This window comes from Neovison vison, chromosome 12 (genome assembly GCF_020171115.1).
Source record: "Neovison vison isolate M4711 chromosome 12, ASM_NN_V1, whole genome shotgun sequence".
Taxonomy (NCBI): Eukaryota; Metazoa; Chordata; class Mammalia; order Carnivora; family Mustelidae; genus Neogale; species Neogale vison.
The window spans coordinates 60456861-60601039 of NC_058102.1; positions in this window are offsets into that span (position 1 = coordinate 60456861).

Genomic DNA, 144179 nt, shown 5'->3' on the forward strand with positions numbered 1-144179 from the left:
TCAGAGTAAATAATGATGCAAAAAATGATACTGGCCATCTGGAAGTAACCACTATGTTCAATTCTCTATGGTAAAGGGACACGGTATCACTAGTGCCTTAGATTTGAACTTCTTGGTGTATTATAAACTGGAAATAATAGTCATCTGAATGCTTATGACCACTAGAAACTAGAGAATGTGAAAACCTGCAAGTGGAAACTTTAAATATTGCATATTTCATTGGATGGTTCTTTCCCCATGTTGCAAATATCAATTATTAAATACTAGCAACATTATTTAAGTAGTCACTTTTAATCATAATATTTTACATGTATACTTACACCACCATAATGAAAGCTCCCAATGTGTTTTACAGACTATACACAGCTTTATTAATGAAATGTAGCTATCTCCCGTAAAAGCACATTTTTATCCAAGATAATTGTAAAATGCAATAGTCATTTATTATGTTAATAGACAAGAGAAAGAACATGAATAAATAAAAGCCATAGATAATCCCCCAAACCTAATTTTAAAGACTATTTTAAAATTTCTTTTTCTACCAAACCTTTATAAGGACTGCTAAGTAATAAAATTGACTGATTGCCATGTTGTTCTCCCTTCTGTTAACTCACCTACTGGTGGAAATGTTAATGAGCATGTGAATGACCAATGGGGAGGTAGAAGAGGAAAAGGGAAGAGAAGGTGGAACAGAGGTAATCCACCACCTAGATAATCAGCTCATCAGTAACAGAGTTGACTGAAAGATAACACTTCAGTAAGTACGATAATAAACTCAGTGATCAGTATTCTCAGTGGCCTGGTGGCAGGAAAGAGAACTACTGTCATTACGACTATAGGGAAATCCATGATTTTTACAGAATTTATACTGCAAAAAGGGTATCAGTCTTCAATGCAAAAAAAAAAAAAAAAAAAATCTGCATTGTTTGAACTGAAGTGTTGAGAACATCTCTACAATGCCTTTTCTTATGTTACATAAAGGCTCCAAGTTTACCAGACAGCTTAAGGGGCACACATGTATCATCATGATGCTATAGGTACTTATAAAATCCACCAATCACAGAATTCAAGAGGCACAGTATGTGACAATGTGGATTGTTTTGATCTTCTCCAAATTATGTTTTCCTTAACTGCCTGAAGTTACAGATTATTTCCTTGGAGACAGGGGGAAGCTTGTGAGAAGATGGATAGTTGGGTATAATGATGGCACTGTGGCCTGATAAAGCTGCGCATCTATCTGTAATAATTTTGCTTGGGTCCACAGTTTATCACAGTTATTTTTAACATCACTCCTAATCGAGGATCGTGTCTTTAGTTTACCTTAGTTTTGTTTTGTTTTCCTTGTTCCATTACAAAGTTTTAGAAGGAGTTTTGGAAGTAATCCAAGTAAGGAAGCAGGAAGGAAGGAGGGAATAAGGAAGAGTTGGTTGTTCATCCAAGTAAGGAAGTGTTGGTTGTTCAATGGCAGGAAATAGAAGCAAAGGCTATCTTCCTCCTAGGTCTCTTTCATTCTATTTATCTCCTATAATCATTTTATACATATGCGCCAGAAAATCCTCCAATAACAATCAAATGAAATTCCTCCTTGTTTAGAAATTTTACCTTCCTAGGTCACTAAAGATTTATTATATTTCTTCAATGTTCTCAATGAGATTAAGTCTCCATTTTTTTCTTTGTAAGAGTCGATTATTCTCTCACCAATTTTAAGCAGTTCTACTCTCCAAGGGTTATCTTTGCAAAACAGTATTTTGACTTTTTAGATATAGACTATTACCAGTGCCAGAGCATTAATTCTCCTCTTTCAGGATGTTAAACATTGGCAAATAAGTTAGTGACCTCACCTCGAGGTATATACTTAATATCACATATTTGTATTGGGTATATTAAAACTCGTGCATTTGTCACTGCTAATTGGGTCCTAAGCAGAAAAAAAGTAGTTCACAGCATGCCCTCTGTGAGCTGTCATAAACAGAAATATGAGGCAGTGCCAAATTCTCTAAGGCTTGACAGCTGATGATTAGGATGTTTTAATTTAGTGGACATATTCTTCTGACATCTAAATGGGTGAGTGCCATAAGTAATCTATTTTTTGCACACATTCAAATTTAGACTGAACAAAAAGTAGCTTAAAGTAGCAGTTTAAAGGAACAGAGTCATCAGAGGAGTTGACTTTAGGATAGCATTGAATTTAGAAGTATATTGACAGGATAAAATAGTTAAATCACAACTGAAATAATTAAAATAGATTTTATGCATTTTCTTTGTCAAACATTCATAATATTAAGGGAATAAATGAAGAAGACAGTTCTATTTTAGAAAGATTTCTGTATTTGTTTCTTCCCCCCCCCCTCTTCTTCTGTGATCTGCCTTTTATGCAGTTACTTGTATCTCTATAGAATAAATCCAGCATGCTAGGAAACATGAGTAAGGAAGATTTCATGTAGCCTCTTTTGACTTGGAGGGAGAGAGTATGTAATGGATAGTGGGAAAACCTGCTGAAACATGCTTCAGGTTAGACTGCTGGATAGTTATGATACTTTAATTAGTATATTTTATTATTTGTAAAACAATAGACTTTAAAAATCATCTTGCTACCTAACACTTTTTTTTTCTGGGATAACCCTGGATATAACACACCAGAATATATAGCCTTATTCCTCTGCCATGATTCATAAGAAGAATATATTGACTGTTAGCTAATGAGGAAATAATTCTCATCAGCACTTGAATTTGAATTTATAAATTACCTTTTTCTTGGTAAAATTTATCTTAGGAGGAAACAATTTAAAAGAATGAGAAGTCTTCTACCTCTGTGACTGTTAGAAGACTGCATGTTTGGATAATTGGGACAAAATTTAAAAAAATCTATTTATTTTAATGTGTGTCAGTTTGCTTTATGGGAGCCAACAATAATTCATATGTATAATCTTTCTACTTTAAGCTGAATTGGCTGGAATAGTTAGCAATAACAGTTGTTTTAATTATTTTGGGGAGGAGGGGACAGTAATAAAAGTTTTTATCAGTATATTTGAAATAACATGAGTAGAATGAAGTGGAACAGTTGACCTAAGCATAGAAATTTGTATATGGAATCCTATGTATCACATAATGACCCTAGCCCTGAATCTTTAATAATTATTACTCTTTTCCAATGTTTCTCCTACTTTTCTGGTCTTTTTTTCTCCAACCACACAGGTTTGTTTTGTTGTTGTTGTTCTGTGTTTATTTTGTTTTGTTTTTGTTAAAAGTAGAGAGGAATAAAATTGACTAAAAGAATATAGAATATTAGAGAAAATATAAGGAATACATGAAGAGGTAATTTCTGTTGGACTTTAGATAGTACAGAATTGTACATACATAGCATTGAAGGGTATAAGAAGTATAAGCCACTGACTAGACCAAACCCAATATACCCCACTTATTTCTAGTCAAGATGATTTAAGGGATACCAGGAAAATAGGAGTGTATTCACAGAGAGGTTCCCAAATTTCTTTAACGAAGTATTTTCTTGTCATATATTGAAATAGTTATTTCTTGGCCTGCCTTTTGATTTCTTTCAGAGTGAGTTCTGCCAAATTATATGGATAAATGTTATTATGAAATGTTTTACATTCACGAATGCTAAGATAATCATTATGGAAATACAATAAAAATAGTATATATATAAAACTTTACCATCAACAATGCACCAATGAGACTAGCTAGATTATGCTACAGTAGCAATGTCTAAAATTGCAAGTCTTATTTCTTGCTCGTTATACATATTTACTGTGGACAAGCTAGAGATTTTGCTCTGTATTATAGCATTCAGGAATTTAGGTTGACTGAAGCTTCATCTCAATGTTATTCTACAATCTCCACAGCAATAATAATAATTTTTTTTTGAAAATAGTGTATTCTGCATTGACATTGAAAGTTTCCATCCAGAAATGACCATCATTTAATACTTCACATTTAATTGGCTAAAGCAAGTCATGTGGTCACATCTAACCTCAGAGGAAGTGGGGAAATAAAACTCTACCAATTGCCTAGAAAGAGGCATGCTCAGAAATATACCTTGAATGCACTGAAGCCTACTATACCCAAGGAAGTAATTATTTTTCTTCATACTTCACAGATTTATGTATTTATTTATTCATGCATGTATTCTACATACAGTATTGGGTACATTTACTTGCAAGTCTCCTTTCTCTTGAAAGAGATCAAGAGACAGGCCAAGGGACACAGATGTGTATATAATAAGAGACTTTTTTAAAATCAGTTAAATGGGAGCTAACAGGCTAGAAATTGTAATCAGTGCCTTAGTGTTCATTTACCTTTCCTTACTTTATCTATTGAAGTGTCCCCAGTTTACTGTGATGGAACAGTATTTAACTGCCATAATGATCATTTTTCTAATATTTACCATTGTCAATGAATGCCACTGCTGGGCTGATGGTAGGCTGTGAAGTTAAAAGTTTCTTAGGAAGTCAGATTAATCATAATCAAATGAAGATTTTTGGAATAAGGGTCTCTTTATTTATTCAGTTGTAGTAAGTAAATAATAACTTACCTAATTTAGCTAGCTATCCTACCAATTATAGATACACTCCCTCACCTTGATGAGTGTGTTAAGTAAATGGTAGCATATTAGCTGGAGCCGAATTTTTTTGTTTCTCATATGTGCATTTATATTTCAGTTTTCCTCTCTAAAGCTCTCAATACATGGTAGGTGTGCTTTAAAAAATATCATGTACACATGGACATATCTATCAGTTTCTTCATTTGAGAAATGCTTTCACTCTTCTCAATTCTTGTTTTTGCAAGAATTTTACCTTTTTCTCATGTGCTCTTAAAATTTGGTTTTAGCAAGTCATTCTCAAATTTGATCCACTAGCATACCTGCGCATTTGAGCTCCAGGTAATTTATGGGTTCTCACTTTGCTTAATTTTTAACAACTTTTTAAAAATATGATTAACCAGAAACTCATATCAACCAAAATCAGTGGAGGATGTTTCCCTGGTATAGCTGTATATTGTGAAATTCATACTGAATTAGTTTCATATGTTCCTGACTTCCTCCTTTCAAATTTCCTGTGTAATATTGAGTTTAATTCCTAATGTCCTCACAATGTATCATTGATGATGTGATTGTGAGTAATCTCTGTATTGCACACAAAATCTATGAGTATTCATTACCAGACATGCCTTTGTTAACAACAACAAAAATCAATAAAACAAAGTGTTTTATTCAGCGTTCTTAGTTATAAGCAACAGGAGAAAAAACAATGTTTTTAAACAATAAGAGAATTTGGATTCAGAAAATCAGCCGAAAGCTGACAAACCAAGGTTGGAAATTGGCAGAAGTCAAAGGAGCTCTGGACAGTGAACAGCAGGAATCCCCAAAAGGGCATACACCAGATACCATATGGTTTGCATACCGTCCAGGCTGCTGCTGGAAATCTGACCTCCAAGCAGTCCCTCTGCCGCTAGCACAAGATCCCACTTTTAGGGGCTTTTGATTGGCTGAGATCAAGTCACATGTCCAACTCCGGGCTGTCTCTGAGTGGAAAAGGGAAGTGGGTGGAAATGGGAAGGAAAATCAGTGGAAAGGGGAAGAGTCCGCCTTGTTTGCTCCAACAAAACTAACAGCTTATCGGAGTTTGCTGTGGGAAGGTGAACCTCAGCAATTTCCATTCAAATAAGAATACACAGGGACGCCTGGGTGGCTCAGTTGGTTAAGCAGCTGCCTTCGGCTCAGGTCATGATCCCAGCGTCCTGGGATCAAGCCCCACATCGGGCTCCTTGCTCGGCAGGGAGCCTGCTTCTCCCTCTGCCTCTGCATCTGCCTGCCATTCCGTCTGCCTGTGCTCGCTCTCTCCCTCTCTCTCTCTCTGATAAATAAATAAATCTTAAAAAAAAAAAAAAAAGAATACACAAATTATGAAATTCCTACAAAGGAAGTATTGGTATAGCAGTAACAACAGGAAGGAGTGGGGTGGGATGTAGAACTAGGGATGTAAAAAAAAACTAAAAAGCAAAGTGTACACTTCTCAGACATACTCATGAACATATAATTTGTAAAAGTGTTAATCTGCTAACATTTTTTCTAATTCTTAAAGAACTACTGAGGAAAATAGAACTTTTATTTTTCAGATTAGTCTGATTTTGTTTTAAAATGTATTTTGTATGAAGCTATACATTTATTGTTATTATTTTTTATTCTTTAAGTACCCATGACAGGTCTCAGTTGCCAGAGTAGATTGTCCAGGAGACTAATAGAATGATCTAATTTGTACCACAATGACTTACAAGAAATTTACCAAAATGAAATAAAAGAATACTTATGCCTATATATCATGACCCTGAAGGATTCACAAAAGACTAGTAAACAATGTTCCTTTCAAACTGATGCTTTTCCTGGTATCTTGTGGTTTTATACATTATTTCTGCATCAGTATTACCTGGAGGATGGCATGTTTGTATAAATGCAGAGTTGGAGCACCTTTTAGAATCACTGAGTCTGAGTTTGGGATGATGAAACTAGAAATACACATATTCAATAAACATCTCAAATATATTCAAACATTTAAGAACATGTGTATCAGAAATTGTTCTCAATAGCACAAACATGGTTAATTTAAGTTGGATCAAGTTTCATAAATAAGAAAAAAGAACAGGAGGCTCAAGATGAATCTGGAAAGGAAAAGATCAGGGAATTACCTATATTTTTTAAATCTTAATCTCTAATATGTGATCACTGTTATGTTCCAGAAGCCAAGATATTTGGGCTGCTGCATCAAAAGTTTTTAGGCGCTTACAAATGTTTTTACAATAAAAGTGGGATTTTCTCTGTGGGCCAAAGTCATCTCCTATTTTTTCCAAGTAAATAATACCAAATTTACTAGAGATTTATGAGACTCGTGACCCAAGTCTTTAAAATAAGATTTCCTTGTGTGTGATTTTTTTTTTTTAAGTATTGCTAAAGGAAAAGTTATTTTGAATAAAAGAGATACTGTGAAGGAAAGGGAAGTTACCGACCCTCCTTTAGACAGCTTCTGGCTTTAGAGTGTTCTAGCAAACTGTATTGAAATGAATGGAAGCAATTATAAAAGGAAGCTGCTGACCTTTCTGAAAAGGCTGCCAATCCATAATACCTCCTGCAATGCTCATCCCCTTTATTCGTGCTTAACAAACCTTGTCACCCTTGTCGCAGTGCCTCAGAACCCTTTGTTAACTTTTCCCCTTCTGTTGTCTTTAGGGTATCTGCAGCACGTCTGTCTGCCGAAATACTTCTCAATTGCCAATTAAAGGAAGTTTAAGAATGAGTACCTAGGGATGAATTAACCTAGCACGTTAACCTGGGGGAAGAGTGGGTTAGGGATATAAAGGCTCATCATCACAGTCCTACATATTTACCTACTCATCTGACATACTTGAGAAAAGGTATTTCTTATATATTTGCTCAAAAATCTGGAAGCATTGTGATTCAGTTTTGCAGGGTGTAAACAATTTGAAAAACAAACACCAGAATCTTCAAAAGGCTTCTTTCCCCCTATTGTGTTCGTTTTTTCCCTCAAGTGAAAAAATGCTAATATTTAAGCACTGCTTTGCAGAAACACTTAACAGGTACCTGTAGGTAGTACAAAACAATTCCTCAAGGAGGGTCTTATCCAGAATATCTTCTTGCTTTATAATGCCGACTTAACACATAAGCCCCTGGATCATCCCTGTTTGGATTAACAATCATTTGAATGATTATTAAGCAGAATTCTCTTGAATTGAATAGTTCTGTCTCTCAGATAAGAAAAAAAAATCCACATTTAAATTATCCGATATTTGAACATCTAATCAAGTTTTTATTTATTCATTTTTTTAAAAAATTCCGTTGGTTTGTGTTTCTGATTTTCTGAACTCATACCAGTTAATTTTCTTGAAGGAATCCTTTAGACAATGAACTCTTAGTACCTATCACTGAATGACTACTTAGCCTGCTTGCAGTCGGAGAGTAGAGAAATGAGATGGGAGAATTAAAAGTATGCAGTGCATTTGATCCTGAGGTACTCTTATTTTCCATAAATATCATGAATTACTGCTAATATTGTTGGCAACATATATAACCTTATTTATATTTATAAAGGTTGGGGAAAGGGAGAGAAATAGCATAAAATGGGCCTTAACTATTATGTGCTAAGCCATTTCTATGTATGTAATTTAACATCTCAGTAGCTCTGTGATGTTATTCTTAATTCTAATTTTTAGATGAGGAGCCTGAAATAGATACAGATGAAGTTATTTGTCTAAATCCATTTGGCTAGTGAGAGGCAGCAGAGAAATTCAAATTCAGATAGAATTTCCTAGTTCAAATAAAATGCTCTCTGGATCCAGAGTCGAAGTTGCATTTCTCTCCCCATATTTTACCATGCTCCTTATAAATAAATCTGTTACCAGATCAATCAATAATATCAATCATTATCAAATATCAAATAAAAACAAACCAAAATGCAAAATCAGAGATCACTGGTTATGTTACTTCTAACTAAATGATTCAAATGGACATTGGAGTCTATAAAAATTTAATTAGTAAAAACATGTCTTTCTACAAGTTTTATCAATATCATCTGAAAAGAGTTTGTTTCTTGAGGTTCACCCAATTTTACACTGGACTGGAAAGATAATATCATCCAGGTGAAGAAAAGTGCAGATGTAACAAATGAATATTAAGTAACTATAGATATCACTTAATCCAAATTCCAGTTCTAAAGATGATGTCACTGAGACATAATGCAACTTGTCCACGTTATACAGGAATTACAGCAAACATACCACATTGCATGACTTTACTTTTTTTTTTTTTTAGGTGAATAGATATGTTAGCCTAAATTATTTTTGTTTCTTCATATTGACCTTCATTAATACATTAATATAAGAATCAGTATTTCCACTTTCTCTGAGTTTTTTCTGAAAATTTAAAAACAGAGCCATATTGGGCGCCTGGGTGGCTCAGTGGGTTAAAGCCTCTGCCTTAGGCTTGGGTCATGATCCCAGAGTCCTGGAATGAAGCCCCGCATCGGGCTCTCTGCTCAGTAGGGAACCTGCTTCTTTCTCTCTCTCTCTGCCTGCCTCTCTGCCTACTTGTGATCTCTGTCTGTCAAATAAATAAATAAAATCTTTAAAAAAAAAAAAAAGAATCATATTAGTACTTACAATAAACTTGCACCATTGTCATAACGCTTCCCTTCTCCCGTATTTCCAAAGCTTGTTATCTTCATATGAGACTTATCTAATGATGACTGAGTTCCCAGGGAAGCCTCAATATAGTACAGCACCCCTTCCTCAGAGGGAAGCACTTTTCACCAAGAAGGACTCCAAAGGGGGACTTGCAGATACATCAGAGGCTAGAGGGTGCTAGTACCTTGTTTTAAAGAAAAAAAAAAAAAAAAATGGAAGCTTTTTTTTTCTCCACCCCACTTCTTACCCTCTGTAGAGTGTCAGCAGCCTCCTGCACCAGCATTTCATGAGGACTCCTCTCAAAATGCTATCAGCATGCTGGGGATTTGTATTGCAAATGCTTTCATTAGTACATCTTCACATTCGAATATTTCACAGTGTTTCTTCCCTCTTTAAGTTAGATCCACTGTCAAGGTTACTCACAAAAGAAAAAGTGCTACCTGATTTAAAATACAATGTATTAAAATATGGTTTTATTTAACTTAAAGTTTAAGTTCTTATTATTGTTAGTAAAAATGCAGTCATTTGGAAAAGTGCCTAATGTTGGGTCACATGGAATACAAACCATATATATATATATATATATATATATATACACACACACACACACACACACACACACTGCATATGCATATATATGCATACATACATATACATACATTTTTTTCCAGTTTCTTTGTGAACCTTAAGCTGTTGCAAACATGCAAAGAATCAAAGAATAGCCCTCTTTAACTTTACACTCATGAACAATATTTCTTTTACCCTTTCGTGGTTCGCAGCCCCATTCCCATTGTTGGACAATATCTTAGAACAGAGTAATACTTCCTCGTTTTGCCTTGCGTTGCTTCTGATGAGATCCCTGAGGGTCATAGAGGGAAACATCGGAGCTGAGATTCATGATAAAGTCAACCAGGTTAAAAAGAATAAGAGGCACCCACAATGCCAAACACTAGAGAAGTGAGATGGAATCTTCTTCCTAATTCTTTCCTCTCCCCCATGCTCAGTGGATCCTAGTAGTCAGAGGAGAACTGACCTCATATTACATCATTTTCCTTTCCAATTTTGTAAGAGCCTTTTAGAAGAAAAGATATGTTTGAGTAAATGGTGCCCCCAACCTAATTCTGATTGCTTAGCCTACTTTCAACAATCTGATTTTATATAGTGAAAAAAGTCTGGTGCAAATTTTATTCCTGAGGTTCTTTGTAGAATTTTAATATATTTCATATTTATGGACTAGGTCATAATTTCTTTTCCCACATCTTGTACTTTGATCTCATCCTCAGCTAAACAAGTGCCTTATGAAAAAGAAAAAAAGTTGGTTTACGTACTATAGTAATTAAGAACTAAAAGGACGCTTTCCCAGCTGTTGCTTTTGAAGTCACGTTTAGTTAGTGGCAAAGTGCCAATTTTCAATTAGAAATAAGATTTGTATTTAAAAAGCATAATGTGTTTTCTTATGTCAACAATTCATTTTTAGCATTTTGTAAAAATCTTTTCTACCAACAGGGTCCCAAACCATCAATTATTAAAGGTTGAGTCTTTTGACTATGGTGTATCATTCTGCATTTGTTCAGCTTCTGTTTGTTCAGCATTTGTTAGGCTGAAACAAAAGTTTTTCTCTTATTTCTCCTGAATGCTTCAAGGAAATTCTAGCTAAGAAATATGTCCTATTTTTGTTATTCTCTAAAAAGATTATTATAAATACACATGCACTATGCTTAAGTTTTGAAATTGTAGCTGAAGGAGATAGGTACTAGTGTTAATTCAAGTCAACTTGATAGTAATTTAACCTTTTTCTTCTCTTATATCTTCTTATAATAATAAAGATGTGGTCACCTAACCTGGACACATAAGCCCTTGCTCTTACTTACCAGAAGATGGTATTGGAGAAAGTCTAGGAGTGACTTAGCCTGATGGGAATTGGCCTTGACTTTGGCTCAAAACAGAGCAAAAGTACTTGAAAGATGTGCCTGTACCTGCATTCTGTGCCCAAGAAGTACTGAATACAATGGATGCTTTCTCTATCTTTCCATAAAAATATTTTTGTTTTTGTCTTAGGATGATGGGCCAAATGCAGTAGAATTAATATTTACATGATTTTCCATTAAAGGAAAAAAAAAAGAGAGAGAGAGAGAGAGAAAGAAAACGTTTTCGTTTCTTTCCTTCTGTCATCTCCCCTCCTCTGGTTTTTGGCTTCTTTCTGGGACAGTAATGGTCAATGCTAACAAAGTTGGTCCAACTTCAGGTTCTCATTATAAGGTAATTAACTTGGCATCACAGCAGCTCTTGGCAGCTATGGCTTTTGACTTAGAGATAGCTAAAAAACTGGGCAGAGCTTTAATTCACTGCCAACTTAATTGTGTGTGTGTAAAACCAAAATTTAACAGTACATTTTTGTTCTCCTCAGAAATGTTTGACTAGTGATAATTACAATGATAGACATTTGAATTGTGGGTCCAGGTGGGGAATTAGGAGGAGGCTTAGTATCTAAGCGTGAGTCTTAAGAGAAGGCTATTTAACATTTCTTATTATTATAACTTAGATATATTAAGATCTCTTCAAAGAAAAAGAGTTTTCTTCCCTGTTACTGCTTTAAATAGATTGGGTAATCTGAACTCATATATTAGGAAATTGGTCTCCTTCTTCCAAGCCAAATTATTTGAAAGACATTAAACTTTTAATTATTTAGGGAATTTTAGGAATGAAGGAGGAAAAAGAAGAAAGTAGATGAGGGGAGCAGATCACCAAAAATATTATTCTTATTTTGTCTACTGAGGTAGCAGAACTTTAGCCCTATTTAAATGCAACTCCTGGCTTATCCCTTATCTGCCGCCATCCAGCTGATCACAGCTAGAGAAAAAGAACAACCATGTTGGCTTATTTCACTTAGCATTCATTACCGTTAAATTTTGGCAGGGCCTTAGTGTTAACTGGCATTTCTATTACATTTTATTTGTCCAATTAATAGTCAGAAGTGACTTCTGCAAATTTCCTTTTCTTTTCTCAAACCATTAATGCCTCCTTTTCCTTATTCACTGGCGATGATAACCTTACTTTCTATGACACTCAGAAAACAGATGCAATCAGCAATCAGTTGATTTCCACGAGTCCAAACATCACCCACTTGTGTCATTGCCTTCATATTTGACTTATCTCCTCTCAGTTTGGATGGACAATACATCCTTCAGTCTAGGGACAACCCCTTCTCTTGTGTTCTGGATCCATCTCCTTCACCTGTTCAAGAACATTACTCCAGGAAATCTATCTTCTTTTTTTTTTTAAAAAAAAGTTTTATCCAGTTAATCATCCCCACCAGCATACAAATCAGCTGTACTTTCTCCCATTACAAGAAATTTTTAAAAGAGATAAAAGTCCCATCTCTTTCTATTCTTCATTTTCATATCTTTGTATTAACAGGAAAGCTTCTTGAGAAAGTGGTCTAAATTCTAGTTCCTCTCTTCCAATGGACCAATTAGTGTACTCCAATAAAGCTGTCCTCCCAGCACAAACTGCTCTTGTCAAGGGCAGTTAATTTTGACCTCTCAGCAGCAGGTGACAGAACTGATATTCACTTCTTTGCAATGTTGTCTTCCCTGGTGTTTAAGAAACCACCCTTCTGAATTTATTCCTACCCTACTTACCATTCTGTTCCCTTACCAGTCTCCTTTGCTTGTGACTACTTATCTCCAGGACTTTTCCACACTGGTGTGCTGTCAGTTTGAATCTTTGGACCTGTTCAGTCTCTACACTCACACACTCCATGACCTCATTCATCCTCTTACACTGAATCCCAATTATATGCTGAAACTCCTAAATTTAGATCTTTGGCCTGTATCATCTTTCTGAGTTCTAGGAAGTCATCAGCCCACATGATAATCAGTGGACTATCAATAGATATCAAAATTCAGACCCCCCCCCAACATCGTCTCCCACCACATGCACATTTATCTGCTTTCTAGCAAACTTTCTCATTTCAGTAACTAGGAATTCAATATTTCTAGTTGCCCAAACCAAAAAATCTTGACACAAGTCTTGACTCCTTTCTGTTTCTCAATACCCGCATTCAATCCATCAACAAATCCTCCAGTTCTATCTGCAAAATATTTCCAGAATCCCATCATTTTTTCTTCCTTTACTCTATCACCCTAGTCCAAAGTACCATCATGTATTTTCGTGAATCATTTCATTAGCTTTTTTAGCTGGTATCTTTGCTTATGCTCTCTTCCTTTCCTAAAGTTAGAAGTCATGAGAATTCTTTAAAACAAAACAAAACAAAACAAAAACATATAAGTTAGATCATGATGTTTCTTTTACCACAATAATCCAACCATTCCCTATGCCTCTCACAGTAAAAGCCCTAGTTCTGTCTGGGGTTTCAAAGGCTAGATCCAAAATGGCACTTTTCTGACTTCATCACCTAACCTCCTCCCTCCACAGCTCACTTTAAAACAGCTCTTCTTACCTCCTTACTGTTTTTCTAATAGTCCAGCCTTGCTTTCCTCTCAGGGTTTTCTCACCGGCTTTTTCCTCACTTTTTAATGTCCCTCCCTCCTACAGAGGAGTCAAGCTCCTGACAAAACACCTATATGTGATTTTTGAGGCCTGGCCACAGCAATTGCAAAGCCTTTCTGCTGGCAAGCCTCATGGGGAGATCTGCCCTCCCTGCACCAGCCTTGGTGCATGGCCAGTGTTATAGACTGTAGAGGGATGTGCAGTCAAGTCAAGGACTCAGGCCCCTCTGGCCAGCTGTGCTCTTACACAGATTTGCTGCCCTAGCCCAGCCACCTTCATTCCCTGGTGTCCTTCTCTTGGGTCTTCAGGTCAAGGTCTTCAGTTCAGTCCTTACTGGGGGAAAGTGAACCTTGCAGACACTTTTTCAACTTTAAATCAGTGCTCAATGTTTTTTTTTACTCCTAGCCTCCATCTCCCTTGCCCCAGCTTTCAGATCCATAAAACTTCAGGGGCCTGCATTTTTATGAGCCTGGAAGCTGGGACAAGGGAGACAGAGGCCAGGAGTGAAAACTTTGGGGGGACTCCCTCAACAGTAAGAGGACTCTCACATCTGTATCAACCTACCTGGCATTCAGCCAATGTGTCTTCCCATGGGGAAAATGAAACAGGGAAGCTGGAGTTTTCTCTGATTTTTACCCCTTGATTATACTAGTGTAGTAAGTGACTAAAGACTCAATTGTTCCTTTCATTATTGGCTTCTTGATATAATCCACTATTCTAAACCTGGCAGTTCGGATCTCTCCAGCTCAGCTAAGTTTCTGACACCTATTAACTGAATGGCTGAATTCCATGTTCAAATCTCTCTCTTCTTAATATAGCTTTCACTGACCAAGGCATTTAAAATAATTATTCCCTCCCAAAATTTCCTGCATTTCTCCCTTGCTTTGTTTTTCTCCATGATATTTATCCTCATCTAACATACTATATATTTTATGCATTTATTTTTTACTGTCAATTTCTTCCCATTTAGTGTAAGATTTCTGAAGCCAAAATTTTACTATTTGCAGCCTGTGTATCTTCAATTTCTAGAAAAGTACATATAGTAAGTGCTCACTAACAACAAAACAACAAATTGTTGAATAAACTGTCTGGAAGGGCCAAGAGAAAAGCTTTGTGCAGAATGAAACTATGCTTCATTCTCTGCTTACATATGGTTGGAAAAACCTGAAGTTGGTTACTCTTTCATCACCCCTAAGCCCACTTAGGGGCTATTAACCATGCTTGGAATATAAGATAAGTGAGTCCCTAAGGTCTTTTACCTACTATCTTGGGAGGCCCACTGGATTTTAATTTACTGAAAATATATGGAAAAATTATGAAAAATCAGTTTACTAAAAATCTCAGAGTTTGTACCAGTTAGAAGTGGCTATATGAGGTGGTGTTTGGTTTTGCAGTCTCTTAAACTGATGAGTTAAGATGAACTCTGAATATCAAGTTTGCTTTAAGGCAATTGTCCTATCATAAAATCATAATGCTACATCTTGAGAAAGGGGGTATTGGTATAATTTTTCGATAACCTAATTTGGCAACAGAAAATTTCTCAAATGATAATTACTTTTAAAAAAGGCATTTCCATTAAGTGTATAACTTTTAAATCCCTAAGTATACTTATAAACTATATTAAAAATAGCTATTGAGGGACACCTGGGTGGCTCAGTTGGTTAAGCAGCTGCCTTCGGCTCAGGTCATGATCCCAGGGTCCTGGGATCAAGTCCCACATCAGGCTCCTTGCTCGGCAGGGAGCCTGCTTCTCCCTCTGACTCTGCCTGCCTCTCTGTCTGCCTGTGCTCACTCGCTCTCTCTCCCTCTGTCTCTGACAAATAAATAAATAAAATCTTAAAAAAAAAATAGCTATTGAATGACACCAAAATTTAAGACAAATTCAATCATAGATCATCATCTCTTTAAGTGTATATGTTCACATCTCTTTGTAAAGTATGTTAATTTCATTTCATTTTTTTCCATACTATATAGTTTTCTGTTCAAGAATTTTCAACAACTTCCCAATCATACCTTTGAACAAAATGGTTAATAGTCACTCTAGTTGGAGAAAACATATCCCCCCACTTTGGATACCTATGGAGTTTGAACACTTTTGTATCTACCCAAATTATAAGGCCATTTGTGTTCTGTCTGGGATAGAAACTATACACTTCTATTTCTGTGGTAGGAACTACCTACATTATTTATACTCAAAATTAATTTAGTTAACCATTTATTGAAAAGTACTTATTGAGTATTAATTATCTTCTGGGCACCAATAATGAAAAATACAAAGCCCAAAGGGAGAGACAGATGAAATAACTAATTTAATTTCAGATGTTATAATTTTAAAACGTAATAATAGATAATAGGAACATATGGTGTTATGAAGAAACTGAAACAGTGTATGGGTTTCTAGAGTTAATATAGCATTGATAGGAAGATCAATATTTAATATCTAAATACAAATATATATATGTATATATATATATATATATATATATATACAGAGACAGAGAAACAGAGAAAGAACAAGATGTTATAGATGGATGGTCAACAAGAGCTTTGTGTATATGTGATAATTGCCACAGGCCCATGTGCAAAGCAGGAGTAAATCATATGAAAGAATGAGACATGACAAGATTTTACTTGGATGAAAGTATTCCATATAAGAAAAAATATTTTTAGAAAAAGAATAAAAAGGAAGAAACTGCAAAAGCCCCAGGTGGAGAGGGAAGAGCATAATATATTTAAGAAAAATTAATTTACCATGACTGAAGATTGGTGAAAAAAAAAGGAATAGTAGGAGTTGAAGTATGTCTTACCTGGACAGAGATAAAGTGGGAGAAAAGGTTAAAGAGATAGCAAGGACAAATCATATAGAAGCTTACCATTTTGGAGAAGAATTTGAAATGTATTTATTCATTCTTTCATTCCTTCATTTACCTATCTATTTATTCATTATTTATTCTAAATGTAATAGAAAACCATTGAAAAATTTTAAGAAAGAGAGTGATACAATTGTATTTATTCTGGTTGCTATACGGAGATAGAATTTGACAGGATGAAAATGGAAGAAGAAAGACTAGTTAATATTCCTATATTCCAGAAAAGAAATGATGGGACTTAAAAAAAGGGTATATGTAGTAGAGGTAATGAGAAACGGTTAGAGTCAGGATATATATTACTACCACAGTTGATAGGAATTACTGATACATTTTTGGTAGGTCTAAGGATAAAATAGGAAAATAGAATCATCTCTTAAGTTTTTGCTCTACAGAAGATTCATAAGTTCTGCTTTAGTTCTGTTAAGTTTGAGATAGATATCACACATCTGTCTCCTGGTGAAGGAAGGTAAGGGGCTGAATATGCAAATGTGTATCTCAGGGAAAGAGTTGGAATTGGATAAAGAATTTTATGAGTTATCAGTCTTTCAAATGACATTTAGGAGGTTATAACTGGGTGAAATTACTGGGCACAGACTGTAGAATGAATTCCAGGACTAACCCCTGGGGTTATTCAGATAGAGGGGAGGAAAGAGGTGGAAAATCCAGGGAAGGAGGCTAAAAGAAGAACACAAAAACATAAAAGAAAATCTAGAAGCGTGATCTCCTCAAGGGCAAGTGAAGACAGTACTTCAAGAAAAGAGTAGTCATGTCTACCAAATGTAATTTAGTAATAATATAAGGCAGAGTTGAATGTTTGTTTTAAAACTAGTATGTTTATAAGCAATAATTTAATCAGTTTGAGAAAAAAACTACCTATATTTTTGTATGTATCATTTGATAGTGATTTAGAATAGAAATATGTTTTCTGGAAATGTAAAACCAGTTTTTGCCATAATGTTAACTAATTTCTATCATTCATCATCTCTCATAGATCCATATTCTGAAGGAAATTGGGATTTTGTATAAAATAAATAATAATACCCTCAAATAAAATCATCTATACTGTCATCTTTTTCTCAAATGTGTTAGAAACCCAGAACTTCCCAAGTCTAGAAAAACTTGACTTTTAGATAAACAAAGAATAGCAATAAGACAGTACACAAAAGACTGCCATCTCTGCAAAGAAATATAGACAGGAAAGCAATGCAGACAATCTAATAAATTAGTTTTGCATACAAAGGAAATTTTTGTATCTACAAGAGCTTATTGTTTCAGTCCAAGGTAAAGCTCGGACTGCCATTTAGCATGAGGTTCAGTTGTTATTATATTGAGAGTGGTGACGTTTGGTGCAAATCTTGAAATGATAATGTTAAAATACATAGTAGAAACAAATGAATGTGACTAAGTTACAACAGGAAAACAATTGGACATTTTAGAGTTAGGACTTTTTTTTTTTTTTCTTTCAGTTTACTATAATAAGGTAACAAGCTAAATCTTTGGTCTGGGTCTAGATGAGCCCTCTGGATATTTTCACATTCCTTATGTTCATAGCAGACACTTACCCTCTCAACAGAGTTCTCCTTCCACTTTTAGGAGACTGCAGTAAGAAAGTAGTCCGCTTTAGACTCCAGCTTTCTGCAGTTACAAATTATTGCAGAATGAGTCTAGAAAATGTCAGGCCAGGCATTCCGCTCTGGGCTCTGGCTCTGCACTCTTTCAGAGTTTGTACCACCAACTTTCAGAGCAACTTACTTCTTCATGCCAAGAATTTCCTAATGTTGAAATTTCCAGATGAACCACGTGTGGCTTCCCTTGCCAGAAAGTTGTATACTAGAACAACTAAGTAATATCTCAGAATTTGAGTTTGTTTTGTCTTTTGCTCCTTGAATTGGACCTTTACATTATGTGAATACATTCTTTATGCATTTCATTTTCCATTTTCAAAAAATCATCCTGTGAAATAATCAATTCAATAATTATTTTATTATGGCAGTAAAGCTGAAAAAACATGAGGGATATTTGCTAGCTGTAAGCAGGATATCCTTTGGTTTCTTTTTTCCTCTCTTTTTTTATCCTATATCTATCTTTGGAAAGAAATATTTCCAATTTAGGGTAGGGGAGTGACTTAGGTTAATTTCATGCAGACTATTTTCTCCTCTTTTCCCCATATATCAATCCCAAATTAATACACTAGGTGCTCTGCAGCCAGCATGGTTGCACATTGATCCTGGCCAGCTTGTTTACAGTGTTTTGGCAAGTTGCTGATGTACTTCTCCCTGGGGATAGAGCAGGGGTTAATTGCTGTTAAACTCTCAGTGCCAAGTAATGGTTCAGCCTCTCTGCTACATTAAAGATGACACTAATAAGGAAAGAGTGCAGTGGATTGCTCTATGTTGAAAATTGGACTTGTGGTGACAGAAACTTGGAGCAGAGCTGATGTAATAGGAAGACCATAATGTAATTATAACTGCTGAACATGTGTCATACCAAGTTAAATGATACATTAATGAATCAAAACAGGTGATGAAGTGTTGCTCTTTCAGCAGATAGAGGTGCTTTCAAGGTTAGATTGCCATTAATTTAATAATCTATAATACAGATATTCTTCAAATCACAAATGAAATCAACCTTAATGCTTTCATACAGCATTGCTTCTTGAGTTTCAAATAGATAAGATAAAAGAAACAAAGCAAAAGTGAGCAGAGTTCAATGCAACTCATTCTGTGTTTAATTTTATAAGAAAGCGTTTTACAGTGTAAGGTGAGTGGTTGCCCAAGGCCGCCTTCTTGTCCCGGTAGACCACTTGATCATTCTAATCCACAGCTAGCTATCCAGTAACTCATGAGGGAGCATAGACCTTTAGAAGCCAACAACTACTTCTTTTCAAAAGGCCATGATGTGTTATAATATTTTAATGTGGCTTACCTTAAAGTCACAACAGGTAGGCTGTAATAAGATCCCTTAAACCTTCCAATCTATTTTGGTATAATTTATTTCTTTATTTTTCTATGGATTTGTAAAGGATTCATTTGCACTTCCTTATGAATTTTTTAAATTAATTTAAAACTTTATAAGCACTAATAGATTACTTATTATCCATGATTTTAAAATTTTCTATCTTCTTTTCCAGTAATACCACCATCATTATTCCTAATTTGTTTAGAGCTGTTAGGACACTAATAACACAAAATTTTTATTTGCACTTGACATTCAGGGTCTCAAACAAGGATATATTTAGGGAAAAAAAGTAATTTCATCTTCCTTTTTAAAGATTCTGGAAATTCATTATGTTAGTCTATCAGACCCTATGTTATATAAGAAAAAATTTATCAACTATTCTAAAGGTTGGATCTACTTTATGTTGATTTCCATTTGAATGCACAGTTTAATTTCAATTTTACCATATATTATCTTCTTTAAGTGACATTTATTATTGTTTGATGGCATTTTACTAATGATTGAAATCAGCTACAGAGATTTGTGGTTGGTTCTTTTCCCCAAAGCAGTATTGTCGTGAGAAGCTAGAAAATAAGTGGATGAATTTAAAAATAATAATGTCATATCTGTCTTTTAAAATTTTTTCTTACACTAGAGTGCCAATGTTAACTTAATATTTATGTGTATTGGGCGCCTGGGTGGCTCAGTGGGTTGAGCCGCTGCCTTCGGCTCAGGTCATGATCTCAGGGTCCTGGGATCGAGTCCCGCATCGGGCTCTCTGCTCAGCAGGGAGCCTGCTTCCCTCTCTCTCTCTCTGCCTGCCTCTCCGACTACTTGTGATTTCTCTCTGTCAAATAAATAAATAAAAATCTTTAAAAAAAAAATTTGTGTGTATTCTCCAGAGAATTAAACAAATTTAGATATTAAAGAACAGAAGAATATGTCAACCCCAAATATGCCACTTTGTTATATAGATTATTTTGAGCAATAGGCATTTAAAAAACAATAAATGGAGAACATTTCTCTAAACACCCCCTCATCTATCCATAAATAGATCCTCTAAAAATAACTCAATTGTCTTAAAGTCCTCCCCCTGTTTTATCATCCAGGGAAGACTAACTCTTATCACAGGAGAAGAGAAAATTGGACACCACATTCAGACAGATTTTGTCACAAACTATCGTAACTATTCTTGTAAGGGCCTATTCATCTTTCCTAAAAATTAATTACTCTCCCAAGAGGTCTCCCATTTAAACCTGAATTCTAAGCCACCTCAGAGAGTTACTCATTTTTCCTCCCGGGTATCTGTCATATATCCATAACGTACACATATTAGTAGACTTTTATTTTTCTCTTGCTCATCTGTCTTTTACTATAGGGGTCTTGGCTAATAAGAACTCAAAGAGGTAAAGGAAAAATTTATCTTCCCATATAGTATCACCAGTTTTATTATATTTACTGATATTAACAATAAATCCTATTATTTGTAACAAAATCCATTACTAAGATAATGTGATTTTTATTTTTGTTTGTTTTTTTGATCATTTTAATCATTTAAATACAAAGCTAGTTAGCCTTAAACTGTCATAGGAACACAGAACTTTAAAAGCAAACAAAAACTTTAAAAGCAAAAAAAAACAAAAACAAAACCTAATTTTATTTTCATGTAGGCATTACATATTGTCTTCTTAACCCTCTCCTACCAGGGCAGAGAAAACATTTCCCTAAGACAGGGAAATATAAGAATAGGGAGGGATCAATTGGGATGAGAGAATAGAGATGACGTTGGGCATCCAAAATGAACTTGCTATATATCTAGCACTCAGAAGTCAAGTTTTCTAGTGTCATCAAATAGAGTTTGGAATGATCCAGGTACCTGTGAGTAGTGATCAAAGCCTGGGGGCACCACCTTCAACAGATAGGTACCTGGAAATGTCTCACTACAAGGGAAGGAGAGTTGCTTTCTAGAAATCAGAGCAAAGCCAATAATGTCAAATGATAAAGAAAGGAAGTAATATATTGGCTACAAATTACTGCTGAATTGAAAAACAAATGTATTAGTGTCTGACAAGAGGGAAATAGTGGCAAAAACTACTTTTGAGAAGTAGTAAGAACCAAGTATGAATTTCACTTGTTAGAGAATTTCACTTGTTAGAGAAAAATGTAGAGTTGAGAGGACATTATAACATTAAATAAGAAGGAACGTGACTTTGTTTAGATGTAGACCAGAAAGAACATTAAAAGTTAAAGAGGTGGGGCACCTGGGTGGCTCAGTGGGTTAAAGCCTCTGCCTTCAGCTTAGATCATGATCCCAGGGTCCTGGGATGGAGCCCTGCATCACATCATGGGGCTCTCTGCTCAGCAGGGAGCCTGCTTCCCTTCCTCTCTCTGTGTCTGCCTCTGCCTACTTGTGATCTCTGTCTGTCAAATAAAATAAATAAAATATTTTAAAAAAAAAAGTTAAAGAGGAAGGGATGGAGATATAGGGCAAGAGAAAGACATAATTAATGGAGGCAAGTGACGGTGAATGATAGTGATCATAATCCGAAGAAAATGGTACCAAGGTTGACTTTTATACCCAAGAAAGCTAATTTGTCCATGAAAATTAAAAGGAATGGTAGAAGTAGAAGGTGCAGACTGAGATTTTCTACTTTGTTGACCTTTATTCTTTACTTATTTGTTTGCTTTTCTGTGAAGTAAGGGAAGAGTGCTGCTATGTGAGATGTTGAAAAATATGGAACAAGGGACTCGGGAAACTGATAAAATAGTTGAAACAGCTGCTAGGATTTTGTGAGAAGTGCTGAAACGGAGACTTAGAGAAAGTTTACTACAGCATCCAGGGAGTGACTGTACTTTCATTTCAGAGGACAAGTAAAAGCTCTTTCAGAACCAGCATGCCACATAGCTCCAAGAAAGTCAATGCAAATTTGATTGGTTTCACCCTTTTCATTTTTTTAACTCAATTTCACATTTTTTTCCTATTCATTTATTATTTGGTCTGGAAAAAATGATTCCTTGCTACTCATGCATTTCAAGAACAATGAATGAAGGTACACATGAAGATCAGAGGAGCTAAAACAAATCAAGTGCGAGTATTTCTACACTGTTTAAGATCTAGTTGAAGCCAACATGTAGGTTTATATAAGTGGGGCCTTAACTTATAAAGATCATTCCAAATAAATTGGTAGGTACAATAATTCACTGAAAATTGTTCCTGAGTTATTGCATGCTACTGCTGACCACAAAGAAAAACAAAAAAAAAAAAACCAAAAACCTCAAGTCAGCAGCTTGTGGTTAATGTCCCCTTGCTTTATGTTCCTCTAACTATTTAATTTTTTTTTTTTCTGGATGGCACTCAGAGTGATATTAAGCTTTTATGATTTTTTTCCAGATGATTCATGTCTTCTACTTATCAAACAATTTGTTGTTATTTCATATTATTGTTTAAATAGGAATAATTTGAAAGATGCTTGAGAAAGGATGTGTGTGTTTTATTAATAAGAACAGCAGCACAAACTGAACTTGTCAGTTACTATCTCTTTTTATTTATATAGCACCTTGCCTCAAATATTTTGATTACTATCTGTACTAAGGTCCGAGCTATAAGTCTCTGTTTCTTATTTTGCATTGTATAATTCAGCTTTGTTTTTTGATGATACTTGTGATGAGAAACATATGGAATATGTTAATAGCCAACAGAATTTTAAAAACTGGTTGGAACTCTATGATAAAAATTTACAATGACTTTCTTTGACGAGCACTGACATAATGATAGAGATTCTGCTAATAAAGTATTTCATAATTAAGGAAGTTATAATTTGCTAACAGGGCTCACAACAGCTGCCTGTGGAATAAGACAATATGCTTTTCCTCTCCCTACTGGGCCTAATTCCCCAGTAACCTTATTGAAAATGTGCATGGGCTACAAAACTAAAGATTAACTGTCCAGGGACCTGCTTCCTGGAGCTTATTTGAAGATTAAATCAAATGGCAGGCAATATATATTTGGTAATACGGCTTTGTTGCAGTCTTTTCCCATGTAGTGGTAAGTGTAATAGAAGGAGATGACACTTTATAGCTGTTTAAAAAAAAAAAAAGCTATAGATTTTTCTAAATGTGAAATAGTTTTGTTCTCATGCTGAAATCAAAATGAATAATTTATTTCTTCATAACCAAAAGCATCTTCTGCTTTTTGAACACATAATAAGAATCTCTAATTACAAATTATACATAATTACAATTGTTCAGCCTTTTAAAAGGTGATTATTATCCATTATCTATTTATTTCATAACAAATGCCACTGAAGGTGTGAAAGATGCATTTAAAATGCCAACTGAGATATTGCAACATTTTAATTAATAGGAGGCAGTTCAAATATATATTTAAAAACATAGCTTTTAAACTATGCATTAGTAAATGGATTTCTACTTAACAAATCAGAGAAAGATGGCTGAAGATGTTCTGCTTTTAAAAATGCTATATTTAGCATGCCTATGCAGAGACACTGAAGTGTGATTTGTCCTCATAGCAGACATCTGAAGAACAAGTGACATTCTTACAAAAATCCATATTGGTGATGTATTTAATTACAGAGCTGATTGAAATTGACAGCTTTAGTGACCTGCGTTTGCACTTGTGGTGATTGATGTATGCTTCAACTCTGGTTACTTTTAAACCAATTCACATATTGCTCAATACTATAATATCATCCTGTCAAATTGAAAACTCCATTTTTACAAGTGTGGGGACTGGAGAAAGTGCATGTTTAATTAAAGTGAGATAGAGATGAATTGTTTAAAAACACCTATACAACTGTTAAACTGAGACCACTGTTATTTGAAAGCAGACTGAGAGAAAATTCAATATACTTACTCAGGCATTTATGTTCCTAGAGTCATCTTTGCTCTGAGAAAATATATTCCTGGCTGCCATTGATGATTAAGAAAGAGGTCTCAGAAACTTAGCCTGCTGTCTCTAAAGCTCTATTTTCTTAAATATGATGTCAGCCTTTAGAAATAGTAAGTAAAAATGAATGAATGAATGAATGAATGAATGAGTCTTAGAGCAAGGAGGGACCTTAATGATCTTATAACTCCAATCCTGTTTTTCCTGCTTGTGTTTTTGTTACTTAGGCTAGATAGCTGCTACCCAGAGAGGTAATTTGTTTGCATAGGAGTAGAGTATTGTTTTCAGTGTCTAAAACTGAGGGTAAAATGCACATTCTTTCATTCCTAGTTCAATGTACTTTTATACTACACAGATTTTCCCCCTCCAGACATCTGTTACTCCTTGATCCCTTTTTGGGTGTGGACATATTAAAAGTATAGCCTTTATCACCAAGTGATCTACTTTGGTTTAGGCACTTCCAGTGACATCTTTAATTATAATTAATAAGATATATGTATGTTAAATTAAAATAGACTTCTTGACTGTCAGAGTGATAATGAACTGATCTCTCTTCAAACTCTCAAGGGAGGTTGTGGCATGTCCATTGTTAAGAATAAACACCTACAAAATTTGGATGGTTTATACATACATGCAGAAAGATAGCTGAGTAGAATGATCTTCTGGTCTTCTTCCCAGATATAAACAATTATGTCAGAATTAAATTAATCATTTCAGTGATACATAGTAGTTTTTGACACTGTAAGGTTCGCTGCTGATTTTTAAAATATACTTCACTCAGAAAATATTTAAAAGTATATATAAATCCAAAAGGACAGAAAAAATAGGTAAACATGTCAAAAGTTGATAGATACCAGCAATTTTTTTGAAGATTAAAAATAAAAAAGAAGAAGTCAAAACAATTGAACCAAAGAATGTAATAAAATGGCTTAAATCATGATCCTAACTACTCAGGGTAATTCAGTTCCATCCCCAATATTTGCTGGTTTCCTTAAGATATGATGAATTAGAGGGATGCCTGGGTTGGTGCAGATGGTTGAACCTACAACTCTTGGTTTCAGCTCATGTCGTGATCTCATGGTGATGGGATTGAAACCCATATCAGGCTCTGTGCTCAGCAGGGAGTCTGTTTAAGATTCTCTCTCCCTCTCCCTCGGCCCCTCCAGCTTATGTACTCTTTCTCTGAAAATAAGTAAATCTTAATTCTTATCCCTATCACCTCAGAATTTCTACTTCCTATTTAATTCTTCATGTAGCAACTCATCTTCAACAGTATTCCAGTTCATTCCATTTATTGACCTGCTTTCATTTTCATCCTCTAAACTATTATGGAATTCTATGACTGTATGACATGGAAAATGGCAGGAGATGACTAACAATTAAATATTAAGCATTGTGCATATTTTAATCACCCCATACCAGATTTGACTATGTTTCTACTCAAGACTCTATTTGTCACCTTATTTTGAGGGTCCACTCCCTATTTCTGCTAAGAACTCTTTTCATTTTGTCCTCTTCGCTGTTGAGTCTCCTATTTTTTTCTATACTGGAATGCCATAAAAACAAGAATTCAAGATACAATTTATGTAAAACATTATTTTTTTCTTCCAATTTTTCTCATTGTCTGATTACTTATCAAAAAGTAATTCAAAGATAAATCATATTAAAATGATAAACTGGACAAAACTATCAATTCTCATCTTTTCCTCAAATTTCCCCCACTTCTCTCAGAAAATATTTAAGTAAAGTATATATAAATACAAAGGACAGAAAAAAATATGTAAACACGTCAGAAGTTGATAGATACCAGCAATTTTTTAAAATATTAAAAAAAAAAGAAGAAGTCAAAACAATTGAACCAAAGAATGTAAAAGTGATAGACACCAGCAGGAGCCATGCAGATTTAATTCATGGATCTCTAAAAGAGTTTAAGAAATGAAGGCATCAGATTCTATGGTAGGTAGATGGATAGGTAGATAGTCAAGCATGGTCACATTTATAGAATAAAGAATTTTAATAAGCAAAGAACTTAATAGAGGTTGTTAGTTTCTTACACAGTTATCGGAAGGGCTGGTGAAACAAATTCTAGATGTGGCCCTGCAGGAAGGATTATCAGACTAATAAAGAACAGAAACTCCAAGGGCATTGTCTGTGAGGTGTCAGTGAAGTTATGAGCTCAAGAGCATACCCATTGCTTCTTGCAATCCTGCCACAACTACTTCTTTGTATTTAGGAAGCTAGAGAATAGACAATGGGATATTGCTACACAGAATTCCCTTTTTCTATAACCATGCACGTCAAGAGAAACTACTAAAGATACCAGAAGAATGGCCACTGCCTCACTTCTACCTTCCAAACCACACTCCTCTAATTTGTGTAGCGAGATTCATATAGTGAACCTTAGCAGGAGGGTATGATGAGATTAGGTAGTCAATCGACACTGTCCCCTTCAGTAGGGTTGAGGCATAGAATTAAAGACAGATTGTAAACATGGCAGATTTTATTTTATTTTTTTTTTTTTTGACAGAGAGAGATCACAAGTAGGCAGAGAGGCAGGCAGAGAGAGAGGAGGAAGCAGGCTCCCTGCTGAGCAGAGAGCCCGATGCGGGACTCGATCCCAGGACCCTGAGACCATGACCTGAGCCGAAGGCAGCGGCTTAACCCACTGAGCCACCCAGGCGCCCCAACATGGCAGATTTTATGGGATCATTAAAATCACAAATTTTCTCTCTTCACTATAGGCGACCAGGTGATTACCCAATGTATACTCAAACAAGAGAAGATACGTTTATTTTTCTGGAGAGTTGAAGGATATTTGAGGTAAGTGGGCGCCATGAATAGCAACAGTCTGTACTGTACTGAAAAGAGAGGAATCCAGTCTAGTGAATAGTGAGATTCCCAACCTCGTCCTACAAACAAAAAAAGGAAGAATAAACCATGCGTAAGATTAAAAATGATAAGGATCTGGGTTGCAGCAGACTCTCAAATTAACCCTGCAGGTTTGGTGACAGTGGTACATTGACAGAAATCAATTTTCAAATATAAATTTCTATAAATGATCACTCAGTTGTGAAGTTAACATAAAGATATTTTGGGGGTGCCTGGTTGACTAAGTTGGTTGAGCAACAGACTCTTCCTTTTGGCTTGGGTCATGATCCTAAGCTTATGATACCAAGTCCGACATTGGGCTGCAGGGAGTTGGCTTGGGATTCTTTCCCTCTGCTTCTCCTCCCAGTCCCCCTGCCTCTCACTCTCTCTCTCTCAAATAAATAAGTAAATATTTTTATAAAGGTATTTATATACAAATATATAAAATACATATAAAAATATGTATAAAATATATTTTATAAAAGGTATTTTCAGACATGATGAATTTTAAAAGTCTACCTCTTGTAACCTTTTCTCAGCAAATAACTGGAGAATGAGTTCCAACAAAATAAAGGATAAATCCAAGGAATACAAAGTTGTGGAATTCAGAAAATAGGAGGTATATGAAAGGAACATTTGAGAAGTACTCTAAGAGCTTTCCAAGAGTTCTAGCTAGCATGAAGAGCAATGAGGTCAGATGAGATGAGAACAGAAAGATTAAACACCCCTGTTTTATCAGAAAGCAAGCAAGCAAGTAAGAAAGAGAGAAGAGAAAGGGAGAGAGAAGGAGGAGGGGAGGAAATAAAAGGAAAGTGATGGGAGGAAATAAAAGGAAAATGATAAATTACCTGATGTAATGGAGAATATTAAGGTTCATTCTTCTAGTTTATCCTACAATATTGGAATAAATTAATCAGAGGCATATAGGAAATACATGGAAAAATAAGAGTAGGTTTTTAATTTCATGGAAAATTAAATGCACTATATATGTAAACATTATGGCTGACCAGTATTAAAATTTTTGATTACATAAAGTCTAAATAGTGATTGAAAAAAATACTGACTCTTTTTTAATATTGAGAAGATTTAGGGAAGAGAGCTATGTACATACTCATGTAGATATAAAATTGTTAAATTCTGTATTCATTTGGATATGATTTTAAAACATCTGGGATTATAATTTATAAGAAAAAAGATAGCTGTAGATATATGTATGTAGATATATATGTACATATATCTACATATATGTAGATATATGAAGCAATACAAACAGTAAAGACTAAATTGAAGAGTATTCTATCCTAGGAGTAGGCTGTGATAAGGAAATGTGGTAGAAGAGTGGATTTTTGCAACTTTTTAAAATAGTCGAATTTTAAAACATAAAAGATTACTTAGGTTACATTTTAATTATACAATATAAATTCATTAAAGAATAGCTGAACAATAAAGAAATGTTTAAAGGAGATAATGAAATATAAAATCCACTCAGTGATAATCACTAAAAACAAGCTGGTAAGTATTCTAAAGCTTCTTATACACCAGTATGTGTCATCAATACATATATTTCTGTATTTTATTCATAACATGTCCACCTGTCATTTACTAAATTAGTTTCAAGAATGTACTTTGGATATTGCAAAGTATTTTATGGAATTATATAGATGTCCTTTTATACTTAGGTTATTTCTATTTCTAATCATCACAAGGGAGAAATCACAATTTCTTTATTAAACATTTTCAAAATAATACATAATTAAATTTTCTTCATAACAGTTTTTATAGCTTTTATTAATAATTTTTAAAAAACTTTTTATTAAGATAATTTTGGGAACAGTTTTAGGTTCACAGCAAAATTGAGGGGAAGGTACAGAGATTTCCCATACTCCCACTACCCATGCACATGTATAGTCTCCCGTATTATCCACACACATATCCAGAGGGATACATGTGTTACAGTTGATGAACCACCATTGACACATCATAATCACCCAAAGTACATAGTTTTCTTTAGGGACATTCTTAGTGTTATACACTCAATGGCTTTGGACATGTATAATGACATGCAGCCATCATTTTAACAATCCACACCCCCAAAAAATGGACTAAATAACAAACACCTCACCAAAGAAGATATGCAGAGGGAAAATAAGCATATGAAAAATGATACACATTATATAGCATCTGGGAAATGCAAATTAAAACAATGAGATACCATTGCTATTTGAATGGTTAAAATTCAGAACATCTGACAACACCAAATATTGATGAAGTTATGGAACAATAGGAACTTGCATTCATTCCTGATGGAAACACCAAATGAAACTGCCACTTTGGAGGACAGTTTGATGGTTTCTTATAATATTAAACATAATCTTGCTGTACAAATCAACAACCAGCATTTTTTGTAGTACAGAAGGCTTTGATCTTAATGAAGTCCACCTTACCTACCATGTCTATCATGGATCATGTCTTTGTTGTTCTAGCTAAAATGTTACTGTCATATCCAAAGTCATCTAGGTTTTCTTGCCCATATTCTAGGAATTTATAGTTCTGTCCTTTAAATTCGAGTCTGACTTGAGTTAATTTTTATGAAAAGTGGAAAGCCTGCGTCCAGATTAAATTTTTCATATGCGGATGTCCAATTGTTCTAGCACCATTTGTTAAAATGTCTGTTTTTGCTCCATTTTATTACATTTTCTCTTTGTAAAAGACCAAGTGACCCTGTTTATGTGGGTCTATTTTGGGACTCTATTTCACTCCACTGATCTGTTTATTCTTTCACCAATACCACAGTCTCCTTTATTGTAGTTTCATACTATTTCTTGAAGTATAGTAATGCCAGTACCCCAACTTTGTTCTTTTTCTTCAATATTGTGTTAGTTATTCTGAGTATTTTGCCTGTACATGCAAATTTTAGAATTAAATCTCCAGTATTTACAAAATAATTTGTTGATATTTTGATTGAGATTGCATTGAATTTATAAACCAATATGGGAAGAACTATCATCTTGACAATACTGAATCTTCTTATTCACGGACATGGGATGTCTCCATTTTTTTAGTTCTTTTTTTTTTTTTTTTATTTTGTTCATCGGAATTTTATACTTCTCCTCATACAGATTTTGTACATTTTCTGTTAGCTTTATACCTGAGTGTTTAATTTTTTGGTGGTACTATTATGAATGGCATTAAGTTTAAATTTCAAATTCCATTTGTACATTGTTACTCTATAGGAAAGCAATTGACTTTTGTATATTAACCTTGTATGATGCAACCTTACTATAATTGCTTATTAATTCTGGGAGTTGTTTTGTTTTTGTTTGTTTTTCCCGTCAGTGCTTCGGGATTTGCTAAATAGATAATCATGTCATCTGCAAACAAAGTTTTATTTCTTTCTTCCCAATTTGTGTACCTTTTTTCCTGTTCTTACATTATTGCATTTAGCTAGAATTTCCTGTATGATATAAAAAATGAGTTGTGGAAGGGACATCTTTGTCTTATATCTAATGTTAGTTGCAAAGTTTTGAGTTTCTCACCAATAGTTATTATTTTAGCTGTAGATTTTGGGTTTTTTTGTGATATTTATCAAGTTGAGAAAGTTCCTCTCTATTTCTAGTGTTGAGAGTTTTTACAATGAACAGATACTGGATTTTGTCAAATGCTTTTTCTGTCTATATGTGTCAATATGATCATGTAACTTTTCTTTTTTTTTAGTTTCTGATGTGATGGATGACATTAACTGAATTTCAAATATTAATGCAGATTTGTGAGCCTAGGATAAATTCTATTTGGTTGTGGTATACAATTCTTTTTATACATTATTGGATTTGATTTTATACTATTTTGTTGAGTATTATTATGTTTATGTTCATGCAATATATTCCTCTGTAATTTACTTTTTTTATGTTTTGGTACTAGAATAATGCTGGCCTTATATGTTCCCTCTGCTTCTATACTCTAAAAGAGATTATAGAGCATTATTATAATTTATTCCTTAAATATTTGGTAGGAAGGGGTGCCTGGGTGGCTGAGTGGGTTAAAGTCTCTGCCTTTGGCTCAGGTCATGATGCCAGGGTCCTGGGATCGAGCCCCACATTGGGCTCTTTGCTCAGCAGGGAGCCTGCTTCCTCCTCTCTCTCTGCCTGCTTCTCTGCCTACTTGTGATCTCTGTCTGTCAAATAAATAAATAAAATCTTAAAAAAAAATTTTTTTTTGGTAGGAAGAACTCACCAATGAACCCAACTGGGCCTGGTGCTTTCTGTTTGGGAAGATTATTACACTGATTTTTTTAATAAGCCTTAATTAACACAGGTCTATTCAGATTGTCTATTTTTCTTCTGTGAGATTTGAATATTCTCTCTTCTAAGAAATTGGTCTATTTCATCTAAGTTATCACATTTATAGAAATAGAGATGTTCATAATATTCCATTATCTCTTTTATGTCCATACCGTATACAGTGGCATCTTCTCTTTAATTGCTGACATTATCAGTAGTGTCCTCTCTTTTTCTTAATTTGCTAGGGACTTACCAATTTTATTGATCTTTTGAAGGAATCAATTTTTAGTTTCACTGTTTTTTTTTTCTATTTATTGTTTTCAATTGTATAGATTATTGTTCTAATTCTTATTGTTTATTTTCTTCTTCTTACTTTGGTTTCAATTCTTTTTCAAGTTTCCAAAGGCAGGAACTTAGAAGACTAATTTTAGATGTTTGGTTTTTTTCGAATATATGTATCCAATACATATATTTTCCAATATATATATATTCATTGCTATATATTTCTTCCCAAGCTCTGCTCCCACTGCTTCTGACAAATTTCAATAAGTTATAGTTTCATTTTCACTTAGTTCAAAATATTTTAAATTTCTCTTGGGATTTCTCCTTTGATCCATATGTTATCTGGAAGCATGTTGAATTTCCACATATTTTATGATTTTCCAGTTATCTTTACATTATTGATTTCTTTTTGAATTCCACTGTGATCAGGGAGCAGACATATAATTTTTATTCTTTTAGATTCATTAAGATGTTTTATGGTCCAGAATGTGATCTATCTTAGTGAATGTTCATGATTGCTTGAGAAAACTGTATTCTGCTGAAGCAGTCTATACATATCCAAGATATCTCATTGACTGATGGTGTTGTTGAGTTCAGCAGCATACATAGTGATTTTCTGCTAGCTATCTGTCCCTTTTTGATAGAAGGATGCTAAAGTCTTCAATTATAATAGTGGGCTACTCTATTTTATCTTTACAGTTATATTACTTTTTGCCTCACATAATTTAATGCTGTGTTATTAGGATTGTTATGTCTTCTCAGACAGTTGACCCCTTATCATTATATAATGCCCATCTTTATCCCTGATAATATACCTTGTTTTTAAGGATACTCTGTGTGAAATTAACATAGCTACTCATGCTTCTTTTTGATTATTGTTAGCATGGAATATCTTTCTCCATCTGTTTACTTTTGATCCATATGTGTCTTTATATTTAAAGTGGGTATCTTATAGATGCCATAGATAGTTGGGTCTTGTTTTTTTTTTTTAAGATTTTTTTTTTTTTTGGACAGACAGAGATCACAAGTAGTCAGAGAGAGAGGGAAGCAGGCTCCCCGCTGAGCAGAGAGCCCGATGCGGAGCTCAATCCCAGGACTCTGGGATCATAACCCAAGCCGAAGGAAGAGGCTTCAACCCACTGAGCCACCCAGGCGCCCCGGGTCTTGTTTTTTGATACACTCTGATCATCTCTGTCTTTTAATTGGTGCATTTAGATCATTGATGATCTTTGATACAGCTGGATTAATATCTACCATATTTATTTCTGTTTTCTACTTGTTGTTCTGTTCTTTGTTCTTATTTTTATCTTCCATACCTGTTATTCTGTTGTGATTTTAATTTAGATTTTATATGATTTCAATTGTGATTTAACTTTATGACTCCTTTTTCTCTCGTTTTTATTTTATCAATTATCTTTTTAAAAAACTTTTTTAGTGATTGCTCTAGAGTTTACAACATACATAATTAATCCAAATTCGCTTTCACATAACACTATATCACTTCATGACTAGTGTGGCTATCTCTCATATAAATATATGAGATAATAATTATCTAAAAAAATCTAAAATAATTACCTAAAATAATCCTAATGCATCCATTTCATCTCTTGTTTCATGCTGTATCTTATTTCACTTTATATAAGCATATAAATATATATAACATATGCCTATGCAAACAATCAAATACCCTGCTGTTATTACTTTGAACAAACTGTTATCTGTTAGGTCAATTAAAAATAAGAAAGTTAAAAGTTTTTATTTAACCTTCACTTATTCCTTTTTCTATGGTCATCTTTTCTTTATGTAGAGCACAGGTTCTGTCCTGTATATTTTACTTCTTTCTCAAGAACTTCTCTTAACTTTACTTGCAAGGCATGTCTCTTGGCAACAAATTTCTTCAGTTTTTGTTTGTTCAAGAAAGTCTTTGTTTCCCCTTCACTTTTGAAAAATTTTACAAGGTAGAGAAATCTAGGTTGGTGAGGTTTGTTTTTCTCTTTCAAAACTTCAGATTTTTCACTCCATTCTCTTCCTACTTGCACAGTTTCCAAGGGAAATCAGATTTAAAACGTATTTCAGAATGTTTTCTTTATTTTTTCTTTTCTGTAGTTTGAAAATAATATGTATAGGTTTAGGTGTTTTTGTTTTTGTTTTGTTTTGGCATTTATCCTGCTTCATGTTCTCTGAACTTTCTGTATTTATGAACTGACTTTAATTTGGGAAAATTCTCAGTTGTTATTGTTTCAAATATTTCTTCTGTTCTTTTCTGTCTTTCTTCTTCTCTGATATGCCCATACATGGGCATTACACCTTTTGTGGTTGTTCCAAACTCCTACGATATTCTGTTCCTTTTTTTTTTTTTCTTTTCTTCAGTCTTTGTGCTCTTTACTCTTTGGTTTTCAAGGATTCTGTTGATGTATCCTGTAGCTCAGAAATTCTTTCCTTAGCTGTGTCCAGACCATTAAAGACATTCTTCCCTTTATTTCAGTGTTTTCTCTCTAGCATTTCTTTTCTTTTCTTTTCTTTTTTTTTTTTTTTTTTTGGTTCTTTCTTGGGATTTCCACATCTCTGCTTACATAGCCCATCTTTTCTTGCATGCTACTTTATCCTTGAGTCCTTACTATATTGATAATAGTTGTTTTAAATCCCCTGTCTGATGACCCAATATCCCTGCCATGTCTGGTTCAGATGCTTTCTCTTTTTCTTCAAATTGTGCTTTTTTGCCTTTCGGTATGTCTTTTAATTTTTTTTCCCCCCTTGGTAGTTCAACACGATCAACTGAGCACAAAGAACTGCTATAAATAGGCTTTTTGTAATGTGCTATGAAGTGTTGGGGAAGGAAAAGCATTCTATAATCCTAAAATTAGGTCTCAATCTTTTGTGAGCCTATGCCTCTGGACCCAGAGGTTTACAAGGGTTTTTTCCAGTTTTTCTCCCCCATTAGGTGAGGCAGGATGGATAGAGAGGACTGGAGTTGGGCATTTTCCTCCTCTAGGACATTTAGGTGCTCATAATACCCTAGCAAGTTAGGGTCTAGTTAAGTAGTTTCCCCTGATGGCAGGTCTTGTTAAGAACAAAGTGCTTTAATTTATTTGGAAATGTTTCTTTTTCTGCTTTCTCTGCTAGAAGCATAAGAGCATCCCCCCCACCCCCAGATATTTAATGTAGGGGCCTGCTGTGATCCTGGAAATAAATCTTATAATATTTTGGGGACAAATTGAAATTTTTAATTCTTATTACATTTGTCCATCCTGAGCCTCATATAATTCAACTCAACTACAGTTTGGATTTTCCTACCTGACATTGGTTCCTGGAATAGTTTCTACTTGTGCAGCTCTACTCTGGTAAGCTGTGACTCCCTATATTCATTCGCCTATCTCTCCAATCATGGGGGTATGGTTTGTCCTGTGTCCTCTTTTCTATTCCAGATCCACAAAGAGTTGTTTTTTCATTTATTCAGGTTTTTACTTGTTAGGATAGAGTGGCAGTGTCTAAGCTACTTGTAAAACCAGAAACTGGACTTCCATGATAGTTTACCATAGCCAACATTTAACATCTAACATACCCAACCCATCTGGATTTATTTCCTCAAATGTGAGGTGCAGCACTAACTTCACTCATTTACAAATAATTAAGTAATACTCCATAAAGATTATTGAATAGTTCACATCTCCTTGCTACTTTATAATTCTTTCCTTATAAAATAAATATTTGCCTATTTTCAGGTATGATTCTACCTATAGTGAGAATTTTATTTTTGCTTTTATCTTCAGTCTGTCTTATTTATCTATCTCTGTATTTCTAATTTGTTTATTCTTTTATTTTTGCTTTATAATCTAACAACTCTAGTAAAATGTTGAAATGGTAACAGTGGCATGCATGAAGTTTTCTCAATTTCATAGTATAAATTTATAAGAGTTTACTATAAATGAGATATATGTTAGAGAATTTTATAGAAATAATATTTCAAATTAATAAATGTTCTTTTATCCCTGCCTTGCTATGAATATTTATTATGGATATATGTTAATTTCTTCATTGGCTTTTACCACCAATTAAAATGATCATGATGTTTTCTCTTTTATTGTTAACATAGCAAATTTTACTGTTTTTCAGTTGTTAAGCCAACCTTATATTCTTAGGATAACTTGGACTTGTTATATTTAAGCTTTTTAAAAATATATCACTAGATTAATAGCTAATATTGTAGTCTTTAGTTTGAAATTTTCTTTTTCATAATGTCCTTGTCAGTTAGTGTCAAGATCATGCTGGCTTCATAAAATGGTTTTCAAAATAATTTTTTTCTTTTACCTTTCTCTGAAAGAGCTTGTTACTTTGGTGTGATTTCTTCATTAAATATTTGGAAGAATGCACTTGTAATCAACTGTCTTTGGAGATTACATCAATGGAAAATTTTTAAATTACTCATTCAGTTTCTTTAATATTCTGTTATATTACCATTCAGGTATCTTCTTTTTTCAGAACTCTCACTTGTTTTTTACTAGAAATTTGCATATTGTATTTAAATGTTAAAATTCATTAAATAAATAAGTTTTATAAAATCATCTTATCCATTTAATGTCTATAAGATTTATATTGATACTCCTTTGTGATATCCATTTACGATATTATATATTTGTTCCTCATTTGCCTTTTGTCTCTTGTTTTCTTTTTGGTTGGTCTTGAGAAGAATGCACTGTGTTAGATTTATTCATTTCTTAAAAAGTCAACTATTTATTGATTTTCTCTATTATGTTTGTTGCAATTTGTTTGTATATTATCTTATGTTCATTATTTCTATCCACTTTATTTCCTTTAGCTTAGATTGCAATCCTAATTTTTTGAAAGATGTTTATTTTAATTTAAATTAATTAAAAAATTTTCCAATATAGTTATTAAAGGCTATTAGTTTCTTTAGAAGCACTGGTATAATTGCATCTCACCTTTTTATATGCCATATTGTTGTTAAATTTACTTCAAAAAGTTAATTCTATTTTGATTTCTTTTTGACCCATGAATATTCTTCATATTCTTAATTTCCAAACATCCAGGATCTTTCTATTTTTCATTTAATTATTAATTTCTAGGTTAAGTTTAATATGGGTAATATACATTATTTTATTATTTTAGTCCTTTGTTGTATATGGTATGTTTCAGCAAATTTTGTCACTGTGCTTATACATGGAAAGATAAACTTATTTTTTTTCTTTTCTTTCTTTGCTTTTTTTTGGGGGGGGTGCTGTTTACCAATACCAACTTTTTAAAGTGTTGCTCAAATCTTCAATATTTTTGTCTGCTTTTTCTTTTTTTGTCAGTTGCCAAAAAGATGGTATGTTAAAATCTCTGCTGTCTTTAATTATGGGTTTGTCTATTTTTCCTTTTGGGCTTTTTTTTTTTTTATACATTGAGGCTATATTATTAAATATTTCAAAGTTTTAGAAATTTTCATACATTTTTGTGCTTTGTTATTTTTCCTATAATAAAATTTCCTTCTTAATTTGTAGTAATGCTCCCATCCATAAAGTCTACTTTGTAAAATAGAAGTTTTGTTATTTGATTTTCTTTTACTTAGTATGTATATTGTAAACAATTTTCCTATAATTTTATTTTCTTGTTCTTTATTTTTTTATTTAAGGAATCTCTGTTATAAAAACACAATTTATTTTGATATTTTATTTAGTGTGATAAACTTTGTCTTTTTTTTTTAAAGATTTTGTTTGTTTATTTGACAGAGAGAGATCACAAGTAGGCAGAGAGGCAGGCAGAGACAGAGGGGAAGTAGGCTCCCTGCTGAGCAGAGAGTCCAATGTGGGGCTCAATCCCAGGACCCTTATATCATGACCTGAGCTGAAGGCAGGGGCTTAACCCACTGAGCCACCCAGGTGCCCCAATTGGATTGTTTTATTTATTTTATTTTTTCTTTAAATTTACTATCTTATTATTGGCTCTCTTTTTCCCAGCTTTCCTGAATTTCTTAATGTCTCCTTTTTTGTTTCTCTAGAATTAGGTACTTTAAGTTGCTATTTCTTTTCTATTGCCTTGCTAGTTATCAACTCTCTAAACATATTTTAAGCTCAGCCTAGATAATACGACATTTATCCCTGGCCTTTTGATGTTTAATACAATTATATTTTTACTAATTTTAATGAAATTCATAGATTGTAGAGCACTTTAACTTTGTTTATCCCCACCATTAAATTATTTTCTAGTGCTCTCATGCATTTTAATTCACGTGGGTATTTTATTTTTCTCTAATGTCAATATCCTTTAAAATTTATCCATGTGAGTATACTTTTTATTGTGCTTCATTCTTTATAACATCTACTGAATTATTAATAGAATCCTTTTAAGATTTTTATACTTGTCTTTGATTTTCAAAAAATATACCTTAATTTGATGAGGTATCATTTTGTTATCTTACTTGGAGACTATTGAGATTTTTGAATTGTGGCTTGGTATCTATTTTCAAACAACAATTCACAGGCACTGGAACTCAAATGACATTGGGTGGTGACTCTTAAGAGAAAGAATTATTTGAGATAAGCCCTATAACTATCCTACCTATGGTCTAGGGACATTATAAGATATGGTACACAGAAATAGACCCCAAGCAAAATCCAGTCATCTCCCTGTATGAGAAGTCAAAATTCAGAATTTAGAGTGAGTCTTTGCTGCCTCATTTTATAGGGCTGAATACCATAAGAGCAAAAGCTGCACAGAGAGTGTTACAGGGACATGAAGTTTTTCCTTGAACTTTAACCTGAGTAGTTATCAGCACATGCATGTAAAGAAACTGCTGAAGTTCACAAAGAGGAATAAATGGAACAATCTTCACATAAGGCCAGGAATTACTTGTGTTCTCATAGCCAGGGTGTAAAAACCTGCTGATCCACAGAGTATCCAGTGAAGGTCTCAGAAATAGCTGGTCTCAGTAATAGGGAGTCGTGAAGATTAGCCTTAGACTAAAAGTAATCCTCAATCTGCTTAATAAAGTTTAAAAGCATGCTTCAAAGATCAAACTGTTCAAATAAATTCACTCTGTGCCAGAATAAAGCCTAAAGTATTTAAAGAATTTTTTTTTTTTTTTAATTTGAGGTGGATTTAAAGACACCTATGACTTGAGGCACCTGGTGGCTCAGTGGGTTAAGCCTCTGCCTTCATCTGAGGTCATGATCTCAGGGTCCTGGGATCGAGCCCCACATTGGGCTCTCCGCTCAACGGGGAGCCTGCATCCCCCTCACTCTCTGCCTGCCTCTCTGCCTACCTGTGATCTCTGTCTCAAATAAATAAACAAATATTTAAAGAAACCCATGACTCAAAAAGGTAATAACACAATGACTGACATCTAATCAGAAATTACCAGACCAAAAAAAAAAAAAAAAAAAAAGGAAAGAAAGGAAGAAAACATTGCCTGTAATGTGGGGGGAAAAAATCAATCCCTAGAAACATATTCAAAACACATATATGATAAAATTAGTAGATAAGTATGTTAAAACAGCTATTTTATATCTACTGCATATTAAATATACTCTAAATGTACTGTGTAATAGTATACTAATAATATACTATATATAGTATATTAAGATATTTTATAATTATTCCATATGCTCTGAAAGAGTAAATGAGGTGCCTAGCAAGAATGAAATTTAAGATATAAGAAACACAGATTTCAACAAAAATATTTTTGAGAATTCAAAAAAATGTGATGTTATTAAAGACAGATAAGTCAATAATCTAACCACTCAATTAAATTTCTTTCTGTATAAACCAGGATCCTGATCACATCTTTCAGTTTATACTCATGTCTAACATCTGTCTTCAGTATTCTTTCCCAATTCAATCACTTATATAATGGCTACTTAGAACTGTTATGAAGCCTTCCCTTAATACATTAATAGGCATATAGCAGAGGTAGACTTTCCAGTAGAGAATTGCCATACAAAGTAATAATTGTTATGAGCTATGCATAATATACTCTTGTAGTATGAAAGGGGGCCATCTTGGGTAAGTCACAGGAAGCTTCACAGAGGGTACCATGTTTTAGTGGAACACTTAGGAATAAATTAGAGTTACCCCAAGTAAAATTATGGAAGGGGTGCTTAAAGAAATCTATGCAAAGGTTCAAAGTTGGCAGGAGAAAGTAAGAAAAGTTTTAAAGTTTATTTATTTTTTTGAGAAAGAGAGAAAAAAGAGAGAGAAAGAGAGAATGAGCCAGGGGAGTTCTCCACTGAGCATGGAACCGCACATGGTGTTGATTACAGGACCCTGAGACCATGACCTGAGCCAAAATCAAGAGTAACTCATGGAAACACTCCAGTGCCCCAGGAGTAAGAGAAGTTTTAGAAATTGTTAGTACTTCAGTGTGATTGAACTTCAAGAGATCCTAAAGATTTGTGGCAAGATATGGGGACTGACCAAAATTGGAAAAGAAAAATGATTTTCTATTACTCTAGAGAAATGAAAGATTTCTGTGTCACAATGGAAATAAAAGATTTTAGGCAAAGACATGACATAGTTAGACTTTTATTTTAAAAAACCATTCTGGAATAAATGTGAAGAACATATTATCTAGCGGTATACAGGGAGAAAGGGATAATTATATAAAAATGAAGTTACATGGGACTTAAATATTTAACTTACAATGCCTTAAATTCTCACTGGCTGAATGTCTAGAAAATTGCCTGTTGTATATCATTGAGTGGGTATTTATGAGAGTTTTCTAAGGTATCGTTTTTTATATTCTTCACTCAGGTTTTGTCCTGCATCTGTTCCTACCCGTTAATATATATTTGCTTACCATGTGTTGAGGTGGTTTTCCATGGTATGAAAGAAGGGTATAATCCCTTCTTTATAATGAATGTTTAGTCAGTGGCATTCAGTAAAAAATGAGTTTGGCTATGCTTGGTGTTTGAACTTATTAGTAAAATTTCTAGTATTTGCAAAACATCATCATTCCCCAAGATTTCCCACTGGCATGTGGGCAACTGAGTTATGATAGATGAGTCATGATAGATTCTATCATTAACAAATTTCTAGTCCTAGAACTAGACCTTCTTGAGAAGAGGTCCTCAGGTTGATTCTAGGTCCCAGTTATAATCCCAGACTTAAGACAGCAGAAAGCATAAAAAGTGCGTGTATATATATATATATATATATGTACATATATATATACACATGTGTATATATATACACATACATACATTACACACATATGTATATTCACACACATATATATAGTTCTATAAAGTTATATAAAATATAATAATAAAATATTTATTTATGTATAAATGTAAATAAATGTATAAATCAATACAAATAAATATATAAAGGAATTTAGAATATATATAAAATAAACTTGTAAACAATTATATATAAAAATAGAATATGTAAAAATACATTTAAAATATTTTATTTCTTGCTTCATCTATAAGTTTTCCTCTAAGACCATTTTCTATCTGCCTAAATAACATTCTTTTGTTTTTCTTTATTAATGGTTTGCTGATAGTAAATACTTTCAGCTATTATTTGTATGAAGAAGCCTGTATTTCCCTTTCACTCTTTAAAGATAATTTCACCCATAAATATGTTCTAGACTGGCAGTGATTTTCTTTCAGTACTTTATATATATTTCTAGGTTTTTCTGGATCCATTGTAAATATTGAAAAATCAGGTATTTGCAAATTGCTATTTTAAGAGTGACTTTTTCACTTTCTGGATACTTTTTATATATTTTTACTGCTTGGGGGGGTGTTTTCTGTAATTTCACTATGTAGATAATAGATTTTTTAAAGTTATATTATAATTTTTGAGCCTTTTAACACTGGATTGGTGTACATTATTCATTTTGGAAAATGATCCATTGTCATCTCTTTAATTATGATCTCTGTCCTTTTCTCTCTCTACTATTATTTTGAATTTTGCCTAAATATATTATGCCTTCTTCCTCTATTCTCTAGCATATATTCACACTCTTAGTAGGTTCCATTTCTTTCTCTTCACACTTAATTACAAACATTTGAATTTTGTCTTTAACCTTGCCCAACCTTTGTTAATGTTTCAATTAATTCTTAATTTAACTTTTGTATTTGTAAATTTGTATTTGTAAAATCTTTCTTTTTTTTTTTTAAATTGCCTATGTCAAATTTACACTTTGCTAGTTTATGCTCACATTCCCACACTTGACTCTTGTTTCTTTGTATATAATAAAAAGTCTGGTGCCTTTCAAGTATTCTGTTTATTTTTTCTGGTGTGGTCACTCAATAATTTGTCTCCTCAAATGTCTGCTATACAGTCACTTATTTTACACCTTCTCTGAACATATGAAAAAAAAAGCAGAACATGAATGCTTAATTCTTCTCTCCTATATCTTTGTGAACCTTATCCCCCAGGTCATCTCTATTCTGTTAAACTTCTGTCCTTCCAACCACTAAAGTAAATATCTGAGATGCCATTCTTTTTTCTTTCCTTTTTCATCCCACACATCTATTAAAGTAAAAAAAATTAATGTAACTAATGCAAAAAATATTGATAAAATAATCTTAATTCAGAATCTAATATGAAGTCATTGGCTACTTATGAACAAAAGTATGATTTAATCTGTCCTTAAGAGCTTGAATTTGATCTCAATTTAACAACTCCTTACTGAGCCTACTTTCTTTTTAATATTAACTGTTATTTCTTAATAACAGTTAATATTATATTAATATTATATTAATATTAACTGTTATAATATTAATATATTAATTAATACTAATATTATAATATTAATATATTATTAATATATTAATATTAATTAATATTAATATTAATATAATATTAACTGTTATTAAGAAATAACAGTTAATATTAAAAAGAAAGTAGGCTCAGTAAGGAGTTGTTTTAGTAACATGCATAAGGAATAATATGGATCTCAATTAGAACAGCATCTAGTACTAAGTGTAGGAATACGATGTAGATGATGGTGGTAGGATTTAGTTTGTTTGATGACTAATTAGATTATGGAGACTGAGAAATAAGGTATCTAATATTTCAGATGTGAGAGACTTAGAGAATGGCAGTATTGTTAAAACCAGCAAGAAAATTATACAATAAAGTAGATGTTTTTTGAGGGTGTGGGAGAAGAGGACTTCTGGGAAATAATTCTGAGTTTGTATTTTAAATACTAAATTTTAACTATAAGAAATCAGGAACAATAATTTGGAACTTAGAAATGGAATTGGCCTAGAGATAAAGATGTTGGTGTCCACAGAATTTAAAAAAAATAAAAAACATAATAATTCTATGGGTTTCAACAGACTGTTTGAGCATGTTTCAAAAATTTAGAAGATAAAAAAATTCCCCAGTGACATCTGAGCAAAAGAAATGAGAGAAGAATAAGAAAAATGATATTATTATCCTGTAAGTGGGAGAAATAGGGTTTCAAAAATTAGAATGTTAGTTGGCATAGGGAAGTTGATTATTGTGAAAACTGAAAATAGTCTTTGCTTGTGACAGTTGGGAATTCTTGATGTGAGAGTAGTCAAGTTGTATTTTGATAAAATTTTCATATTTCAAGTGGTTAAAATTAACATAAGGACAATTTTTTAAAAAAAATCTTAGACCAAGGAAATGCTTTTCTCCATGGTTGCCATCACAAAACACCATGGTGGGGTTCTGTTATTGAATTGTGTCCTCCAAAATTCATGCTAAAGCCTTAACCCCCATTATGTTTGCTGCAGATGTAATGCATCAAGATAAGGTCATGTTGGGTAAGATAGGCCCCTAATCTGACTGTTATTGCTTTAAAAAGGGAAATTTGGACATAGGCACACAGGGACACCACCATGAGACAATGAAGCCAGATATCAGGGTGATGCTTCTTTAAGTCAAGGGACATCAACAATTGCCTACAAACCACCAGAAGTTCAGGGAGATGCATAGAATTGATCCTTCCTCACAGCTCTTAGATGGAATCAATTTAGCCAACACTGTGATCTTGGGTTTTTAGCCTCCAAAACTATAAGGTAATGAATTTCTGTTGTTTAAATCACCTGGTTTCTCATACTTTGTTATGACAATCTTAGTAAAGAGATACAGATTCCAATGCTATAGAAATTGTGCTGAAAACTGATACCTAAAAACTGAGTAGTAACTGTCTTTCTTTCTGATCTTCAAGTTTCTTCTGATCTCCTTAATCCCCATAATTTGCTTCCCCATAATATGACACACCACCTTACTTAGAAAATACTATTACTACTTGAGAGGAAAAAGATAATACTGAAACTAACTCTCACAGTGCTCCAAACTTTCCATTTCCAAGCATGGGTGAAGACTTGAGTCTACCTCCTTCCTCCTAGATTGGAATGGAATGAAAAACAAGCCTCGGGGTGTGTGGGTGGCTCAGTCTGATAAGCATCTGACTCTTGATTTTTGCTCAGATCCTGATCTCAGGGTGGAGAGATGGAGCTCAGTGTCAGGCTCCATACTGAGCTTGGAGCCTGCTTAAAATTCTTTCTTTCCCTCTCCCTCTATCTCCCCCCATGCGCTCCGTGCATACTCTCCTCTCTCTCAAAAAAGACAAAAAAAAAAAAAAAAAAAAAAGAACAAGAACAAGATCCTCTTGTATCTAGGCCTCATTATAATCACCTCTGAGTGTTTTGGTTTTCATTTAAACTTCCCACTTCCTTGGTACTTGTAGCTACTGCATTTTTTTTCCCTTTGTTTTGAAAATTTCCAAAATTTCCTACTTTAAACTATTGCGCTTTAATTCACATATCTGTCTATAGTTACCACAATATCTAAAGTTTTCTCTGTGTTCAAAACGTTAGAGAAATTTGGGTAAGTTTCTACTTTTTTTTTTTTTTTTCTCATTTCTCATTGCATCTTCAAGTACTTCAACTACCGTAAGTGTATTTTTCAAAAATCACATGTGACTTTCTTCCTACCTCTTTTGCTGGTCTCGCTTTTTTAAACTAACTTAACTTTTATCATTTATTTATAAGTGTTGCTACTTCCCAGAGCTCTTTTTAGGCTACATCATCTACTTTTAAATCTTTACAGATAAATGGCTTCATTTGTTGAGCTCCATGTCTATAGAACATATATACATCAGTATATCTCAGGAGAAATCTTAGTATATCCCAAATTGAAACCATTATCTAACTTGAAGAAATTTTCCATCTTCCCATTTTTTTCTGTCTTGGTTAATTGTACTCTCAACTCAATTTTTCCATCTTTGATTCCTCTCATTTCCTCACTTGCCATATCTTACAGGTCACCAAATTTTAGAATATCTCTTTTAATAATGACTACCTTCCTTGCCTAGTTTCTAATACAATAGTGTCAATTATGGCATATGCTGTCTTTCACTTGAACTTTTTTCACGGCATTCTCCCCGTTTTAACAGTCTCCTATCTCTGCTCTAAACCTGTGTACATGGCTGCCTTTTTCTGTGTCCTTAAAATGTTCTACATGATCCTAACTCTTACCGAAATATGCATTTTGATCCTCATCTGCATTAATTCGAAACTTATGGGCAGTCATAGAACAGGGAGCTGTGAAACAAAGACAATTTAATCACAACTACAGTCAAAGAATTTATAGTCTATAAGGAAGAGAGATAACAGAGATTCATAAACATAAGACTATGAATTCTGGAGCATAGTACTTGTATTAAAAGGTCAGAAATGCAGGTTCCTAAGTGTGACCTCTAGCAAGTGACTTGAACCTCTTAAGGCATCATTTTCTTTTTGTATAAAGTAAAGCTAATGAAATTCCTATTCTATAAAATGCAAGTGAGGAACAATTAGGCTTGATACAGTTTCTGTCCTATAATAAATGATCCAAAAGTGTTAGCTATTGGGGCGCCTGGGTGGCTCAGTGGGTTAAAGCCTCTGCCTTCGGTTCAGATCATAATCTTAGGGTCCTGGGATTGAGCCCCGCATTGAGCTCTCTGCTCAGCGGGGAGCCTGCTTCCCTTCCTCTCTCTCTCTACCTGCCTCTCTGCCTACTTGTGATCTCTGTCAAATAAATAAAATCTTAAAAAAAAAGTGTTAGCTATTAGTATTATTAATATTAATGAAACTATTATATAGTAAATAATACTATATAATTATATAATATAGTAATATGCTAATATGTTGTTATAAATCATAAATACTTATTATTAATAAAATATTTATTAATTATTTAGTGTTATAGGTATGATGAGGGGGAAAGTATTATTACAGTGGTGTGGTAGAGACAGCTAGCTGCCCACAGAGTGTTCATCTTCTTTTTCCACTGTGTGGAGTTGTCACTAGAAGATGGGTGCCCAAATGGGAGCTGCATCTCCCAGTCTCCTTGGCACTCAGGTGTAGTTATCTGACTAGTTCTGATTAATGGAATGAAACAGAAACTGATAGTGTCACTTATGAATCAGGGTTTTCAAGAGGTGGGTGAAATTCTGCAGTCTTTTTCCTCATTGCCTGGTTGCAAAGAACTAAAAGACCAAATGGCATAATGAAGCTACACAAAAAAAGGAGCTACATAATGGAGGGAAAACTGCCAGCTGTTCAAGAACATCTGCATTTGATAAATGACATAAGAAAGAATGTTTACTGTATTATGCCACTGAAATCTTAGGGTTTATTTGCTACAGTAGCAAGTAGTACCCTAAAAATACATGTTGGGTCATTTATTTGGGAGAGGAAATTTTTCTTTACGAAGAAAGAATGTGTAAAAGCCTTCCTGTGTGATGTAATGCATTATCTTCAATGTAAGGAAATACATGGACAAAAATGTCAGGAGGATATTTCTGGCAGAAAACTATGTGCTTATAAAAAGTTAAACAATATTTGACTTAGAGAATCACAATAGTTTGGTAAGGTTACAGTGAGTGTTAACAGTAAAAAGAGGAGGTATGGTTGGACAAGAAGAAGCCAGATTATACAGGGCTTAGAATTGTGGGCTACAAAGTTGATAAGGATAGAGAGAAATATAGAAAAAAAATAGAAAAAGCATATCTTAAAAAAATAATATTTAAACCAAGAATATTTTAGAACAATAGCTAGACAGTAAATGGGCCATTTACTAAGCAATTTGGGTGCAGGCTATAGATTTTAGAAACCACAATTTATGCTTAAGTAGGCACCTGTTATATACCAAATCTTGAGCAGTAGGACTTACACTGGTCAGCCACAACATAGAAAACTGGTTGAATCAAATCTTCCATCCATACTGTACTATTTGGCCAAATACCTTCCCTAACATTGACCATTGGGACTAACATGACAAAACATTGTCTGTCATCCCTAGATTCATCAATCAGCTTATTATAATTCTAGTAGCATTTTCATAATGATCTCTACATCCTTCTAGCTCAGACTGAATGTTCCTTGAATATTCTGTTTAGTTTTTTGCCTTTTGGAGAAATCTTACCTCCCCTTCTTGATTAAAGTTTATTGTGTTTAAGGAGTCATGGGGGAGGAAAGAAATGGTAACAAAACCTAATTAACACATATTTTCTAAGTAAATAAAAAATTTTGTAATAGATGAAGATAAGTCACTGTTAGAGATATGTAAGGAGATCAGCTCAAAGAGAGATGTCCTCTCTATATACACCAAAACCATGTTGAGACAACAGTCTATTTTTAGGCTACAAACATGCCAGCAGTATCAGTTGTATTGGTTGTAGATGAGAGAGCTTTTAAGTGAATTTATCTCACCTGGTGTTTCTATATGCAGTTTTTTTGATTCTGCATTAAATGAATAATTGGATGGCTGGGGTCCTGGCAACTCATTTGTGGAGGTAACAGATATGAAAAGTATTGTTCTTATGAAATAATGGCTTTAATTGTCACCTACTATAATGTAGTTATAATGACTTAAATCTGTGCTAATCTTCCTCACTAGTTCAGAAGCAGAATGGTGTTTCGTTCATCTTTATATCTTAAATACCTTACTCTGTGTCATGGTAAGCAGTCTATAATCAGTTATTAAGTACAGGAATGATTAAATGAGTGAATACTGTGTATTTGATTAGTGGTTGTTATCAATAAATTCCATTCATGATACAGGTATTAGTGTTTAAACAGTCTTGATCCAAACCACAGGCTAAAATGATAAGATCATAGGTCTTCATGAAAAAAAGAATTGTAATGGTCAGCACTCCAAATCCCCCCACCCTACCTTTTTTTTAAAGCTAAGAATTCTGAGTTTAGCATGAACACTAACCATTCCAGAATCCCTTAGGGCCTTTTTTCTGTGTGTTTAAAATTTCCCTGACACCAGAAAAACAACAGTTGAATGATGACCAGATGGCAGGAGAGCTGTGGTAATTTGGCTGGAAGTAAGATGAGCATTGAAGCATAATGAGCAAATTAGAGATTTAAATCTTTTCTATGAGCAGATCAACCTAATGGGGTGAACAAGATCACCCAATGGCTTTTTATTAAGTTTATTTATTTCCTTTTAAAAACGGTTACTGATTCATAGGTATTATGATTTTGGGGAGATGTGACTGATGGATTAAATGGAAATATTTTTCAGGTATTATGTTCTTAGAGTTACCCAGGATGAATCCTTCCTAATCTTAGTGTATGAGGGCAGGAATGATATCACTGAGGTGCGTAGCTAAAACCTTGGAAACAATCTTGTACTCTCTATTCAGGAGAGTAAAAAAGGATGAAAATCCTCCAATTGTTCCTTACCTTGTCATCTTTTTAAGGATTATGGGATCAAGGGAGTTTTCATGTCTTGAGACATAATTCTGGTCTTAAAAAATTCTGAAAAGACTCTCTGATGTTAGAGATAATTGCCACAATCAGGTTTTATAAGAATTGATGGGAAATCTGTCAGCACCTGAGGCTTTTCCCGGGTTTGTGTCTTAGTTTGGGGCCTCACTATTAATGATATTGTGTTGTCCAACTGATTGACTTAATGGAGGGAGTGAATGGAAAGCCACCCCTATATCCATTTTGTGTTATACCATAGAAAAAACACGTTGACTAGATTCAAAAACATTTTGAAAATAATAAATACTTTTAGTTTCTCTTTCTGAATTATTGGAATAGTTTAATTTGGCTTTATTTTGTTTGCCTCTTTTGCAGTTGGCTAATGTGTGTGTGTTTGTGTGTGTGTGTATACCCACACAGTACACATACATACATATACGTGTTTATATAAATATATATAAATTAATCAATATCTGAAGTGTTAGAAATGGGAATATTATGTAGGCCATGATTATTAATATGGAAAGGAGACTGTATTTCCAATTCAATATGCAATGTGGAGATTACAGTCTTCCTTTTAATTAAATGAACAATGGAATAAATTAGAATGGTAGATCTATTTATTTAATTTACATTCTAAAAATATGACATAATTGAGCATTTTGAAAACTAGAGCCTAATTTCACTTTATTGTGTTCTATCAATAATTGTTATTACTAAAGTACTAAACTCATGATAGTAACAATACACTATTTAAAGATAATGAATGTTTGGATTGCATTGGATATACATGCAAATCTCAAAATTTTCTTTAGTTTTGGTCTGTATATGTATCTGCTCAAATATGTTTGAGCTGATGATTTTTTTATTTGAGGACTTAGACATATATATTGATTCAAGAAGTAGAATGGTTACCTTATTTAGATACAAAAGTACTGATCAAATTTAGTGAGCTATGAGAGAAGATGATGCATTAGATTGATTTCCTTCTTGTGTCCTACTACCTCTTTTCCTGTTGGGAAATTTATGCTCTTTGAATTATGTAGGTCTAGTGAAATGATTACAATATCTACCGGGCATAATACCAATTGGATAACTGAGAAAAGCATGAGACTCCACATTGTCTAGTCATGAGACACCTAACATTACCAAACAAATCTTTTATACAATTTGCTATAAATATATTTAAAGAAAGAACTCTGTCTCTGGAATATAAGAACTATGTAGCTTATAGTTTCTGAGATCCATCTTAGTGTCTCATAGGCAGAATGTGTCCAAAAACAAAGTTAAATAGAGAAAGGCAGTTTAAAAAGTGAAAGTGATGCATCCATTTCATCTAGGTTGCTAAGCTTATTGGCATATAACTGTTCGCAATAACTTCTGATGATTGTTTCTACTTCCTTGGCGTTAGTTGTGATCTCTCCCTTTTCATTCATAATTTTATGAATTTGGGATTTCTCTCTTTTCTTTCGGATTAGTGTAGCCAGTGGCTTATCGATCTTATTGATTCTTTCAAAAAACCAGCTTTTAGTTTCATTGATACGTTCTACTGTATCTCTGGTTTCTCCCTCATTGATCTCAGCTCTAATCTTGATGATTTCCCTTCTTATGTGTGGAGTTGGTTTGATTTGTTGTTGATCCTCCAGTTCTTTAAGGTGTAGAGACAGCTGGTGTGTTCTGGATTTTTCAATTTTTTTGAGCGAGGCTTGGATGGCTATATATTTTCCCCTTAGGACCGCCTTTGCTGTATCCCATAGGTTTTGGACCGAAGTGTCTTCATTCTCATTGGTTTCCATGAATTGTTTCAGTTCTTCTTTGATCTCCTGGTTGATCCAAGCATTCTTAAGCAAGGTGGTCTTTAGCTTCCAGGTGTTTGAGTTCCTTCGGAACTTTTCCTTGTGATTGAGCTCCAGTTTCAAAGCATTGTGATCTGAGAATATGCAGGGAATCAAGAAATACAAATGGCTATTAGACACATGAAAAAATGCTCATCATCATTAGCCCTCAGGGAGATTCAAATTAAAACCACATTGAGATATCACCTTACACCAGTTAGAATGGCCAAAATTAACAAAACAGGAAACAACATGTGTTGGAGAGGATGTGGAGAAAGGGGAACCCTCTTCCACTGTTGGTGGGAATGCAAGTTGGTGCAGCCTCTTTGGAGAACAGTGTGGAGATTCCTCAAGAAATTAAAAATAGAGCTTCCCTACGACCCTGCAATTGCACTCCTGGGTATTTACCCCAAAGATACAGATGTCGTGAAAAGAAGGGCCATCTGTACCCCAATGTTTATAGCAGCAATGGCCACAGTCGCCAAACTATGGAAAGAACCAAGATGCCCTTCAACGGACGAATGGATAAGGAAGATGTGGTCCATATACACTATGGAGTATTATGCCTCCATCAGAAAGGATGAATACCCAACTTTTGTGGCAACATGGACGGGACTGGAAGAGATTATGCTGAGTGAAATAAGTCAAGCAGAGAGAGTCAATTATCATATGGTTTCACTTATTTGTGGAGCATAACCAATAGCATGGAGGACAAGGGGCATTAGAGAGGAGTAGGGAATTTGGGTAAATTGGAAGGGGAGGTGAACCATGAGAGACTATGGACTCTGAAAAACAGTCTGAGGGGTTTGAAGTGGTGGAGGGGTGGGAGGTTGGGGTACCAGGTGGTGGGTATTATAGAGGGCACAGCTTGCATGGAGCACTGGGTGTGGTGAAAAAATAATGAATAGTTTTTCTGAAAATAAATAAATTGGAAAAAAAATATATTTCAGACAAGAAAAAAAAAAAGTGAAAGTGAACTTGGGCAAGCAGTCTCCAGAGAAAGAAACAGACAGAGACAGAGACAGAGACAGAATGACCAATGTTATTACTTAGATTCTGGATCACCATTTCATAAAGTCGTTGGCATCCCTTGAGCTTCCATCTATGTTAACCGAATTTCATTTTTGCGTAAGCTTGTTGAGTAGGATTTCCTGGGTAATCCACCCTGATTAATGCACTAACTTAATGGTAAAATGTGGAAAATAAAGATTAATCAGTTAAAAGGAACTGCAAACTATATACTCTACAGTTTATCTGGATGATTATTAAGTAGAAAAATTATGAATTCCTGATAGATGTAAGTATTTTAATTGGAAGTAGTCAACAGTGAAACTAAATTTTCCTAAACTCCTTTAAAGGAGATAGATTCAAGAGAGTTGCAATCAAAATGTCAAAATGGCTTTGACTTTTATTACCAAAGATCTTTTATTTTGAAGGAAACACGAAAGATAAGAACAGTGAAGTAGTACAATGTCTGTAAAATTTATTCTCCACTTCTACTGCTACCTCAATAAAGTTAAGAAAGGGCAATACAGTAACCTAGAAATAGCTTAGAATGTAATTTGGTGGTAGATGTTGAAAATATACTATACTATTATTGATGGCTCTAGATCATCTAGTGAAGGCTGAGCAAGATTTGGGGTTTATCTGCTGAAGGTTGGGACTAGCAGGCAACCACAAATATCTATTTGCATTCTTTGATTGTATAAGGAACAGGACCCTTTATTCACCTATTCATTCAATAAATATTTACTGAGTAGTAATCTGTGTTAAGCACTAGGGATAAATGAACAAGGCAGAGATTTTTCCTTTCCTCAAAGATCTAACAACACAACAAAGACATGTAAACTGGATAATAATTTAATATCACATAAAAAGCTACGATGGGATGAATAATGGAAGATGTAAATCACATATAAGTAACATCTAATCCTGATTTAGATATTCAATGAAAGCTTTCTGGAGAAATGGCTGCCAACACTGATTCCAGAAAGACAAGTAGAAATTAGACAGGAATAAAGTCAAGGGAGTGCTACAGATAGATGAAACAATATACAAAAGTCTAGAAGATAGTATACCTTATGCTTTATACAAAAATTAACTCAAAGTGAATCAGAGGCTTAAATGTAAATTATAAAGCTATAAAACTTACAGAAATAAACATAGGAGAAAATATTCAGGCAAGTAATTTTTAGACTTAACACCAAGAGCATGTTTCACAAAAAGGAAAACAGGTAAGTTGCACTTCATCAAAACTAAAAACTTTCACTCTGTAAAAGATCCTCTTAAGGACAGGAAAATACAAGTCACAAAAGGAAAAAAAATTGCAAACCGTATATTTGACAAAAGATTAGTGTCTATAATATATAAAGAGGTTTCAAAACTGAACCAGTTATCCCAAAAATCCATTTAGGAAATTAACAAAAGACATGAAGAAACATATCACCATAGAGGATATAAGAATGGCAGATGAACACATGAAAAAATATTCGGTATATTAACTATTAGGTAAATGCAAATTAAAAGCACAATGAGATATCACTGCATACCTTTTAAAATGGTTAAAATAAGAAAAAAATGATGACAATTCCAGATCCTGATGAGGATAGAGAGGAACTGGATCACTTATATTTTACTATTTGAGATATAAAATGGTACAGACACTCTGCAAAAACAGTTTGATAATTTCTTAATAAACTATGCATATAATTACCACACACTTTAGCAATGCACTTCTAAGATTTATTATGAAGACATTTACACAGAAATCTGTACATGAAATTTTATAACAGGTTTATTCATTTTAGACCAAACTGAAAACAATTCAGATGTCCTTGACAGATGAGTAGTTAAACAAATTTTGGTGCATTTATACCACAGAATATCATTCATCAAAAAGGAACAAATACACATAACAATCTCGTTGAATTTCCAGAGAATAATGTTGAATAAAAAGAAATTCCAAAAGTTGCATATTGTTTGATTTCATTTATATAACATTTTTTAAGCGATAAAATTATAGAAATTTAGAACAGGATGGTAGTTGTCAGAGGTTAAGGAGGGGTTGAGGGTGTGAGGGAAATGAGTTTGACTGCAGAAGGGCAACATAAGGGAATCTTGTACTGATGGAAATGTCCTGTATCTTGACTACGTATATTAATGTAAATATACCAGTTGTGATACTGTACCAGAGATTTGTAAGACATTATCATTAGGGGGGAAATGGGAAAAGGGTACATGGCATTTCTCTGTATTCTTTCTTATAGATCCTTATAGGTCCACAACTCTTCTAAAATAACAAAACAAAATTAGTCAGAAACTTCATTAAGATATGATGTATTAATTATCAGCATGGGCAAAGTATGTGTTTGAACCTGTGTGACTGAGTCTCTATGTGGATCTGTTGTCTGTTGCATGGAGAAGCTTTCTTTCCTATATTCCTATCACAGACATGAGGATGGCTCTGTGAGATACTTATGAAGACTTGTGAATAGTTTTGATTTATTAGATTATAGAATTTTTACAATAAAAATCAACAAAGTACAAACATTGGGATGGGAAATTAAATGTATGCTAAAATGACCACATTTCATAAGATTCCATAAAAAAATCAGGTTTCTGTTTTGTTTTGCTTCGGCTGATCAGTGACTTTTAAGTGAAAAAAATCTGAAAGAATGTTATATGGTTACAAGGCAAGGCATTTAGTGCAATTTGTGTCAAAAAGTACAAGTGGAAGTCAAAAACTTCAAATTTAAATAATGAAACACAAAATGCATGTTCTAAGTTGTCAACTGACAACTCTTCAGGTAGATGACATGTGCACTGTAGGTATAAAATCATATTTTATTTTTAGACAATTGCAGTCTGCTTACTGATTATTTGAGAAGTTGAAAATCATTTATCTTTTATTATTTCATACAACTTTTTATTTCTGGGCCAGGACAAAGTAACTTAGATAAAAAATCGACTAAAGCTAACAGCTAGAAAGGAGCCAAAAATAATAATAACCACTCATTGTGTATAAAAACTTAATTCTAGTGGCTATCTACTATATTTTTAAAATGTATGGTATTTCTATTGGACAGATGTCAGAATCAGTACTTTGTATTATTCTCATCATTATATTTATGTTTGGGGGTTTTGTGATACCAGATAAGGGATTGTTTAACAAGAACCTCGTCCTGGAGCATAGTACCAACAAGGTGAGGAAGCAAGAGAAAAAAAAAATGTCATGTTCTTCAGATTTTTATTTCTCAGATGATGCTGTAATAGGTAGCTTTTTTGGCATGACTTCATGGGAAAGTGGCGTATCTATCTTGTGTCCTTCTTTTCCCAACATACCTTAACACATATATTTTAACTGTTGCATTGATAAGTTCAGTAAATAAAAGTGAGTTCTAAAGAATTAAATTTTAATAATATTGTACAATGCAACAGAACATGCTTATTTTTGCTAGCAGAAAGGAAATTTTTTTCTCTGCAGATGATAATGATGAAAACTTGTGTCTTTTTTGAAAATTTTCAAACTACTACAAAATACCATGAGTAGTAGTAGTAGTTGTTGTTGTTTTTTCTCTCATTTACGAAAATAGCAGGTTATTTATCTGGAGTTTAGGGGCCACAGAAGAAATCTCAAAAGGGGAAAAAAAACACAACAACCTTGAGATGGTATAAAACATAAATATATTGTTGCTGCTAAATAAATAGTGAGAGGTTGTTTAGAATAAAAGTGATATATCAGAAAGTCATGAAAATGATCAGCTATATAAAATTCTCAGTGACTTCTAATCAGAAAATAAAGAATTTTTAAAAAATGAATATAAAACAGAAAAAGCAAAGTGAAGACTTTATTAAAAGGGAAAAAAAGTTTTGCTCCATCGAAGGAAACACCATATGAATTTTATAGCAGCCCTTAATGGAATACTAGAGGATTTCTATTTGGAGGTTCACAAGCATGCCACATGAATCCCCCAGTGACTGAATTTATAACCCTGTGGTTTTCAAATTTGGTTTGAATTGTGCTTTGTGCTTGCTAGGTTAGTGCTGCATTAAATTCTAGCTAAAAGTAACTTTTCTACTTCACATTGTTTGTATAAAATGCATTTCCTTCTTTTTGATGGTTAATGTGTATTTTTAAGTTAAATATTTATAATACATTTGGGAATAGTTATCACTTTAATAAAAAATATGTTTAGGTATTGGATGTACATATACCAAATTCCTTTTGTGATCTTTTTTCCAACTATAATGCTACCCTTAGGCTCTGGGTTAGACTTTATTTCAAAATGATGTTTAATGCTGTTGCTTCATGGTCATTACTATTGTTTTGTCACTCATCTTTCTCACCTTTTTTCCCTTTTACTGTCATCTATTGTTATATATTGTATGTACTATTACATTCATAACAGAGAAACAAGATTGGGTAGTTAGATTTGGACACTATTTCAGAGACTATTGCCCAAAAAGAGACTATTGCCCAAAATCAAGCTTTTTCATTTTTTAAAAAAGATTTTTTTTTTTTTTTTTTAATTTGAGGGATTGGGGAAAGGGCAGAGGGAGAGTATCTTTAGGCAGACTCCCCACAGAGCATGGAGCCTGATGTGGGGCTGGATCTCCCCACTCATGAGATTATGACCTGAGCCAAAACCAAGAGTCAAAACCCTTAACCAACTGAGTCACCCAGGCACCCCAAGCTCTTTATATATTAAAAGGAAAAAATCTGAACTCTTCCTTTAAAGAATCAGAAACTGTTAGCTGATTTGTGTCTTGGCTGGTAATGAAAATCAACTGTTTAACATTTAAAATTTTTTTTATACATTGGCCTCATAAATATGCACTTCCTATTTATGTTTACCCATCTCATAAACTGTTATCTTCAGAAATAAAATAATATTACATATATAAAAAGCTAAAAATCATTTATGAGGTCTGGATGTTTAAAACCATAAGTATAGTCCTGGGGTTGTCTTCCTTCCTTTATTTTATTTTATTTTTTTATTTTTTATGTTTTAAATTTTATTTATTTATTTATTTTTATTGTGTTATTTTGTCTTCAATCTGTCAATCAATGTAACATACTGTTGTTCTAAAAACTTGTGTATGGAAGTGGATAGATGAATCAGAAGGCTTTTGCTGATGACTGCTAGCAGATAAAGGAGTGACAGTGAAGGCAAAAAAAATAGATTTGTTTCAGAAATAGTTAAGAAACAGTGAGACTTGGTGTTTAATTGGACTTGGTTTATAAGTTGAGAAGACTTAGTTTTCTGACTTGAGAATTGAAAATTAATTTATTGCAATTAATCCAAAACAACAACAACAAAACTAAGAACAAATGGGAGGATGTTTTGTTTTGTTTTGTTTTGTTTTGTTTTGTTTTTCCATCCTACAAGTTGGATGCCACACTTTTCAGTTAATAGATTCAGTTCGTGGACGACAACAGACAAGCATATTTTTCTTGGTGTCTGACCAGAACAGCCTTAGCTGTTCTTGCAATCACAGAGTAAGTAATTGTTTTTAATGTTGCCACTGCAAAGATCAATAGCTACTGTTTTTATGCCCCCATGCTGCTTATGGATTGAACTGACAGTACCTTGCCTCACCTCTGACCAGCATAAACTTTGACCTCCTTTCCTGAGTCTTTTCTATTGCCACTGAGGTACAAGACACTATAGGAGCCATTTGAGACACACGTATACAACTCAGAAAGGTAAGATTTAGATTCTTCAGAGAAAAACTTTGACCATTTGAAAACAAAAGTAAGTAGATACATTGTTCTCTCCTCCAAGTTTATTTCATTTTAGAAAGGCAATACAGGTGTTGTCTCTTTAAATACATCCTGTGAGACCAGGAAATCAGGTTCTCACAAATTCGTAGAACTCATCATAACTGACTCCCTGTGCTGGCCAACTTTTCTTTTTAAATCATTCGCCTTTCTCCATATTCCTCATTTCTTGGAATTGATCCTTGATATTCAAGCAATGGTCAAGCAAACATTATTTAAAATCTTCATCAACTGGAATGATAAAAAACATTACACTTTTACATACCACAAATAATAGTGCATATTTATTGTCTTGCCCCAGGCTGTATTAATTTCCTTGCTCTCTGTCAAAATATACTCCACAGGGACCATTGATTGTCTTAAATTCCACGGAGATCATGCTTATCCACAATATTTATTCCATAATGCTTATCCACAATATTTATTCCATAATGCTACTTGTATCTGGTATGTCTTATATGCCCTAGTAAAGATGTGCCAGTAAGAGAAATAAGTATGCACCAAGATTAACAGAGTGGGCCACTGCAACATCATAGCTTCTCTCAAGAGTGTTAGGAAGGGCAGTTAAGAAGACATTCACACAGTAGATGGAACTATAAGTAGTACCTTTGGTCATTTATTTCATTTGGAGGGAGAGGTAACCTACATAGGTATGAATATATACCCGGGCTGTGGTCAATGGCTTCATTGGTTAAAGTGTCCTTAAATGAAGGTAGTCAAAGAAAATGGCACATGGAGGAAACTATGGGATCCAGAGAAGTGGGATGAGAACATAAAGGTAGATTTTGATGAAGCTGGGAACCTTAAAACACTTAAAATTTCACCAAGTCTTTGCTAGTAGAAGTTGTCATCTTATCCCAGCCTAAGGAGTTTCCTTCTTCCTTCCCTAAAGTGATTATAATGGTTTTTCATGACCTAGTTGCCTCAAAAAGCACTTGTGATCCTCTTCAGGATGTAGCCTCACCTCCTTTTCCTGCTTCTCTTGTATTTTTCTCATGATTAGACTGGGGTTAAGGGTTTTGGTTAGGAAGTCCACCCAGAAGTAAGGAGTGATTCTCATCAAATCTTATCAACGTGGCTTCTTACTTATCTATTTACTTAATATGTCTATTTACTAAAATTTAATTTTGGTTAAAATTCTGTACCATCTTATTTATATTTTGTTCAAGTCATTCTGATTTTGGCCATTGGGAGGTCTTTCACTTGGTTCCTCCATCCCTTTAATGTAACTAATCATTGTGAATTAATTTTCTTCTATTTTTTTTTCTAGGAGTTTTTACATTTTACATTTAAGTAAGTGACCAACTTTGAGTTAATTTTTTGGTGAAAATATAAGTGTCTCTGTCCATATTCTTTTTTTTTTGTATATTAATGTCCAAATAGTTCAGTCCCATTTGTTGAAATTACTGTCCATTCTCCATTGAATTTTTTTGCTCTCTTATCAATAATCAGATGACTAGATAAGTGTGGGTCTCTGTGCAGAATCTGTATATATTGATCTATGAATCTATTTCACAGTTACCATGCTGCCTTGATTACTGTAGCTTTATAATAAGTTCTGAAGTTGGATAGTGTCAGTCTTTGAACTCTATTTTTTTTCTTATTCACCATTGTGTTGTCTATTTTATATCTATTGTCTTTCTATATTAACTTTAGAGTCAGTTTGTCAATATATACTAAATCACTTACTAGGATATTGATTGGGATTGCATTGGATTTGTAAGGGATTAATTTGTTAAGAATCAGCACCTTAACAATATTGAATGTTCTGATTCATAAGCATAAAAATATTTCTATATATTTAGATTTTGTTTTTGTTTTAGTTTGTTTTGCTTTGTTTTGTTTACAAATGTTTTCTAGTTTTTTGCTTATGTAATGTGTTTTGTTTCTCTTTTGAGTTCTTACAAGGTTTTTTCTGTGACTCTGGACTTTTGCCCTTTTTTTTAAAGCTTTATTTATTTATTTGACACACACAGAGAGAGAGAGAGAGAGAGAGAGAGAGAGATCACAAGTAGGCAGGGAGGCAGGCAGGCAGAGAGGTAGAAGCAGGCTCCCCATTGAGCAGAGAGCCCGATGCGGGGCTTGATCCCAGGACCCCGCGACCATGACCTGAGCCCAAGACAGAGGCTTAACCCACTGAGCCACCAGGCGCCCGAGCTTTTGCACTTTAAATATGATATACTTAGGTGTAGATTTCTTGGTATTTATTCTGGTTAGTGGGTTTAAAGCTTCTTGGATGTGTGATTTTATATCTAATATCAACTTTTCAAAACTCTTGGCCATTATTACTTGAAAAAAAAATTTGTTGCTTTCTCCTTCTTCCCCCTTTCTTGTGTTCTACTTATGCGTATATTACACCTATTGAAATGGTCCCACAATTCTTGGATGACCTGGGGAGTTTTGTTTGTTTGTTTTAATTATCCTTTCTTTATTCTGTTTGTATTTCAGTTTAGAGTGTTTCTACTGACATATTTTCAAACTCCATGATTCATTCCTTATCCCTGTCAAATGAACTAATGAATCTATAAAAGACATTCTTAAATTCAGTTACAAAGTTTTGATTTCTCATGATACCTTTTGCTTCTTTCTTAGAATTTCATCTCTTTGTTTACATAGACATCTGCTCTTACATGTTCACTACTTTTTCCACTATCGCTCTTAGCATTTAATTATATATATTTTTAATATCCTATATGATACTTTCAACATTCTCATCATATCCAAGTCTAGCTGTAGTGCTTATGCTATTCTCACAGACTGTGTTTTGTTTTGGTTTTCTTTTTGCCTTTTGACATGCCTTGTAATTTTTGTTGAAAGCCAAAAGTGTTTTGAGTAATGGGAACTAAGGCAAATGGTATGTTATATAAGGATTTGTACAAAAATAGGCATTGATTATGTTCAATATTTGTTGTAACTATATGTGCTAGAAACTTAAACATCCTCTGTTTTTGTTTTTGTCACCCTGTTGGTTTGGGCTTCCATAACTTCTCCTTAGAGAGTCTGTCTAGCAAGTCTTTCAGCAATAATCCACTATTATTATTATTCTAGTTTTGTTTCATTAAGATCTGGGGGAAGGGAGAATAGTTCATAATCTTATAATTAAAACTCATTGTTTAGTAAGACTATGCCTCATGTTTCTCTAGCATTTTTTTTTTCCTCCTCTGCTTCCTACTCCCTTCACTGGCTGCATTCTTCCAAAAGAAATTTTTTGAAGCCTTAACTTCCGTTGACTATACCACCTGCTCCCCATCCTCTTCCCTCCTACATACATACCCTTTTGTTGAGACAAGAAAGCTGAAAATGGCTGGTGTGGATGTAATGCCTTACTCCCAGGTGGGATAAGGGTCTGGCAATGTCTTTTCTCCTGGAAATTAATGCTTTGTTATGAAAAATACTCTGAGCATATTTCATAATATTTAGTCTTTTGCCCCGACAACTATGAATAATCTCCACCAGGAGAACCCGGTGGGGTTCCTGAAAGCAAAGCACTAGAAAGTATGGATCCCACCAAAGATTGTGCTTCTCTCTTCAAGATTTTCTCACTCTCAAACTAGTCTACAATCAGATTTCATCAATTATTCATAATTGCCCTTTAAGTATTCCTACCAATTAATGGCTTAGTAGTTTCTGCTCCATATAAGCAAATCCTAGCTATGTCTGCCAGAATGTGCCTGTCTTTCCTGATTTTATGATGATGTTTTATCCTGAAAGCTGTTTTTTGGTATGTGCAAGAAAAATCATTGATTTTCAGTTTGCCCATATTTTTGTTGTGGGTACAAGAGTGACAAATCCCAGGCTTTTTACATATTCTTAAATGGGGAGAAAGTAAATATTTTATGCTTGTAGGTCATGTGATTTCTGTCATAACTACTCAACTCTGCTGTAGTAATACAAAAGCAACCATAGGTAATATATAAATTGGGTATGAACATGTACAAATAGAACTTTACTTACAAATAAAGTTTTCTTTTATGTGCTATACTTCACTGACCATGATTTTATAACTATACTCAGATTCAAGACACAGCAGGATCCAAAGAATGAAATTCAAAGTGAAACCTGTGAGAAGGTGTGATAAATACCAAGATTATTTGCATTGTCAAGCCAATTTACACAGAATACTTGGGAATATGTGCAGAAGTGGATTTTATGATTGTGGGATCAAGGTAGAAGGATATATAAAGTTGAATCAGACTAGACTTATTGGTATTAGCCCCCTAATACCAATGGATTCAGTGTTTTAGCTTGATGGGCTAAGAATTTCTTTATCAATTTGCTTGATCAGTTGGCTGAAATAAGGACCCAACAATAGTCTACACTATATGAAGTTGAAATCCCAAAATTCCTTTATGTATTGCAGAGGAAGGTATCAACAGATTTAAGAAGTTTGGAATGCTAAAAAGGAATATCAAGTAATATTTGATCACCCATTTTTAGAGGGGCAGACCATTTACCATTGTTACCATAAATAAATTTATGAGCTCCAGTTCATAGACTTAGAATCCCTTTAATATAAGAGAGGCTAGGTATCTTTGAGTAAGCCTCTTGCAACTCTTCTAAAAATGTATATGGTTAATCATCTTCTTATTCATTCCTAAAGGACCTGCAACCTGACTAGATTATAGAAGAAAAAATAATCAGGATTCTTAAGGATTACTGGACATTGATTCTGTAGAACCAAAGCATCACTGTGGTCTATTATCAGAGTAGGAGTATATGGAAGTTATGTGATAAATGAAGGTTTTGTTGGTGATGGTGGTTTGTTTTTATCAATGAAGTTTTCCTTCAGGTCTGTGTCACAGTGGTCTCAGTCTTCCGGCTATATATCTGTGCATTTTCGTACTCAGCTACATCCCTTAGAAGGTTGAAATGGGCTGGATGAATTTACTGCTCCCCAGACAATGGGTCTGAACAGCATCATTAAGTCATTGTAGTTGAGTTTGATGTCTTATTCTGTGAGCAGGGTATTACTTTGGGGAAAGTGTAGACAGTGGCCAGCTTTCTAGAATGCCCTTACATCTTCTCCGTCTGTTAGGTTTCTACCATCGGCATTTTTACTTCCATTTAGTGTGAAACTTGTAAGTGCATCTACCCAATTTGTTATCAACAGCACATGGGAATAATAAATTTGGATTTATGAAATGCAATTGTATTACACATATGAGCCAACCAGATAGAAAATAATGTTAGTGTTAGTAAATGAATTTTAATCAAAGACGTCTCATGGATTTAAAATGTAATAGCATTACTTTTCAACAATATATTTTGAGATATTGTAAATATCTCAAAGCATAGCACAATTACTTTCTTGATATTGTAAAGATATCAAATTCATTTTAAAATGATAATTTTTATGTCAATCGTAGCATAATCAGAAGTGTGTGAATCTGTCTATACTGATAGATATAAATATATTTGTCAGTGCTAAAAACATTTTTCACATCTGAGTACATTATATAATTCAAAGTTAAAGGGCTTATACAAAAGTTCAAATAATTTTAGTGGATTAGGTGTCATTATGTGAACATCTTTGTCAGCAATTACTGGCTATAAAGATATGAAAACAAGTACAATTTGTCTAAAATAGACATTTTTTTTCCTTTGAAAGATAATGTGAATGTTTCTTTAGTTGTCCTCTTTCATAAAGAACTAGAAATTAGGACCAGCCAGAAGAGTGTCAAAAACTTACCTTCATTTTTCCCAAACTATAGCTTAATTGAGCATTAACATCAAATAAACAGTCTTTACCTTTAACACGAATGCACCCAAAAGACAGTTTCTGTTCATTTTGTATGATTAAAACTACATTAGGAATATAGATGTATTAATTTATAGATACAGATACTAATTGCTTAAATATTGAGTTCAAAACCAGACACTAATATGTGGGGAATAATTGGTTCTTGCTGTAGAAGGAAACCATAATAAAGAACTTGAAAGTGCTGTCACATTTCACATAACTAGTAAAATCTCAGAATATTTGAAAAATATTCTGAAAGAAAATGTCTTGGGGCTTTCTTAATGAGAATGAATGTGGTTTGAAAAGATCAAATAATATTCACATATGTCAAATACAGGTTTTAATAACAGTTAGAGATAATGAATAAAATTAAAGTAGGTCAATTTAAGTCATTTATTTTCCAAAAAGAGTTACACATCATAATCACTACTTGTTAAGATATAATTAAAAGCAAAAAATAGTATTTACTAAAGCTCAGTTATTCAATATAAAAAAATCAACATGAATCATGTTTTATCATCTTTTAATTTTCATGTTCATATTTTTATTAGCATATCAACATTTTGTAGTTAATAGTCATGTAAATATAATGTAATAATAATTGAGATAATAATGTAAGTCATGAAAACAGTGCCTTAACTTTGGCACTGATATTTTAGCAGTCTGCTTTTATTGTGACTGAGGTCACATGGGACTCCGTATATGCCAGGACCCTGAGATCATGACCTGAGCCAAAATCAAGAGTCAGATGCTTAACTGACTGAGCCACCCAAGCGCCCCAATACATATCTTACCTTTGAAAACAAAAAACTCCAAAAAAACTAAAAACATTCTTTGGATTCATCAAATATAATACTAAATATATGTGTGTTTTAGGATAGAGATTGTCTAATTCAGATTTAAAAATACTAAATATAAATCATGATTTTCACATATTTGTAAATTAAGTAACATAGGGCTATAATCCTTTCTGTGGCCAAATGTAATTTTTTAAAAAGATTTTTATTTATTTATTTGACAGACAGAGATCACAAGTAGGCTGAGAGGCAGGCAGAAAGAGATGGAAGTAGGCTCCCTGCTGAGCAGAGAGCCCGATGTGGGGCTCGATCCCAGGACCCTGGGATCATGACTTGAGTCGAAGGCAGAGGCTTTAACCCACTGAGCCACCCAGATGCCCCAAGTTTATAGTTTTAATTAAGTTCAGTTTATCGATTATTTCTTTCATGGATTGTATTTTTGGTTTTGTATCTAAAAAGTTATTGCCATACTCAAAATCAGCTAGGATTTCTCTCCTGTTGTCTTCTAGAGATTTCATAGTTTGGTGTTTTAAATTTAGAGTGTGATCCATTTTGAATTAATTTTTCTGAACAGTATAAGGACTTTATTTAGATTAGTATTTTTGTGTGCGGATATGTAGTTGGTTCAACATCATTTGCTGAAAAATCTATCTTTGCTCCATTGTATTACCTTTCTACTTTGTCAAAGATCAGCTGACTACTTATGGTGATCTATTTCTAAGCACTTGAGCCAATGATATTTTAGTTAATAAATATGCAGTGTGAGAAAGAAGGTACTGAAAAGTCTCAAATTTTTGGTGATGGGACAGTGGAAGCTTTTACATGACAGAAGTTGCAGAACTTTTTGTTTCATTGGTGTGAGTTGCATTAGCCATGAATAACAGTAGTGTGTTCACTAGACCAGCTGGTGAGCCTAACTCTCTGGCCATATTGGAGATTTGTGGAATATCCTTCTCTGAATTTATTCTTATACTACCTGGAATGGATTCTGTTGCAAGTATAAAAACTGTTGTAGTATTTGGTATCAGATTGAGGCAACAGAAAACATGAATCTGTCAGTAAAATTGTATATTATAATATAAAAAGATGGGATTCAAGCAGCCCCAGTGGTCAGAGACAAAATCAGTTAATAGAATTAGTGCCTTTGATCAACAGTAATAAAATGCCCATTGAAGGCAAAGCTTTAAAGCACTTGGTAACTACTGGAACTAAACAGTATGATGGTATAATAAAGAATTAGAATACTGTGGGATAACATCCTGGCTTCTAACTGCATGGCAGACATAAATAAAAATTCAAAATCCTTGGCTCAATATGTGTTAAAAGATTTAGAAGAAAATAATTTGTTATCTTTTACAGGGTATAGTAAAAGAAAACTCAGAATTTGGTTTTATGCAGGGTGGCTCAATCAGTTAAGCAACTGTTTTTGGCTCAGGTCCTTATCTCAGGGACCTGGGATCGAGCCCCACATCAGGCTCTGTTCTCCACCAGGAGCCTGCTTCTCCCCCTCATTCTGCCTGTCACTCCCCCTGCTTGTGCTCTCTCTCCCTCCCTGTCAAATAAATAAAATAAAACTTTAAAAAATATTTGGTTTTATGCTTTTCCAAACATGACAATAATTTTTGTTCAGAAGTTAGAGTCATTTATATATGACAATTAAAACATAGTTTTGAAAACATTAGGGCACTATATTGGTAGGGAAAAGTATTAGGTGTTTAGATGGCTTAAGAAACCTGAAAAAACCTGATGTTTTATTTAGCAGCCCTCTGTAGATAACAGAAAGAGATAAAGTTGGAAACTGTAAGTATTGCATTAATTTTCATTAAGTAATGAAATATAAGATATTATAATAAGAAGTGTCAAATCGAGATTCAAGAGGTCCTCTCTTTTTAGAAAACCAGTTTTCTCACTTCCGGAAGAAATCAGGGACATTAATGCAATTATTTAGGTTTGGACAAAGCTTTAGCACACCCTCATGATACTTAGAGGCATCATGTGGTGTTAAGAATATAGTTGCTGTAGACAGTTACCCTAGATCAAATCCTAAGCCTGCTATGTACTATGTGGATTTTCTAGAACAGATTATTTTTTATTGATTGTTATTACATTTCCTTATCTGTAAATGCAAATAAAAATACTATCTACCTGCTAGAGCTATTGTAAAGATGAAATGAGAGAATAATTACAAAGTCTTGAACAAAATCTGAAATAATTTGTATGTTGAGATTTTAAAAAAATTTAAAAAAGAACACATTTGACCAGACTAGAGTCCAGGAGGACCTTGGAAAATGAGAGTGTTTTACTGCAAGTTAAATCACTTGGTGAATTCAGTTGTGTTTTGTTTTGTTTTGTTTTATCTTTTGTTTTGTTTTGTTTTGTTTTGGTTGCTGTGCCAGATATGGCCATGTAACTAGAGGAAACAAAAAAAAAAAAAGGAAAAAAAAAACAACAACAAAAGCCTCTGATGCCTATTATTCAGCTCTCAAGCTGTCAAGGGCTTTTCCTCTGTGTATCAAAAAAGCAGAAAAGGTAAAAGAGCCATTGTCTTTTACCTGACAGGCACAGCAATACACTTTCATTGTCATGAAAGGTCTGTATCATTTTTGAGTTCTATATCAAAATCTTCATTGTATGGGTCTTGTCATATGTTCATGTAACAGGATGAAAATGGCTCATTAAATTGATGCTGAGATGATAATATCACTAGGTGATCGTGCAATAGAAGATATCCCATATTTCTTGCAAAAATCAAATGCTTATGTGGTAAAAGATAAAATGAATGAAAATAGATCATACCTAAATCATATACCTCCTTGATAAAATTCATTTTAAAGTAAAAGACACATTTCACATACTTGCTTTAAATCTATTCCAAACAGGTATACCTGGGTTTTCTTATGATTATTGTTTGTTTATTTTAACCCAATCAGATAGTCTCTGTTTCTTAATGTTATAAACTAACATTTATATTGTTGGAAAATGGAAATAATCTGTTTCATTCTTGACATAATTTCTTTATATTTTATAGTATATTATAATATCTGGTATTTTATTTCTATAACTTTATATTATGATAATTTCTTATATTTTTAATCGTTTTTCTCTATAGCTATTGATTAACTTTCCTTTGTTCCTTGTTTTAGCTTGTGGTTTTAAAGGCACTGAACATATTGTCCAGGAATCCCTTTGTACTATTGTTACAGAAGTAACAGTAGTTATCTATTCTAAAGAATATATCCTATAGTTTCATTCCTCCTTCAATACAGCTGACACTGTCTATTGAATGCAACTGTACATTGAACACGGCTGCTAGATCTGCAACCACTGTTTTTCCTCTGAAAATACGTGCTACTTCTCCAACATCTGTGACCCGCACTGGGATGAATTTTTTATGATCTATACTGCTTCACATAAAAATCGAGAGCAAGTTTATATAATTAATACATTTTAGAATCATACTTTAGATTTGAAGGATGTGATTTTACCTTCTGTGATGGAATAAGAGTTCTGCCTCTAAAGATGGGAATTGCTCCAAACATGGGAGAGAGGTTGAGAGGTTCCATTGCTGGATGGCAAAAATCAACCAAAATATATTATTGAGAAAGGGGAAAAAAAGGTTTTATGACATATTTAAAAAAACAACAACAACTCTTACTTCCAACAGAATTTCATGTCTCTTATTTATGTGAATATCAGATACTGAGCTCTTTTCTTGACATACTTTCCTTTTGTTTTATCCTTTATTATTTCATATAGATATTCTGTAATTCATGGAATAAATAGTAAAGTGAGCTACAAACAATACAAACCTCTACACAATGGTGGAAAAGGGAATATAATAGAGAAAGAGTTTTTAAAAAATACTTAATTTCCATCATCTAGCAAGTAAGGACATTTGGCTAATGCTGTGTATCTATTTCTACAATTAATCCTGAGTCCATTGCTGTTATTTATAAGGGATAAAAAAGGATTTGTGTTAATTTCCTCAGTGGTCACCAAAAGAGATTCTAGATCTTGAAAATTAGAAAAATGTAAATTATAACACATCTTAAGAAATGTTTAGGTTATCATAAAATGCTGTTTAAATTTTTCTTCTCTATTATTTAAAGAAGAAGAAGAAATAAAAAACTCTGCAGGGGCACCTGGGTGGCTCAATCAGGTAAACGTCCAACTCTTGATTTTGACTCAGGTCATGATCCCGGGGTCATGGGACTGACAATGCTGCGCTCCATTCACAGTGGGAAGTTTGATGGAGGTCTCTCTCTCCCTCTCCCTCTGCTCCTCCCTTCCCTCTTTCTCTCTTTCTCGCTCTCAGATAAATAAATCTTAAAAAAAAAAAATTAAAAAAAATAGAAAGCTCTAGAGAGACAAATGCAAGAAAAGGTAAGGAAATAAGAATATCTGTTTAATAATGTAAAAGGGCTAAATTCCCCAGCATGATGAAAATCAAAGATATTCACAAGTTGTAAAAGTGAATACTTACACATTCACTGAATAATAGTGAATAAAGTAATTTGATCAACACAAATAATGTAAAATAAAGAAATGTTTATGTGTTTATTACTATGTTAAAATTATAATTTAATATAAAACATTAAACAGGGCATGGACATCTTTCCTATATTGATAAAATGTAAATCCACAAAAATACATTGTAGTATGACCCTCAGTGTTTTCATTTTGTGTAGGAACATGTCTTCATATTCTTATCGAAAGGATTTTTTGTCAGGTGACTCTCAACTCTTGCTAACTCCACCTCTGATCTGGCCTTTATATCAGCTTCCTTATTTGGGACGCCTGTTAGCATCCTTTAGCACATCAGCTGACTGAAGCCTGATACTGCTTTAACATTTCATCAAAATTTGTAATCTTTTTTTCTCCATTGGAATCATTACTTCCAAATCTACATCTCACTTTCTTACCTCATGTTCCTTTGAAGTTTACATTTTTCTCCATGGCACTCATCATTGTATTGAGTTTTAGCTATTAAATAGGAATAATATCATCCTGATAATGATAATGATAATAATGCTGTAGAATGTATTGATGAAGGTTATAATAGAGGCAATATGAAGGGATGAGATCAAACAGTAATGATGAAGGCTTATCTTCAAAGGGAAAGAAGATATCTTTGGTTCTGAAATAATATATAATGGAAAATTTTGCTTATTTTTTTGATAGGTTCTGCCCTATTTTTTCCTCTACTTATTGCCTTCTTCCTTCACTTGTTGTTATAGCTGAGTAACTTAACTAAATACTAACTTATTTTCTACTTGTCCCTACTACCAAGTTTGGAACTTAAAAGACTGAGCAATTAATTAATAATTTAATGAGAGGGAGAAGGAGTGGGGGTGCAGAGGGAGAGGGGCAAGCAGACTCCTTGCTGAGTGTGGAGTCTAATGACCAGAGCCACTCAGACACCCCAAGACTGAATAATTTTTAAGTGACTACTTTTCTCACTGTAGATTGAAAACAACCTGTAGAATAGCTCCAACTTCTTTTGTGTCCTAAGATCTTAAAAATTGGTTCAATTCACAAGGGATGTACAATAATAAACTTCAAGTCATTGGTTGTGAAACCAATTACTGATATTAATTGCATTATAATTTCAAGTTCTGTGGTGCTTCAAAGCAAGAACTGTCTTGGTACATTGATTATAGAGGCTTGTAAAATGATCTTAATTGGACTTGATTATTTCTTAGCCTTCCTCCTTCTCACATAAACAGTGAACATTTTTGTACAGTGGGTTACTTCTGCATATCACTAACATTTTCAATTACATATAGATATATAGATACATATTGCTTGAATCCTTTGAGTTTAACTCTATTACCAAGCCCTGGGAGATTGTTCTCTAGTTTTCTACAGAAAGATCACTGGGGCCTCTAGTTGTACTTCTCTGAGATTAACTAAATATCTAAAACATTTTTCGTGTCTGTAATGTGTATGCTTTCCTCCCATTATGATACCCCAGATTTTATTTAATTGCATAGCCATGGGCATGATGAGAAAGAAACTCTCTTTGAAAAGCACATCTGCTTTTAAATAAGGAAAATGTCTTATTCTTGGTATTTTTCTCTAGCATTTTCAATCTCTAGGGTGGAATATCACCAATTTTAGAAGAGAACCCTAAAGAGAGAGTCTGCTTATGCATATGGTATTCAGTGTGACATTAACAGGTGCAACATTGCTTTGAAGAGTGCAGTTAGGCATTTTTAAAATCATGTGAAAATGCTTAGGGAATTTGAATCCATTTGATTTAAGCTAAAGGATGGTTTCAACTGGGTTATTCTTCCATATTCAAATCATTTTGTACCTATATCTTTTTCCTTCTGTTAATGATACAAAAGTAGACCATTAATATCATAGTCTATATAAACACATGACATCAGTTTATATCATTTTTGAAGAACATAAGATTGGGATATTTAAAAGATACCTGGAAGCCTGCTTACCACTAACTTGTTATGGCTGGAATTCAAATCCTCTAAGTTGTCTTCATAAAAATGTTGGTATAACAGCTCTGAAAAAAAGCAGGAAAGGCTTTTGTTTTCTTTTGCCTAGCTAAAGTTATAAAATATTAGTTAAAGGCACAATCTTGGTTTCCCTTCTTTTTTTTTTTTTTGACTTCTAATACTTTATTTACACAAAACCAGAATTTATTTTACTTTAACTTTCCTGGCTTTAAAGAACCTAACTTATTGATAATATTTCAATAAAATTTTTTTAGGTTATCTCATTTTCAAATTATATTATCACTAAGTTTGACATCTTCTTGTGATCTAGTGATGAACAAATTTTTGTTTTAATTACAGTTGATCCTGGAATAGCATGGTTTAAATGTGCAGGTCCTCGTGGAAGTGTATATTTTATAGTACTGAACTATAAATGTATTCCTCTTCCTTATGATTTTCTTGTTTTTTAAGATTTTATTATTTGACAGAGAGAAACAGCAAGAAGGGGAGTAGGAAAAGGAGAATCAGGCTCCCTACTAAGCAGGGAGTCTGACCCCAGGACTCTGGGATCATGACCTGAGCCTAAGGCAGACGCATAACGACTGAGCCACCCAGAAGCCCCCTTTATGATTTTCTGAAGTTATTTTCTGTTGTTTACTTTATTGTAAAATAAACTAATAATAACTGTATGATGCAAAATACACATTATTTGACCATTTACGTTATCAGTAAGGCTCTGGTCAACAGTAGGCTATTAGTAGTTAAGTTTGGGGGTTTTTTCCTAGTGCTAGTCTTGACCGACTCATGTTTTCATTCAGTCATTATATACTTCATGCTTAGTATTTGTAAGTAGTCACTCTAGGAATCACTGGAACTTCCAAGACTGATCAGGAATCACCCCCACCTCACTTCTAGAACATTAAATGGCTTAAAGTTTTACCAAAAAATCAGGTATTTTAATATATAATTATAAATATAAAGTAGAAAGCAATGAATATCAAAGAAGCACTATAAAGTATTATATGAGCTGAACAGGAAAATAGACATACATTTATTTTAAAACCTAAATGTAACTGTTACAATGCTATAATTGTCAGCCATTTGAACATAAAATGATATCCATTTTGTTTGCTAATTATGTTATATATATTAATCCTGAATTTCAACTAGAAGACAAAAGAGCCAATAGATTGCAATAGATTGGGTCAGTAATTTTTCTACCTCCAGTGCTTACTTCCTCAGTGGTTATTATGTTGGTTATAGACTGTGCCATATGCTTTATTAATATTACTTCATGTAAGCCTCTAAAATAATTCTAGAGATCAGTACTGATATCTCACATTTATTGATTAGGATGATGAGTTCTGGGGTACAATACTAGATCTCTTATGTAGGATGAGAAGGTATTACTTTTTTATATGATCACTTCTCTCTGTAAAACGTGACAAGTATTTAAACTGTCTGTAACTCTGATCTTGCTTCTATAAAAGTGGTAAAATATATGTACTTATCTCATATTTGGGGAGGGGATTAATTATGTTAATATATTGAAAATGCCTAAAAGAAAGTTGGCCTGTGTCAAGCAATATATAAGCCTTTGCTCTTATTACACCAGCCCACTGAGCTGCAAAACCAGAACATCAACAGAGACATACCTAGTTATTTTGATTATTCTGCAAGAAACAGAACTCTTAGGGAGGTATATAAAATCTGGTTATAAAAGAAGCATCCATGTTCCACCAGGAAAATCAAGAAATATTTTGCCAAATGTTTTTTTTCCCTGCATTTATTAAAATGATCTTATAGTTTTTATCCTTTAATTTGTTAATGAGATGGTTTTCTTTGATTGGTTTGTAAGGTTAATTGCATCTTGAATTCCTAAGATCCTGAGATTCAGCCTAATTTAATAAAAATATAGAATTATTTTTTCATATTGCTATATTCAAATTGTTTGTGTCCATTAACTCTGTTACTACATGAAAATTAATTGTTCTTTATTTTATGGCTGCTATCAGCATCTTCTGTTTGTCATCGTTATCCTGCAGTTTCTCTGTGGTGTATCTAGATAGACTTTCTTATTTTTTTTCCTCCCTCTCATCTTTTTTCTCTTTTTCTTTCTCTCCTTTTCTCTGCTTTCACCTTGCTTGGGATTCATTGGAATTGTTTAGTGTGTCAGTCAGGTCTTTAATAAGCTTTGTAGGACTATCACCGGAGTGAATATGAGTTTACTTCTAATTTATCCTAACATGAGAATCCTTTGGAGTCCCAATTTAATGGAGGAAGTGTTTCTTATTACTTCCCCTTGACATTTTCAGCCTTTTGTACCTCTGGTCATCATTAAATTTAAAATCTTATTAGTATGGGTTGCAAATGCTTTCAAGGCAAAAGAGACTACAGTATTCTACTTATTCTTCTATAAGTTTTTTGTCTTCAACTAGATGTTGGTTTAGTAATTTCTTTTTTTTTTTTTTTTAAAGATTTTATTTATTTATTTGAGAGAGAGAGACAGTGAGAGAGAGCATGAGCGAGGAGAAGGTCAGAGGGAGAAGCAGACTCCCCATGGAGCTGGGAGCCCGATGTGGGACTTGATCCCGGGACTCCAGGATCACGCCCTGAGCCGAAGGCAGTCGTCCAACCAACTGAGCCACCCAGGCGTCCCGGTTTAGTAATTTCTTACTGCTACATGTGCACCTAAATAATTTTCAGAGTATTTAAAATATATTTTTTAAGATTTTATTTGTTTATTTAACAGACAGAGATTACAAGTAGACAGAGAGGCAGGCAGAGAGAGAGAGAGGGAAGCAGGCTCCCTGCTGAGCAGAGAGCCCGATGCGGGACTCGATCCCAGGACCCTGGGATCATGACCTGAGTCGAAGGCAGCGGCTTAACCCACTCAGCCACCCAGGCGCCCCTATTTAAAATATTTTGTCTACCATTGTTAACATTTTTATTATAAGAACTTACTGCTACATATTACCAGAAAAAAGAAGCATCATTTAAGCTAGTGTTATTTTTTACTGAACAATGTATCCTCAGAACATCTGTTGTTCACCAAAATATGTTGTCAACTATTTTTTATACAACTATCATGTACCAGGCACTGTTTTAGATATGTGGGATATTTCAGTGAGCAGAAGAACTATCCCTGTGCTCATGGAGTTTGCATTCTAACTTACTTTCTATATTTTAAAAACTAAACTTTCTAATCTACCTTCCTACATTAGGAAGGTAGATTAATCTTTGGGGAAACACATTGACTAAAAAACATTTGCACTTATTTCTAAGCGCTACTTGGAAAATTGCAAGTGAAAATAGATTTTCTACCTATTGTCTTTTTTTTTTTTTCAGTTTCATGTGAATATTATTAGACAATCACATGAGGGCTCCAAGCTGCTCTCATTCATAGTTTAATTAAATAGGTTAATTTAGCTTCCAGAGTGGTTTTTACTTTTAGGCTATTAAAACAATTTGATTAAATAGTTTAGTTTTGCTTTCTTTTAAGATCTGATGTTTTCCTAAATCCAAGCTCTTCTGAACCTATACAGTATCTTTTTTTCTTGTCTCTTCTCTGGAGGTCTGCCAGGGTATTTGCTATTGAGTTACAATTAAATATTTTAATTGTTTGTTTATTTTTGTGTTCTCTACATCTGCTTTTTGTTAGTCCTTTTTCTTTGTCTTGTTTGTATTTTTTTTTCTTTCCTTGACAACAACATTTTAAAATTGTTATTTGTTGTTGCTGTTTGACCAGGCCAGTGCTTTCTATTTGTCCTTGTTTCTTTTTCACTGCAATTGATTTTTAACCACCCAAAGATAAACTGTGACTTCCAGCTGCTCTGTGACTCTAGTTGTTGCAATTCCTTCTCCCAAATGGCTGAGTGAGCAGAAGATGACTCAAATTATGAGCAGGAAGCAAATGATTTCTCCCCTCATGAATCTTTGACTCAGCATTTGGCAAATTCTACAGATGTTGAGGTATTTCCAAAGGTCTCATTCTTCTGCTTTACCTAGATTGCTCCAGCATTTATGATCTATCAGAACTTCATAGAAAGCCTCATCTTTTTTTGCTGCTCATCAATATGATCAAAGTGGGAAACGCTGATGTATGTTTTAGGGGATAGTTGAGTTGCCAAGGTAGAAGAAAAATATCACTCAAGATAATTTTATTTTCTAATTTAAACATTATCAGAAGACATACCATTTACAACAAACATTTTAAAAGAATTATTTAATAGAGATTTGACTGCTGTTTTTTTATTACCTAAAGCAACATAGTATAGGAAGACTATAATTTACTCCAGCATCAGGAAGCTTCATGCTTCTTCCAGAATATGTGTTCAGTGAGAACATTAAAGGAAGCCTCAGTTTTACTTTTCATGATGATGTAATTTTTTTTGGAAACTGAATTATACTATCAGATCTTACTTTGGTCATATGTGGAATGATAAGTTTAAAGTAGACGACTTCTATGATCCCTTAGAAGTATCTTTGAATATATATTTTATTATAGTCAAATTTACTGTATTTTTCTTACAAATGCAGTCTTATGAACTTTATTACATGTGTAAGTTTGTGTACCTATCATCATACCAGGACACAGAACAATTTTTTTCTACTCCAAAAATTCCTTGTACTACCTCTTATAGATAAATGCTTTACCCCTCCCAGTTCCTGGCAATCACTAATCTACTTTCTGTCCCTATAGATTTGTCTTCTTGAGAATGTCACATAAATTGAGTCATACAGCATGTAACCTTTTGAAGATCAGTTTCTCCCACTCAACATAATGCCCTTGAAATTCATTCAAGTTGTCATGTGCACAGATAGTATGTTCACTTTTATTTTCTGAGTAGTATTCCACCATCTGGATTAACCACAGTTTGTTCATTAATTCACCCACTAAAGGGTATTTGGGCTGTTCAGTTTGGGAAAATTATGAGTGGAATTTTTTATTAACACTCATGTGCATGACTTTTTAAAATAAATTTCCATTTCTGTAGGGCAGATTGCCAGGACAGAAATGCTGAAGTGTATGTTATGTATATTTAACCTTATAATAAACTGCCAAATGAATTTCTAGAGTAGCTGTCTAATTTTACAAATATACCAGCAATGTGAGGGTGATATAGCCACTTTGAAGTCTCAGCAGCATTTGGTACTGAAGAATTTCTAAAATTATCTATTCTAATATGTAGTGGTATCATATCATGGTTTTAATCATATTTTCCTAATGGCTAAAGTGTTGATCATCTTTTTTTTTTTTCTTTTCACCTGTATATCCTTCTTAGTGAAATGTTGGTTCATGTCACTTGTCCATTTTCTAATTGGATTATTTGCCTTTTTATGGTTGAGTTTTTCTAGAGTTATTTTTATACTAGGGATATAAATACTTTATTAGACATGTGACTTGCTAATATTTTTTTCAGACTGATACCTTTTTTATTAAGACTCTTTATGGCAGCTTTAGGTTCACAACAAAATGTAAAGAAAGTTACAGATTTCCCATACACTGTCTCCAGTATACATACCCTTGCTCATCATCAGTACTCCCCACCAGGGATACATTTGTTACAACTGATGAACCTATACTGACACATAATAATTATCCAAAGTCCACAATCTACATGAGAATTTTGGTGTTTTACATTCTGTGGTTTTGCACATATGTGTAATGACATGCATCCATCATTTTAGTATCATACGGAGTATTTTCACTACCCTAAAATCCTTTGTGAGAGCCTATTTATCTTTTTGTCCTCTGCAACTCATGAAAGCTACAGAGCTTTTCTTAGCTACCTACTGTCTTCATAGCTTTGCCTTTTCCAGAATGCCATATAGTTGGAATTGTACAGCATGTAGATTTTTCACATTGGCTTATTTCACTTAGTAAGATGCATTTAAGTCTCCTGCATGTCTTCTCATAGTTTGATAGTTTATTTCTTTTTAGTGCTGTGTAATATTCCATTGTCTTAATGTATAAGTTTATTTATCCATTCACCCACTAAAGGACATCTTATTTAGCAATTATGAATAAAACTGCTATAAATATCCATGTGCAGGTCTTTTGTGTGGACATAAGTTTTCCTTTTTGGGGGGCTAATATCAAGGAGCCTGATAGCTGGATTATATGGTAAGAATATGCTTAGTTCTATGATAAATTAAATCCGCTAAATTGTCTTTCAAAGTAACTATCCCACTTTGCATTTCCACTGACAGTGAAGGAGAGTTCCTTTTGCTCCATATCCTTGCCAGTGTTTACTGTTGTCGTATTCCAAATTTTGACCATGGCAATAGATTTGTAGTGACATCTCATTATTATTTCATTTTCATTTGTGTTTGCTTGATGATAAATTATGTGGAACATCTTTTCATATGCTTATTTGCTATCTGCATACCTCCTTTGGCCAAGAGTCTGTAAAAATCTTCAGCCTGGGGGCACCTAGCTGCCTCACTCAGTTAAGTGTCTGCCTTTGGCTCAGGTCATTGATCCCAGGGTCCTGGGTCAAGCCTCACTTCAGACTCCCTACTTCTCTGGGAGCCTGCTTCTCCCTCTCCCTCTGCTGCTCTCTCACTCTGTCTCTGTCAAATAAATAAATAAAATCTTTATAAAAAAAAAATTTGGCCTGTTTTTCAATGGGTTGTTTGTTTTCTTATTGTTGAGTTTATAGAGGAGTACCAAGCATATTTTGAATAACAGTATTTTATCAGATGTGTCTTTGGCAAATATTTTCTCTTAGTCTCAGAGGTTTGATAATTCTCTTGGCATTGTCTTTCACAGAAAGTCTGGCTTATCAATCATTTCTTTCATGAATCCTGCCTTTGATGTTGTATATAAAAAGTCATCACCATACACGAGTCAACTTGCTTTTTTCCTATGTTATCTTCTAGGAGTTTTGCAGTTTTGCATTTTACACATAGGTGTGTGATCCATTTCAGTTAATTTTTTAAAAAAGATTAATTTATTTATTTGAAAGAGAGAGAAAGAGCAAGAGTAAGACAGAGGGTGAGCAAGCAGGGGAAAGGGCAGAGGAAGGGAGAGAGAATCTCCAGCCTCAGACATGGGACTCAGTTCCACAACCCTGAGATCATTACCTGCTGAAATCAAGTGTTGGATGCTTAACAGACTGAGCCACTCAGGTGCCCAATTTTCAGTTAATTTTTATGAAGAATATAAAATCTGTGTTTAAATTTTTTGTTTTACATGTGGATGATCAGTTGTTCCAGCGCCATTTGTTAAAATGTCTGTCTTTGCTCCATTGTATTATTACCTTTGCTAGTTTGTCAAAGATCAAGTGAGTATATTTATATGAGTCTATTTCTGGGCTCTATATTCTGCTTTATTGATGACTATCCATCTATTCTTTGCTAATGCAGTTTTATCTTGGTCATTATAGCTTCATAGTAACTCTTGAGTTGAGTAGTGTGTCTGTACTCCAACTTTGTTATCTTTCAATATTACATTGGCTATTCTCTGTCTTTTGTTTTTGATGTAAACTTGATATCCATAAAATAACTTGTTAATATTTTGATTGGGATTGCATTGAATCTATACAGCAGGTTGTGATGAACTGACCTCTTGACCATACTGAGTTTTCCCATCCTAGAACATGGAATCTTCTTTGATTTCATTCATCAGAGTTTTTTAGTTTACTTCATATAGATCTTGTATATATTTTGTTAGATTTATCCTTAAGTATTTCACTTATTTGAGTTTAATGTAAATGATATTATATTTTTATTTATTTATTATATTCTATTTATTTATTCTATTTATTTATTTTTTATTATATTTTTAGTTTCAAATTCAACACATTCATTGCCAGCATATAGGAAAGTAATTGAGTTTTGTACATTAGCCTTGTATCCTGTAACACTGCTATATCTTTTAGCTCTGGGAATTATTGTTTTTTATTCTTTCAGATTTCTATGTAGACAATACATAGAGAGAACAGACAGTTGTACTTCTTTCTTTCCAATCTGTGTACCTTTTATTTCCTTTTTCTTGTTTGATCACATTAGTTAGAACTTCCAGTATGATGTTGAAAGGAAATGGTGACTGAGCACATACTTGCCTTGTACTTGATCTTAGTTGGAAAGCTTCAGATTTCTTGCCATTAAGTTTGATGTCAGTTGTAGGTTCTAGTGATCATATGATTTTTCTTTTTAGCCAACTGATGTGATGAATTATATTAATTGATCTTGCATTAACTTGATTTTTTAAATTATTTTAACTTTTTTTTCAGAGAATTTGTTTAATTTTGATGAAGTTTTTGTATAAACTTCCTTTTATGGATTGTGAATTTGATATCATATCCAAGAACTCTTCACTTAACCACAGGTCATAAGGATTTCTTGTTATGTATTCTGGAAGTTTTATAGTTTTGTGTTTTATATTTAGATCTATGACCTTTTTGAGTTTGTTTTTGAATTGGATTGAGGCTGAAGTTGTTTTGTTTTTTAAAATCTTATTTTATTTACATTTGGATGTGTTACTGCTTCAAAGCAATTTGTTGAAAAGACTTTCCGTTTTCCCTTCCATTTATATCATTGCCAAATATTAATTGGTCATATTTGTGTGGATCTATTTTTGTTCTGTTTTATTGGACTTTCTATTCTGTTTTATTGATCTATATATCTATTCTTTCACCAACGCCATAATATCTTGATTAGGGCCACTTTATCATAAGTTTAAAAACTGGGTAATATTTTTTCCTCCAGCGTTATCTTTCTTTTTCATAATGCTACTTAAATGATTATAGCTCCTTTGTATCCTTAAAATATTAATATTCTATATAGATTTATTTTATTTATTAAGCATGTTTTTCTTTGTGTTTTTCTTCATTTTACTTATTAAAGAAAATGTCTTTTTCTCTTGAACTTAAATGCCAAAAAAGTAGTCTTACCATAAAAAAGAACAAATTCAAAAATTCTCAGTATAATAGATCTCAAAGTCTTTTCAAAAAAGATTAATATCTGTTAAGTTTCCATAGGAATAAATTTTACAAAATATTAATAGCATTTAATTTGGGAGATGGTCTACCTCTGGGTAAGTATGGATGCATACAACTCAATTTTTAGATGTAAATTAACATTTTTTTAACTTGCTTTATATTAAACTCATATATTTTGCTTTTTTTTTTTTTTTGCTTTTAATTTATTCTTAAAAAAGAAGCAAACAATGGCAACAAAATGAGGGGTCCCTGGGTGGCATAGTCAGTGGAATGTCAGACTCAATTTCTGCTCAGGTTGTCATGATATTAGGCTCTGTGATTGAGGCCCAGCACTCAGTGCAGTCTTGAGATTCTCTCTTCCTCTACCTTTGCCCCTCCTGCTTGTGCTCTCTCTCTTTATTTTCTTTCTCAAAATAAATAAATAAATCTTAAAATAAAAAACAAGGTTATAGCTTAATGATTTAAAAAAAAAAAAAAAAAAGGAAAGAAAGTGTCAATCTCTTGCTCACAGATGGGTAATTCTGAAACTCTAAGGTCTGCCGGTCCAAATCTTTCTCTATTCTAATACCTTGGAATGAATTCATCTTGTAGTAAAATGCATTTGAGCTATGAGTAATGGCTGAGGGTAAAGAAATTCTCTAGACTTCCCATCCATAGTTCTGATATTTCTTGTGCTCCTTCTTCCTTGGCTTCTCAATCTTTACTTTGCCCAAGTACCTTTTTATTTCTATTTTATTTCATTTTTAAAATTAAAAAAATTATTGAGATATATTTCATATATAACATTGTGTATGTAAGTTTAAGGTGTACAACATACTGATTTCATACATTTACAATGCAATTTAATTGCCATTGTAACATTAGCTAATATCTCTATCATGTCACATACTTATCATTTCTTCAAGTTCTTAGAACAATTAAGATCTATTCTCTTAGCAAGTTTAATATTTAACACACTTTTATTGTCTATAATCACTATACTGTGTACTATGTCTCCAAGACTTATCTATTAGTTCTAAGTATGTATCCTTAAACAACATTTTCCCCATTTACCCATTCCCAAGTCCCTGGTAACCAATATTTTATTTTGTTTTCACAAGTTTTGTTTTGTTTTGTTTGTTGGGTTTTCCTTAATTTTGTTCCATTTAACTTTAAATTCCATGTATAAGAGGTATCATATAGTATTTGTCTTTCACTGTTTGACTTAATCTCAGCCGGTGTTCCTCAAGGTCCACCCATGTTGTTGCAAATAACAGAATTCACTTTTTTCTCATGGTTGAATAGTATTCCATTGTATATAAACACTGTATTTTCTTTAGCCATTCATCCATTGACAGACATTTAGGTTGTTTCCATATGTTGGCTACTGTGAATAATGCTCCCATAAACATAGGAGTGCAGATATTTCTTTTGGATATATACCCAGAAAAGAATTTCTTTATTGTAAGGTAGTTCTACTTTTAACTTTTTGAGCAACCTCCCTATTTCCTGGTGGCTGAACCAGTTTAGAATCCTATCAACAGTGCTCAAGGGTTCCCTTTTCTCAGCAACACTTGTTATATTTTGTCTTTTTGATGACAGTCATACTTACAAGTGAGAGGTGGTATCTCATTGTGGTTTTGATTTACATTTCCCTGATGATTCATGATGTTGAACCTCTTTTCATGTGTCTATTAGTCATTAGCATGTCTTCTTGGAAAAATGCCTATTTTTTTCCTCTGCCTATTTTTTAGTCAAATTGTTTTCTTTTGTTTTGTTTTGTTTTGAGTTATGTGAGTTCTCTATACATTTTGGATATTAACTTTCATGCAATACATGGTTTACAAATATTTTCTCGCATCCTGTATATTCCTTTTTAATTTTATTTATTGTTTCTTTTGAGGAAGTTAATTTTGATATAGTCCCACTTGTTGATTATTTTGCCATCATTTGTGCTTTTGGTGTTGCATCCAAAAAAATACTAACTAAGACCAAAGTTAAGGAACTTCTTCCTTAGGTTTTCTTCTAGTTTTATGGGTTTGGGTCTTAAGTTGTTGACCCCTTTCAAGTTAATTTTTTGTGAGTAGTATAAGTTAGGAGTCTGATTTCTTTTTTTCTTTTTTTTTTTTTTTTTTTTTTTGTATGTCGTTAGCCGGTTTCCCCAACACCATTTGTTGAATAAACTATCCTTTCCCCCTGGAAATTCCTGGCTCTCTTATAAAATATTAGTTGACCGTATATATGGGGTTTATTTCTGGGCTATCACCATATTTTACTATTTATTCTTTTATTTACATACATTTTTGAATATCATCATATGTTGTTTACTCTGATAAATGAAAGAGTGTCTTTTTTAAAACAATTTTGATGTTTACTTTTTTTCCAATATCATCTTGACTGTGTCAACTTAGTACTTAAATGCATGCCTGAAAGTTCTCACCTTACTGTTTGATCAACCCACATCTGTGAGAATGATCTCAAATTTAGTTTTATAATGTCATACAACTTTTCTTCTAAAGTCTAGTTTTACATTTCTGGCTGTCATCTAAATTTGAATGTTTCAGGAGCTACTCAAGTCAACTTTTCTGCATTAAAATCTCCTATTCATCCACATTAGTATGTTCCCCATCTTCTCTTTCTCTGGTATGCCATTATTCTCAAAGTCTCAAAACCTCAGCAAACATCTCTTCCATCTTTCTTCTTCACTGCATTCCATGAATTTCCAAGTATGGTTGATTCAGCATATGTAATATTACCGTTATCTATCTTCTTCTTTTTTTTTTTTTTTAAGCACCACACACACTCTTTGGTTCAAGACTTGGTTAAAACAAACAAACAAACAAACAAAAACAGGATTTATGCTGGGAATAAATTACACAATTATCATATTTCTTTCAATATTCAGGATAAATGTTACATAGTATATTAACTGGAATATATACTGGAATTCATTTAGGGAAATACAGAAATTCAATGTCCATATGAGTAATGAGCTGTAGTGAAGTTTATCTGGAAGAGATGTCTGGCTCATTACCTGTAAGAACAGTCAATAAAAGATATTTATGTTATAGATGAATTTGGTTCCATTTGAAATGCTGAATCAGGAAAGGGTTTATTGGATGCCCAGACCTACTGAGCATACTTTGGACACCTCAGATATTTGTGATATGAAGTTGGTGATTGATATGTTTTTATTGATCCAATTAAGTTTAGGGTGTGTGTGTGTGTGTGAGTGTGTTTGTGTGTGTATCTTTACTTCCAAGTAACTCACTGCTATCTGAAAGAAGATTAATGTAGTAGTTAGATTATTAACATACAAGCAAACAGTTGGTTTGGAAATGGTCTATTGTAAAGGTAAAGCAAACTTAGCAATAGAATGTATATTTAAGCCTAAAAGCTCTGTAGAAAAATCATTTATTCAGAAAGCATTATCTGGTACCATCTGAGTGAAAGATTCTGTGCTAATTTTTGGTGACACAAAAAGCAGAATTGAAATGTTGGGAATTTAAAATAAAATGCTGGAGTGAGTCAGCTAACCAGACAATTATTACATAGTGTGATGGTGTTCTATCTACATTGAATACTGAAGAGGGGCTTCTAAGAGTACTGGAGAAAGAAAAGCTTCTGAAAAACAGGCATTGCAACTTTTGTTTAGACAATTGAAGATGTTGACTATGAGAAAATGGAACTGGCCTGCTAGGTAGAAAAAAGAGTGAAGTAAGAGAGACTTTAGAGGGTACCGCATCATTTCCTTACAAGGTGCGGTATTTGAAACTTAACAGAAGTACTGTCTTTGTCTTTTTGTGTCTATCTACATGTCAATCTCTTGGTTATCTCAAATAATAATTCAACCTGAAATACACTAACCCTTTCCAGTCAACAATTTAGTCTATGCAGACTAGAACAATGAATAGACCTTAACCATTGAATGGGAGGCAGAGTTATTCTGGGAAAAAGAAACACTGTAAATACCTGGAAAAACAGTGTTTTGCAAATAAATTCTGAATCATAGGAAAAAACGAAGAAAAGCACAGAGATATAATGGAGAAATAAGGAGCATGTTGAAGTGTTTGGATAGGTCACTGTCAAATTTTGCATTACCTTGAAGAGTTATATGACTAGAGTTATATTTTAGAAGGAGCAAAAAGGATTACATGCTTAAAGCTAGGAATGTGAGATGGAGCATGGCATTTTCGAAGAACTACAAATAGCTAGATTGTAGCTACTATAGCTAGATTGTCTGAGAGCTTATACTATGGATAGAGGTTGAGAGTGAGCAGAAGGCAAAGTCTACCTGGTGAAGTGTCTGTCTGTACATGTTATGCTAACAAATTTGGAACTATTAAAATTTTTCAAGCAAAAAAACAAAGTTTTTAAACATTCTGAGCTGCATTCAGTATAGTTATTTCTTTATTGGTAATAAGTCACTCAATTATAATTTCTGTTAGAATCTGGTAGAATTAATCTGATGAATATTATTTTTTATGAATTATACTCATTGAAGAAATTCTATGTAAGTATATTAACTATTTTACAAGATAATATTAATTATAATAGATCTGAATACAACTTTCTAACATCACTTTTAAAGGAAACATTTAACTTAATACTAACAAGGAAGTTGGTAGGTTAATACTTTAACACTGTTTTACAGATATAAAAACCGTGGTATATTTTAAATAATACACTCATTATTACAAAGTTAGTATATGATACTGTTAGATCCAATCTGTGCCCCTGTACTCTAAAAGTGTTCTGATATTTTGGTTTTAGTGACTTGAGATATAAAATAAAGCATCTGGACTAATTTCTACCAAAGCAAAAATTAGTTTATCTGGTAGAATCAAGTCAAACTTAGTTATTCTGAAGGTCTTATATGTGTCTGAATACTTTTGATAAACTTTGACCTTGGCTATATTTTTATTCAAATAGGGTATTTGAAAGTACACAAATACAGTATTCCAAATGAGAAAAGAATTTACTGTAGTGTTCAAATAACCTTGCACATGAACTATTTTATTTTCTTATTTGTGATAATATTTATATATCTAAATATTGTACTTTCTGAAGCCAAAGTACTTTCCTTGAATATTAAAAGCCTTTTATAGTACATATACAGGGAAAATATATAGACACTTTTTGATGTTTCTTTGGGAGAGTTATATGGGTGTGTGTGCATGCATGTGTATGTGTGTGTGATTTTCAAATTTCAAGCATTGTTGGTTTTCCTATTTATTTTAATTCAATTTTAAATTTAAAAATTTCAATTCCACCACTTCTGTTGCTTTGAACACGACTTTATTGGTTTTCAAGGGGAGCATTTCTGTCTCTCTGACTGACTGATTTCAAAAACTATATTTAAAATAGTAATATTTTTAATAATTTTGCCATTCATTAATGCTCTAGAAATTTCATTTGCTATTTATTAGGGGCTCTTGTGTACCTGTTCCTTTGAATAGTGTGCATGCAACAGACAGATCAAGAACCTATGCGGCGTGAACAGTGTGTTTACCATGTGTATTCTTGGACTTCCATTATCTAAGGCTTTTTGCCAGAATGTGACTGTAGCATCCAATTTAGAGAACCACTTCACGCCTGCCATTTCTCCCATTATTTCTGTTTAAGTTGGCAGATGAGAATATTCTCTTTGGATATTTTCATTCAGCAACTTTGGATGCATGCAGATCTCAAATTACCATCTGTTTTATCAACAATTACCACTGAGTGAATCTGAGCAGCAGTTTTTTGCACCTGACACATAGGCCATTTTTTCTATTACTAAGTTAAAGTCATACTTCAGTCTGGTCAAAATTTTCAATAATATTGATGTTATTCGAATTAGATGTATTAGTTTCCCCAAATATTCCATTGACTCTGAGGAATAATAATTTGGAAATGATCCAATGTCTTCAACTCAGCAACAAATAATATAAAGTGTATTAGACATATATACTACGTTTAAGAGTACAAAATATACTACCACATTAATCATATCCCAAATGACAATCTAACCTTGTTAAAAAGATGAATCAATAATAAATAATACCAAATAAAAAGTGATATAATAAACAGTAAGGACTTAACTTACTCAGATAAATAAATGTTCATGTTAAATATAATTTTTATACTACCTTCCAATAATAATGTTAATAGATGAGTAGCTAATTAGTTGACTCTAAAAAACCATGAGGTAATTATCAATCTAGTCAATATTATATGCAAAAATAGATTTAAAGTGTCAGGATAGTTCATTAAGGAGATGCTGAGGGTAGTGAAAATAAGCCTACAAATAGCAGATGGAAGATATTCAAAGGAAGGGAAAACAAATACATGTTCTCCAAGGTTAATGAGAGAGAAATTTCAAAAAATTATATGGAGTAGATCATTTTAACAAATATTATATCCTGTAGTCTCTATTCCAGACCAAAGGTACATAAAAGAATAGATCAGATATATAAGGTAATCTGTATGAAAGCTCACACCACCATATTTACCTTAGAGTCAGCATATGTACATGAATTTTCTGCTTTCTACCACCCAAACTTTTTTTCCCCAAAGATTTATTTCTTCATTTTGAGAGAAAGCAGGAGCAGAGGGAGGGGCAGAGGGAGAGAATCTCAAACAGAGTCCCTCCTGAGGGCAGAGCCCAATGCAGGGTGGATACCATGAGGATGAGATCATGACCTGAGCTGAAATCAAGAGTTAGATGCTCAACTGGGTGGGCCACCCAGGCACTCCCAAACTCATTGTTTTTACTATAATTTTAAATGCTTTTTAAAAAGTAGAAGAGATGACATGGAGAGAAATTTTAATATATATGTAATGTTGCCAGAGGTCTCAAATCTCTAGATATGCATATAACTAATGTAATGCAATTAACCTATGCAGTCAAAATCAAAGATATGAAGCTAAAAGTTTAAACAAATTTGGTTTATTGCCTATCACAATTGTCACATGTATAATAAAAGCAATCAGTAAATACATAAAGAAATTTAAGAAAATGTATAACCATTTGCTATTTTATTCTTTTAAGAAAATTAAAAATAATATTCTTTTAAATGATATATTTATATGAATCCCATTTATATATTACAATGAAAAATATTTGAGTAATGAGTTAAAACAAAATGTTTGACATCTAAGAACATAAAATCTGAGCTCAATATCAAAAGATCAGTTAAAACTGCATTGACACATATCACAAGATATTTATGATAGGTAAATTGAACCAAAGTGGACTTTCAGTGATTGGGCTTCAGTGACTGGGAGGACAAGAATATAACCTCTTGAGGCAGAAGATTTTACCAAGTTATTATTCCTTGTGAATTTTAATATATCTTAGAATGTTTCTAAATTAAAGATAAAGAAATATACAAATGAAAAGAACACTTCCAGAATGATGAAATGAGGACCTTGAAAAATTAAACTACTATAAAAGCAAAGAGAACACTTGAAAAAATTATCAAAATCAACTTTTTTAGAACCTTGAAATTAATCAAATTTCAACAACTTGAGGAGCTATTATTTAAATAAGAACATCTGAATATTGGCAAGAATAGCAAACTCCGTGGCATTTTTAACTTGCCCCATTCCTATACCCTCTCCTCTGCAACATGGTGACCTTCAAAACCAGCAGCACTGTAACCTTGGTAGTTGTGAAAAGTAGCATCCTAACAGCCATTGGAGAGGGTAGAGGGTTTGTAGTACAACCAAGGCCCTATACACTAAAGACTGTCACTGTTGGACCTATCTAGCAGCTCCTTAGAATAGGGGCATTTATAGGATTTGTCTTCCTTTGGCCTGATTCCGTGCTCAAACAGTAATAATTCTATCACCATGGCTTTGAGTAAAACAATCAGTGGTGATCATTTAACTTCACAGATGCTTGAGACACTGATACAAGTTGGGGCAAACAAGATAGTCAAAAACCTAGGAAAATGTGGGAAATGTCTATAGAGAGCTTTGAAAAGTTCCTACATATTGCTGGGAATCTAGAAGGTCACAATAATGATCAAGGCTGCATATATGCCCAGAAAAGTCTCAAGAAGATTCAAAAATATCATCTTGTTTTGCTTTGAGACTCTGCACAGAGAGGAAGTGAGAGCTCAGACATAGTGAAACATATGCCCCAACAGGGACAACTGGGTGGCTCAGTCGGTTAAACATCAGACTCCTGATTTTGGCTCAGGTTATGATCTCAGGGTTGTGAGATGGAGCCCCAGTTACTCTGTGCTCAGTAGGGAAGCTGCTTCTCCCTCTGCCCCTCCCTGCACTTGCACTCTCTCTGTCTCTCTCAAATTAAAAAAAAAAAAAAAAAAAAAAAGATATGCCCCAACACACCTAAACAGTAAAGAGTGGGAGTTATAGTGATTCAGGGCATTTAAGGATTTAAGGATATCTTGTCTAATCATTAGCTGCCCATTAAGCTAATAAAGAAAAGACTTGGGTGACCACAATACAACAGAGAATACAGACTCTAGAGAAATACTCCAGGAAAGTCACTAAACAAACAGCAATGATGTCAACAACAATGAAAACAATGAAAAACAACAATAGCAACAATCCTAGGTGAGAGTAGAGGAATCTGATTCTCACAGTTGCCACATTATAAAACTTAAAATGTCCACTTCTCAAAAATAACTATATCACACACACACACACCAGAAAATAATGCTTACACGAAGACAGGAAGAAAAAGATACCTTTCTGGAAGAAGCATAGATGTTGCACTTAAAAAACAGAGACTTTAAGTCAGCTATTATAATATGTTCAAAGACCTAAAGAAATTGTGTCCAAAGAATTAAAAGAAAGTATGAGACTTATGCCTCACCACAAAGACAATATCAAAAAAATTATATAAGGTTTCTGTTTTACATAACTACATATATAAAGTCAGGAATTAAAAAGTACAATGAAAAGAAAAAAAATGACTAGGACATGCAGCAGCAGATTTGAGCTTATATAAAAAGAAGATAGACAAATTGGAATTACTCAGTCTAAGGAACAGAAAGAAGAATAAAGAAAAATGAACAAAAACTCAGAGATCTGTGGGATGCCACCAAACATACTACCATCTGCATAATGAAAATCTCTGAAGAAATAGAAAAGAGCAGAAAGAAAATTTGAAGAAATAACAGAAATTGTCTCAAAGTTGATTATAAACATTAATGTACATATGCAAGAACTAGATAAATATTAATCAAACTGTTGAAATTAAATAGAAAGACAGAATCTTAAAAGCAGCAAAAGTGAAATTAGTCATCACTTACAAAGGAACCCCAACAATGTAAGATTTGATTTCTCATCATAAACAACAGAAATCAGAAGGCAATAGGACAACAAAAACAAAGTGCTAGAAGAAAATTATAGTCCACAAAGAATTCTTTATCCAGAAAGGTACTCCTTCAAAAATTCAGGAGAAATTAGAACAGTTCCAGATAACTAAAAGCTGAGAGAATTTAGTTTCCCATGGTTCTGTAGATTGGAAGACCAATATAAAAGTACTGGCAAAGATGGTTTCTGGTGAGGCTCTCTCCCTAATTTTTAGATAATTGCTTTCTCACTGTGTCCTCACACAGCCTTTTCATATACTTTTGGTATCTCTTCATCTTTGTATAAGGACATCAGTTCTATAATGGATTTGAACCCCAACCCTATTACCTCATTTAATCTTAATTAACCTCTGTAAGGACCTGTCTCCACATACAGACACATTAGAGCTTAGGAATTCAACCTATCGATATTGGGATACAACTCAGTCCATAACAGAGAGTGTTAGATCATAGGAAGGATAACCTTGCTTAGATTCTCTGGAACATTGAAAGATGTACATTGCCTGCCTATCTGTCTTTCCTATCTGTCAGTCAAAGCATAGGTAAAAATTTCATATCAGTAACACATAGCAAGCTAAGCATTGATGCAGAGTAAAAAACAGACATAGGAGGGACTCCTGGGTGGCTTAGTTGGTTAAGTGTCTGACTCTCGATTTTGGCTCACATCATGATCTCAGGGTCCTGGGATGGAGCCCCACAACTGGGCTTCACACTCAGCAAGGAGTCTGCTTGAGGAATCTCTTTTCCTTTCTGTCTGACCATCCTCTCATTTGCATTCTTTTTCTCTCTAATAAATAAATAAATCTTTAAAAAGAAGACACAAGAGCCTTTAAATTTTCTGCTGTCTTAACCCTTTGTAAGCTTGCATTATTAATATTCTAATGTAGTCAGGCACCAAAGTTGAGAACTGCTGTCTCACAATTCCAGCCTACCAGTCATTCTTATTGAGCAGCATGAATCATGGAAGTGATGTCAGCATCCTGGTGGCATTAAGACAGCCTTTCTTTTTGTCCCCATTTTTATTTTTCATTTTTTAAAAGATTTTATTTTCTTACTTGAGAGAAAAAGAGAGAGCAGGATCATGGGGGCAGGGACAGGAGGAGAGGGAGAAGCAGACTCCCCTCTGAGTAGGGAGCTTGACCCAGGGCTTGATCCCAGGATCCTGAGATCATGACCTGAGTGGAAAGCAGCGGCTTAAGCAACTGAGTGACCCAGACACCCCTTGTCCTCATTTTTAACAACTAAAATTTAACATCCATTAAAGAACAAAAGTGCCTCTGTGGAAGTTGTGGAACGTCACACCATAAATCAGAGGACCTAGGAGGAACCTCATCCATCTATTTGTCAGATAGTAGGCAGACCTTGGTGCAGGCTGTGGAAATGACAAGAGACTATGAATTGGCTTAAGCCCCTCTTGGACATGGCTGAGGAGCACCTAGAAAATCTAATGTAGATAGACACACACAGATGGGAGCTGCATGGTAACCATAAAGCAGAACTCTTAGTATACTCACAAAAGTTAACAGAATTAGAACAAATAATCACACTATGGAGTATTATGCCTCCATCAGAAAGGATGAATACCCAACTTTTGTAGCAACATGGACGGGACTGGAAGAGATTATGCTGAGTGAAATAAGTCAAGCAGAGAGAGTCAATTATCATATGGTTTCACTTATTTGTGGAGCATAACCAATGGCATGGAGGACAAGGGGCATTAGAGAGGAGTAGGGAATTTGGGTAAATTGGAAGGGGAGGTGAACCATGAGAGACTATGGACTCTGAAAAACAATCTGAGGGGTTTGAAGTGGCGGGGGGGTGGGAGGTTGGGGTACCAGGTGGTGGGTATTATAGAGGGCACGGCTTGCATGGAGCACTGGGTGTGGTGAAAAAATAATGAATAATGTTTTTCTGAAAATAAATAAATTGGAAAAACAAATTTAAAAAAAAAAAAAAGAACAAATAATCACAGAAGATCACCAAGTCACAAAGGTACACAGCAAGAAATAAAAAAAAGGAAAATGGATCTACAAAACAACCAGAAAGTGATTAATAAGATGGCATGGTAAGTCTCTACATATCACTAATTTACTCTAAATGTAAATAGATTGAATTCTCCAATAAAAAGGCACAGAGTAGCTGAATTCAAAATAAAATTCAAAATAAAATTCAAAAATATTTTGATTTAAAAATAAATATAATAATAATAGTAATAAAAACCCAACTACATGCTGCCTAAAAGAGATTCACTTCAGCTTTAAGGAAACATAGGCTCAAAGTAAAGGGGTGGAAAGAGGTATTTTGTCCAAATAAAAACCAAAAGGAAGTGAGGGTAGCTAAACATATCAGACAAATGGATTCTAAGTTAAAAATGATAAAGAGAAAAGAAGGTCATTATATAATGATAAAAGAGTCACCTCATCAAGAAGATATAATAATTGTAAGTGTATATACACTCCACATTAGAGCACGTAATTTTTTAGCAAACCTTAACAGATTTGAAGAAAGAAATAGACAACAATACAATAACAGTAGGGGACTTCAATACTCCATATTCAGCAATGGATAAATCATTCAAGCAGACAATAAATGTTGAACTAGAACCATACTTTAGACCAAAGGACATAATAGACATATACATGGCATTTCATCCAGCAACAGCAGATTATGTATTTTTCTCAATGGGAAACATTCTCAGGGACAGATCATAGGATAGGTCACAATGCACAACTTGGTAAATTTAAGAACACTGAATTATACCAAATATCATTTCCTACTACAGCATTATAAAACTAGATGTCATTAAGATAAAAAAAATGTATAAACATGTAGAAACAAAACAACACACTGAACATTAGTGGAGCAAAGTAGAAACTAAAAGGGAAATAAAAATATTTCAAGGGGAATATAAAAATATCTCAAAACAAATGAAAATGGAAACATGACATACCAAAACCTATGGGATGATGTAAAAGTAATTCTAAGAGGGAATTTCGAAGAGATAAACATATGTAACCAGGTGATGGATATTAAGAAAGGCACATGTTGGGATGAGCACTGGGTGTTATACACAACTAATGAATCATTAAACACTGCAACAAAAACTTATGTACTATATGCTGGCTAACTGAACATAACAAATAAATAAATAAACCAACAAACAAAGTATCAAACAACAAACTTCATACCTCAAGGAACTTGAAAAAGAAGCACAAACCAAGCCCAAAGTTAGCAGAAGAAGAGACATAACAAAGATCACAGTGGAAATAAGTGGATGGAGACAAGAAAAACAATTAGAAAAAATAAATGAAGCTAAGAGATTTTTTTTTTTGAAGAGAGGAACAAAATTGAAAAATTTTATTTAGACTAAAAAAAAAAAAAAAGAAGACTCAAATAAATAAGATTGAGATAAAAGAGAAGACATTACATCTATGACCACAGAATTACAAAGGATCAAAAGAGATTAACAGTTATATGTGAAAAATATTTGATAATCTGGAGTGAATCGGTAAATTCCTAAAAACATGCAATCTACCAAAACTGAATCATGAAGAAATAGAAAATCTGAGCAGACCAAGGACAAATGAGATTGAATCAGTAATCAAAATTTCCCAATACACAAAGGTCCAGAACCAGATGGTTTCACTATTGATTCTACTAATCATGTAAAGGATTAATGTGACACCTTCATAAACTCTTCCAAAAAATTGAAGAGGAGAGAACACTCTGAAACTCATCTTATGAAACTGGCATTACCCTGATACAAAGCCACATAAGGCCACCACAAGAAAAGAAAAATATAAACCTATATTCCTGATGAATATGGATGCAAAAATTCTCAATAAAATATAAGCAAACCAAATTCAACAACACATTAAAGGTCTTACATCATGTTCAAGTGGGATTTATTCCTGGTATGCAAGGATGGTTCAACATAAAAGAATCAATTATGTGATATACCACATTCATTGTATGAAAGATAATACACACTAGCTAATGAAATATTGGAAGATAGTCCCATTTACAATAGCATCAAAAACAAAACACTTATGAGTAAATTAACCAAGAAAGTGAAATGTCTGTGCAATGAAAACTATGAGACTGATGAAAGAAATGGAAGAAGCCACAAATAGAAAGATATTCTGTGCTCATGGGTTAGAAGAGTTAATATTAAACCATCCATATTACCCAAAATGATATAGCAATTCAATGCAATTGGTATCAAAATTCAGATGACATTTTTCACAGAAATAGAAAAAGAAACCCTAAAATATATGGTACCACAAAGGACCCAAAGATCCAAAGCATTCTTGAGAAAGAAAAACAAAGCTGAGGCATCACACTTCATGATTTCAAGCCCTACTACAGTTATAGTAATTAAAATGGTATAATAATACTGGCATAAAAATTGACACATGGACCAAAGGAACAGAATTGAAACCTAGAAATAACCCCCCACATGTATGGTCAACTAATATTTAACAATGGCTCCAAGAGTACTCAGTGGAGAAAGAATAGTATCTTTAATAAATGGTGTTGGGAAAACTGCATAAACACATAGAAAATGTGTTTTAGAAAAATGGATTTGGACCCATATCTTACACCAGTCACACAGATTAGCTTGAAATCAATTAAAAACTGAAATGTAAGACCTATAACTGTAAAACTCCTAAAAGAAAAAATAGGGGAAAAGCTCTTTGACATCATTCTTAGAAACTCTTTTTTTGTAGGGGGAGGTGGAATATGACGCCAAAGAGTTTGCTTTTGCAACAAAAGCAAAAAGTACTGCATGGAACTGCATCAAACTTAAAACTTCTTCACTACAAAAGAAGTAATCAACAAAATGAAAGGCAACATATTGAATGGGAGAAAATATTTGCAAACTATATGTCAGATATAGGTTATCTCAAAATATTTAAAGAACTCTTGCAACTTGACAATAATAAAACAATCTAACTTAAAAATGAGCACAGGAACAAATGACATTTTCCTGAAGAAGACATCCAGATGGCCAGTAGGTACATGAAAAGATGTTCAACATCACTAATTATCCGGGAAATGCAAGTCAAAACCACAAGGTATCACCTCACACTTGTGAAAATGGCTGTCATCAAAAAGACAAAGGATAACAAGTATTGGCAAGAATGTGGAGAAAAGGAAACCATTTGCGCTTTTGGTGGGAATGTAAATTGGTTCAGCCACTACTGAAAACAGTATGGAGGTTACTCAAAAAATTAAAAATAGAACCACCATATATTTCAACAATCCCACTTTTGTCACATCCAAAGGAAATGACAACAGAATATTGAAAAGACATCTGCACACTGTGTACATTGCAGCATTATTTACAATAGCCAAGATCCAGAAACAACCTAAGTGTCCATGAATGGATTACTGGATAAAAAAGATATGGTATCTGTATACAATAGAATATTATTCAGCTGTGAGAAAAAAGGCAATCTTGCCATTTGGAACAACATGGATGGACTTTGCACCCTTCATGCTGAGTAAGATAATCCAGACAGAGAAAGACAAATATTGTATTATATCATATATTTCTGGAATTTTAAAAGCCAAACGCCCAGAAACAGAGAGTAGAATCATGTTACCAGAGGTTAGGGAGTGAGAGAGCTTCATAGAGAATAGTCAAAGGGTACAAATTTGCAGTTAGAAGAGAAATACATTGAAGAGATCTAATGCACAGCACTGTGATTGGAGTTAACAATACTGTATCATAGGGACACCTGGGTGGCTGTTGGTTAAGGGGCTGCCTTCAGCTCAGGTCATTATCCGAGGGTCCTGGGATCGAGTCCCTCATTGGACTCCTTGCTTGTCGGGACCCTGCTTCTCTCTCTGCCAGTCTGCCTGCTTGTGCGCGCTTTCCATCCCTCTCTTAAAAAAAAAAAAAAAAAAAAATATATATATATATATATATATATATATATAGTATTATATACTTCAAAGGTGCTAAAAAATTCGATCTTAAATGTTCTTACCACAAAAAAGAAATGATAAATGTGTGACATGATGGAAGTGCTAGCTAACACTATGGTGGTAATCATATTACAATACATAAACGTATCAAATGGACACATTGGACATCCTAAACTTAATACAATGTTAAACGTCAATTAGTATCTCAATTTTTTTTAAAAAGTGAGATTCTATATGTAAAACACCTAAAACAAAGGAAACTTGGATTATGATTGAAATGTAGTGACACTTTTTGAGAATGTCTGTGTTCATAAATATTTTTGTTCACATAATTTCCATTAATCAATGTTTCTTAAAATGGCAAGAACTCATAGAATGCCAGAGAATATATTTACTGGCTTTCATAATTAAGAAACACTTGTATTAAAATCTAATGGTTTTTAGGGCGCCTGGGTGAATCAGTGGATTAAGCCTCTGCCTTCAGCTCAGGTCATGATCTCAGGGTTCTGGGATGGAGTCCTGCATCGGGCTCTCTGCTCAGCAGGGAGCCCGCTTCCCCTCTCTCTCTGCCTGCCTCTCTGCCTACTTGTGATCTCTCTCTCTCTCTCTCTCTCTGTTAAATAAATACATAAATAAAAACCTTTAAAAAAAGAAATCTAATGGTTTTTATTTTGAGTTTAAACCCAAAACAAACTCTCGCTAAGATACGGAGTTACAATAGGTTACAATTTGAACATCCTCACAATCCATGGTATTTTAACTTCTCATGAAGAACCTGTACACCATAGAAAACATGTCCATATACTTTCTAGGTTGATAATGTCAAGGAAGATATTTCTTAGAAATTTATGATTTAAATAGTTAAGTCTCCCAATATAAAAAAGAACGGCCCAAGGAGTAAAAGAGGCTTCAAATAAAAGAAAGAATGAGGGGAAAAAAAGAAAGAAACTGAAGTACAGGATCATAGCAAGAAAAATAGAGGAAGCAGTACCTACAGAAATTCTCTGAGCTCTTGGAACACCTTGTGTACTAATAAGCTAAGCAGTTAGTGAAAACACTGAATAGGAATCTAAAAGGAAATATTCCAGGCATCCTTGCTTCTCTATTCGTCATAGAGATTATTACTTATTGGAGGCTAACTGGTTCTCCAGAAAATTAGTTTGTTGAAATTTTCACATATTTATGTTTTCATAAAAATCCATTGAAATTTTAATAGTGCAAGTCTTTATGTTTTCAAATAAAATAATTCCCATGTTGATATTTGTTACTTCTTGGGTATACCAAACTTTGCTTATTAACATTCAACATACCAATTATCAATTCAGCAAGCCAATCTCATACCTTTCATGATTTATAATCATTGCTCCTTTCTTGCACATAGTCCTAGACAGTGTCTCTTTTGCCTATCTGCTAAGAGTTCTTAAATTCTCTAGAACTCCCCTGGTGCAACTTTTTAAAGCGCATCTCCTCATTCCTTCTGCATTTTCCATGTCTTGTTGATTTCTTTTCCTCATTTACCTCTGACTTACACTGGCATTACTAATTGCCTCAGGGCCATATCCATGGAAGAATATCTGTGTGTATGAAATGAACATTTATATATCTTCTTTTTCTTTATATGAACTGATTAAGGGAGGCCATTTTTTTTTTCTTTCTGACAGTGAAACTTGACTTGATGGCTTATTATCAGGAGATTTACTTGAAAACTTTAATTAGAGGATAGAATCAGTGACTTTGGTGTTTGGAAGAAAGTTAATTTTTCAAATAAACTAAGAAATGTATATTTCATTTCAGAGAAATAGTGCCTTTTGCACTATTGCACTGAATAATAGTAAGTAAGATAATATCTGAGTTTTATGTTTCGTATTATTTATCAAAAATAAGAAATTCTCTAAGTATAATCATAGAAGACTTTGCAAAGTATGACAGAAGTTAATACAGAATAGTTTCTGTGTAAAAATCACATTATAAATTTTTATAACAAATGAGAAATTGAATCTTTATAATCATATATGTATTGTTGCTATGTTTAGTGGATATCACTCACATGTGTTCAATTTAGTCCAGGCAATATTTGGGGAAGATTTTTGCCCTTCCAGATACTTATTAAAAGAGAAACATGAAAAATGATGCAGAACTAAGACATAAAGGTAGCAACTTCACAAAGAGGAATGAATCATTGCACATTCAACAATGGATCTCATCAAAATTGTTCTTAGCATCACATACTTTACATTCAATGGTCAATCTATGAACAAACTAGTGACTGAGCTATGGGTTCCCCATCTCATTTATCACAGCAGAACTATATCTTTCGCATTTCAAGAAAATTACAGAAAATAAAACTGCAATAAAACCAAAAAGCTGGAAACAGAGATGACACCCATGACAACATTAAAAAAAGGATACTGAAGATGTGCAGCCATCCGCTCAACTTACAATTAATGCTGCACAAGATGGATGTCTGACTTTTCCTGGTGCAATTTCTGACTGAACCTCAAACAGAACCCAATGGGAATGCACCAGAGACATGAAAAAAATGCTCACCAAAATGGGTTTTATTATTAATTATAACTGATGCATATATCACCTATATATGCATTTCCCTGCAGCTCAATTTAATACAGTGAAAATATGTAAATATATAACATTTGTTCATCTAAACCATCACTGAGATGAATCTGTGATTTAGATCTCAGCTAATACAATGCATTTCTCCCAAGGTGCTTATTCTTGGCTATAATCATTTCTCATCTGGGGCATTTCAACGACAGGACAAGGTAGACTTGTCCTGAAGTAGCTATTCAAACTAGAAACTTCTGATCACATGTTTGTATATCTGTATACAAACATGTGTGTATACAAACATGTGATCAGAATGTGTGTGTGTGTGTGTGTGTGTGTGTGTATAAAAAAATAGAAAAGAGGTAGGTAGGAACAAGGTAAAGGAAGTGTATCTTTAAGGAAAAACATAAATAATGTAGACTGTTCTAGTAAAGCTCTAAAAATTAGGTTAACTTATGCTCTTGCAAAACTTTACAACTTATGCTTTTGCAAAACCAGTGGTCTTCAAAGGGAGATAAATATGCGCCTGTGATCATGAAAAGAAAAATTTCAGGATTTCTATTCATATTTTACCTTGTACTTCCTCAACTTATATTTTTATACAAAATATATTAATATTGTATAAAATATAACTTTTTAATTAGTACTAATCCATATATTGCCAGGACATACCCAGTTATTTTTCATATCCAATTATGTGGGATTTACCACACTACCAGTTGCTGTGTATCTGACACCACTCACAACAGCCAGATTGCAGAAAGATTTCCTTCCAAGAAAAATATTCACCGTCAACAAGTTGTATTGGAACAATCAATATGGATTCACAACTCAATAGATATGTGCTTCTCACTGACAAGGTGATAGTGAGTCTGATTTGATTTGTCATTGCTGATTTTTGAAGGCCTAGTTTCTAAATTTGTAATGGAGGCTTAAATTCCAACCTAAGAAATTCAAATTATGTTATTAATGGTAATGATGAGGTGAGAGAAAACTTTTTTTTTTGTCTGCTTATTCTGAATAAATCAGTATAAAGTATTAAAGAAGAGAAAAATCCTGGAATGGGATCTCTGGTTCCTGTGACTATGAATTTGTGGTAGAAAGCATTTATCTTAGAAATAAACACCTATCACTCATTTGGAAAATATATATAAAATAAAATTCATGAAACTTCTACAAAATTTAACATTTAACAGAAGATATATTTAGAAGACATATTGCTGAAAAATGTTAACTTAAAAAATATTACAGTTTTTGTGGTTTCTACTTTTACCTTAAAAATTAAAATATACTTTACTTAAAATAGAACTTGTAGTAGGAAAATAAGTAGGATAGGAGGAATGTTGGAGTAAACTCTGCCAATAAAATATGAAAAGATATGAATGTTTCAGACATCCTCTTCCAGACTGTGTTTTGCTTATTTATTCCCTTAATGGTGTCTTTTAATTAACAAAAGTTCTTAATTTTAATATAACCTGATTTATCCCTTTTTTTTTTCTTCTGGAATAAACACTCTGTGCATTGTTTAATTTTTTTTTAACATGTCCCAAGGTCTTAAGTAGTTTTCCCCTGGGCTTTACTGTGGAAAATGCAATGCTTTATAATTCACAGTTGGTTATAAAAATTATCTGGAATACTTTTCCTGCATAATTTGAGGTTAGGGTTAAGATTCGTTATTTTAAAGGATGGACATGTCCCTGTTATTGGAAATACCATTCTTTTAAATTTTCAGTGCAGTTCCAGTTTAGATAGGATCAAGACAACTTATTTCTACAATTAAATAGTAAACTTAAGAAGAGCATGACAGTGTTTTATAACTTCTCTCTAAGTACATCATCAACACTGATCAATGGGCAAAAGATATCAGAAGATAAGTGGTGTTGTAGTATATATTGTTTAGTACTTTAGTATCCTTTTAATTACATATTATTTTCAGAAGTAAAAAATCCTATTATTCTCTGAAACCACATGTTATTATTCCCCCTGATTAAAATGATATTTAGAATAATTCTTACATTACAGTAACTGAAAAAATTTCATCCTTTGAATTTTTTTCCCCTTGTTGCTGGGCATCTATTAAATTATTTAAGCATTGATAATACTTAATATGTTCACAGAGCCTAGCACATAGTAGATTGTAAATAAGTACCTTTGCATAAATAAATAAAAATCTCACTTTTTAGATACTGCACTCATAAGTGAGAGAAGCTAATGTGTCAAAATCAAAGGATAGGATAAAAGGAATATTTCTTAATTTCTAAGAGGTATGTGTTAATTTACTTTATTGCAAGCTTATATGTTTCTGTGCATGCACATATGTATGTTTGTATATAGTCTGCTGTAGAATCCCTTCATATTTATTGATTCATTAGGATAAGTTACCATAAAAAAGTTAACATCTCTACAGGTTAGGGATATACTTTAATGTGTTTTTATGGCACAAAAATTTGTCACTTTTCCTGAAAGACTCTCTCATAACAAGAATTGACAACTCTAAATGCTATACAGCCATTCTCTGGGATGTTTCCTCCTTGCAAAAGTCTTACCACGATGAGGTCTGAGAACATTCCTAATGTATAGCAAAGCTGTCTACCAAAACTTACAGTGGTACTTTAAAAATGCATCAGTGAAAAATCTAGTAAGGATATAATGCAGCAGAAATTCATTCATTCATTCATTCATTCATTCAAGCACAGGGTTAGGATCTGAAAGTGAAGCAATGATAAATGATTCTGATGTGCTTCCTGCTCTGATATATCACTCTTACACGGGAAGGAAACCAATTTAGGTTTCTGAGTGACAGGTGAGAGGAAGGTAAATTCAGAGGTCAGGGACACTAGGGAGATGCATTTTAGTTGGAGTTTCTACCTTCAGGATAGAGATTATTTTCTCTCCATCCCTCTGTCTCTGTCTCTCTCTCAAGCATAATTCCTTTTCTTTAGCTCAAGTTGAGAGTTGAGCCTGTACTTACGGTGAATGCATACAAACACTAATAAAGTACATCTAGAAGTCTTTTTATTCAGCTTGTTGAATATGCATTGCTAAAACTCAGGTACCATATAGAATAAAATATAATATACTTGATATATGGCCCTTCATACTCAAGGTATCCCAAAGCACTTTACAGAGCAATGACTTAGATAATGTAGTGCAGTGATTGTGTTGGCAAACTTGACTGTCATTACTAACTCAGCAATAGATCACACTATAGCCTTGAACACTATAACCTGTTTGAGTGAAAGAAGCAAAGTTAGCTAAAATTTTAAGAATTATACCCTGATAGATTTTTAAAATGACTTCCTGTATTGTTATTTTTCTTCTAAGTCTGATGTTTTATTTAAATAACACACGATTCCTTTTTCCAAGATTTTATCCATCAGATGGCACTGGCATCAGGGCAACAATTTTTATTAGACTATACATTCAACGAAGAATAACCTCAAATTTAGAATTAGAATCCAGTTCAAGTTTTATAGATTTAAATCTGTTTTTCAATAAATTTTTCTGTGTTCCACAGATAAAGCTGGGAGGAGTAGTTTTTGTGTGTGTGCTTGTTTGTTTGTTTTTTTCTGTGGGGAAAGGCATCAAGTACTGAAAAATATGCCTCTTATAATAATTTATTTTATTACTATCTGTGATATACAGTCCTAAGGATTTCATATATTTTACTTTCAATCCTCATAAGAGCCCTATGAAATATATACATTATTACCTCCATCTTGCCTGTGAAGAAACAGGTGCAGAGATATTAGGAAACTAATTCAAGGTCATACTGTTAATAAATAGGAAAGAAGTCTTTAAAACTAACTTTGTCTTGCTCCAAAGTGCATGATTCTTTCCCTACATGAAGTAGTCTATGAAGTGTAAAGACAAGGAATGTGTTGATTCTTCTTCATTCAAAATTGAAAAATAGTTTGACAGTAATGCAAATGTATATAGGCTAAGATGATACCTCAAATATAGAGCATAAAACACTAACAAAGATGATGTTGTAGTAACAAATGAAACTATCTTGAAGTTTGAAAATAATTTCAGATACTTCCAATATTAAAGACTACTTGTAGGCTACTAGTAAAAGTAAACCTCTCGAGCTGGATGTTCATCAATGTAAAGTCAGGGCCAAAGTCTAATTGTTCTCTCACATAAATTATTTGACTTTATATAACATTTGGCATGAAAATAAATTATGTACTCAAATATCCATTGCCTGTGAGATATGAAATCCTAAGCTAGAGATTGTGAAATTACAAATATGGACTAGATATGGATACTGTTCTCAATATCTGATACTCAAGAATCTTATTAACATGTAAAACTTACATTTTAATATAATCGTACATAAGATTCAGAATGCAGTAATTAATAAAATGAAAGAACAAAGGAAGAAGTACTAGAATAACAAAAGCTGAAAGAGTTTGAGCAGAAAGTTCAAGGAAGACTTGACTTGCATATATCATATGCATTGTGCTATTTCTCTCCCCAATGTTTCCTCCACTCTGTTTCATATATTGATTGATGACATCATTGTATAGTCAGACATTTATCCAAGAAATCTATGCTTTCCCTTTGGCGTTTCTTCTTCTTCGTACAGTTCATCCAGCATGGAAGCTGGCAGTTCTAGCTGATAAATGTGTATTTCTTCTCAACCAGATTTACCCTCTTTTCTTCATTCTCATGATAGTCCAGACTTCCTTTACCTCTCATTTAGATTTATCCCCAAAGGCTATCCGCATCTGGATTTGTCAGATTTCAATCTTCTCTTCACACAGTAGTCAAAGTTCCCCTTCATAACACAGCTATCACTCTGTCAACTCCATGCTTAAATTCTCATCTTAGTCCTCAGTTTAACTGACACTTCTTAATTTATTCTACTGGGGCCATTTTTGGTGGTAACTGCTTATTTCTCATGTAATTCCCCCACTTCCCATCCTGTCTACTAACCTCCATTCATGTACGTACTTGAAATTCTTAGAACACACTCTGATTCCCAGTATTCAGATCCCTACAACAAACCGTTCCAAGTGCTTGGAATGTTCCCACAGCACATACTAATGTTTCAGATTACAGCTGAGCATTCACTTCCCCCAGACTCACATTCACTGAGCATTATAGAAAACCGCATACATGCTTCTTTGGGTACTTTCACCATATTTTCTCTAATGGCACTTTTCACCACTGATTGTAACCACCCTCTGTATACCTCAGTAAGTAGACTTTAAGCACCGTAAGAGCAATATCTGGCAAATATTAGTAAAATGAATTAACAAATGTATTTATTTTTCTATCTCTCCTCAAGATTGTAATTTAACTAGTTAAAATTCAGCTACATGAAAATTAACCTGTCATTACTGCTTTGCAAAATTTTATAATGGATTGAAGATGAGGGAGTTTGCCATATACCCTCTCAAGGTCCATCTTGTTCTCTAGAACACAAACTCACTTGCATAGTATAGTAGATTAGAACAAAGTTGTCATGTCATAATTCCCAGGACTTGTGGATAGTTACCTTACATGGCAAAAGAAGCTTTACAGATGTGATTAAGGATTTTGAAATGGACAGATTATCCTGGACTATCCAATGGCTCACTGAAATCACAAAGGTTCTTAGACAAGGTGTGCAGCAGGATCAAAGCATGAATGGGAGATGTGGCATGAGGGAGGCAAGCAGTTGAGATACTGGTATGAGAAAGAATCCATGAGTCAAGGAATGTAGGCTACCTTCAGAACCTGAAACAGGCAGGAAGCAGACTCCTCTCAGACCCTCCGGAAGAAACCAGCCCTGCTGATACTTTGACTTCAGTCCATTGATCTTGGACATATGACTTCCAGAAATTTAAGAGAGTGCATCTGGGTTGTTTTAAGCAATGAAATTTGTGGCACTTTGTTACAGCAGCCATAGAAAACAAATACATAGAGTGACTGTCACATAGTAGGAAAGCAATGCATATTTACTAGATGAATGAAAGAAAACCCTAAGGGCAATGATGCCTGAAGGTGTAACTGAAAACACAGCAAAAACACAAAATCAGGAGCCCCAGTTTTTGGAAATGTTGCTCTGAAATAATTTTAAGAAGAAAATACAGATGGAAACAAAAATACCTGAAGAATTGGAAGGTGCAGAATAGAAGCATTGCTTCTTAAAGTGTGGTATGTACCACAAATACCTAAAAGTCTGGGTGCCCTCTCCCAGATTTCAGATTTAGTAGTTCTGGGATGGAGCTTGAAATGTTCCGTTTTTAACAAGTTCCAGGTAAAGCAGCTGCTGTTGGTCCATGGGCCACACTTTGAGAACCATTAGATTAGAGAAATATCTATTATTTTTGATTGTCCTGTTTTTGTCATCAACTAATTTTAATAGCTGATCTTTTTCACATTTTCAAACATCTTCTATTGGCTTTTACATTTTACTCATTTTCAAAATATTTCAAAAAATATTTCATCCTCAAATGCAGTAGCCTTCATTTTATATGTGAAAGAGTTATACTTATTTTAAGTTGAAGAATTAAATTGGATTATGTTTCATGAGATAATTATTTTTAAAAAGGGAGGCTTTGTGAATATAGGAAACTACTAAAGACCCCAAAATCTTCAATCTAATTTCTTAAATACTGAAGAATAGAGGCATTTGGAGGAATCACGGAAAAAACTTTAACTTTAAAAAAGTAATAATGTTGAATAAGTCAGACACCCAGAGTATATAATATGTGATTCCATTTCTGTCATATTCAAAAGGCAGAAGAAATTAGGGACAGGTAGTAAGTGGGAAGGATCTCAAAGATAACTATGGGATTGATGTTAATGTTCTATTGGTTGATTTGGTTGCATGTACACTAATTAAACTGTACACTAGATACATGTGTATTTTTATTCATGCATTTTGTTTTAATTTAAAACACCTATTTTTAAAAAACCTGAAAGAATCATTTCACATGTGTTTGCTACAGGTGTTTTCTTGTGATTGGGTCTTTCTATGTATTCCTTGAAATAATTTTTCTGTTGGCAAAGTGATTCAGATCTACTTTAGATAGATAGTGTGACATAACTATTTCCTGAGATTACTCTCTAGCACAAGTAATTTTTATTTTTATTTTTTTTAAGATTTTATTTATTTATTCAACAGAGAGAGGTCACAAGTAGGCATAGAGACAGGCGGAGATAGAGGGGGAAGCAGGCTCCCCGCTGAACAGAGAGCCCTATGCAGGCCTCAACCCAAGGACCCTGAGATCATGACCTGAGCCAAAGGCAGAGGTTAAGCCTTTGAGCCACCCAGGCACCCTAGCACAAGTAATTTTTAGAATGTGTAAAAGTCTTTTGCGTTCCAACACTTTCAACAAGAATTTATTGGATTTTTAACATTTTTGTCTACATGAATCTTATAAGCGCATCACATGTGTACACAAGACAATTTATATGAGCTCTTTTGTGTAAAGAATTATATATCACTCTGTTAATATATAGAAGGTAAAATACAAAAGTGAAAACAAACAAAAAACCCAAAGTAGTTTTTTTTGTTGTTTTTAAAATTATTTTACAATATGGTGAAATTGAAAACTCATTATTGTGTTTATCTTAGTTTTTCATTCATCCTTTTCCTTCTCTTGCCTATAATCTATTCCAAGAGTATTGTGTCATAGTTAGCTGCATTATAAAGAGGTGAAATAATTGGTTATTCAGTCAGTGATTCTACTGGATTAAAAACAAGACAGGTTGGTAATGATCCAGCAAAAGTGAATAAAAAGAGAACAGGTAAGCACATATGGTACAACATCTGCTTTCAAACTTAGAAAATATCTTCTCTAATCCCTGAAGCTTTCTTGGCTTTTCTTCTTAATTCTCTTTCTTTGCAGAAAGCACTGTGAAAACATATCCTGACTATTTTTTACATTTATTATAATTTTTCCAAATATTAAATCACTACAATTTCCATTTCACAGTTTCTGATCCTATCACAAAAGCTTCTGAATACCGAAGCAAATAGATTTAGAATAGTTAAACATAATACTGAATCTGAATCTCAAAAATCTTTCTCTTCTTTAAGTGTGTTCAGTCTGTTTCATTCTTTATCTTTTATGATAGAAAGTATTTTTGATTTTTTAAAAGCCTGTCAATACATTGTGGGAATTTTGTATAAACAAATGTATTATATATTTTACTTGTATTATTCTTTATCTTCACCAAAGATAGCTGAATGTACCCAGGCACCATTCTGAACACCATGGGACTTTGAAAATACATTTTAATCTTTTCTTTCCTTTCTGAAATGACTTTAATTTGCTATTCTCTTCAATAGCTGAATGAGAAAAATTAGTTTTAAAATGCATTGTTTTGACTCTTGATAATTCAGGATTTCTGATAATTCAGGAATTCAGTTTGATCTATAAAAAGTATTTTCCTGCCTATTGTAAAAGTTCTATAAAAAGAACTTAGAAGGGATCTTCCAATTGTATGAATATTCACTATTTAATTATTGAAAAATAATTAAACAGTATTTACTTGTTCAAGTTTCTAACATCAACCAATGACTTTTCACAATAATTTTGCTACATTCCTGTGAATCTGTCCTACCTTTTACTGAGCACCTACTATACCATGAATTTTTCTGACATCCATCTCATGGACCTTCACAACTATCTTGTGAGGCATCATCCCCACTACACAGACTAGAAAGTGAGCCCGAGAGCTGATGAAATAGTGTGTTCGAGGTCATAGACCTGGTAAAGAGGTGGTTGGTTCTTCATTCCAAACTTGGCCTCTTTGATTCCATAACGTGTGAGCCCCGTGAGTCTATGTTAGTTCATCTGTATCATAATGCTAATGAATTTTAATGTATTTCCTCCTATTTGAATTAAGTAAGGATTCATATAAAAATTCTAAATTCCTTTATATGGAGTGAGAAATATTGCATTCATTTTTAGAATCAGTGTAACAGGGAGCCTGGATTCCTCAGTCGGTTAAGCCTCTGCCTTCGACTCAGGTCATGATCCCAGGGTCCCAGGATGGAGCCCCAGGTCAGGCTCCTTGCTCATCAGGGAGTCTGCTTCTCTCTCTCTTCCCTACTCCTGCTTTCTCTCACTATCTCTGTCTCTCTCTCCCCCCAGTAAATAAGTAAAATCTTAACAACAACAAAATAATCAGTGTAACAGCCATTCCCTTAGTGACAACACTGGGAAGGTATTGCCAATAAGAAAACTCGGAAAAACATGATTAAGGCCAGTGAAGGAATGGCTTTTGGAAGACTGAAAATACTGTGGTAAAGTTTTCTTACTTCTAATGATTGAGATGAATCTGAACAATGTACTAATTCACTTAAGTCACCAACTTTACAGTTAGAAAATTACTCCTTTAGTATTCTAAATGTTGATGTTTAGAAAGAAGTTGTTTATGTTTCCTTGTCACATAACCACTAATAAGCTTATAAAGTACATTTCTTACATCTTTATTTTTATGTAGATTAGCTTTTGAACTTCTGAAGGGTTTCCATTTCTTTGCTACTGATATCAGCCATTTCTTGATGCATAATGGCTTTTAAGTGATAAAAGTGTAACCATTAGCTTCCTTTACTTGTACATATAATTGGTTCATTGTAACCATGAGTTATAATCAACAAGTGATCTGAGAATTACTCAACAAGTGTTCATGTTATTATTAACCAGCCATTTTATATTGTCAGCATCTACTTCAGTATTATCCTCGGATTATTCTAATCTGACCTATTGTCTTTTAGATAAAGATCCTCAGTAAAAATGTATACATCCAGCATTGGAATCACAGCCGAAGGGAGAAGAGTCTATTCAGAGAGAAATACAATGTAAGTGAATTTGGTATTATAGTACCAGGTGATACAATGCTATTGTACTGTATTCCACACTCACAAAAAAAAAAAAAAAAAAAAAAAAAAAAAATCAATGACTCCTCAAGTGCATTTACTAAAGAGAAAACAGGATGAGAAAGAGAAAGGAGACGAATGGAAATAATCAGCTCTCTTCTGGCAGGCAGGATTCCTGCTAAGCAGACTCCTTAGGGAGAGAGAATATCATTTTCCTGCCTGTCCAGGACTAAAGCTGCTAAGGAACAGAAATGCATGGCTTTCTTAGGAACTGTCACTTTTGTGGAGGGAAGGATTTAGGGGACTTATCCAGCAGCCTGGAATACTGTATAATAGAAGCATCATTTTTTTTTTTTTTTAATAGCAGTGGCCCAACGTATTCCCTTCCAGTATTGCCCATAGTGGCTTTCAGCATCCCTTAGTCAAAAAGAATTTGTTAGTGCAGAGTGAAGGGATAGTGTCTCTCTTTTGCCTAATGTGACTTTGTCTTCCCTCAAGCATTTCTTGAGTGACCTTAAAACAACTTCTCCCCCAGTGTGAATGGGATTCGTTAGTCATGGGATCAAATATTGTTCAAATATATCACAAGTATATATACATAATAATCTTAGTTTTGTGGTTGTTTGTTTTATATGGTTCTGTTTGTATTAAGAGCAAAATCCATTACAGAAAGTTAAAATGACCTCCTATCTAAAAAAGTATTCCAGAGGTTGCATTTTGAATCAGGCTCAAAAATTGCATTGCCTGAGCACAGTAGGGGCCAAAGTACACAAGCTGGTTTTTCTAATCTCTTCTTGGGAAAATCGTAAATCTAACTATTAAATACGATGCTATCTCTCTATATCTTATAAAAGCTTATAATTTGCTCTCTACATAAGTATGCATTTTAACTAATTATTTAAATATGAATTTATTACTAACACAAATGGTCCTGATTGACATTTAAATAGGCCTGCCCTTGTGTAGTGGAGCAATATATTTACAAGTTTCCTCTCACAGACACTTAGCATCTTCTTCAAATTAACAAATAACATGGATCTACCTCAGTAGCTAGATGGTGAAGGTGGATGGAGATGGGTTATACATCAGTGTCTAGCTTTAAAATTGTAAGCATGGAAGTTTTTATATGTGTGTGTGTGTGTGTGTGTATAGACACACATATGTATATATATGCATATATATAAACACTTATTTTTCAAAATTAAGTTTTCAGCTCTTAGCATGTTCTAAGGTTAGAATCTTCTTTTTTTCTTTCCATGTGGTTGGTGGCTACTCAGAAAAGTCTTTAGAGCCAGCTCTACCTGTGTAGTCAGTCCCAAGCTGATATATGTGATTCACAACGGACAGTAATGTTTTCTGACTCATCCTGAGATAAAGAGATCGAAATGTTAAATAGATTACCCTTGACTCCTTATCTTTACCATGAAGATCATAACGGAAGAAAAATATAACTAGATTACAATTGCAAAAAGTATTACTTTTACCAATTGTTAACGATTTATAAGTTATTTAGACACCGACTCTTAAACTGCTACATCTCTTTTCCTGTCTTGCTTTTTTTTTTTTTTTTTCCTTTTTTTCATTCAAATGTACTCGGGCACTCTGTTGGATGCATTCAAATCTTTCCAACCTCTTTGGTCCTTAGAAGCTTCTATCAGAATTGTCCTAGGACTTTGAGTCTCTTGCTAGGTAAATATCCCAGCCACTGACCACCGTTTTGCAATTTAGGTATTTATATATAAGGCCTCTTGAGTTTCTGTGTAATTCTTATTAATATCATTACCTTTTAATTGGTTGGTTGGGCTCCTTCCCTATGAATGGTTTTTGATGCTAGCAGAAAGAAATACAATCCTAAATAATTCCCCCCCCCCAGGCATTTAATCACACAACTGAATTATTATTAAAACTTCCATGATCTAAGAAATAACTTTTGATCAAGGTTAGTTTGGTTTAAAAACCAATGACATAAGTGTAAAAAAAATCTGTTATAACTTTTCTGATTTTTACAGCTACTTTCTTTTTATTTTAAAATTAAATTAAAAAGAAAAAGCTTTTACAGAAAGACTGATACAAGCATACCTTTCCTTTTATGAGAGCGACCAATTTTATGCATTTAAAAAGTATGTATTTACTCAAGTATGAAATGTAAGAGACAAAGAGAAACAGAAAACTTATAGTGATGATATTTATTGATAAAAATTTTCAGCATATATTCAGTTAATATTGGCTGATAAATATGATAGAGAGTACTTGTAAAAATTTGTGACATCATTGTACATTAATTGCCTCCCATAATTCATCAATGTCCTATTTGCTACTGGAAAGACATAAAACAGATTATCACTTCTTTGTTTCATATTTATATAATCATGCCTGGATTGTGAAATTAAGTTTTTATTTTAAATTCTCTTTCCATAAATACTAGACTTGAATAATTATCTCATTTATAGAGATAAACCTAGCCTGAATTTGTTAGAAAAATGATCATATGTATTTTTAAGAGAAATGCATCAATGCTATGTATTTATTATTTTTCTTTCATTTATTTTCATATGGTCTGACAAGAGCTTCTCTTAGAATAATAGGAGATGGCTAATACCAGCCAGTGCAGAGAGAGTATGCCTTGTGAAATAAAAAATCAATTTGATATGTCTACATTTTCTATTTTTAATAGAGCTGTTTTTTTTTCTTTTATTTTTTCCCAATAAATGATACTTTTACAGTCCATTGGTGGGACAGAGAGGTGAAACTGGATCTTTGAAGACCTCTATTGTCACCTCTATCATTATTCTGCTCCAGTGACAACACGGAGCGTACTGTCAACGTCCTCCAGGTAATACCCTTATTACATGTGTCATTAGAGGATGTTTGCCATATCTGCTTTAACACCACAGACATTTTAAGTAGGTTATTCCATCACTTTGCCATTTTGATTATGACAACAAAATGACACCATATTGAAATGGATTTTGGAAAGAAAGGCTAACTGTCCGAAGAGGTCCATGCTCATTCTAATTAAAATTGGCTTAGGTGGCACAACCTTCATAATTCAGCGTATGACTATGAAGGATATGCATGTTGAAAACCTTCTTTGCTCATTAGTGCTCTTTCTGTCAGACACTACTACCTGCTCTTTTCTTAATGAATGCTAAGCCATCTCTTCAGAAGATTGCGCTGCTTCCCTGAACTGAAGGAACTGTCTTATTTCCTCCCAAGTTCGTCAGGAGTAAAATTGGGGAGTCACCTCTTTGACATTTCTCAACCTCTGTACTTATTTATCTCTTTGAGACCCTGCGCTCCAGAGATATCACTGTCTTAATTAAGAAGAAGGATGTGACCATGGTAAATTGACTGATTTCATTGATTAAGGACTAGCTGTACAAGTAACATTGATTTTAACAGTGGGTCTACATAAATGTAATTGTTCGAACATGGGGCTGCATAATTATGGTGATGTACGAGAATAGTTGGTTTGTCCTTTTCAACCTTCACTAACATTCTTTTGCATGATAATGTACCTTGTGCAATTAGCAGAAATTTTAAATGTTACAAAATGTCTTTTGTGAAGACATGAAATAATAATTATATTCTAATTCAATTCAACAACATCATACAGTTTTTCTTTTTCTTTCTTTTCATCTTTCTTCTTTTTGTACACATAAGATCATGCATATGGTAACATGAATATGGCCTTTTACTTTCCAATACCTACAGTCAGTCCATACAAATATATACAAATAACCCGTTTTTATTTCAAAATATATATACTACATATGTTTTGAAACTCAATAACATTTACTATTAAATAATTTTTTTTAAATTTCCATACCAGGGCTTAGTCCAAAGAAAGTACATATTATCATACTGTATATTTATGGAAAACTATGTAAAGGTCACTGAGTTCGTCAAAGATAAATGATTATTAAATTATTTGTTAAATTGTTCTTTAAGAGAACAAACATATATAAATCACAATGACTATTTTTTTTTTATTTACCACTACTATTTTTAAATGAGGAGTCAAAAATAAAGTTTTTCAGGGCTTCACTGTAGGAGCCTTACCCAGTAGGAACTAGTTTTCCAACTAGATAAGGTTTAGTGTGCAATCAAGTACTTTGGTAGTTAATGAAATTAAATTCTAACCCGTATATAGTGAAATTGAAAAAAAATAAGGAGAAAGTAGTCACAAATTTACCTAGATAAAAAAATACTGGTTAGTGAATAAAGAGCATTGGATTTTTGTCATAAACCTGTCACTAATTAGTTCTGTGACTTTTTGTAGCTGTGTACCGTACATACATAATAAAAAGTAGATTATAAAATAATGCAAAGACTCATCCTTCACATGGGTTTGTCTCTTTTATCCACTGGTAGGCCAACTAAAAGAAGAATTTTATAAACTATTGGAAAAAATTCTTGGTGTCCAGGTTCACTGTGGTTATATGTTTGCTTGTTTATTGATTTGTTGGTTTTTAGATGGTCAGTATTTGCAGCCTGGACTAAGATGGAAGGTTAATAACTAAATTGACAGTAGTACTATGATCCTCATATACTATGAATATCCAAAGCCTTGCTATGCAGTCACATGATCATCTTTTTATAACCTGAACTCTCTTCTGCTACCTTGCATATGCATGTAATGGGGATAATAAATTTCAAATGCTGTCTGAAGGTGTTTCCTTATCAATGAAACAATTTCTCTTCCTACATCTCTTCCTTCATGAAAGTTAAGTCTAGCACTTTCCTCTTTTACCTCCCGCTTCAGAGAGAGCAATGTAAAATGCTACCCAATAGCTCTAGGAAATAGAAGGTTGGTAGTATATGGGAAGAATATGGGAGATAGAACTTTCTAATGCAAACACTCTACCATGAGTGTTCTCACCTCCTTTCACTGGGCCAGAATCCCTGAGTAGTGTGTGTGTGTGTGTGTGTGTGTGTGTGTGTTTTGGTTGAGGAGGAGGGGATGTAATTTGATAGAATGTGGTAAAAGCCAGAAGCAAAAGATGGTTTTGTTGGGATCCTCATTTGGAATGTTGAGGGGAGGATGATCTGCAGATGGCTCCGTGCTAACTCTGGGAAGCTGTACTGTGGTAAAAAAGTAATACCATAGCATCTTAGAGAGAACCAACACTGTCACCTTCCATGAAAGATAGAACAGAAACCTCTGTGATATGGGAGTGCTACAAGGGGAAATAAATTGTAAAAATTAAAAGCAAGCAAATCTAAGACGAGTCCACTGTGGAAAGGGGCAAAATGGCTCTGCCACATAGGCCACTTGTGTTCAGCCCAGACATAGCCTGGAAAATGAAAGTTGTGGAATAGATGCTTCCGTAAATGCCAAGGAGAGGCTACTAAAGCAAGGAAGTGCCACTGCACCTTGATTCAAGAGAACAAACCACACGTGGATCAGCTGCGTCTTAGAAGGTATCAGTACAATAGAACGAGAGATCAGTCTAGAAATGACCCTCTACCACAGAGAAAGCAGAGGTCCAGAGAAGAACATAGGAACAATACGGGGACTTGAGACTCCCTTCCCCTTAATGATGAGTCCACATAAATCCAAAGCATCTGGATACTTTTCTTGGAGGCATTTACCTAAAAGAGACTGTTAAAACTTTAGAGAAAGGGGAAACAGAGAGGCTAATTTAAAGGTATTTCTTTATCCCCAAATCCAACCAACAACTGACTACAAGATGGGTCTACTAAGTTAAAGCATGGAGTTTATACAAAATAAAGAAGTCACATTTTCTTTAATGTGAGCAAAGTGTGTTCAAATTATGCTCACTAAATTTCTTTTGGTTTGCTACATGGCATGGCCATTTCCACTTGGCCATGGTTTTATTTCATTATGTTTATCTTAAATTCAGATCAGTCAAGAGAACTTCCCATTGGGTGGAGAGCTTGGATGGGAAAAAGAGTGCTATTTGCCAAAAGCCTGCTATGTTTCATGTTCTATCCTGAGCGCTTGAGCTACATGGGCTCATTTGGTCTTTTCCAAGACTGGATTTATGCACTTCAATATTCATGATGAGGAAATGCATCCCAAGATTTGTTGGGAATGTGGGAATATAACCCTACCTAATATTAATTTCTTTAATGCACATATGTACATACACTTTTTTCTAAAGAGATAATTCAAATATACCTATGCAGAGAAACTCATAAAACTTATTCAGAAACATATTCCTCTCATACTCTAGAAATATGTAGTCACTTTCACTAAGCCTGGAGTCAGAAAAGGAGATCACTGCAAAAGTTTACTCTTGAAATAAGGATAATGTTTTTTGTTTGTCAGGCAGGGAAAACACACACACACACACACACACAGGATAGGAGAGAAGAATAAGACCTCAAATATCAAGGAATGTTTGGAAACCTGCAAGTTGTTTGGAAACGTAACATCAGTGTAAAATTGCAGTGATAAGATATGCAGCTGGCCAGTCTTCAGACCCAAATTATGAATGACTAATGCTTTATTGGAAGGACTGAGATTTCATTCCCAAAGACAGTGAAAGCTCCTGAAGGCTTTAAAGCAGGAGTGTGACTCAAAACTGCATTTAAAATACCCCTACCGTCAGTGGAGAGTTTAATACAGAAAGAAGGGACTAAGAAACAGCACCTTCACTTGGAAGAATTCTGCAAAAAATCCTAGAGAGAAACAATGTCTATGTGAAATAATGCAGTAACAAGTGAAAGAAAAGGTAGAATATATTGGAGAGATAAGAGAAATTCTCATCATCAGGTGAGAACTCGCCTTTTGTACCAAACTTCATGGGGATAAAGGAAATAACATGGGAGCAACTGTAGAAACAATTTGTAGGTCTTGGTACTCCCTTGATTATGCTTGGGCTCTCCTAAGACCAGGAATCTATGAAATTTTGATAATCTTGTCTGTCATTTGAGCTGTGGTTCATAGCTATTTAATATGGTCAAATACAATTTTTAATTTCTTCATAAGATCAGATGTGTATGAAACCATAGTCAGGACATTTTGTTTTGTTCTATTTTTTCATTTCTTATTTCTGCAGATAAAAAAATTAATACATATTTCATAACTTTGGGGCATATATAATATACAAAAATTATGTTTAGGTATGTATAATTTTAAATATTTTATATTTACTAATTTTATTGTTTTATGGATTACTAAATGGAAATATTTAGTTGAATTTAATCATTTTCTTCCTCATTTATACTAAGTAAAAATTATTATGTATTTATGTTTACTTCATTCGTTGCAATTGATTTTGGACAGTTCAGTTTCTTAATAATAGTAACAGGTAATATTTATCAGTAACTTCCTATGTATCAGGAATGGCACTAAGTATTCCACATGGATTTTCTCATTTAATCCTCACAACTACACAGTGAGGTAAGTGCTATTACAAGAAAACTGATTCAAGAAGTTTTCCCTAGGTCACATCACTCATAAGTGGTAGCCAGCACAATTCAGATCCAAACAATTAGACTCTAAGTCCTCTGGTAGAGGTAGATTAATTTGCCTGGCAGTTCCTGGGATGTAGTAGTTGCTTAATAATGCCTGTTGAACTAATAAGCAAACACATTTTGTCTGTCTTGAAGTAAATTTCAAACTTACATTCATAGATTTGGAATGACCTTATCTTAGAACAAGGGGTGGACATGGGAACATAATCAGGGAATTAATATGAATAGATTTGCTTTATAAGAGACAAAGTCTGGTTCCAAAAAGGAAAATCTGTAAGATAAGGGTAAGACTAGAAGCAGCAAATCTAGTTACGTGCTATTTCAGTAACCTAATGAGAGCTCCCAAAACAAACATGGGTAGAAAGGGTGAAGAAAAAAATGAATTTTGTACACATCAGGGAAGAATTAACAGAAGTTTGTGAGTAATATGGTGTTATGGAGTAGGAAGAGAAGTATACTCTTTACACGGTATTATGCAAAGTTATCTAAAATACACAATTGCTTTCCTTTAGTGATATTTATGGGGTCATGCCTCATAAATTTCATGACTCATAGAATTCGTTGTAACAGTTTTAAAATTTACATATAAGGAGAGGAAATGTCATATTGAAGAACTACAAAGTGAGAAAAAGGAGCTATTGGAAAAGAAGGCTTAGAATTTAGGTGTAGAACATTTGAGTGCTCAAATATTCTAATATTTCTCTGACCTATTTGAGCTCAGCCAATATCTGTGTTCTTTCCTAGTCAGATAAACAAGTATTGCCCGAGAGTCCATTATGTTTATTCAGCCATTTTTAAAAAGTATATATTTAATAGGTGACAAGTGCCATACCAAACACTACCTAGTTAGTTATTAGTTACTAGTTTAGTTAAATTTATTGATGATTGGCGATTTATTGCCTACATCTCCAATCATCAATAAATTTATATGGGCAGAAAAAAATCACACAAACTCAAATTCTCTGTAAATTCAAAAAGAGTAAAATTAAAAAACTTGCATTATTGGCTAAAAAGACAGGCCTCGGGGGGAAAACTAAGTTTGGGTTGAATTTATGTAGTTATTGTGACCATTCTGTACCAGACCTTTCCCTAGTCACTGCAAAGGGTTACAAAGACAAGGAAAACTGTCTGCTTTTATGATGCTTACGACCTCTCTGAGGAATGTTTAAAAGTTGAAATAAAAAAAAAACAAAAAACAAAAAACCCAGAATAGAGTGTCTCAAAAAGGAAATGGTATTCGTAGAAGAATCCTCAGGAAACCAGCATAGTGGGAGTGGAGAGCCATGCTGGAAAGTAGTGGAAGATGATTATGGATAAATAAAATGAGACCATTTTTTTGTGAGCTCTTGGGTAGCATATCAGGTTCTTGGGAAAACTCATCTTTGTATAGCCCACATAAAATGGGATTGCTTGTTCTTTTTTTTTTTTTTTGAAACAATTCTTTGAAACAAAATTACTTATAATCAAAGAAACATCAGACCAACTTGAGAAGTCTGAAGTAATGTAAAGCTTTATTTTAGTGTTCCTTGAAGAAACAGAAGCTATACAGAGTGTCAGATAATCTTGTAACATATTAGAGATCTCTTCCTCTTTTCTATGCCCCTGTTTCTTCATAGTCACCCCCACTCCCCACCCCATGGCCTCCCAGTTCTGCACACGGCTCACTCAGTCCATCACACAGGCATGATAGGTTCTGATAAAAACCTGTGCACTCTGCACAGGGGCTTTCTTAATCTCTTCTTAGATACTTCATTCCACCCCCAGAATGAGCAGCCCTTCTAGAATTCTGCTGAATAAAGATGTTCATCCCAATACATCATTCTCAGGGAAGAATAATTGCTATTCCAACACAACTATTTCACAATTCACTCAAACTAAGTGGATAGAAAAAAATAATTTAATTAAAACAGGAAATTGCAGGCCTAAATAGATGTATTCTTGTAAGTTGTTGTTGTTGTTATTGTTATTTTTGTATGCTTGTTTTACTAACAACCCACTTTTTTCCCTACGTTTTTCTCCTCCCATGTTGGCCATTCATCTTTTTTGTTGCCCTTGAGACTTCTTTGCTTGCATTAACCAGGTAGTCTACTAAAGTTTGTTCTAGAAGACACTGTAATTGTTCTGAGAGTTAAGGCCACCTCAGTTGCTTTTCAGAAATTGGCCACATTATGCCCTTTTACAGTGCAATAGCAACACTTGTGAAGAAGGCAACATCTTAGGTGATTCAGCCCTGTCACTCTGTTACTATGCTTGTTCCCCAGTCTACCCCAGACAGAAACAACAGCCGCCATCTAGAAGACAGTATTTTTGCCCAGTCTTGCTAATGGAACTAGGACCAAACTTGTTCCACATCAATTTCAATAGGGGAGGGTTTGACTATATCAATTCCAGTTAGAAAAGTCCTGAAAATAATAGGTTGTACATTTTTTAAGTGTTTGTCTGAAGGAATAACACATACTGATACAATTTTTACACAGTAAAGAATCTGCCTATAGGTATTCCCTATAGAATTGTGAATCAGAAATGTGGAAGAACTAAGGGAAATAAAAACTCACTTTTAGAGTACCACAGCAAGTATTGCTGCAGGCAAGCTCCACTAGTAAACACTAATATTAGTGGGTGAAAGTTTAAAGAGAGGATTATTTGTCAAGTCTCAAAGTTTTCCCCTCAAATTATGTATTAATTATTCCAGTAATTTCAACATATAAATATGTATTTATTAATATATTTCTATTATTTCATAATATATAATCTATACAATAATTTATGATATATGGATATATAAATTAATATATAATATGTAACATATATAGTTCATATTATATAAATGTGTATGTTTATATTTTATATTTTAAATATGATTATTTTATATTTAAAATTTTAAATATAAACATATATAAATATATATTAATATAAATAAAAATTTAAATATAAACATATTTATATTTATATAAACAAAAATCTATATAAAATTATATAACTACATATTTTATATTTATAATATATAATATTAATATATAAATATATGCTTTATATATAAAATATATTAACTATATAAATATATAATATATGGTTTATTTATTTATTATTTATTTATTATGTAATTTTTATATATATGTATGATATATAATTTATATATAAATATGTATTTATAATATATGTCATATATTATATTATTATGTCATCTTATAATATTATAAGATGACATAATAATATAATATATTAATAATATAATCATATACTATAATAATATTATATTGTAATATATATTATAATATATTATATAGATAGATAGATAGATAGATAGATATATACACACACTCACTCCCCAAGAAGTGAAAAGAAGTGAAGCTTAATTTTTCTTTCCTTGAAGGTGGGAGTCACTCATTTGGTAGAGTATGGAAAGGAAAAAAGAGTAACTTTACACTGGAGAAACCTGGTAGACGCCCTCTTAAACAAGATGTTACCATTAACATCTCCAGTAACGATACATACTACTATCATGCACCCCAAATTTGCTGTGATAGGAAGGAAACCACATCTCTATGGTGTTTATCCCCAAAATCTATAACCTCATTTGAATGATGAGAAAATACCAAGCAAATCCATATTGAGGGACATTCTACAAAATATCTAACCAGAACTTTTCCAAAGCATAAAGGATATGAAAATCAACTTTCTCCATGACTATCTGTCACAGATTCTGAAAGACTAGGAACACAGGGCAATTAAATACAATAAGTATCTTGGATTAATCATCAACATTAGTGTAAACTTTGGCCAATCTAAACAATGTCTGCATTTAGTTATAGTGTTGTACCATTGTTAATTTCTAAGTTTTGCTAAATCACTCCCATTATCATGATAATTCAGGATATTAACATTAGATGAAGATGGGTGTCATGTATTTGGAGACTTTCTGTACTATCTTTACAACATTTCTGGGAGTCTAAAAGTCTTTCAAAATAAAAATAAAAAGCAAAATTTAAATGAAAATATATACAAAATTACCTGTCCCCCAATTTTTTTGAACTTCAGATTCCTATACGTCTAAAATTTCATATTCACATGAGCTGCAAAACTCTCTCTCTTTTCTCTTCATGCACATTTCCTCATTTCATGACACTCTGTTTTCAGCCTCCTTTCCCTACTGTCATTTCTTCAGAACCTGTCAGAGAAAAATAAAAATAAAACAAAATAAAAACACAGCCTTAACAGTTGACTTTCTGTGTCATGCAAAGTTCATTGGAGCTATTCAATCACTGGGGCTTGAATCTTAAACTGAGTCTTGGTTAATTTGTCTCCAAATACCGATAGGTAAGGTCTTTCTATATGAGGAATGGGGGTAGAATGGGGAATGAAATTAGATTTACCATTTACCTGTTCACTTTCTAACTTTAGGATCTTCCATGAAGGGTTTTAGAAGCCTTTTAATGATGGAGTCACAATATCTGGGCTCTAATTCTTACTCTTTTTTTTTTTTTTCTTGCTGACTCTCTCATCACAGAAAACTCATTTAACCTTTGTAGTCTGAATTTCTTCAACTACAAACCTGAAGAAATTTTGTTTGTGCTCCTCCCAGAGCAATTCAAATATGTGAATTCAATATTCACATATTTAAATATCTAGAGTCTTCCACTTTTCATCTCTACAGCATTCACCCTATCATTTCTTCTCTGATCCACCATTGTATCCTCTAAACTGACTGATCAGTCCCCATCCTGGCTATATCCAGTCCATTTCTTATCTGTGATATAAACAGTCTGTCTAAAACCCAAATTGAATCATTCTAGCCTTCTAATTCAGACCTTCAAAGTCCCCCCATAGCTTGTGAGATGAAGTCATATCTTTTTTTTTTTTTTTCCAAGTTTTATTTTAAGTGAAGACCCTACAAGCTCCAACTTTGTACTTCTCTAGGCCTGGCATGTCATGCTACTCCATGCCATCTGAACTCTATGGGGCATTTTCTCCGACTCCCTTACTCACCTAAACACTTTGCTCTGAGGCAGTACTGAGGTGGTGCTCTTTTCCCCTGGTTACTTCTGGTCTTGACTTTTCCCTCCATACCTCATCCCAGGTCACCTCATCATGAAAGACCCCCTCCAGCTTCTCTTTTATCACAGTATAAATGTTTATACTGCTATGTGCATCTGTTCTTCAACATGCAATTCAGAAGAAATTGTACATGTATTTTTGTAGCTAATTAATGCCAATAACTTACTCCAGATGAAGTATACATCTAAGCTTTCTGAGAATAAGATCATTTCTATTTTGGCTTACTCAGTATTTCATAAAGTGCTTGGCGTGTGTTGGTACTTAAAAAAATATTTGTTGAATGAAATATTGTTAAAAATATTTGCCAGTGTGGAGTACTGTATAAATGGGTATACTATCACCACATTACTACAAAAGTGTCTTTTTTTTTTTTTTCCAAAACAGTGTCTTTGATCTGTGCAATCATGATATGTTAGAATTTAAGGATGGCTTAGGTTCAAAATGGAAACTTTGAGATTGTAGGAAGAAAGTTACTGCGTTCTGGTCAGTTTAGTAAAAAGGATTGAAAATATGTTATCTTTGGTTGAAAATAGTTATCTTTGGTTGTTCTTTTTCTGTACTATGATCCTAATTTCAAAACATTTCATCACCCCTGTCCCCACTAGCAGTGACTCCCTAGTCCTCCCTACCTTCTCCTCCCCCTGCCTTAGAACCACTAATCTACCTACTTTGTGGATTCACTTCTCTGGACATTTCATATAAATGGAGTCATATAATGTGGCTTTTTGTTTCTGGCTTCTGTCACTCAGTATAAAGTTTTCAAGCGTTATCAACGTTATGGCATGTATCAGTATTTAATTCCTTTTTATACCCAAAGTATATTCCATCATACGACTATGCTATTTTTGTGTATTTATTTGTCAACTGATGGACATCTTTTGAGTTAGTTATTTCCATTTTTTGGCTATTATGAATGCTGCCATTAACATTTATATACATAATTTTGTTTGGATATGACATTTTAGTATTCATACTGTCCTTCTGAGTCTGATTTGGACCTCATAAATACTTTGTGAGATAAGGCAAGTCTTGCTATTTACATTTTATAGGTAGGGAAACAGGATCTCAGATGTAATTGCCCAGTACATGCTAGAGTCAGCATTCAAATCCAGTTCTAGTTTTTCTTTTTTGACATGAATCATTAGTATGTTTTAAAAATACATTTTTCATTTTTTTATCATTTTTCATTATTCTTGGTAGTTACAGTTATGCTCTATAAAGCCCGCACAAATCCTGAATTAACAAATATCTAGCCATTGCACCTAGGAGAGGTAAAGGATGAGATTCCTTAGAGCCTCTGGTTACGCATTCTCATCAAATAATCAATCTATAACCCTGCTTTGCGTGTGTTTCTGTTTAAAGAAACTTGAATAATATCATTTATTCATTAACATTGAACTCATGACCAAAAGCACTATAATTCACACCTGAATGAAGCTTTATCCAATACATATGTTGTCTCTGTGAGGCACATTCCAGTCTCTTTGTATTTAGGAACATTAGACAATACTTCAACACTATGTATGTATGCTCAGGTGACATTTTTGTTTTCTTCATTTTTTAAAATTTAAATTCAGTTAATTAACATATAAGGTATTATAAGTTTCAGATGTAGAAGTCAATGTGATTCATCAGTCTTTTTTTTTAGATTTTATTTATTTATTTGACAGGCAGAGATCACAAGTAGGCAGAGAGGCAGGCAGAGAGAGAAGGGGAGGCAGGCTCCCTGCTGAGCAGAGATCCTGATGCGGGGCTTGATCCCAGGACCCTGAGATCATGACCTGAGCCAAAGGCAAAGACTTTAACCCACTGAGCTACCCAGGCACCCCCATCAGTCTTATATAACACCCAGTGCTCATTACATCACCTGCCCTCCTTATGTCCATCACCCAGTGACCCCATCCCTCCACACTGCCCCCACAACCCGGAGCAACCTTCAGTTTGTTTCCTATGATTAAGAATCTCTTATGGTTTTTCTTCCTCTCTGATTTTTGTTTTATTTTTTCCTCTCTTTCCCTATGATCCTGTGTTTTGTTTCTTAAATTCCACATATGAGTGAGATCATATAATAATTGTCCTTCTCTGGTTGAATTATTTTGCTTAGCATAGTAACAGGTGACATTTTAAATAACTAAATTACATAACAACAACACAAAAATGTGAAAAATATGGCATGAAATAAACGGCAAAAGGGATGCAGCTTTACAGTATGAGAGCTGAACTGAGCTGAAACAAGAAGGCAGAGTGTTGCTTTGTTCGACCTCCACTGAGAACATGCGTGTCAGGCAGCTCGCATTCCTTCCCACTCTGCTCATGTGCATGGATGACTGCGCTGCTAGTATTGATTTGGGCTTTACAAATACATTTTAGCAAGTAGGTGAATTCACAAATATGGAATCAGAGAAAAATGAAGATAGCCTTTATATGTTGCTGCAAGTTGATCTAGAGGTCAGTTCTCTTACATTTTGTTCTAAAAAAATTGATGTTGCCCTATAGGCTGAAAAAGTTTAAAAATTGTCTTCTTTATCAGAAATAATCCACCAAATCCATTCTGAAGAGTAATCTGCTTTCTGAAATATGTGACTATCTCTATCAGATTTCTACCTTTTCTAACACAGAATTAAATAAAGATTATCCTTAGCAAAATATGTTAATAAAGGTATTATATTACCATATAATTATAGAGTACACAATAATTTCTGAAGTACAGCTCAAACATTTCTTTAAAAAGCTCTTATTAATTATCTTCAGACGGTTCCAAATAAGTAGATGTTCAAAGTTTGACAAACTTCCATATGTTTTTGCCATTGTTGATGTTGAAATCTGTGTGAGAAACATGGGTATATTAAGGATGGCTGCGGCAAAGCCACATCCAGGAGCATCTCTGGGAGTCAGGAAGGAGCTAATGTGAAAATACTGCCTTCTTCCCAAACTGGAGTCATAAATGGCTTATGTGTATCCTACATTGTATTATATACATATGTATTATATGTGATATGTGTAATACACACATTGTACAATGTAAATCCTAATTCACTAACATTTTTCTATGCTACCTTTTATGACTGATAGTAGCATAGTAATTTTTAAGACAAAAGACAACTACAAAATTTCTTCATGCAATTCAAAATGTGCCCATTTCACATGTTTTTTTTCTTTAAAAAAGTCCATTTTAACAGAGATTTCTAAACCAGTAGTGGAGATAAAGGCACAAAACAATGGCATCAGGTTAGCAAACATTTCTTCTATTAATTGAATTTTGCATCCAAATGATAAAAGAGATAAAATGTATGTTTCAGAAAACAAGAATAACATTGCTTATTAGGATGTATTTGAGTGAGGACACGTATATGTAATACTTGAAATAAGAAAGGCATCATAACAGAGGTTAATACTAGAAATCTGGTATTACAGGACAATAGCTTCAGATCATAAATCCATGGCCAATAATATAATTGGATCAGATGTTCTACATTGCGCTTATGTTCATTGCACTGATAATACCACTAAGGACCTTATACAATTGGACAGCATCATGAGTTTGCACAGAGAGGAGTAGGAACACTCTAGCGCCTAAGCCAAGGTAACATGATGTGAACTTTTTCCACTTCTACTTGCACTGTATTTTCCTGACCTACACAGTTTCTCTGGATCTTAGTGACTATGCAAAGGAATTGATTTTACCAGGACTTCTAATGCCTCCAGCCTTCTACTCACTTAAGTCAGTGTTTTATTTGACGTTTACAGGTGAGAGTGGGAGATTAGATAAGAAATAGAGTAGAGAGAACATATGAAATAGTTTTGCATTTGTTTATTGTTCTTGGAACTTCCTTATAATGATCTATGTCTTCTTACATTTACATTTGCTAAATTCTCCCTCTCTCTCCCTCTCTCTCCCTCTCTCTTTCTCGTGCATGTGCACACACACATTCCTTTCATTCTAGATTCCTTGCCACCTACAATGGTGACAAAAGATGAGAAATTTCTTGACACTAATGTCTGCTAGAATTCTTTTGTCTTATAGACTTAAAGCTGTTTGTGGCAAGTTCTTAGTACAGTGTTTAGCTGACTGTATATGCTAAGTAAATGTTAATAGGGGGAATAACAAATTGAAGACAACTAGTGGAATCTGTAACTATGTATCTTCGCTGGCAGAGCAGATCTAGCAAGGTGACTTTTCACACACTTGAATCGACCTGCCTCATCTGCTGTTAAAGAATAGCTATCTATCTGCTAATGTCTAAATGAGAAGCTGAGTCTGCAAGTCAGAGCACTACATTTATATTGACTTTTTGATGTTTGTAAGTAGCTGTGTTTATATGCCTCCATCGTATTAGTACCGCATGCAGATACACCAGAAAGGGTTCACTTTTGCTCATGTAGATCATAGCTAAAACAGATATACAGGCAGCCCATAAACATGCTTAAAGTGACGAAATTAATGGCATAAGAGTCACAGATCTGGAAAATCACAGAAGTCAAAACTCAATGAAGGATATAAGTCAAAGACATGAACAAAATTACTCTTATAACAGAAAATAATTTTTTTTGAAAACCGTAAAATACAGATGTTTCTAAGTGATGAGAGAACAAAAGTGAATTTCAGAATTGTGTATGTAGATATTTATGTGATAAGTAAACAAGTAATATTTAAATGTGTTTGTATCTAGTCAAATGCTTATTGATTAAAGGCATTTCAGACCCCTGGCTACAAATCAAATGTGATGAACATAATCAGTAATGGCTGTGAGGATTGAGCAGATAGTCTCTCATCTGCTTACATGGGCAGAATCTTAGTCATAAATCGAATCACTTTCTTCTATGGTGGAAACGTTTTGTTTTTGTTAAAGTTAATATCATCCTAACACTTGCACTTAAAATCCAAAATTATTTGTGTTAGGTATTTGAGAATCGTACAAAAATCAAATACAATTAAAAAAAAAAAAACATTGCACAGGCAGGCAGAAGAAGACAAAGACAGAGGTTAGCAGAGATTAGGTGTATGGTGTCTATAGAAGTGATACAGCGAAAGCTTTAGATTCTCCACTTGTGAAATTAAACAATGGAATGGAATTAGAACTCAATATGTTGCTTTTCTCAAAGATGCTAGAAGAATGACTTCTTGTCTCTAAATTACCTTATTTAATCTAATATTCCCCTCCTTTTGCTGTAATATCCCTCTCACCATTTCACTCAAGAAGTCACTAAACGTTGAGAATCAAAATAAGAGCTATTTCCAAGATTTTGAATGATTTCTTCAAGGTGGCAATTCAAACTATAAAGTGTGCTGGTCACTGTGTTCCATCATCAACTTACTAATTTTGTGTACGTTAAAAAAACAAACAACTCTTGCCAATACTAATAATTGATTCACCGTAGTATGAGAGTTACTGAAGTTTACTGTAGTACTCTCTGTGGTAAATAACATTATAATGGATGTCTCTACATATTAAGAGGCTTATGATATATGTTTCATAATACTGTGCTTTTTAAAAAGATCTTATTTATTTATCTCAGAGACAGAGAGAGAGAGCAAGCATGAGCAGGAAAAGGGGAAAGGGGCTGAGAGAGAAGCGGAGTCCCTCCTGAGCAGGACCTCAGGATCATGACTTGAGGCCGAAGGCAGATGCTTAACCAATTGAGCCACCCAGATGCCCTAATACTATGCTTTTATATCTGTCTCCTCCACTAATTTCATGAGTTCCCTGAAGATTTTATCATTTATTCCCAACCTAACTCAACATCTCATACACAGAAAGTGCTCAGTAGGTATTTGTTGAAGGAATGAAAGTGATTAATGAAATTCACATTTAAATTTACTATAGATTCATTAAAAAAAAAAAAACACTGTCTCTTTGTGTGTTTTATTCAATTAAAGAACAGGAAATCAAAGGTGAAAGTTTTAGTGCCTCTTCAGTGCTATTTCATTTATATCAACTTTTTAAGAAAGTGCTCATTTTTTCTAAAGCATAATATCCTCATTTTTATGCAGTTTATAAATTTATTATTCAACTATGAAGTCTTTTGAGTGCATTACTATTGAAAAAGCTATCAAATATTTACTGCATATGTAAGTAAGAAAGTTGAATCCTCTTATTCTTATGCTGAATACATGCAAAATCACCACACTAATGACAACAACAACAAAAACCTTGAAAATCAAAGTTCAGTTGTAAGGTTCCATGTAAGATTACAGAATATTTATTAGAAATGGGAAAGTAACATTAGATAAAAATCACAGTTGTCCATATTTTTTAATTTCATTGCTACATAATGCCATGATTTATGATGTTTGTTTCTCATTACTATAACAGTGAGATTTTATTATAATAATACTTCAAGAAAAGAAGGTTTCAAAACTTTTAAAAAGTGATAATCTGTTAGATCTTTTCTAAAACATTCGGTGATTCTTCTCTTGTAACTCACTAGGTTCATGTTGAATGCCTTATACACACAGACCTAAAAACACACAAAATTGTTAAACTCTAGCAAATAAAACTTTCAATTTTTAATGGGCTCTAACACAATCTTATACTTATGTAGATTAGGAAAAGCTTGAAAAATATAATTTTGAAGTAATCTCATTCAGAAGCTAATACCTCTCTGAATTTTTGAAAAAAAAAACAGTATTTTACTTAATACAATAATGACCTTTTTCTAGTAATTTGCAATATGTATTATTCCTTTAGGGGAATATCATCATGCATCCTGATAAGATGAGATTTCCTATGTAAATGCTACCCTTTTAAGGTCAAAAGCTATACTGAGTTAATGATGGCAAATGAAAAATAGTCAGGTGTTCAATATAAACAACAATGAAAATCCAGAGCTTTGTGATAATCCTGTAATATATTTTAAAGCAGTTATAGCTATTTTAATATACCTATATATGTATGTCCACTTATAAACATAGCTATGTAGATATATATACACAAATACACTAATTTCTTCAGCACAGCACACAATTATGCTATTATTTTAAATATCAATTTGAGCCTTAATCTATACTAACAAAGTTAGTAAGACCCTTCTAAATATTATTAGTATTGTACATTCAATATTTTCTTTCAAGCATTAGCCATGTATCTGTTTTAATATCCCAGTCTAAGGTTCACAATGGACCACACATCTATACAACAAAAATTATTCACTGTAAAAGTCACCCTTGAAAGAAAAAGAGATTGAATCTTTTAAATAGTTCTCTGTTTACAATCAAAGAATTTTTGCAACCATTATTCATAATCTTTCCCTTCTCTTATTTAACAAGATGATACAATCTAAAAAGAAACTAAATGCAACCATATTATATTTTATTGTTATTATTATTTATATTTTGGGCAAAATTAGCTTTTCTAAGTCAAGATATTTTAAGAGTAAAAAAACTGAAATAGAAAAATAGAACTTGTTGAGAGCAAATTTAAGAACAGCCGTTACCCATAAAGCTGTCAAATGGCACTGCTAACTATAGTAATTTTTTCTATAATTTGATGTAATCTTGACCCCTGTCACATGCTAATATAGCATGAAGAATAGTGGGTAAGAAAACATGCTTATTAATGAATTGGAGATATAACACGACATTGGTTTTTTCCTTTGAAATATCTTAATATTGGAATTAGCAGAGCCTGGACAATTTCAGTATATAATTATGTCTGTCCATATCTTGCTAGTTAGTGCTGTGATTAAGAGACATTTAATTTTTAATTATGCCATAGATGGCAGGTTGATTTTTTGAGTCAGGTATAACAAGGATAACTCTGGACATGACTCTGTAACATGAATTGTAATTTGTCGGCTAAGAAAGCTTCTGCTGGAGACTTTTAGTGGAAAGACAAACCAGAGTTAAGGTGGGGGCAATTGCTTAGCTAATCATCTCTATTATTTTAGTGACTGTACTGGTTAAAATACTTGCAACAGAAATAAGGCAAATGCAGTTTTTAAAGTCTGTGTTGACGAATCAATGCCATGACATACCTCACTCTGTTCTTTATTGTGTTTCCCATTTTGCACCTCCCCAACAAGTACACACACACACACACACACACACACACACACACTCATAAAATTACTAACAATGATGTGTGCTGCTAATTTCCTCTTTTCCAATTCCATTAATAAGAGCCACAAGGTAAGGTTTTGCAGATAGGAAGAGGATAATTTCTTTGTTTATGAAAAGAAAGATAGCATCCTCTGCTGGGAAGCACTTCGAGGGTAGTTCCCTCTTTCCTTTCGCTGTGATTTTTCTGAGTTTTAATACTGTACTTCCTCACTTCTTCCAATCACCAATATATAATGAAAGTGAAATATTAAACTAGTGTGAAAATGATGAACATTCCAAAATTATTCTTTGGAAAAGGATAGTCACTTCAGTCTACTAAATTAACCTGCAGGACCATGAATAAAGGGTTATCAAGAGTGTAGGATGATAACTTCTGGTTTTCATTGGTCTGACAATACTGGGCAAGTTAATGAACAGCATTAGAAGCACAGAGCTCAGTGAGACTTTAAGAGAATGCTAGATCATACAAACTTAATGCATGGAAGCCACTCCAAACAAATGGAAATCTGTGGTGTGTAAGAACGGTATTTGTTTTAGTGGAACGGAATATAACAAGAACACTCTCCTTTATATTTTCATGTCACAAGGAGCATTATTGCTGCCTGTGTTGCGTGTCATACTTTAAAGTATTACTTGACTCACTCTTTTGAGTCTTATTTCTCTAAAACTTCCCAAGAAATGGGTTTTTCACCTCAAGTTGACTGTTAACCATATCCTGACGCACTGGAAAGAGTCGTCACCTGCCCCAGCTCTTTTTGCCAAAGCTCACAAGGAGAGTGAGTGTCTTGCTTGTTCATCAGCCAGTGCCAGACCAAACACTAAGCTGTAATTTAGATGTAGGGTGTTCTACACGAAGCCTTGCCAAATTTCAAGTCTTCCAGTGTCACAGTACAGGGGAACTAAAAATTTACATGCAAATTCAAACTTTTCCTTGGGATGCATAAAAGGAAAACACAGAATGTTATAGGGTAGGGTCTCCTGTGTACTGTGCTTAGAACCTAACTTGTCTTTTTCTCTTCAGTTCCTCCAAGTCCACTGCAATCTCTCTCAAGAGAATTTGTCTGGGGACAACCTCAACACTTCAAACCACCTTTAGAAACATCTTAATCTCCTCACAGGAAATGTTTTCCCTGTTTCTTTTGAGAGTTTTGAGAATTCCAGTAGTTCTTCAGGATACAGTGAGCATCTTTTCATGTTCTTCTTAGGCACTCTAGCCTAGTGCAGAGAAGGAACATGGGCGCACCAATTCCCAATGAGTCCTTCACCAGTAAATGTGACTTACTTATAAAAAGCAAAACAAAGCAAAACAAAACACCTTCTTCCTGTTAGTAGCACACATTTTCCTTGGAGAAAAAAACATTATAATCCTGAATGAAGTGAATAATTGTCTCCTCTTCTTTTTTGTGAGCTGTAAACCCCTTCCCCATTATGAGAGAGAGAAATATTTGGCTCCATTTTGCACTTTCTGGGACATGCTGCATTATTCACAGCCAATGCTTGTCACTGTGATACCTAGAAACAAAGTTACTGGTCCTGATTAGATTATTCTGATTTTTAAAAGCTACTTTTAAGAACAGAATGCTAGGCTTAAAAAAAAAATCATTTCTATCATTGGCAGTTGAGTTGTGTTAAGAGTCCAGCCTCTGAGTGAAACTGGCTGAATTTGAAGCCACTTACTCTATTGTTTTAGATAATCTGCCCAATATTTATAGCCTCTTTCTTCTTCTGTTAAAAATATTACCTGTTTTATGCAACTAATGAATCATTGAACATTATTTCAAAAACTAAAAAAAAAAATTCCTACCCCATATAAAAAATTTAATGAGTATATAAAAATATATATTATATGTGTATATGTAGAAATGCATGTGTGTATGTGTCTATAGACACATAGGTGTAAAGAGGGAAGAAACAGAAGAGCAAGAAAATAGTGCCTGCATACAGTAATGCTATTATCAAAGGCCTGGATGAAGGATAGAATGGTTGTACAATGTAGTCCAAAATTTACATGACCCTGCAAAAGATTTATAACCTTCTTCAATAAATCATTATGAGGCTTAATTACATTCAGGTCTTTGAATCTTGGAAGTAATGTGAACAAGTAAATCAAAAAAAGTTTTCTGGTTCTCTGTTTCCACCAAACTTTGCCCACCTTTCTGATCAGTGTAAACTTTTTCCACCAGAATATTGCTGAGCAATGAATCACTTAAACAGTAATATACTGTCAGTTCAGCCCAGCTAGGAATTTTTTCACTACTGTAATTTATAAGAATTTTATTCTTAAATAGGATACCATGATAGTTGAATTACTATCAGTTCTATTTTTTTTAATTCTTTGATTAAAAATGAAGATTTTCAAGTTCAGCCAAGAGTAATGAACACTATTTAAACTGAAAAATTTACCAAAACAATAATATATACTTATACAGATGTGTGGGGGTGTGTGTGTAGTAAAGCTGGTCACTATTCTAATAATTCAGTGATTAATCACTATTGTGATTATGATAGCCATAAGAAAAAATGCTTATGCTGGAACATGTTTGAGAATATGTACAAATTATGTCCAGTTTTGGATGGTTACTTAACAAATCATACAAGTTGGCTTTTCCATGTTAATAGCCATCAATATCACATTTATAGATATACTTTACCTGCTTTTTTATAGTAGCAAGGAGTATATGACTTGTGAAAAACTCAATAAATGTGTATATCATCCCACTTAAAATTTTGTTCTGTCTTCAACAAAATATGAAAGTGTATTTGGAGCATGCTTATACAACTAGCTTAAACAGGTCTTATCATTTTGAACCAAGCGATGGTCCTTTTTGAGCAAAATTACTAAAGGTAAAGAGAAATATCACATCAGAGAAGGAACTTGACAATTTATAAATATTTTCATGAATGGGTGAGCATATGACCCAGTAACACTCAAGGTACTCTAATAAGATAAATATGAAGGGTGAGAGCTCTTCAAAGCAGAAGTCTCACAATGAAGCCCTCATAGACCAAGCCTCCAATAACAAGTCTCCTCTTTCCATCAGAGATCTAGTGTCAAGATGATTAGTCATATATTTCTTTGTCATTATAATTATAAAACATTGTTGTTCCCAGTTAATTAAACTTAAAAATAATTTCTAAAACTTTGTACCCCCTATTACCTATTTGGGTAATATTTTTACCCCAAATACCTATTTAAGGACAGATATAATAATACATCTGTCTAATAATCTAATATCTATCTAATAATAATAATTCAAAAATTAAGTATTTTTTTCCTGTGGTTTTTTTTTTTTTTTTTGCAGATTTGGAAGTATCTTGCACGCTAATATTGTCAAGCATTTAAAATTATACAAAATATTTGAGAGTTCTTGTGCTTCTTTTCACTATAATTTCATTAATATTGTGTCCTTATACTTCTTGTACTTCTTAATAGCATATGTATCAATGCCATGATTCCATACTTCTATACATCGGAAGTAATGTACTATATCCATCAGTAGAGCAGTAGAGCCTCTGTTTTTACATTCTTCCTACTTTATTCAGTAGAAGTATTTGGTTATATGCCATCCTTTCCCACTTTTAATCTATGTAACTTGAATGACTATGACCTCAGTCATGCATGTTGCTAAAGCATATGTCAAAAAGTCTAGTAGCTTCTACTAAAACACCTACTGTACCTTAAAAATAACCTTATAAGTAAATTAATTACCTTACAAATTAAATAATTACCGTATAAATTAAATAAAAATTAATTACCTTATAAATAAATTAATAATAAAAAATAAGAGAATATAAAAATAATATTACTTTGCCAAATATTTTAAGTTACTACTTTGTTCCAAGCATTTGGAAATCTGGGTAATAAGAGTGAAATATGAAACTTTCTCTCAGAGAGGCCACAGTTTAGCAGATACTCTCTCTATCCATGCATACATACATATGTCTATGATAAATGTATAGTGTGTGTGTATATGTAATACAGGAACACAACAATAACAGCTACATTGTACAATTACTATGCATCAATGAAAATGACTTGATCTTCATTGTCTCATGGCATCCTTACAGTATTCCTGTGAGAGTGATATATTTTCATCTACATTTTGATGATGAAAAAAGTAGCAGGCACACAGGCTTGTTAGAAACTTCCTGAAGTTCACGCAGGTGATTGAGGACTCAAATGTAAGCAGAGGGTCAAAAAGGTCTGTCTAACCCCAGAACACCGTGTCCATAATCACTTCTATGAATCAGTCAAGTTTGATTTTCTCTTGTTGTGTGCAAGTGTGACGTGAAAAGGCGGTGCCGTGACAGTGTCATGGGTTGGTGGAATAGAAGAAGACCAGTGATGAGGGAAGAGGAGGAGGAACAGAAATATCCTCAAATAGAGATAATATGAGATCTTTGGAAGTTGAAGTCTGAATAAGATTTGTTAGGATAAAAAGGAGAGTAGAAAAAGAACAGGGTATTTTGGATAATGATGAATGAAACAAGAGCAGAGATAATTAAAGTGGGTAGGAGAGAAGGAGTGAGAGGTAAAGTTGGAAATTTATACGGAGACCAGAGTTTAAAGAGCTTTGAACTCATACTTTCTGTTTCTACTTGATCCTGTAGGTCTCAGGGGTTCTTGAAATTTTTGCAAATGGAGGAATGACTTAATTGCCTACATTTTAGAAAAAGAATTCTGGTTGCAATATAGAGGATGGATTAGAGTAAGTAAGAGGAGGAGGAATGGGCCAGTTATACTAGTCAAGTGAAATGTGATAGAGATCTAAATTAGAGCTCTGTCAGTAGGAATGGATAAAAGGGAGTGTGAGCATTATTTCAGTAACAAAGTTGTTAGGACCTCGTGATGAATTAAACATGGGAGATGAGTAAAACTGACTCTGATATTTCTGGTTCAGACTGAATGATGTTGCAATTAAGATATAGAAAATAGATATAGAAAGATAAGATATAGAAAATTAAGATATAGAAAATAAAGAATGGGATAATTTCAGGAGGAAAATGATGAAATAATCGACATGCATATATGGCATAGTGAAGGAGATAATCAGAACAAATAAATAACATACATGATCACTTACTACATTGGTTGGTCCATGCTGTAAATGGTGAATGAATCTCTGCCAGTCAGTTTAGAACTCTTTCAGGGCTTTTCTTTGTCCCTTTTGACTTTAGTACTGTGTTGGTATTCTATATGTCAAGAATCTAACAGAAGCATTTTGACAACTTCTAAGCATGCCTTTGCAAACAGAAATTTGAGAAATGAATGGATTTATAGTTCAGCAGACCCACTGTGAAAAAGTCCTAGGCTAGTCCTATGTATTGTACTTATCAACCCCATTTTTCCCCACTTCCCCATGGGGAGTGCATGATGAAAATTTAGGTTTCCAGACTTCAGCATAAACTCTGGCCCTGTATCAAATAACCTTCGATACATTTGGTTTCACCAGTGAATGGTCAAAAAAATAATTGGCTACATGTCTCTTTAGGTCTGAAAACCATTGGATAGTTTCCTGGTTTCCAGTGGTAAGTATTAGCTAGGTCCTGTGGCTCCACTGACTTACATTTCCTTTCATTTCTTAAGAGCCTAGCATTTACACATCCTGGACATGCTGGTATTTGACACTATGAGAAGCTATAGTTCTAGTGACAAATCCTGTGGCAGATCCTGAGGAAGGTGAATGTTTACCTGGAAGACCTCCACTTCATTTGAAGTCACTTAATAGTATCTGACCAAGGCAGTTGGGATCTCTCCTTTAAAAAACAAGGTTTAGAATACTTCAGCATGCCCACTTTGTCCCTCTCAGATCCCTGGCAATGGCATATGGGGGTTGCCAAGGATGAGCATTTGGTTTTCCATGAATCTGTACTACTCTGATAATAAATCATGGACTTAGTAATTAGCCGAGTGTGTTCTCCTGCTCTGAGAGAGAGGATCTCTTTATATGTTGCCATTCAGGACCTCTGACACTGACACATTTATTTAAATTGTTAGTAGATCTGAATTTGTCATTTCTCTCTTCAGTGAATCAATGATACTTATCAAAGCTGTCAATTCCATAGTCCTTATAGTTATTTGTGTCTCTTTATCTTTCAAATGCTCTAGACCAGAATTCAATAAACTTTGGTCCATGGATTAAATTGGAACTGTCACCAGTTTTCATGAGTACAATTTTATTGGAAAACAGGACGCCCGTTTATTTATGGGCTTGTGGCTGCTCTTGGACTGCAACAGCAGAGCTGAGTACTTGATACCATATGATTTGCATAGTCTAAAATACTTCCTATTTGGTTCTTACCAAAGGTTTTCCCACTCCTACGGCAGACATCATTCCTGTTAATGCACCCTTCCTACTTAGACTCATGTTACATCACTGTCACTTACCAGATGGCCATCAGGGACATGTTCCTTAACTTTCTAAGCCTTACCGTGCTTATTTCTATTTAACTTGGGGAAAAAAAAAAAACTGAATCTTTTTTTGGATCATATTAGCACTGTGATACCTCAAAAATAACTCAAATACAGTATCTAAAAAAAACAAAACTGAGAGGAAATTTAGACCTTTACTGAACTGCTTCAAAAATGTACTGAGGCATTTTATTGCATGTCACAAGACAACTTTTTTTCTGTTCTTTCAATCACACATAAGAGTGTTCTCCTAATCTCAAAAGTCTTAACTATCATCACTTTCCCCCATATCCCCCTCAAAATAACTTCTAAAAGTGGTTTTCTTTGTGTTTTCCTGACCCAATTTCTTTTCCTCCTTTTCTTCCAGGATTCCTATTCTATTCCATCCACAATGAGATGCATTGTGTTTATGTGTTATTATAATAAATCAGTCATTTTCCCTGATTTATTTTAGCTCCATGGTCATACTAATTAAGCAAATCAAAACAATTCAGATGGGAGGACGATTCTGCATATTTGTATGCGACGAATGTTTTTGCTCTTGTCACCCATTTCTCCTAGCAAAGTCTGCTCATTCCCCTCTGTCATGGGCATATGCAAATTCTAGCCAAAGTCTCGCTTCCTCTTCTCCAACTAATGTGGCTCCTCTGAGAGATCCCAGGCAGTGCTTTCATTCCAGCCTGTGTGCATCCAGAGACATAGTGTCTAGCAATATTTCAAATGCTCTGGAATTTGGAACCTTAGTGGAATCAAAACCAGAAATGATAGAATTCAATTCCCACTTATTTGAGACTCTGTAGGATAAGAAAGCTGATGTTTCAACCAAAGTCTTTCCTCATGGTGTCAAACCTCAATAAAACTGAAAGACATATAGAATACCTCTGTCGACTCTAGACTTCCCAAAAAAGGGCACTAAAATAACTTGGTGATAAAGAAAAACCAAATTTATTGCTTGCTGTGGCAAAGAAAACCATTATCTAAACAGAATCTTAGTGGAGTCTCTAAATTCAGAGGTCAGGAATAGGTGGAATATTTTTAAGATTCTGAGACTACTTTTCAATGGAGGTGTCTGGCTGGAATGATGCAGAGTTTGTGATACAATAGTTTAGGTCTGATAGACACAACAGGGGCAGAGTTTGTAAAAGATGGCTTATTTAATAAAATCAGTTGAGCAATGTATTATGATAAGGACAGTATTGTTCTGAGGGTTAGTTGAGTAGTCTGTTTTCCACATAGATATTCAGTAAGTTCCTGGGGAAAAGAAAAATATTTAAATTATTTGCAGCTGAGTTTTATAAGCCAAATTCTAAACATCTTCCCCCAAGAATCTTGTCCCATAATATTCAATCAAACATTAATCTAAGTACTTCCGTGAAGGGACTTTGAAAATATAAATACATTTATGAACATTAAAATAGAGAGGGGTAGATTATCCAGCTGTGCAGAGTATAATGACACGAGCCCTTAAAAACATAAATTTCTTCTGCTAGAGTCAGAGAGATGTGGTAGAATAGGAGAAAGGAGAGATGAAGCCAAAGTGGGTGAAGGTGGGGGTCAAAGAAATTTAAATAATGAGAATGACTTGACTCACCATTGCTGGCTTTCAAGACCGGGGAAGAAAAGAGTGCATAAACCAAGTAATGTGAGCTTCCCCTAGAAGCTGAGAAAGGTCCAACAAGGAAATGATGGGGACCTCAGTCTTACAGCTGTATGGTACTGAATTCTAACAACCTGAATAAGCCGAAATGCATTCTACCCTAAAGTGTCCAGAAAGCAATGGGATCCTATGGAGACTTTGATCAGCTTTATCAGACTCTAAAGAGAAACCAGTTGAGACATAGCATACCCGGATCTGTGACCCACAGAACTGTGAGATAATAAATGTGTGTTATGTTAAGCCACAGACTGTGGTCATTGGTTACAGCAACAACAGAATCTAATACCATGGGGAAAAAACAATGTAGAATAGTAAACTTGTGTCAATGCAAACTGCAGAGTGTCAAATAATTATATAAGAAAACTTAGTATAAAAAGTCAAACCATAAGTGACTCTTAATCTCACAAAACAAACTGAGGGTTGCTGGGGGGAGGGGGGTTGGGAGAAGGGGGGTGTGGTTATGGACATTGGGGAGGCTATGTGCTTTGGTGAGTGCTGTGAAGTGTGTAAACCTGGCAATTCACAGACCTGCACCCCTGGGGATAAAAATATATGTTTATAAAAAATTAAAATTTTTTTTAAAAATCCGAAAAAAAAAAAAAGTCAAATAATTGTACAAAAAGCCTTAGTTCTCAATTAACTTTGTGGCTGCAGGTGGTTTCCTTTCAGTTCTCTCCTTTAAACCCAAAAATCCTGGCCTCCCCCCAGTTTTTAACTAAATTTATCCTATGCATTCTGAAGTCTACAAGGCAATAAGAAAGTTAATGCTACACTTAGCAATGAAAATTAAACAGGGGCTGATTCTTCAGCTAAAACTCTGAGGACCTCATAATTAAGTGTGAGGAATTCTTTTATTTCCATGTACAAAGAACCTTGCTTGTTAGAGATCTGACTTAAAGAGATGGAAACTTAATCTGTATTGGTAACCTCCACCCTGATATCTTGATTATGTACTGTTTGGACTCAGTTTCTTTTTATCACTTATCTTTTTATCACTTTATCTCCTGTCCTTAAATGTTCTTCCTAATGCTGAGAATTCAGAATTCTCTTGGATTTGAAATGACAGTTACTTTTTTTCCCTCAGCTTTTGGCTATAATCACTGCCATATTGATTGGATTCAGGAGTAACTGAGCTTCCACATCACTGCCCACCGTTGCCAAAGAGCCACCCACAGGAATCACCCAGACCTGAACACACACATGGAATATTTTCCAGATGGCATATTGTTATGCATTCAACATATATTTACTATAATAGCTTGCTACCTCTCAAAGTGCATATCCAATCTATGGCTGCCAGGCATTTTGTCCCCCAAACAAGGACACGTAATAACTCTAAACATGCAAAATTTATTTCTAACGTGAAATTTCAGACACTTGCTTAATCTACACAATTTTTATGCCTCTAAGATTTGTTACCTCTCACATGTCAGTAGGATGTTCTATTAACAGCTCAAAGTTTTCCCCCATTTCTAATACAGAACTTTGTAAGAATTTCTCCATTTTTGTAATGGGGCATATAGATTTTACTAATTTCAGGGCAGAATTTTTCTTTTCTTTTTTAAAATTTTTTTGAAACTTATTTGACATACAGAGAGAGAGAGAGAGAGGGAGAGAGGGAATACAAGCAGGAGGAGTGAGAGAAGGAGAAGCAGGCTTCCTGCTGAGCAGGGAGCCCCATGCAGGGCTCAATCCCAGGACCCAGGGATCATGACCTGAGCCCAAGGTAGAAGCTTAATGACTGAGCCACCCGGCACCCCTGGAACAGCAGTTTTCAAAGCTGCTTACTTTCTGTCTTATTGAGGTATCCCAGTATCCAGTGGAAATTCTCTCTCCTAATAAATAAGGCAAAAATCCCTGAGTAAGTCCACTCCTGCTTCCACTGAGATCCCTTTCCTTTTTAGAGATTACCACAAATTTTTAGAGAATAGGAGATAGGGAAAAAAAAAATAGAAGCTTGCAAATTAAAGTATTTTACAACACTCCTTCAATTTGTGAATTCATAATGCTTTATATCTATTACATCCCATAGTCTCTAAAATAATAATTCTATTAACAGAGTGGTATAGACAATTTCTATCTGACTTTCATTATTTTAGAGACAATCAAAACTCTTGTCAACACCTACTTTCTAAAAACATAATCCAAGAACTGTTTAAAATGAAATTGTACCCTTAACTAATCATGTATTTTTGACCAGTGTCATGATATAAATTAAAATTTGCTCCCCCTATGTAATCCACATGTAGTTCATCTCAGCATTGTATTAAATTCAAAAGAAATACTAGACACCAATTTACCCTTCTACCCACCCACTTCCAAATAGAAATGGAAAGAAATTGAAATACGTATTGTCTCATGACAAAATAAACAAACAAAACTTTAAATCCACCCTGGTACCTTGGCTCAAATTATAGTCTTTACTCAAATAATAGTTTCATTTAAAGGCTTAGGATAGCTGCTCACAATTTCTCTCCCACTTCTCTCTTTCCTTCTCTTTCTTTCTCTCTTGTTCTCCTTTTCCTTAACTCTATTCTATTCTGTTTTATTCTCTCATTTATTCCTTCTTTTCACTCTCTCTCTCCTGAAGGTGTATCATTCTTTCATATAAAAGGTGAAAAATAATATCTAACCCATAATACTACTCTAAGGATTATATAAAACCATGATTAAAATACCCCTAGAACTCTGCCCATTATTTAGTAACAATTACATAAATTTTATCTACCATTAGTAGTACACATATGTATATAATCACTTATTTTATTGTTTTATAGATTTTCTATATTTATTTATTTGAGAGAGAGAAAGGAGTGAGAGTGACAGGAGGAGTAGAGGGGGAGGGAGAGGGAAAGAGAACCTCAAACAGACTCTGCACTCAGTGTGGGGCTCAATCCCACAACCCTGAGATCATGACTTGAGCCAAAACCAAGAGTTGGACACTTAAGCAACTGAACCACCAAGGCACTTATTTTTAAAGCCATATAGTTTATAATTCAATTAAATTTACATTTTAATTGGATATCCTTACATGATAGAGTAAGAAAAGTGATCATATAATTAATAGCTTTAAGGAAAAAATAATATTCAAATATATCTAAATATTTTAGTTAAAAGAGTAAGATTCATTTTTTTTTCTGCCAATCTACAATACTAACTTTATACCTATCATGCAGTAAGTGCTATGTTGGATACTGTATATAGGAGAAAAACAGATTAGTACCTGCCCACACAGAGCTTATGGTATATTGGGTAAAAATGATAAAAAGTTAGCAATGAAATGCAAACTACTAAGGAAGAAATAGAAATAGTTCTATGATAGGGAATATGAACTTAGAATGTTGACAGAAGGCCTTCTAAGGAGACAGGGTTCAAACTGAGAAGGAGAAAAGTAGAAAGAGCAAGTCATATAAAAAAATGAAGGATCACATTAGCATAATAGAAAGATCTTAGAATTAAATTGTTTCATATTTTCTAAAGGTTAATAAGGTACAGTTTATTATATTTGAAATTATAGGATAAACCAACTACATTCAATATAATGCCATTAGATATTTTGCTTTCTTATAAAATTGAACTATTATTCATAACTTGCATTCATATAACACCTTTAGTTGCCAAGCTCTAAATTTTTTATAACACTAATATATATATATATACACATATAACTGTGCTATGTATACAGCATATAGTATTGTTACATACTAACCATATAGCATTATGTAACATATGGTATTATATTCTGCAAGTGTAGACATATCACTCTTAGTAATTACTATTTAGTAGTAATTGAACAGTAAATGTTTTCCTCAAACTTACAGAGAGTTACCATTTCTCATGGTAAGTGGTGAGAAAGGACAAGTGCTCTATCAAATAAGACTTCTTATCCTTTATTCTAATACTTCATGTATAAAGTTACTTTTCCTTTAGGATGAATAACTTGCCAGAAGTTGTTTTATTCCTGGAACTCACAGTTTTTCTGTTCCTCTAGATAGTTTGAGATTGGCGAATAGTGGTTCATAAAATGCACAAATTTTGGAAATTTCTTTTTGAGCCATTTCTAGCCATTTCTTCAAGAAGCAACAACCAGCATTTGATTGGATTTAACTATAAGAAGACTTAAAGGTTATTAAACTGATAATGTTGTCCTAAACAGGAAATTATAAAGGTTTTGGTTATATTTATCTTGACATAAATACTATCTCTTTTTAACTCAAATAAACTTTAAAAAATTGACTTGTATATAATGTCTTTTTCTCTAAATATTTTTATATCAACCATCTTAACTATTATGCAGAGTAAGACCACAGTTCAGGAAGTCTCTGGGTACGTAAGATAACATTTTTGTTTCTGTCACCCATTTATCGTTGTAAAAATCTAGTCTTTCTTCCGTTAGTGAGCTCATCCAATTTCTAGCTAAACCCCTCTTTCCTCTTCTCTAACTAGTTTGATTTAAAAGTAACAGATACAGATTCTTTGGCTGCCAAATATTAAAATAATGAAACCAGATATTTAAATCCTAACGACATATGTTTGACTTGTTTGGGGATAGCAGAAATATTTGTTACCCAAGTTTTCTTTTCTTTGAAAAATCAGGTAGGATAAACCACATGTCTAAAATACAAATTCTTATATTTCTGTGAAAATGCAGCTGTAGATGTCATCATGAGTAGGGACTTTTACAGTGTCATAAAAATTCAGTGTCACTATAAATTTATGCTGCTGAAAATGTCGACATTTATGGCAACTTCTACAAGGACATATTTTAAAATGATACTAAAACTTGATGCAGCAACTTTTATTTAGTTAAAAAGTAAGATTATAGAACAAAAACATTTACTCTAATTTTTGAAACTATCAATATGGATGATTGATTTTTAAAATTCTCAAATCATATCATGGTTTGATGGGTACTTAAAAATCAAATCACTCAAAATTAAAAAGCATGAAAGCATGTTCATGTATTATTCAAATTAACAGTTAATTGCTGCATATAATTAATATTCATTTACAATGCATTTAATACAGACTTTTAATACCTGATAAAATTATTAATGATGCAAGCATACGATGATGCTTATTTAAGAATTATAGATAATCATGGATTTTTATCTGCAATCTATTTTCACTCATTTTGTATCCTACGGCAAGCATAGTTACTATCTTGATTAATAAATAAGGAAAAAATCATTTAAAAAATCATAAAAGGATTGTCCGAATTGACCAATTCATAAGGAAGAATTTTCACTTTTTAGTAATAGAAGATCCTTTGTAATGAGGAAGAGTGGCCTCATTAAATGGTCTGATTTTGGCAACTGCAGAAGAACCAGAGAAATTTCACCTTCAAACCCAATTCTAAATCAAAAAAGCTGCTTTGGAATTAGTAGGCATATTCTAACAGTGCTAGAGGTAAGTGGGAAATGTTGGCAAAGACTTAAAAGTCCACTCACAATCTCTTTCTTTTTCCCATCGCTGGGTGACTTGATACCCACAAGGAGGCTCAGCCTTATCCAGGAAAAAAATCCTGTCTTTAGAATTAAGGAAGCTGGGGCGCCTGGGTGGCTCAATGGGTTAAAGCCTCTGCCTTCGGCTCAGGTCAAGATCTAGGGTCCTGGGATCGAGCCCTACTTGGGCCTCTCTGCTCAGCAGGGAGCTTGCTTCCCCCTCTCTCTCTCTGCCTGCCTCTCTGCCTACTTGTAATCTCTGTCAAGTAAATAAATAAAATCTTAAAAAAAAAAAAAGAATTAAGGAAGCTAAGAGCTCTAGTTCAACCCTCAGAGACAGGCTTGCTGCCCCTTTGGCTCAGACACCATGCTACAGTTCCATGTTTGAGATATTGCTGTGTAAGCACTTTTTGAGGTCAAATGCTCACACTTAACTAAGTATGGTATGTGAGTAATTTTACATTCCAAAGTTTCTATCTTGAAAATGAGCTTTTGTAAAAAGTGTAAGTGATGCTGGACAGGATGCCTGGGTCACAAACTGATATAATACTATAAATGTTACTGATATATTTTTACATGATTTGCTATGTATCCTCATATTTGAATGTGTTCAGAGGTGATCTGTCAATTAAGTACCTTGACTATCTGGAAGAGATAAAGACTTCAAGTTGAAAGATAACTTCTGAGAGCTTACAGAGTTGCTCCGACTTCCAGTAACAAATTGCCACATCGTTAATAAAAAGAAATCAGGAACTACTACTTCCACTAAGATGAAATAGATATACTTTTCTTTATGTCTATTACTAAGTCACTAAAAACCTAAGACATTATACAGGCACACCTCACTTTATTGTACTTTGCTTTATTGTGTTTCAGGGATGTTACTTTTTTTTTTTTTTTAATTAACTGAAGGTTTGTGGAAACCCTGTGTTGAGCAAGTTGACTGGTGCCATTTTTCCCCCCACAGCATTTTCTCATTCCATATCTCTCTGTCACATTTTGGTAATTCTCACAATATTTAAAACTTTTTTCTTTCTTATATTTGTTAGGGTGATTTGTAATCAATGATTACAACTCATGATCTCAAGGTCCTGGGATCAAGCCCTGCATCAGCTCCCTGCTCAGTGGGGAGCCTGCTTCTCTCTCTCCCTGTGCTCTGCACCCCGCCTCGCTCACTGTCTCTCCCAAAGAAATAAAATAAAATCTTAAAAAAAAAAAAAAGACGTGTTTCATGGTTATGTTACATTTCATTTCCTTAATGACTACCTGAGCATTTTTTTATGTGTTTATTAGCCACTGTGTATCTTCCTTGGTTACATGGTCATTCAAATCATTAACTCATTAAAAAAAAAAAAAAGATATGTTTTTTTTTATTTCATTCTTTATATGTTCTACATAGATGTCCTTTATCAATAAAATTTTTTGTGAATGTATTCTCCAAGATTATAGCTTGTATTTTGCTTTTATATGTTTTCTTCCAAGTATTCAGGTTTAATTTTATGATAAATTACGCATCATCATTTTTTCTCTTTCATGCATTTTGCTTTTGCTGTTGTGTCTAATAACTTTCCTGACCCAAGATCATGAACATATCCTAAGTTTTATGCTAAAAGTTGAATAATTTTAGGTTTTTACATTTAGGTCTATGATCCATTATAAGTTACTCTATGTAAGTGCTGTAAATTAACAGTCTAAATTCACATTTTTACACGTATATATCCAATTGTACCAGCACTGTTTGTTGAAAAGACTCTTTTCTCATGGAGTCATCTTGGTATCTCTGTAAAATACCAACAAATCATAAATGTAAGGACTTGTTTTAGGACACTGAGAGGCCTAATTCTGTTTCATTGCCTATATGTCTACCATTATCTTAGTACCACATTGTCTTGATTACTGTAGCTCTATATAATATTTTGAAACCAAGATGTGTAGTCCTACAAATTTTGTCTTATTGGCAATTTATTTGGCTATTTTTAGAACTTGCATTTCTTTCTTTTTTTTTTCTTAAAGTATTTATTTTTTTATTTGACTAAGATCACAAATAGGCAGAGAGGCAGACAGAGAGAGAGGGGCAAGCAGGCTCCCCACCAAGCAGAGTGCCTGATGCGGGACTCAATTCCAGGACCCTGAGATCATGACCTGAGCTGAAGGCAGAGGTTTTAACCCACTGAGCCACCCAGGGGCCCCAGTACTTGCATTTCTAAATCAATTTTAGGATTAGCTTACCAATTTCCGTCAATGGACCTGCTGGAATTTTGATAGGCATTGCATTGGGAATCTATAAATCAATTTGAGGGGAACTGTCATCTTATAAATACTGAGTCTTATAATCTATGAACTGTGTTGTCTCTCCTTTTGTTTAAATGTTCTTTAATAACCCTCAATAATATACTGTAGTTTTCAGTGTATAAAAATTGAACTTGGGCGCCTGGGTGGCTCAGTGGGTTAAGCTTCTGCCTTCAGCTCAGGTCATGGTCTCAGGGTTCTGGGATAGAGCTCTGCATTGGGCTCTCTGCTCAGCGGAGAGCCTGCTTCCTCCTCTCTCTCTGCCTACCTCTCTCTGCCGACTTGTGATCTCTGTCAAATAAATAAACGAAATCTTTAAAAAAAATTGAACTTACTTTGTTAAGTTCAATGCTTTGTGAAGTTTAGTACTATATTCTTGTATATTTCATTTTTTATCATTCTGAAATGGTATTACTTTCTTAACCATAGAGCCCATTGGTAGTGTATAGAAGTACAATTGATTTTGGTTTATTGATCTCACATCTCACTACACTGATGAACTAGTTTATTCGTTAGACTAGTTCTGTATAACTTTTTCTACATATAGAATTGCATAGGGAATAGAGGCAGATTTTATTCTTTCATTCCATTCTGGATGTTTTTTATTTCTTTTTCTTTTTAGACTGTAGTGACTTGAGCATTACAATGGTAAACAGAAATGGTGAGAGTGGAGATTTTCGCCTTTTTCCTGATCTTAGAGGGAAAGCTCACCCTTGAGTATGATGACAGCTATAGATTTTGACAGACTATCTTTATCAACTTGAAGAAATTCTCTTCATCACAATTTGCTGATAGTTTTTGTTTTGTTTTCTTTTGTTTTTATCATGAATGAGTGTGGACTTGTCAAATGCTTTTCCTGCATCTACTATAATAGAGAAGAGTTATTAAGAATCTGGAAACTTTTGGGGGTGTCTGGGTGGCTCAGTTGGTTGAGCATCTGATTCTGAATTTCTGCTCAGGTCATGGTCTCAAGGTGGTGGGATGGAGCCACACACTGGGCTCTGCACTGGGCACGGAGCCTGCTTAACATTATCTCTCTTTCTTTCTTTCCCCCCACACTGTCTCTCTCTCTCTC